The sequence below is a fragment of the Pygocentrus nattereri genome, chromosome 29 (genome assembly GCF_015220715.1).
Source record: "Pygocentrus nattereri isolate fPygNat1 chromosome 29, fPygNat1.pri, whole genome shotgun sequence".
NCBI lineage: Eukaryota > Metazoa > Chordata > Actinopteri > Characiformes > Serrasalmidae > Pygocentrus > Pygocentrus nattereri.
In genome coordinates this window covers 12575985-12695492 of record NC_051239.1, presented here as the reverse complement: position 1 = coordinate 12695492, position 119508 = coordinate 12575985, and the positions used below count along the sequence as shown (strand labels likewise).

Here is a 119508-nt window from a genome sequence, read left to right as displayed (position 1 = left end):
TGGAGGTCTAAAGGGAGGAACTTCTGCTTTTACTGGAGTAATATTTCATCTTGGATATCTCTCCTTAAACTCAAGTACATGGTTTCTGTACCTCGTCCACCGCTGATGTAGAGAAATCTGAGTCTGCATGTTTCTCTCCAGTGAACCGTTTCACACCAAACCGCTCCCGGCTTACATCTCAAGCACTGAGCTATGTGGAAATTTTGAAAAACTGGTGGAGTTCCCCTTTAACTAATAAATCTAACCGTTCTAAATCAGAATCGCTCACAGCGGTGGTGAAAGGAACCAGACGTCTGTCTGTGTAGTGCCTCCAGAAGCTACATCACAATGTTATCACATTAAATAAGCACTTCAGCCAGTTCAGCACTGAGCTCTCAGCCTAAAGGCCATGTTTAAGGCCATTTGACGGTGGAGAGCTACATGCAGGGCGTCCGAAGGCAAATCAGTACCCAAAAACGGTCCGTTTAGGCCTGCTGGCCGTTTTGGAAAATAACGATATATTTGCATTGCAGCACATCGACCCCTTGTTCCTATCAACACCACTGTAAAGACATCCGAGTGGGTTTCTCTACAACAAACCACGTCATATAAAAACAACACGAATAACGGTTGATTAAATGTTTTATTAGTATGAACGTGTAAAAACGGCAGAACTGTCCTTTACAATGTTCTGCTCATGTGTTTGTTCGGACTTCCCCCCTAAATAGGCCTAATCCATTGTTTCAGACGATGTGATGGTGTAGTGAGTTTCACTGACCGTAGAAAAAGTGCACCCTGGGGGAAATCAGAGTGTAGCTGGTCTTTGGGGTAGAAGTGATCTCTCTCTCTCTCTCTCTCTCTGGTCTGTCCGGTTCACTCACACGTCTGTGACCCGTGTGTTTAAGTGCCAGCCGTCTGTTCTGTGTCAGAATCGTTTGGTAACTCAATCTCTGAGGTGCACTGCGCTGACGAGCGGAGGGGGGTGGCCATGCTGATCTACAGTCTGGCTCCGGTGGGGCAGCTGCAGTGCTGTAGGTGTTGCCCGCTCACTTCTTCACGCCTCGTTCACTTTCGGCAGACTTGGTCTTTCTCAGCGAGCCGCCGACGAGCGATACCGGAGCCTGGAGACTCGGCCGCGGAATAAAACCATGTGAAGGACCCGGTGAGACCTCTTACTGTACCGTGCCGGAGACCAACGGTCGCTCGAAGTGGAGCTTAACGACATGTTCACGCGCGGATCCAAAAAGCGGCGGTCCAACCGTTCGGTAAGGAAACTCGGCGGTGTGATAGCCAATAAGTTCGTCGCTGAGTCTAGTTTTGTTTTGTGAGTTTTTTTTATCAGTTTTGTCTGTTTTTTTATGTACGTTTTTTGCGTAGTCTGTCTCAGAGCTCCCGCTGTCTACGCTGGCCAGCAGCTACTTTTTGTTCCTCTAGCGCTTACCTAGGACGTCGAAAGTTGAAGTCAGAACGAGGTCTTGCGAACGTTTTACTCGGTTATAACTCTCATTTTGGGATTCGGCGAACATGATATTACCACAAAACCTATCTTATCTTTTCGCTTTTTAAAACAGATAAATGGCATTTTAACCATTTTCCTCTCTATGAACGTTGTGGACTGTAAAAGAGGCGGGGTTAACGCTGCAGTGACGTCATGTTTACCTGAGCAGGTTTGGGTTGGTTTGGGCAATCAATGGGCTCCAGCTGTGGTCCTGGAGGATTTATTTAAGTCCAGCACGGTTTGGGCATTTCACTGCTATAACATCCCTTAGTTGGCGACGGTTGAGGTGATTTGGCAGGGAAATCGCCATCTGTACTGGACTCCAGGCGTAGAGACCCAAAGATGACCTTAAAGAGGGATTCCACAGACACAGACTCCAAATCTCTGCAAAGTTATATGGTTAAGATATAAACAAAGCTGTTCAGAGTGGTTTGATATGAAATGCTCCGTTCTAGAGAAATGTACAGGGTCAGAATTGTTAACGGTTGTGGTGATCCACCTTTTAAAGCCCCCTAATAGAAAGTTATTACATGAAACGGTTATGCCTGCGCTGCTTGATGCCTGAGACATTGTTTTACAGTAGTTTTGAGAAAATGTTATCCTAAAACATATTATTAGGTCATTTAAATTTATGGCAGAAGGGTGCATGCAGACTGTTTAAGTAGCAGTAGATAAGGTGCTATCACAACCACTGTTAAAAAATCTGGACCAGCTTCTCTGCAATGAACCATTTCACATCAGATCACTCTCAGTGACTTTGCTTGCATCTCAGAGGCTGAGCTACGCAGAACTGATGAACAAGTAGGAGCCGAAAGTGCAGTTGAAGGCCTGTTACAGCTATATGCTAGACCGCATGTGTCAGGCTCCAGTCCTTGCGGGCCAACTGACTGCAGACTTCAGCACGCCGCCTCGTTAAATATTCTTTTTTAACTGAATTCAGAACATTAGATGAGGCTAAATAATCTCTGAAGCACGTTGGCCCGGAAGGTCCTCAGTTTGACATGCTTGTGCTAGACTAAGAAGATCTGATTGATCTTAGAATTTACACCTGTGAAGGTGCAAAATACGTGACAGTTTAATGTAGAAAATACTTGCTTTAATAGCCAGTGCACTCATTCGCTTTCCATCTGTTTGTATGGTGTGTTGATGAGAGTGTCGTGTGGTGATACAGTGATGTTGTGTGTATAAAGCATCTAGCGTGTTGAAGACTTGGAAGCGTGTGTCGTGTGTCCTAAGTTGCACCAAACTTGTGAAAATATCTGACACAGTGTGTTTGGGTTAATATGCCTGCATAATGTCTGCATTGATAACGATATCTTTTTATGACTTTACCTGATCGCAGCGGCTGTGGAATCTTAAAGATTAACGCCAAGTGAAGGCTGATGATGGTCAACAGCAGGAGTGCTCAGTGGTCAGTGGTTTTCTCAGTGGTCAGTGTAGCTGGACCAAGCATTTATCCTTAAGTCATCCTGTAGTTACTTATAAACAGGTCACCAAGGCTACTTATGCATATTTATACATACTTATATGTATTAAAGGGAACTTGTAGGCCTGTGACTGGTATCTTGTAATCAAATTAAATTCATCTTACCCGTGTCGGCGTAAAGGAAAGGTATGTTTAATAGCCGGTCACCAGGCTGATTTTAATACAAACATAAATGTAAACGCCCAAATACTGACTTATCATAGGCGTAATAGTAAAGCAAAGAGAGGAAGGATTATGTTCTTCCCAAACTCTAAATGACGCCTCTGTAATTCAACGTAGTCATAAAACATTGTAATGTAAAGCATCACATCTAAGATGGTGAAGTCTATGTAAACTAAATGACCCTTTTAACAGAGCAGAAGATCATGGTCAAGGTTTTAAATCTGGGTGCAGAATGGCACTAGAACGCAATAGCTTGTATGAAACTTCATTAGGATTACTTTCGTCCATTGTTTGTTTGAGAAAGCGCTCTCTATTCACTGCGTGTTCTTTATCTGCCTGGAAAGCACAGTCAGGAAAAGGAACTGCCTAAAGCTCTGGACACATCAAAACCAGGACAGGATGAATACAAATGCTACTTTAGCTATTTTCACTCATGCTTTCTAAGTGAAGTTGGAAGCCATATATCTGTTCATGGGATTTTACTTTGACCTTATTTTTCCCTTCAAAATAATGCCCTTGGATCTCTTACATAAAGATGTCGTTTTGATCTTGGCCAGGCTGGTCGCCCTCAGGTCTCCAGCATGCCCCAGTGCAAGAGTAAGCACAGGCCCATGATCTTTTGACCTTCAGCCAATAAATGTGTAACCAGCTCATTCTCATGAAATGCTAATAGTTTCTGGTCTAGCAGTAAAGCTTGTACTAATGTTATGCTGACAGATGAGTTAAGTTGTGTTTTCAAGTTGGACAAGATGCTATAGACAAGAGTGCAGTGTTATCTTAGCTCAACACAGGCATTTCATAACAAAGATGTCTGCTAATTGCACAGATGCAGCACTGTGCAAAAGCCAGATGCCACCCTACATCTGTTTAATTGTTGGCTAAAATGGCTATTAAGAATAACATATTCTTTAAAAAGCTGAAAACGAATTTAACAGAAAATTACACAGAAGCCTCAATTTGTAGTAAAGTGTGGGCACAAGATAATTAAGTCATGGCCACGACTTGGTAAGGCATGGGGACAAGATTCTAAGGCATGGCCACGACTTAGTAAAGTGTGGGAATGAGATATGTAAGCCTCGACCACAGCTTAATAAGACGTGATCTCGTTCCCACGCCTTACTAAGTCGTGGCCACGCATTAGGATTATTATAGCTTCCATTCTTTTCAGGAGTCTTGCTTTCAGCTTTTCAAAGAAAAATAAAGGGCTGCTTTTCCACACCTCCAAAGTTCAGTCTTAAAAGTTGGTTGCGTTTTTTTGCTTCTCGATCCAAGTTATCTCGAACGCTTTCACCCCAAACGTGATGGACAGAAACGCCTTTGGACTTTGGCAAGACTGGAGCTTTAGGTGGTTGTTAGGGGTCTCTTTTTAGGGGTCTGTATTTGTTAATTATTCTGGAACACTGGTTTGGGAAACGTCTGTTTTTTCATTTACTTTCCTTCTACTTGGCAGTTCCTTATGAAAGTGGATTATTTCTTATCTAATCCCATTGTACTTAATGGGCTTTTTCAAATGGAAATTCCATAAATGAAGGGTGGTCTCTGACTTTTGCACAGTACTGTACGCTCTCAGAAATGAAGGTATGAAACTGTCACTAAGGCGGCACCACTCTTGTCACTGGGGTGGTACCCATAAGAGTACATCTCAGTACCTTTAGTCAGGGAACAGAATTGTTTCAAAACCCATTGAAATAAAAATGTGTAAGTTGTACTGACTCCACACCCCGTCTCAGCTCCAGGCCTTTTATTTTATTGTTCTGTTATTCATAAACATTTGTTTATGAAAAGGTACAAATATGTACTTTTCATCTGGAAAAACTTAGTTGAGGTTCACAACAGAACCTTTAAACCACTGTTTATACCCTTGAGGGAACATTTACACTGCTTGTACCTTGATGAACAAAAAGTGTGCCTGCACAGAACCTTTATTTCTAACAGTGTGTGCTTCATTCTTTTGGCCTCAATTCACCATAACAAGCTTAAAAACCAACAAAGTCAATAAACGCGTATCTAGTTCAATTCAATTTATTAGTAGTTTAATTCATAATTTATTATGAAAAACGATGAGTACACAGAGTTACTCTGCACTCGTTGTTGTTTACAGGCTCTGTAAATGATGGAAATCCATGCAGTGGTTCAGTGTTGTAGAATTACTGATGACATCAGGGAAACATTGTGAGATAATTTGCTACAATAACAGAAACATATCATGACTTTGTCTACCCCTGTACTGGAGTTTTACCCAATATATCGCTGTTATTGGAAGAAAATCTCGTATTTCCAAAATGGTAAACTTACAGTAGAAGGAAAAAACCAACTTTACTTTTAATGTACGTCTATGGAACCAGACTTCTTCCCAAGTCATTTTGGCTTGTTTCTTTTAGTCTATTCTTCATGACTGGTATCTTGTAATCAAATTAAATTCATCTTACCCGTGTCGGCGTAAAGGAAAAGTATGTTTAATAGCCGGTCACCAGGCTGATTTTAATACAAACATAAATGTAAACGCCCAAATACTGACTTATCATAGGCGTAATAGTAAAGCAAAGAGAGGAAGGATTATGTTCTTCCCAAACTCTAAATGACGCCTCTGTAATTCAACGTAGTCATAAAACATTGTAATGTAAAGCATCACATCTAAGATGGTGAAGTCTATGTAAACTAAATGACCCTTTTAACAGAGCAGAAGATCATGGTCAAGGTTTTAAATCTGGGCGCAGAATGGCAGGATGGCTTGTTTCTTTTAGTCTATTCTTCATGAAATTTACATACGATGTAAAGGACAACAGGCATTTTCCAATTCTGTCAAAAACTGAAAAACGACAAAAATGCAGATGCAACGTTTTCTTCTCACAGCAGTGATTTTTTTTATGAGTGTATTTGATGTGAACATTTTTCTTTCATAAATGTACTTGCACTTCATATTAGCTTTGTTTTGCTCAGAGTTTTACGCAAATGTTGTTGACGTAAGCATCACGTTTTGAGTTTTCGGCCCCTGTAGAGCCCCAGCCGGGGGGGCGGGGACAATTGAGAGGAAATTTTCCCTGAGGGTGTGGACAGGAAGTAACCTCGGGAGCATCCTGTCTCACAATAGAGGGGGGGGGGGGGGGGGGGCCATCTTCCCACAAAACCCCTGTGCAGGACAAATCTTTCATTTCTCTCTACTATACTGTATCATTTTTAGTTTTCAGCCATCTGTATTTCTTCCTTTCTCCCGCCTCTCTCTGACGGTCTCATGCAAACATAAACATAAAGAGGCTCTGATATCCGCTCACTGATAACACAGTAAAGACTGGATATGATGGTTAAAATCTCTCTGTTCACGTACTTTATTACCCTTCATCATAAATCCATTAGCTGAATCCTGCCAGGACAAGTGGCGGCTGTATTCGCAATCAAAGCTTTATATTTGAGCTTAAAACCTTCCTCTTCCTGCGTGATTTATGTGTTAGCGTCGGCGTCATGTACAGATTGAGCATATTTAGGCTTGCTTCTTGCAAGTGTCGAGTTTCTATCATAGAGTTTCATCCAGGCGAACAGCTCGAAGTATGGCCAGGTGTACAATTGCTTACTCAGCATTATTCTCCCCTGGGTTTCAGCAGTGAGTTAAGGAAGGACTGATGACTTAAAAATGACCGAAATAAAGCATGTATTCTTTCATGTAAGCCTTAGAATGACTGTTGTATGCAAACATTTGTTCATCCCTAAGTGAAAATGAGTTAACACATCCTGTACAGAGATCCCACTGCACTGTTACTGTATACTTGCTGAGCATTGGGGGTAAAAGTAAAAGATAAAATGTAGTCTGTGCAAAAGTTATGGCACATTTTATATTTTATGTTTATGCCAAATTCGAAATCATACAGTCACATTTGCTGATGCCTTGTTTAGTTTTGCCCACTGTAGAGGATGTGTTCACTTATTTTACTGTAGAAAATCCACAAAACAGGAGACTAAGAGTTTGAATTGCTACAGCGCTGTGACCAAAACCTAATCATTGGCGTTTATCGGCAATATTTCCTGATAAAACCACCAGCTAATGTTGTTGGCCAAACAGGCTCTACTTCATTTACTGCAATATTTAATCCTTCAAAGTCACAGTTATTGTTGTTGATAAGAAAATCTTGTTTTAATGTTAGTGTTATGTTAATTCTGGGGGTATTTTTGTGATTGTTTTTGACATCAGATCAAACAGAACTGAAAGTGTAGATTCAAATCCAGGAGAATCCAAATTTAAATAGAACCAAAAGCATTATCAGCGATCTCTCCACTGATACTCATAAAACCACAAGTTGTCAATATTAACTGATGTTAATGGCCAACCAGGCTCTATTTCAGCGTTTCCACTCACAGTTCTTAAAAGTTATTGCTATTGTTGTCGACAACAAAAGCATGTTTTAATAATAGTATTACCAAATTCTCTTTAAACTTTCAACTGATACTGCATTTTGTGCTGTAAGTGGAACAGGAACGGTTTAATTTTTGACATTGATACAAACAGAAGCTGGGAGTGCAGATTCAAGCTTGTCCACACAGAATTGAATAAAATGTAAATATAAACCACTATATGATTCATCATACAGTTCATTTCTGTAATTACATAATTCAGCAGGGAGAAAAATAAAGATGAGCGAATTAAAAATGACAAAGACTGTATCCTCTTATTTAACCCTTGGAATGATAACCTCCGATAACCCTAAGAGTTATTATTGTTATTTTGATGCATGTTTAGTGTGCATAACATAATCGTTGTGCATTTAAATGTTGAGTTATTGAGTTCTGCATTCAATAGGTACATTCAATTTCCATTACCTAACCGGGTCTCACTTTATTTGGGTAGTCCACTACTGTCCCCTATAGATCCTCTACAGATGTTCAAATTGGTAGCAAACCATCTGTTGATTGTCCACAGCGGTGGGGTTAGGATTAGGATTAGAGACAGGTTTAGAAATAAAGAAAATGATGGTCAGTTTAGCCGAAATTTAGTTGAATATATCTTGAAAGTAAATGAAGTATCTAAAGTGGACTCTCCAAGTAAAGCATTACCCATAATTGGTTTAATGCAGTTTAGCAATGTTCTTTCACTGGAGATTGCAAGTTTGTCGTGGACAAAAACATTGCTAATTATTGCTGCATTAACAATATTTCCAAAAAAAAACATGAGTATGGATCAGGCAGGCTCGACTTTGGTCATTGCAGTCTTTAGAAGTCACAGTTATTGTTGTGGATAACAAAAACTTGTTTGAATGTTCGTCAAACTTCTTGATGCAAAGTGTGAATCAGATGTAAATACTGATTACTATTTAACTCATTATATGGTTATTTGTGTAATGACATAATTCAGCCGGGAGTTAAAAAAATAGCAATAATCATAACTATTGGTTAACACTTAAGAGTCACTCTTCTAAGGGTCAACACTGACAGACTGACCGCTTTTTCTATTTAAGTGTGTTTAACGCGAGCAGCAGAAAGGAGGTAGATGAGCCGAGTAAAGTGAGCCAAAATCCTTTAAGTTGTTCAGCACAGAACCAGGCCGACGGGTTTTTCCGTGCATGACGACGTGTTCGATGCCAGTATTTAAACGGTATGTAAAGGCAATTAAGCCTGTCACATAATTTATAAGCAGAAATCTCTCTCTCTCTCTCTCTCTTTCCTCAGCTCTCTCGCTCTCTCCCTCTTTCTCCCTCTCTCTCCAGTGTTTCCTTTCCACAAGCTGAAGTAATTAAGTATGCAGCAAAGTAGAAAGGAGCTGAAAACAATCCTCCTCCCTCTCCTCCTCCCCTTTCGCTCTCACTCGTTTCTTTCGTAAGTGAATAGCAGCGGCCTAGTCTTGGTTCAGTGAAGTGGCAGAGTGCACTGATCCCAAAAGCGGTGTTTGTTTTAGCACACGTGTTTCCATAGATCTCTCCCTCCTGGCGTCCAGGAGGTGCCGGCCTGTCCACTCACTTTTGTTTCTACTCCCTCTCTCTCTCTGCATCTCCGGCTGTGAGCTTTTTAGAGAAGTGTTCCTGCGCTCATTTTGGCCGAGCGCTATTCTTCTAACTTAAATAGATTGCAGACCAAGTCAAAGGTTTGGGCGCACCTTATTGAATGTATCTCGAAAATGTCTTAAAGACATTTTACTATAAAGGCTATAAAGGGTTTCTAAGATCTCTAAAATCTGTCGTCTAAAATGTGATCTAAATTGTATTGTCTGAGATTCTGAAATTTATGTTTGATATATATAAAAGGTGAAGGTGATGCAGGAATGGGCAATGCGGACAAAATCCACCTTTATATAAGACATTTTCATGATATGCATTAACTTATTTAGTCAGTTGATCAGTTGGAACAGCGATAGTAACTGTAGGGGTTATAATTCTAGAAGTCTGAGGGATACAGGGTTTATTTTGGGTTATTATATAAAGTTTTTGAATAACATATGCAGATTTTCTAGAACCTACAGACATCTATCTATCTATCTATCTATCTATCTATCTATCTATCTATCTATCTATCTATCTATCTATCTATTTAATCAAAACAGCCATTAAGGTCAAGTTATTCATTTTTCAGCACCACAAAAAAGCATAAATGTTAAAAATAGAATTAGCCAAAAACCTTAACAACTGAATATAACATGTTTAGGATTTTTATGTCCGTGCTTTACGTTTATTACAGCTTCCGTTCTTTTCAGGAGACTTGCTTTCAGTTTTTCGACAGAAAGAAAGAAAAAGCGCTTGGATTTTTTCCAGATCTCTGAAGTTCAGTCTTAGAAGTTAGTTGTATTTGTTTCGGTTTTCCCGTGATGTTGGGAGCTGAGCACCTTCTTTGTTTGGTTTGCAAATTTTCTTCCCTTTTGTCTATTTCCTGTGCACTGATTTGTGGAAGGATGGACAAAAACACGTGGGGATTCTTTCCTATCTGAAGCAAAAGTGGGTCTTGATTTCCTCTCAAAGATGAAAGCTTTATGTCCGGTTTGTCTAAAGGGGTCAGTTTTGGTTGTCTACTACCTCTTGCACTTTTAGGAGTCCCTGTAACTTCAGCTACAGCTTTTAAAACTCTTTGAATGAGTTTTTCACTCATTTACCCTGGACTTTTTCCTACCTTATGCAAGTGGACTGTCTTTAATGTAGTCTCAGAAATATTGTGAAAAAATTATACTAGACTGATTTTTTTTAAATGAAGGCTGGTCTCTGACTTTTGCACAGTCGTGTATAGCAGATCTTGTATGCCTTCGGAACTGCCCTGGCTTGAAGACCGTTCCATAAATTCCAGTGGGCTTCTGTAATGGCCCACTGAAAGGATTCTCTTTAAGGCAACACTGAGAACAATGAGCCATCCCTGTGTCGCTCCATGAAGGCACCGGCGATGGCACTTGGCCTTCAGCTAAGCTTCTCACTACTGTAGTTTAAAGTGAAGGAGCCATGCTGCAGGCTAAGACACGCAGTTGTTGTTTAGACGTCTGTGATGTTGTCCTCGGAATTAAGCCTCCCACTTTCAGACACTTTCCGCTTCTGCCCTGCTCTGTTAATGTGGTTAAGTGTGTGAGAGAGGCAAGCCTGTGTTTTAGTTTTATGAGTACAATTTGCATGCTTTCACACAAACACCTGAGGCATGTGAAGAAACTCCCACAGATGGAGACTGAGCCATGTGTGGGAAAACTAGTTCTTCATTTTACAGCTCTGCTAGGTCCTAAAGATGAGCAGTACAAATTGGAGAGCTAGCATGACGCACAGATTTGTAGATAGCAAAAAGAATTTTGTCTTTACTCCAGATGTAGTCGATCAGCCAAGACATGTTTAGTGTCTAGAGTTTGCTTCTTAAGTTTTGCAGTGAAGCTTTAAGATTTAGCATAGCTATGAAATAATAGAAACAGTTTAACATCATGCAAACAGCCTAAATCAGTGCACTCTTGCTCAAAAGCATGTTGAGTTGTTAAGTAATCTCAAGCAGATTTGCATATCGCTGTTATTGGAAGAAAAGTATCTCCATTTCTGCTATTTTTTTTCAGTTTTTGACATTTCGTGATGAATGGAACAAAAGAAACAGCCCAAATGTACTTGGAAAAAAGTCTGGTTCCATTGTCTTACATTACAAGTAAAGCAGTATGTACAAACACGCATATATACAAACACTGTCTGTGATCTAATGTATGTCATACACTAAGAAGAGTCTAAAAACAGTTTAGTCTTCTACAGCTAAAAATAGCTTTCACACCATAGTGGGGGCAGTCGTGGGCTGGAGGTTAGGGAACTGGCCCTGTGACCGGAAAGTTACCAGTTCGATCCCCTCCATGACTGAGGTGTCCTTGAGCAAGACACCTAACCCCCTGCCCACTGCTCCGGGCAGGTGTGCTCACTGCCCCCTAGTGTGTGTGTATTCACTAGTGTGCATGTATGTGGGTGTTTCACTGCACGGATGGGTTGAATGCAGAGGTCCAATTTGATTGTCAATTCTAATATTGTTGACGACAGCGTTTTACAGCCTGTAAATACTTGTTGATATTTCTGAATCAGTGCTTGAACACTTCTAAAATTTCACCCTTTACAACAGTGATATTTGCATTTTGTCATATACTTCCATTTCAGTCAGTGTTTCAGACCACGCAGCTGTGCTTGGTGTGCATCTTGCGTCTCCCAAAACGCAAGCTGATAAGCATAAACTCCCTAGAGATGCAGTCACAATCACGCACTCACATTCTCTGTAGTGTTCTAAACTATATTTGAAAGAGTACTAAAGTGTTATGACCTTGTTGGTGTGGTAGTTGCAGAGCAGCCCCTGTGCTGTACTAAGAGAGGTGTAGAGGAGCTAATATTCCTGCCTGAAGTGGTTATATGACTGAGCCGAGTCAGAGGCCGTGATGACTGGACACATGGTAGTACTCTGATAAGGAGTGAAGGAGAGAATTCATCAAAATGATTGTGCCTACATGCCATACCAGCTTTTTTCTTTTCATCTGTTTCATTTAAACGTTCCAACGTACTTAGTTTTTCAGGGATCTATTTCAGCTCTTTTAGCTTTGGTGGCCTTTGCTGTCTGAGACGAACTGAAGTGCATGATTGGCAGGAGTTTATGAGGCATTCAGCTGAAGCAGACGGAATTTGTTTAACATTTTTTATATATTAAAAATAAAAATACTGTTAGAATGGGACAAACTTGGGTGGCTGTTAGTACACCGAGGGTAGAGGTAGTTTAGACTATGCGTCGGGAACTCTGTGTTCTGCCTAATGGCCTTTACCGATGAAACTTACTGTAGACTACAGTTCTGAGGCTTAAAAAGGAAACTCCTGAATACTAAATAGAGACATAAATACCAGTATAACAAGCAATTACTAGAGTATTCAAATGATTCATACCAGCCCTGCTAATGAGATGAGTAGCACATAACTAAATCTTATCAACATGCAGATTCAAGGCCTGCCGAAGTTTCCATAGTCATGAGCCTGTAAAACCTTTCTGTTTGTTAAAGGTCACTGAACCAAAGGCCGTACTGTTGTCATCCGCATTCCAGTTGCAGAGATGGGTTGGTTCTGATGCTCTTGGGGTCTCTTTGTAAGTCTGGCTGAGCTGAAAAGCACTTTTGCTGGGATTTTTCGTCCGTCCGCTAGAGCCCAGCACAGTGCAGTGAGGCTGATTGCTGAAGTCAGCAGTTCTGAGGTGTAGGCACCACAACAGAAGACAAAACAGGGGAGCGGCATGATTGCAGAGGTAAAGGGGAAAAAGTCAGCGTAAACGAGTGGAAAAAAAGACGGGAAGGGTGTGTAGCATCTATTCTGTGGACATTTCCTTCCTTGTGTCTCTATAAAAGGGTCAGCACAAACAGACGTACTGTATATGCAGATATTACGCACTCTAGATGATGAAACGAGTTCTATAGTCGACACACACTCTCTGCGTGTTATATAATATTCTCACACTGAACAGGATTTGTTTGCAAAGCATCATATTGTTGTAGTGTGCGTCCCAGTTAACCCATAGAAGTCTAGAGTCATTGTTCCTTTTGCTATTAGGGATACAAATTTAGCAAATTCTTATGACTGATCATCAGCCACCAACATATCAAATACTTAAAGGATGGTTCCAGTTATATCTTATTGGCCGTTAAGCATTGGAAGTCATTGTAAAATACTTGATGTATGAACGCTTATGAGTGCACGCATCAGCTGAATTCTATAGTACACCAAAATATTAAATACCATCTGTTGTATGGACTATGGAGCCTATTACAGATAAGTGAGACCAGCCCTATGCATGTGTATCAAGTAAACTGCCTGTAACAGTATGAAACAAACTGCATAAGAAGCCAGTTCCAACATGTTCATGATTATATGACCAAAAACTAAAAAGCTGGCAAAATGACTGGAATATATAATGATGGGATGCTGAAAGTTCTCAATGTATATTTACTGCTATAAATAGCATTAGTTGACCTTAAATCATTGTCAGTGTATAAGGAGTTATATAATTAATTGTGTAGTTACAAAAAGAATTAAATTTACATGCTGTTTAAGGCTGCATGCCATTTTTCCTTTGGTTATGATTTTAGGAATTTCCAAAGACGTGGTAAAAATGTAAAGGAAAGGTTTTCTTTCTACAAAACCAGCTCCTACTCACAACACCAACAACGACCAAGGCCCAATCCCATTTCACCCCCCGCCCTTACCACTTAGCTTTTACCCTCTACTGCTGTCTCAGTAGCTAGCTAGCGAAATTTCCCATTCCATCTTAAATGGCTTTAAAGTGGAATGGGAAAATTTGATCAAGAAGCTTCATATCACCAAAGAATAAGGGGTCAGCGATAATAAATAATTGTCACACCCTCCGCTCTGAAAGCATATAATGTAACTAAATGTAAGTAAATCCCTGCAGCGCGGTTGCTGATCTGCCTCTCGGCTATCACTGCAGACGGGCAGGGTCACCTGCAGCGCACTGCTAGTAGCCTGTGAATATAGTAATGTTCTTTTTGTATTTGAGGGTCCCATTTCAATGATGGTTAATTATGAAAGATAAATATTATGGTTTTTAATGATGGTGTTGAGAATGAGTATTTAAGTGGTCATTTGGAAACACCATTGAGTCCATCCATTTTCTAATCCATCCATTTTCTAAGCCGCTTCTCTGTCAGGGTCGCAGGGGGGTGCTGGAGCCTATCCCAGCAGTCTTTGGGCGGAAGGCAGGATACACCCTGGACAGGTCGCCAGCCCATCGCAGGGCAGACAGACAGACACAGACAGTCACTCACACCCAGGGGCAATTTAGCATGTCCAATTGGCCTGACTGCATGTCTTTGGACTGTGGGAGGAGAACCCGGAGGAAACCCACGCAGACACGGGGAGAACATGCAAACTCCACACAGAGAGGACCCTGGTTGCCCGGCCAGGGAATCGAACCCAGGCCCCCCTTGCTGTGAGGCGACAGCGCTACCCACCACTCCACCGTGCTGCCTTTGAGTATTAGGACTAAAATGCTGGTTAGGCCCCTGTGGTAGGGAATGGAGGGGTTATGTTGGCTGGGCCTTGCATGAAACTGTAGTGAGCAACAGATCGTGCACGCACACTGCACTTAAGAACTAATCCTCTTTGTAAACCCCCCTTCAGTTCAACAAGCTGGATTGACAGAACACATCTGTGTCCCCCCATCACCCACCCACTCCAATGGACATCATTTAACATACAGTCTGTCAAATAAAACCAATCTACAGCAGTTCAGCAGTGCATATTATATCTCCTTGCAGGAGAGCATATGGAAAACGCCAGTGTGGTTTTTTGACCATATGGATGTGCCACTACTTGACGAAGATGAGCTGCAATCACTAATCCCTGGTTTTAAAAGCAGCAAGCCAAATCTGACTTTTTCATACATGCATCTAAAATTTCCTCTGAAGTCTAGAAAGTGCAAAAGCAGATGGCCAGGTGTCCACCAGGATATCAGATAGAAGTGTGCGGTATTTACCGTTATATAATGATTGTTGACACATAATGCATTTCTGAACATATTGCGGATAACGTCAATAAATAGAGACTGTAAATGAATGCACAACTGATGCAGATAGTGTGTCAGATCCAATCAGGTAAAGACCAAATGCAAATCGGATCAGAGCGTTCCACCCTGCTGTGTAAATGCAGCCCATGTACCAACACATGCTGTTAGAGGTAGGGGGCTCCTTTACCACAAGTATTTATTTTATCTTGCAGTGATTTATTAGTCTCTCCCTCTTTCAGGAGGAAGACCCTGATAGAGGTCAGCCCTGTATGAGATGTGGAGAGCAATGTCCAGGCTTCCGCATGCACGGCTGGAGGTAAGACTTAACAAAGACTTTTACCCCCCTCAGTGTGTGATGAGAGTCGACATTTCACAAAAAGCAAGTTTATGGCAGAGTGATGTCACATCTATAGGACATGCAAAAAACTTTTATTTCTTGTAAGAACGACTGTAGCTAGCTGTGCACTTGTGTTTTTAGCTTTGCTGTATCACTGGTTAACATCAATGCTATAGACTGCCCACCAGATACCGTAACTGCAGTAGAAAGCTTAACAGTGTTCGGTGGCATTTCACCATCTTCCTTGTCCTTTGCAGCTGTTCAATGCCAGGAATGCACTAAAATCTCAGCCACTTAAACTTCCAAAAAAAGAATTTTTAGACTTTACAAATCATTTTAAAGGTACTGGAAATGAGAAATGATTGAAAAGACTTTTTGTTCCCCTCACTTTCCTTGTTTAGTGCAAGTCTATCCGATTTCAGAAGGAGCAGCCAATAGTGGGAAAAAATAAATGTTGGCTATGTGAGACTTTAGACAAGTAATTTATAATCACAGTTCATCCTGAGTTTCAAGAGGGGATTCAACATTCAGCAACTTCTTTACAACTTCTTACTACAGGTTTGTTTAATAGACACAATGCAGCAAAATACAGCTCAGTTTTGTCATATTTAAAGCAGATTTTATCGATTTAAAAATCTTCATTACCTTGTAGTTTTATGTTTAGTCTGTTTATTTGAAAGCACAAATAAAATGCCATATAAAAATAAATAAAACTCTTTCAGATTTTAGGCCAGGTATGTCTTGAATTTGGGTTTCAGTTTCAGACAGGCATTACTATTTGGTACTATACTGTTTGGCCACTATTTAGCTTTTTCAATACAGAGCACCTTATACAACTGGCTCATAACTCCCTCACCTACTCCCTCACATTTAGCAGGCTAAAAGATCTCCACAAGGGGGAGTAAATAGCAGTCAGATAGCTTCCTATCAATGACACTGTGCCCTTGTTTTTCTAAAAGCTATTAACTGGTCATTTTACACAGACTGTACTTCAGACAGCCCACCAAACATACATATTGACATACTAACAACATAGCTGTACTCTCAAAGTTGCAACAATGATCTTAAGGTCCAGTAGTAAACCTTAATTTTTTTTTCCCCAGCAAAAAAAGAAAGTATTTGTACCTTTTTGTAACCTAAAGTTTTAAAACAGAACAATTAAATATGAAGGTGTTAAAACGAGGCATTTGGAATCAGTGTAACTTTTAAAATATAAGTGTTATAATTATGCTGCACTTATGTTCCTTAACTAAAGTTACTGAAGATGTGCCCTTGAGGGTACCGTCTCCTAGACACTCTCAGAAAAACTGGACTACAGTGTACATTTCAGGGTTACCAGTGCTCGTCAGTGGGGTGTTATCCTCAAGGATACATCTTTCATACCTTTACTTAGGGTAAGTAACAAAAAAAGCAGTAACCTGCATTTATATGTCTTACAAGTATCTCCCTTTCAGAATGTGAACGTAGTGCACCTTTAACACTCAATTTCATAATTGGACCTTAAAGGCCATGTTGTACCTTTGAGCATTCAATTACATGATTTGTACCTTTTAGTCTGACAGTGCAGGGTATGGCACACTCTGCCACACACAAATGCCACTTTTGTGTGAACGATTATGTTTTTCAGTAAAGTATTACTTTCTAGGCATGCCTTGGCATGTTTTTGAAGGCCCTGGGGTGGGTGAGGGGTGTCTATAAAATAAGTAGCCCAATTAGAGTGGTATGTTTTAGTAGTCGCCTTAAAGAGTGTAGTTTTGTTGGGTTGTGTTCAAATCACACACCGTACTTCTCAGTTTGGATCAAGGTTTAGATATTTCTGCCATACGACTGAGCACACGTTCAAGTGTAAACATGAGCATTTTTGAAATGAGTAACATCACATGCATGATCTGATCCACATGCACGATCACAAAGATTACTTGCTGTGGAGGTTCTCTGCTGATTATTATTAGGAATGTGGAAAAAGACTGGATGCTTGGCTTTTGCTGTTGTTTGGCTGACACTTATATGTTAAATGGTGTGTGGGATTATGACAGTGATATTTGATCATCCTGTTTTCCTCGCAGTCGCATGGCTATGGGATGTGTCTGACAAAGTGCAACATATGAAGGTGTCTCAAATTCGAAATGCTTACATTTCTGTGTGCATTTCATGTGAGCGTAGCCTTATGCTGGTTTTATTAGACACCACAGAGACCACAGAGTGACAGTCTATTGGAGAAAACACTGACATTAGGACTTCAATAATGGCTCTTTATGACCAGATACACATCTGTTTCTGGTGCAACTGGATTTATAGTCTATAAATTGTGAATGGATAGAGCCAATGCGAAGAGCACGAGTACCCTAAGAACCCTCAAACCCCCCCACCCCCTCAGATTCCCTGAATGAGCCTATTAGACTTGATCAGCATAAGTGGATTAGTATGTATGGATGGGCAGTTAGCCCATTCAGCACACACAGACCACCCTGTGAAGCAGAACAGCCCTCTCGTTAGCATTTGGATGAATAAAAATAATATATGTTATAAATCTGCAAACACAATGAGCTTTACAACTTGTAAACACACAGTACCCATATAAGTAGATTCACAAACAGGGATTGGCTTCTTTAGGTTTATGTAATAATGTAATGTTGACACGATGGTTATTTGCAGGCTTAAAAGCTATATTATATACAGTACTGTGCAAAAGTCAGACTCCACCCATCCTTTACCTAATATCCAGTCAAAACAGATGTTAAATAATAACGAAAAGTTATTATTATTTAGCACCATGAATGAAGAAAACATGTATTAAACCAAAACTTGCACAGAGGCCTCAGTGTTTTCAGCATTTAAATTCTTCACCTTTTACCTTTATTATAGTTTCCACTTTTTTCTGGAGGAATGATTTCAGTTTTTTAAAGCAATATGCTGAGATATTTCTCCATACCTCCAAGGTTCAGTCTTAGTTGTTGATTTTGCATTGTCGTACCATCCCAGCTTACATTCTGGTGCACTTATTGGTGATGTAATAGTACTTGATTTATTTGTCCTCACCTGGAAGAGGAAAGGGGTTCTTAACAGTTACACATCTTTTCACACCCATAGCATTGAGTTGTCGTCTCACAGTGGAATTGCTGAACACAAACACTTTTTTTTTCAGACCTGAAGCAACAGTGGAGCTTGATTTTCAAAGGTGAAAGCTTTAAGTACTGTTTATCCGATGGTGAGAGTCTTGGTCGTCTTCCAGGTCTTGCGCAGTTGTTTCATTTTCTTCTGTTTTTGGAAATTCCTGCTTTGTCACTTATTTTCTTTTGCCGTTCGCCTTTCTCATGCAAGTGGATTATCTTACATCTAATCTCCTCAAAAAAATCACCTGAAAAATGAGTGACTTTACTTTGTGTCCGTTTTGACTGGAAATAAGGTCTTCATTAATTGTTATTAATTAAGTACTTACAGTTAATTAATAATATAAAAATTTCATTTTAATAATAAGAGATGTTTTTTGGAACTAATTGCTCTATTCTTTGTACCAATCTGAGAACATTTGTTTGTTCCCTCATTCGTTCGTTCTAGATCCCTGGAGAAGATTATGCTGCTAAGTTTAGCTTCCAGAAATCAGCATTTTCGGAAAGGCAGTTCTTTGAACTATAATACGTGTTCATCCAGCACCAGCTGTTAGTGCAACGCTGTGCTTTTTACTGATTCCATGTAACTCTTTCTGTGATGCTACGTGATCTAGATGTAGAACCAGTGTAGGGCCTGTGTGGTGGATCAACGGACACTGCAGTTAAGACACAGTGCGCAAACATAAGTAGGTCTCTTCACCCCTTAAACTTCAAGGGCCTGTAATACTTACATATTACTTGCTAAAAACGTTATGGTAGGTACTGATTAAGTCCTAAGATTAATCACTGAGTAATAAGCCTGGGAATTTGGATCTCTCTTGCTCTTTGTTTCTCATGCTGTCAGTCTCTCTCTTTGTTTCTCTCCTCCACACACACACTTTGACTCTTTTTGTTTGTTCACCTTCAAGCCTTCAAATATGTGTGAGCGAGCATTAGCATTGGCTTTTTGGGAGGTAAGTACCCAGATAAGATATGAAACAGGTTTCTGAAAGGCACAAACACAAATCTGGGAGAGAGAGCAAGTTCTTCCATTCATGAACCGCCCATAAATGTCTTTCATAGCTACTCCTGCAAGGTTGGACATGGTTTAAAGAACACTAGCAAAAATCTCATTCAGCCTGATGAGAAATTGTAGTGCACAACAAAAAACAGACAGATTTGTAAATACACTCACCAGCCACTTTATTCTGTTCAATTGCTTGTTAACACAAATCGTTAATCAGCCAATCACACGGCCGCAACTCAATGCATTTAGGCATGTAGAGGTGGTCAAGACAACTTGCTGAAGTGCAGACCGAGCATCAGAACGGGGAAGAAAGGGGATTTAAGTGACGTTGAACGTGGCATGGTTGATGATGCCAGACGGGCTGGTCTGAGTATTCCAGAAACTGCTGATCTACTGGGATTTTCACACACAACCATCTCTAGGGTTTACAGAGAACGGTCTGAAAAAGAGGAAATATCCCGTGAGCAGCAGTTGTGTGGACAAAAATGCCTTGTTGATGTGAGAGGTCAGAGGAGAATGGGCAGACTGGTTCCAGATGTTAGAAAGGCAACACTAACTCAAATAACCACTTGTTACAACCAAGGAATGCAGAATACCATCTCTGAACGCACAACACGTCGAACCTTGAAGAAGATGGGCTACAGCAGCAGAAGACCACACCGGGTGCCACTCCTGTCAGCTAAGAACAGGAAACTGAGACTACAATTCGCACAGGCTCACCGAAATTAGACAATAGGAGATTGGAAAAGCATGGATCTATTCTGCGTTGTATCAACGGTTCAGGCTGGTGGTGGTGGTGTAATGGTGTGGGGGATATTTTCTTGGCACACTTTGGGCCCCTTAGTACTAATTGAGCATCGTTTAAATGCCGCAGCCTACCTGAGTCGCTAACCATGTCCATCCCTATATGACCACAGTGTACCTATCTTCTGATGGCTACTTCCAGCAGGATAATGCACCATGTCCCAAAGCTCATATCATCTCAAACTGGTTTCTTGAACATGACAATGAGTTCACTGTACTCCAGTGGCCTCCATAGTCACAAGATCTCAATCCAATAGAGCACCTTTGGGATGTGGTGGAACGGGAGATTCGCATCATAGATGTGCAGCTGACAAATCTGCACCAACTGCGTGATGCTATCATGTCAATATGGACCAACATCTCTGAGGAATGTTTCCAACACCTTGTTGAAAGTATGCCACGAAGAATTAAGGCAGTTCTGAAGGCAAAAGGGGGTCTAATCTTTAACTAGCAAGGTGTACCTAATAAAGCGGCCGGTGAGTGTATGTCTGTTTAGGCTGTTTTCCACTGCACATCCCAAAACGTGAACTGACCCAAAGAACCAACTAGAACTTACAGATCTATTTCTGATCTTCTTCTACCTGCTTGAGACAGCTGGAACCATCACAATAACTTAAAAATGTAGTCGTCTTGCTGGTCATTCATTGCCACCCTATTGCACCTAATTTGCCTTATACTTCAGTGGGTACCAAAAAACATAAAGCTTGATCCTTTTGTTCCAAACCAGTGGCCAGTGGAAAAAGCACGGTTCCAGTTTTCTATTGTAAAATGTTCAGGTATTTGGTGCATTGGCAAAATGCCCTTAAGAGGACATTATTTATTTCAAGTGATGTTTATTTTATACATGTGAAAAGACATCCTGTTTGGATAAAACTGATAGTTTTTTTTTAATGGTAATTTTTGGGAATAAACATCCGGTCGATAGGATAAACAGAAGGTTTACTGGCTTCAGCTTTGTTAACGTTACTATCTAGCTAAGTTATTCCAGTATTGTACAGCACTGTCTACCACAGAGACAGAGCTATAAGAGATTTCCTGGCAACATTTCTTTGTCGTGCTAGCCATATATGGACAAAAACAGAAAGATCTATTCTTCCATTTTTTCTTGCCACAGTCCAACTACTAGCCTCTGTGTGTCTTTGTCTCTGAGTAGCTTGACTGTAGCTTGGGAAAGGGCAAAAATTGGAGGCTCTCCTTTTCACCCTTTGCTTATGCTGTTTGTAGTTTGTTTACATGGCAAAAACACTTGATCTAAATAAAATATAGATCATTTAAACCAAACAAAGCTAATTTGAAATGAATGCCTCACTCTAAATTGCGGTATATTGACTAAAACTCAATAGCATTCAATTCAGTTCAGTTCAACTTTAATTATCTCATGTAGGGCCATTGGTATTAGGACATTAGGCGGAATGAGATTTTTGTCAGCGTTCAATGGCATAACAGTTGATATGGAAGTTGTGGGTGGAGCAGGGAGAAGTCAAATATGGGTTTGACTGGCCACACCTGGAGTCCACTGGGCAGGAGAGCTGAGTGGAGTTATCAACAGGCAAATATGCACAAATCAGAAGGTCCTTTAGCCAGTGGCCTGTGTGAAGGGGCCAGGCACTCAGCTGGAAAAAATGTTGCAGGACACAAGGGGAATTCCAGAGGGTACAGCGGTGTGTGTGTGTGTGTGTGTGTGTGTGTGTGTGTGAGTGTGTGAGAGAGAGATTTAATGACTTAGTGAAGCAGAAAGTCACCCTAAAACCCACCAAAAAACAGTGTCTGTCCAAGTCTGGTCTCTACTACTCAGTCTGTAATCTGTTTTTAAGCAACAGTTGAGCTTCCGTCTTTGTAGATGAGAATATATAAGCAAGTCTATTTGAGATTCCAATTTTTACTTAACAAATTTGGCAGACAGTTTTGCATGATGCCAAAATGTGGACTATACACTTTCATTGCTCATTAGCTAGATTACTTTTACTCCACTGAAAAACTAAAGAAGCAGAATTCAGACATGAGTCTTGGCTAATCGAGTAGATTTATGTATGTTGCTTTAAGATGACAGTAACACTTCAAGTGCTTTATCATGGCAGGTCAAAACAAATCCTGTACACTCTTAAAAAGATGGGGCCTCAAGGGTTAGTAAAGAAAATGGTTCTATATATAGAACCAAGAACACTCAAAGAACCCTTTACATGATTAAATGTCATGAATGTGCTATAGATGGGTTTATATAGAACATTTCTCAAAAGACTTCTTCATTGTTACAAGCTTGACATTATAACAGTAGAAGAGCCTTTTTGGGTGCCATATAGAACCATTTTCAGAAATGTTCTATTTAGAACAATTTTCTGCACATTTTCTATCAGTCTGAAAACCATTTAAGCATGAAATGGTTCTACATAGCACCTAAAAAGGGTTCTGCTGTAATTATGATAACAAGCTTATAACAATAAAAGTGCTATATAGAGTCTTCCATCAGTCTGAAGAACCCTTACATGATGGAAAGAACCCTTTAGTCATGCACAGGGTTCTGTGAGGGTTCATGGGTCTGTATCGAACCATTTTCTTTACTAAAGAACCATGGAAGCACCCTGTTTTTTAGAGTGTTAAAATTTGGATACCGTATTCATTTTCTAAGAGAAAACAAATGCACATCCTCATTTTGCACATTCCAATGCACACTTACTGTTTATTTTCTGACTTTAGCAGATCAGATCAACTAAAATGTAAAATGTGGCGTCCATTGTGCCTGAAGACCAAATAAACACAGTAAAATATTTTTAACAAAGTTTAGTTCAGTACATGACCCCATATCTCTTTAAATACAGCTGAGATTTTTTACAGATGTTCCACATAGTTGAGTAAAATGATGTCAAATCATCTTCTTTATACCATCTCTCCCATATATTTCTCTTTTATTCACTCTGGTCTGAGTCCCTCCATCATCCCTCTTTTCTATTCTTGCTGATTTGCTCCCCCATGTCCATCTGTCTGGCCCCTCATTCTGTGTCCAGCCCAGGCCGTCAGACTAATAAGATTAGTTCTTTCAAGTCTTGCTGCTGCTGCCAAGCCTGCAGCTATTGAGCCATCAGCCTCTGCTCGCTTTGCCCCCTTTCTCTATTTATTCATTCTCTATTAGCTCTTTTTTTGTCTCATTTCATTTCTATTTAATATCTGTAGATGACATGTCTTGTCTGCTTTTCTGTCTTTGTTTCCCCCATTTCTTCTCTAATAGGTCCTATATCTCTAAACAAGTCCTATAGGCAACAAATAACCCTCGATGGCTGACTTACTACCTATAAATGCACATGCAAATGCACAGCTAGCGTAAATATCAACCTGAAAAGCATTGATGTCTGAGATATTTTGGCCTTCTGTTACATGTTGCGTGTGGAGTTTACTCAAGTGAACTCACTATTATTAACGTTGGATTGACGTTACTACCCATTTCAAATACGAACGTCTTCATGCAAACCAGCTGTGTGTTGAAATCATGCTCTGAAGTTACTGTGTGTTTAGAGGGGTAGCCTTGCTGTCCTCAACATACACCATCAGCTTGTTTTTTTTCAGTAGAATCCAGGCTCAGAAACGTCAAGATGAAAGGTCGGTGACAGATGGAGTTTCTCAGGCAACATCCCATATCAAATCTTCTCGCGCATTAGCTGCTCAAGCCGAAGTGTCAAAGGACCCATCCATCTTTTCCAGATTGCCTCTTCTAGCACATATGGAATTAACGTATGTTGTAAACATGGTTGTCTGGCCTGTGAGTGTGTTTAATTATGTTAAACACAGACTTGCAAAACTCAGGATGTGTCTCAAACAACTTGTTGCATATGAAGTTAACTAACTCAGGATTTCAATGTTTTTTTTAGGGAGTAGAAGGTAGATTCTAGGGCAGAAGTTCACAATCACAAGGCCACAGACTGTTAGCAGGCCATAGATTTTTGATAGCTGGCAACAGTATTTGGGCACAAGCACAAGCCACTATTTTACTAGTAATATATATATAATAAAATATATTATATTTATATAAATATAAAATATATTATATTATTATATAAATATAATATATTTATATAATAAAATGTGATTGACATTTTTATAGTAGTATTTATGTGCTTATGGCCATTGTAAGGCCATATTTCTTAGTGAGGCCATTAAAATATTCATAAACAAGTTTTATGCCACTTTAAACATGTTTTCTACCTTAAGGTTGCTATTAGCTGCTTAGAGGAAGTCAAAAATGAACAAACAGACACCATTAACACCTTTTTTTATTTGAGCTGCCAAAAAGAAACAGCTAACATCAATGACAACTGCATAATGTGGATTCCTTACCTTTGGGGGAGGCTAACGTGACAAAACTACAGTGTGTGTTATGCGGAGAGAAGCTAACGAATGAGGCTATGAAGCCGTCCGATTACTTTGCCATTTGGAGACCAAATATTATTAGACAGCTTCACATGTATCACCATGGCAGCCTGTTAGCAGTTTGCTTTGCTGTTGCTTCAGTTTAAATCTGAAATTATGATTGTACTTTAAGGATTGTTCAAGTACTAGTGATACTGTTTATACAATAAGGTGCAAAGGCAACTAAGCACATTATGTAAAACTATTTATCTTGGCTGTGTGTTTGTTTGTAATATCACCATATTTCATTAGAATAGATGCAAATAAACATAAATACCAGTAAAAGTATTCCCAATTTTTCCCACCAAAAAGTAGATGAGCTACTTTGAAGGGCAAAGCTTGGTTCCAGATTTCTCCTCCATGCCCCAGCCATCATATGGATTTATTAAATTTAGTAAATTGCAATTAGCACACTTAATTAAACACAACAAAGTACTGATTAGCCAATCCAGGAGTTTGGTACTTACAGTACATACTGGGCTGACGTGAGGAGAGGTTTGTCAATGGTTTTTGGTGTTTGTCTGAGTAAAGACAGGCCTACTGCCCAGATAAATAGCTTTTTCTAAAATTCTCTTAGGTGCCTGAAACTTTGCAGACTACTATGTAAGAATGTTTGGTGATTGGCGATTTGCATTCTTGTTCGTCATGGTAAATGATCATTTTCTTGTTGCTTGCTGTGGTTTGCAGTTGACTCTGGGATACACTAGATATGTCTATCTGCTTCGTATTAGTACCTTAAGGTAATTCCTTTCATTGGAACTGCCTAGAAAATGGCTCAAGACTATAGGGCTTGATCTGATTTGAGGCTGAGCTCCAGTAAGACATGCAGCTGTGTTATCAATCTCCCCAACTCACAGACTGATGGCAGGCTAATTCGAAGCTAATCGTTGTCAGTGCAAGCTTTACTGGCTCATCCATCTGTCCAGGGGTGTGAGGTTAACCCCACCCCTCTACCACTCAGTTCCACAGGGAGCTCATCACAGATTCCATCACCACATTAGTTTAACTATGGCCTACTCACTCTAAAGCTCATAATTATCTGGGATTAGATACAAACTAAGCTAGTGTATCTCTTTTAATACCTTAATGATAGTAGAACTTTAATAGGAGAACCAGCTCCTGGAGAGGCACCATAAAGGTCCACACACATTAAACTGAGTCTTGAGTTCTTACAAGAAGCATGGAAACTGAAAAGGGGGGTAGGAAAAAGTAGACTGACAAGCATGAAGAGACTAGCAAACAGCAAGACATTAGCCTTTTTTTTCCTAGAGATGTCGTAACAGACAAATGGTGATGGGTTGATTGACAGGTTTGTTGTTAGGGTATCGTCTTAAGCCTTGTGGTGGCCTTTCAACAGATCCTTTCATCAAATAGCCTTTAAAGTGTTTCATTATTTAAACGTTTCTCTTCATGTGCTGGACGAATTAGAACATGCCTACGTCGCCACAATTGCTTGATGTCATTTTGTCAAATTAGGGCCAAAAGAGAATCTATATTACAGAATAATACCAGAATTTTTACTTTGACATCGAAACCAAGTGTAGTCGCAAAATGCTTGATACAAACAAAGCAAAAAAAATGGTCTGTGTTAAACCTTCAGCAAAATATTTAGATTGTCACAGATTAATTATGTGACATAACATCTTACATAAACGCTTCATAACATGTTAATGAATGTTTAAATCAACATATATAAAGGATACATGCTTTATGTTATATTAATAGAGATTAATATGTAATTTTACTGAGATGTATTTTTCAAAATAAAAGTCAGGTTTTTTTTTTTTTTGAAAAATCTGTTTTTTCAGTAGGGCAGCACGGTGGCACGGTGGGTAGCGCTGTCGCCTCACAGCAAGAAGGGCCTGGGTTCGATTCCCTGGCTGGGTGTCTGGGGTCCTTACTGTGTGGAGTTATGTTTTCCCTGTGTCTGTGTGGGTTTCCTCCCACCATCCAAAGACATGCAGCCAGGACAATTGGACATGCTGCATTGCCCCTAGGTGTGAGTGATTGTGTATGTCTGTCTGTCTGCCCTGCGATGGACTGGCGACCTGTCCAGGGTGTATCCTGCATTCCACCCAAACACCGCTGAGATAGGCTCCAACATCCCTCGCGACCCTGACGGAGAAGTGGCTTAGAGAGAGTGTGTGTGTGTGTGTGTGTGTGTGTGTGTTATTTTAGTAAAATCGCTCATTTCTGGGCCATCAATATAAAATGACCTTGCTTTATCCCTTTGGTCACTAAGTGCTTTGACACTCAAGCACAGTTCACCTATTCTTTCGATTTCTTTTTAATTATCTGCTTTTTCTTGAGCAGTCACTTTGCATGTCTTTTTACTACATGGCCAGTAAATCTCTCTAAAATATGCTTAGGTATAATCATCCGCCTGAATATTAGTATGGTGGTGTGCCAAAGTGTCAAAGCACTTAATGACCAAAGGGATAGAGCAAGGTCATTTTCATTGTGGCTGTCCAGAAATGAGGCGCATTAACAGAAAATAATATCGTTTTTCCAAATAAAAAATAACATCTATTTTATGACATTATGAAAACTATATCTCTATAAAAAGGTATAGTAGTCCATATTAACCATATTAATGTATGCTTTATGAATGCTGATTTAATGTTCATGAGCATGTTATGAAGTGTTTTTGTTTATGTAAGATGTTATGAATGTGTTATGTAGACCCCCTTTAAGTAAAGTATTATCATAACTTCTTTCTATTGGCTGTAGAGCTGGAGTGATTTTGGTCTGTGTCTCCTCCCTGGTACTGCCACCGTATCATCTGTCTCACATGTCTGTAGTCTGTAGCCCTGCACTCGTATAAGTCCCCTGGTGTTTCTCCTTTTCCCTCAGTGTATTTATACCTCTGTGTTTGCTCAGTCCCTTTGTCTTGCATGGTCTATGTGATCCTGATGTTGTTGCGTGTTTTCACTTGTCTTGTTGTTAGGTTTTTGTTTCTAGTTTAGTTCTGTTTTCTTCTGTTTTTTGCATCATTATGATCAATAAAAGCAACTTGCAGCCTTTTACATTACAAAGATTGCTCTGAATAGAAGACTAGCAGTGATTCAAACGCATACAAAATAGCCTATATGGATCATCTGACTGGTAAGATCCATTTTGAGAATTTGGCCACAGCCCCTTAAACTTGTTTTAATCTGCCACTAGAGAAGTTCAGCTTGTACGTGTTGGTACGTGAACCACAATTTCTGTAAGCTACACTCAGTTTCTATCACTCGTTTAAAATATGCTTGATGCTTTCTATATTGTTGGATGCACTATGATTTTTTCAGATGAGTGTGGAAGCTCAAGCACTTAAAGAGTGAACACAAGTACATGCTTATGGTGGGCAATGTGATGACCTTCCACTGTTATTATATTTATTTTGCTATCCTGACACTAACATCAGTAATTAAACAGTAACGTACTGCATGTTCTATTACAAAGAGAGCAGAATCTAGTTTATTTGTTTAATAAATGTGTTTTATTGGATTTTTTGCAGCACAGCATACAAAATGCTATCTGATAATACTTGTAGTCATAGTTTTGGGTAGCATTTTGTATTGATATTAAATCAATATACAGATTCACCATTTTTTCTTTTAAAATGGTTAAGCTTTAAAACGAGCTATTTTTCATTGAATCACTTCACTGAAGGTGAAGATCTGAAAGCAGGTTAACATGCGTAAACTAAAACACTCTAATACACAGCGCATCACACAGTGTGAGAGAGTGCTATTTCACGACAGATTTGTTACAGAAATGGATCAGATTCATTCTTTTCCCACCCACCATATCAATCCAGCAATTTCTGCTGATATCAGCCTGTCAGTGCTGACGCCTTCTTTCGTTTCAGATTAGCATATTATCACTGTCCAAAACAAAATTCTCCATTTTTGTCAAGTTTAAATTTTCTGCATCATGGCAGTTGTCATTTACATTGTATGAAAATATCATGACGGATGAACCAATAGGAATGCTCCAAAATAATGACTGGGAATAAAATGTCTTTGTATTATCTTACATTAAATATTTTTGCTTTCTCTTGTAAATTTACCATCTTTTTGATGGCATCGATATGCTGTTTGATTTGCCTAGAGACTGTAACATCGATCTACGCTAACCGTCTTTAGGTAATCACTTTAAAACATGTTACTTGACCCGGCACATGTCTGATAGACCTTATACGTGTCATGTTAGATGTTGCCGCCTCTCTTCTCAAGTATCTCTTCATATAGAGTAACGAACAGATATCTCCCTTCCTCCACCACAGCCAGCCGAACATATTGGAGAGCGCTGAAAGAGTCCTGCTGAAATATGAAACACGGAGTGAGCGAGGGAGGAGAGAAAGGGAGATGAGAGAGAAAGAAAGAGAGGGCTGGGGAGGGGAGGGGTGATGTTTGCGCAAGTTGAGCGAAGTCACCTATTGTCTGGGCCCTGTGTGTTAGCTGCACAGGCCTGCGGGGGCAAAAGGAAGTGAAAGAACAGAGCGAAAGGAAGACGGAGGGAGAGCCACTGGTTTGACCAAGCACAGCAGGCACTGACATTTCTTCATGGAGTCGTTAAAGAACAGCTAGCTAGCTGAGGTCAACCCACATTACGGGACTTTAATCGCAGAACTCTGGAAACTGAAGGATGTATGAGAGAAATCATGGACTACATGCTGATCTGAGGTAATAGAACTGTAATTTTCTGAAAAAAAATGTTAAGAATTTGGGGCAGTATGAATAGAAGCCTTTATAATTGAATGTGATGGATATGATGAAGGTAGTACAGCTGATGTTTGTGACCTTGAAAGTGCACGGGATATGATTGTTACTTGTGGTCTGGTAATGTAAGGGTGTGTTCAGACTTGGCAGGTTTGGGGTGATTAAAATGAACCCGGGTGTGATTGCTTTGCTAGTGTGGTTGTTTAGAGCAAGTGAGTTCAGACCATCTGAACTCAAATATGCAGACAAAGACCGATCAGGTCAGTTTTGGGTTGCTTCAAAATGAAGTGTTTGAAGTATAAACGCAGTACAGACCAAAGACGTCTAAATGGACCAAAGACAGAATAACCCATCATCTCCTTTCTGCAGAACCTGTTTGGTTCATGGAAAAGACATGGAAAAGTTTCTGATGCTGTTTTGACACAGGCATGTGTTTTACTATCTCTTCATAAGCTCTGAATAAATAGTTACAGTTTTGAAACGAGGCTGTGGTACATTTGCGGTCATTTGCACATGTTTGACTGCACACGTAAATTATATTATGCATAAAAGCCAGAGCTGTATTTAGTATCTGTATCTGTATTCAGTCCAAGTTACCTTCGTAAAAGGCAGTATTCAGAGTAGTTACTTTTTGCATTTTAGAAAAATATTTTCAGAATACTTACCCACTAAGTTCAAAAGTACCATTTTTAAAAGAAGCACCATCAGTGCTTGTGTATTAACTAGACTGATAAACCGAGTTGATGAGCCAGCTATTAATCTCAGTGTTACTGAGCTCTGCTAAAGCCTGAGTAGCCTGATAAATCAATGGGATGATCACTTATTAATCTCAGCGTTAATAAGCTCTGCTAAAGCCTGAGTCGACTGATAAATCAATGTGATGATCAGTTATTAATCTCAGCGTTAATGAGCTCTGCTAAAGCCTGAGTAGACTGATAAATCAATGTGATGATCAGTTATTAATCTCAGCGTTAATGAGCTCTGCTAAAGCCTGAATAGACTGATACATCAATGTGATGATCTGTTATTAGACTTTGTTACTGAGTTCTGCTGAAGCCTGAGTAGCCTGATGATAATTTATTAATGTCAAAGTTACTGAGTTCTTTTGAAGTATGAACAAACTAATAACCTTCTTATTAATGGATATGTTTGCTTAGTACCAGTGTTGTACTGGTCCTCCTCGCAGGGGATTGTGGGAGCAGCAGTGGACTGAAGCAGTGGCGGTGAGATAAAAAAAAAAAGAATTCATGGAACCTCATTTAAATGATAAACACATTTATAAAACCATGGTAACACAGGGAGTCTTGTGGCGTATTGCTCTGATATCAAAAGACAAATAAAACAAGATATTAATAAAACTATCAAATCCAGATAAAACAGAGAACAGCAGTATTTGGAAAGTTGATGGACATTATCTGACACGGTTTTGTGGTGTAAATAGATGTTTTTAAGGTGGACTGTGGTGGTAATGATGACGAAGGTGGTACAGCTGATGAGATTTTAAAGGATCCTATTCAACTTACTATTTTGCACCACATGCATAGGGTATGTATTGTCACTGTTATGAACAAAACCTTGTATCTCCAAAATGCTAACTTTAGAAGAAAAAAACATGCTAAACTTTTAATGGAAGGTAATATAACAAGATTTTTTTCAAAGTCATTTTGGACTATTTCTATTGGTCCATTCATTGTGAAATTTTTAACACATTGCAAAGGGTTTTCAAGCTATGTAAAAATGTAAAAAACAAAGCCAAGATAATAAATTTACCATCTACATCTATAATACTTATAAAACTTATAATCATACTTATGATGTGATCAGCAAACTACATACTGTCGCCAGAATTTTCACACTTTGTTGTTGAATACCAAGAGACTGTACAGGGAGCTCACGTTTAACCCAGTGACATTCCTAGTTAGGGTTTTAATAATCTAATTCACTGACCAAAACATCCTGATATTAACAGCTACAATGATGTAAGAAATGGCTCTTATCTTCCCAGTATGGATAAAAACAGGTCCGTGGTTTAATTTTGGCCAGACTGATTTGACACTACATTTAATGATGGCAATTAGAGGCACAGAGACCTCTTCAGCAAAGAGGCCAGTGAGCAAATGCATCAGCCTAGCAAAAGCTAAAGCCTCCAGCTGTTAGCACTAAACTGCTGCTAACAGCAGTAGATACTTTAGTTTTCTAGTGACTGAACCTGAGAAAAACATGCTGGTTGCAGATCAATTGAACATATTTTCCTGTAGTGGTCGCTAGCCATCCCGTACATAGACCTTTTGTTTGTTTATACGGGTTTCAGATCAGTGATACACATCTTATAAAAACATTGAGGACACCTGGCACAAATGTATTAAATACAAATGAGCATGCTTTAACTGTTGGTTCGCAATAATGCAACATTAAACAGAAAGCTGCTTACATGAGGAACAACTCGTTAGAGCTCTATCTTGGGAATAAGGCCAAAACCCACATATTTTATCTCCTTGTTGTGATGTCAGCAGTTTAATCCACGTTTGGGCCATAATAGTTTTGATATGTGCTTTTAACAATAGGCTGCAAAGGAAAACTGTCAAACGAACATGAGGGCAGTACCTGCTCTTCATAAAGAAAATTTGATGAATATGAGTGTAGAAGCTAAACATACCCAGAGTATTAGCAAATAGGTGCTTTATGTTGATAAAACCTTTGCAGTAGGGGTGGGATAAAAATTGGTACGATGTATCATTGCGATATTTTAAGCTTAAAAATAGTCAAAGTATTGATGTATTATTATTTCATTATGAGTATTTTACATGTATAACATACACTATATTGCCAAAAGTATTCACTCATTTGCCTTCAGTAGTAATTTTATTTTATATATTTAATTGCCATTAAAAATGACATGATGTAATCCTCATTGACGAGTACGGTGCTGCATTTTATTTGTGTTTATCAATGCTGGCATGTTGAAGAAGACCTGTATGATGAGCACATTTTTCACATGTACAGAGTCTGAATGTCCCCCACTTGAGGTCGAATCCGCTCTTTTTCTCTTTCTCCCATTCTTCTTTCTGTATTTCTTTCTGTATTTCACACACTTGGTCCCTGGCATTGTTACCGAACTGACTAAAGAAACTCCATCATTGATGGATGATCAGTGGTTCAGTTTGGATTAGTTATGATTTGTAGGGGAAAGGGGAGGGGGGAACAGGACAGGTTAGCAAGCTAGCACTTTATTAGACGTGCTATTATTAGTGGAGAGAGACAGAATCAGGACGCAAGCCCAAAACATGAAATTACATTTGAAAAACTGCAATATTTGTAAGCGACATTACAGAAAAATAAGCCCAAAGTCATTTATAATAAGTGGACTTGGAAACCGTGACTAGAGTATGGTTTTCATTATGAGTATCTGCTGCTCTACTGACCGAAGTTTGGACGTCTGAGAAAGAAATAGTTGAGCGAGTTGGCTAAGCTAAGGTAAAGAGAGTTTAGTTAACAGCTTAAACACGCCATGCCACCCACAGCACAGGCTTGGTCCCAGCTAACAAGTGCTGAAATAACACCTGCTTAAAGGTTTTTTAGAGAGTGCAAAGTTGAGTGAGTGCAGTTAGAGCGGCAGAAAGGTAAAATCAAATGTGTCCTGTGGTGTGTGTAGCTCTTAGTCATCGCTGAGATGCCATCATGCTTAGTTCTTCTCAGGTTTTTACTAGCGCAGATATTTTTACCTCTTAGTAAGCCCCCAAACCACCAATCAGCTAGCCCCTCTAGAATCTGTTTGGGTGGAATGTGCTTACTGCCCATTTAGATGTGGAAGAAATGTTTAAATACCGGCGTAATTTTTCAATCCCACAATATGCCTTATTTCCATTATACTGCCCAATCCTACCTAAAATAGATTTTTCTGTTAATATTTGAGATGTTGAAGTTTCTTTTGAAATAAGATGAAGGGTTCTGTCAGTGATGTTATTGTTAGGAACTGTTAATGTGAATAATGTAGTGGATAATAAGTTTTTTACTCAGAGAAGATCAGGGCTTGATGCCAGAGCCAGTCAGGAATCAGAAACAGTTCTGTAATATGTGAGTCTCTGAGAAAGACTCCCAACATTACATTCACCTGCCTTTGTAAATTGCTCTGGATGATGGCATTTGTTAAGTGCAAAAGTACAAAGCCTTTTTATGTTACTTGTCAGCTTCTCAAATAAAAGCATCCCCTAAATATGTAGATTTAAGATTTTTTTCCTATTGATTTCTGTAATTCATTGTTCTGCTTAGCTTTAATAAAGCCCCATTACATCATATCACAATATATTGCAGCTACTTTCTCTCTCTTAACTAAAAGTCTAAAATCAAACATTACAAAATTTTAGCAGTGTGGTGCGAAGGTGCCTCCCAAACTTTTAACAACCTGTGTATAATCTGAACTTACAAAAATCGTGGTATAAACTTCAGAAACTACAACCCAGTCTTAATGCCAGTGAGGTTGTCACTTGAGGCATATAGGTCAGAAAGTGCTGTGTGTTTAGTCCATGTCCTCGGATATTTGCCTACAGCCGACTTCCATCATATGGTGGGATTAACTGCTGCCAGCCATTTGTGTTCAGTGTTTACACAAATACAGCCATCAACAGCCTAAGATGACCTGTCAACTGTGGTAGCTGCTGCTTATTCTCAAGGAGATCTGTGATGTAACAAGGAGAAGAAACGTAGCCCAGATTACTGACAACAGGAGTCAGATTCACATCTATACTGAGGGGCACTAAGGGCTGGTCTGCAGTTTCATTATACCTTAAATCTGGTCGATCAACGGTGACGTTATTAGTGTGTGTAGTTTACTAATTTAGTTTTGCAGTGTAGCCACAAGGCCAACAGAGGCGAGCAGAATACTTGAGTATTCTAGTGATGGCTGAATACTGAATAAATTGTCCTGAATGTATTCAGTATATGTATTACAATACATAGCAAAGTACCATATTTGGAATACATTTAGAATACATATTAGGAAAGCACATGGGGAGAACTCTGCTGTTGTCATTTTAATTTAGTTCATACTGTTCCTCGCTGTTACAGGTTGGCAATTTTCTTTACATAATTCTTCTCTTAATGTGTTTAATGAATAAAATCACTTATTTAATTGAAATTACACAATTCTCAACATCATTTTGGCTCCCATCACCTATTTCAGTTCACCGGTGCTCCCATAATTCAACTGTTGCCTCTGTGTGACGAGGAGCGATGTTGAGGTGACGGACGCATGAGGGGAGACAAGCGAGATTTATTATGGGCAAATCCAAAATCAGGGTCAAGACGGAGAGCAGGATGGACAGACATGACAAAATGAACACAGAACTCCAAACAGACCAGAAATAAACAAAACTCTTCAAACAATACATACACTTCAAACAGTACAGCCAACAAAGCGTACAAGCAAATATCAAACGTGAATCATATCAAACAAAGACCAGCCAACACAAGGGGCAAACACAGGGTTTAAATACAAACCAAGATAACGAGGGACAGGTGGAAACACAAGTGGAGACAAACAAGAGGGCAGGACTGAAAACCCAAACAGAAGCACATGGACAGGACTGGGAGGGGCCAATCGTGACACTCTGAAACAAAGCAAACAATTCAATAACAATTCATCATTTAGTTAATGATGTAAATGATATGTTAATGATACGTATGTAGTCCAGCACAACACTGACGCGAAGCTTATCACTCATGAGCATGTCCACTACTGAGGAGACTGTTCAGTTGAGTATTCCTTTAAAATAGTTCAGAACCCTGAGATTAATAACTGGCTCCTTGATTTATCAGTCTACTCAGGCTTTAGCTGGAGCTTGTTCATAAAGAAGCTGTTCTACACTGTTTTTTAAAATACACATCAATGTTATTTTCTTAAGGCTGGTATATATTGTATTAAAATTTAATGGATACGTTTTCTAAGAATATTCTCCCAAAAGCTTAAAAAGTTTCAAGTTTCATGTTTATTTGTCATTTGCACATCATGTCAGGATATTTATGCATTGAAATGCTTGTGGTGAGGCTCAGGTAATCACTCTACAGAAAGTAAAATATAAAAAACAAATTGAAATATATTAAATATACACAAAATACAGAGAAATATACACAAAATATATGTATATAGAGTATACATTTTAAAGTGACTTAAGTGACTCAGTGTTATTGTTCTTTAAAGTGGCTTAGTGCTAAGGTGTTATTGTCCATAGTAGAGATGATATGATATAATAATAATGCTGACTAAGTGACTGAGTGAAATGGTAGTTGGGGAAGGACATACAGCTTCAGAAGCCTGACAGCCTGTAGGTAGAAACTGGCCATTAACTGGGTTGTTCTAGCCTGGATGCTGCGGAATCTCCTGCTTGATGGCCGGGTGGTGAACAGGCGGAGTGCTACGTGATGCTGTGACTGGAAACTGGATCTATAGTTTGTTACCTATGATGGCTTCTGCCGTCCTCACCACTCCTTTAAAGGCCTTGCGGTCACAGGCAGTGCAGCTGCTGTACCAGACAGAGATGGAGCCTGTGAGGATGCTCTCTATGGTACATCTGTAGATGTTGGTGAGGATCTGAGGAGGCCAACCAAACTTCCTGAGCTTACGCAGGAAGAAGAGATGCTGATGAGCAGATCTCATAATAGTGTTGGTGTGGACGGACCAGGTGAGGTCATCAGTCAGGTGTATGCCGAGGAACTTCACACTGCAGACTCTCTCCACTTCGGCTCCATTGATGAACAGGGCAGTGTGACCACCCCGCTGCTGCTTCCTGTAGTCCACAATCATCTCCTTTGTTTTGCTGATGTTGAGACAGATGTTGCTGTCATGGCACCACTCTGACAGAGCACTGACCTCGTCTCTGTAGGCTGTTTCATCTCCATCAGTGATGAGGCCTAGGATGGTGGTGTCATCAGCAAACTTGAAGATGATGTTAGATGTGTGTTTGCCTACAGAGTCATGTGTATACAGGAAGTACAGGAGGGGGCTGAGCACACATCCCTGGGCTCAGAGTCAGTGTGGAAGAGAAGCTATTCCTAACTTTCACCACCTGGGGTCTGCTCGTTAGGAAGTCCAGTATCCAGTTGCACAGATGAGAGTTCAAACCCAAGTCTGTGAGCTTAGGAATGAGTTTGATTGAGTTGAATGCTGAGCTGTAATCTATGAACAGCATTCGTACATATGTGTTCTTTCTTCCCAGGTGTGTGAGAGCAGTGTGTATTGTTAGTGCAGTGGCGTCGTCTGTGGATCTGTTGGAGCGGTATGCAAATTGGTGAGGGTCCATGGTTGCTGGAAGTGTTGAGCAGCTGCTCAAAGCACTTCATAACTATAGATGTCAGTGCAACAGGGTGGTATTCATTCAGGCAGGTGACGGACGATTTCTTGGGGACTGGAACAATAAAGTAACCATGTCAAGAAATCTCAAATAGACTTGTCTGTGTGGTACAAATGGACCGATCTTTGAAAATAGTTTCAGGCTTCAAGATGGCTGCTACTGTTTTTAGTGATGCAACGTTCTTTATCATTAACTACATAGCTTCAATTCAAAACTAATTAAACAGCAGTGCAAAACTAAAGAAGAAAATCTCAGACACTAAATATGTCTTGGCTAATAAATGTGAAAAACTGTGTAAATTTTGCTGCGCTATCGCTTTAAATCTGCTTTCTAGGCCGTCCAGTTATGCCAAGTTAAATATATCTAAACATTTATTCATAAAAGGGTTGCCAGATTGGTGCACCCCCAGGAATCTGATGTGAAACAGAGAAATGGATTGATTGCCACAACAGCTGTGGTGTTTTGGGGTCAGATTAGGGTTGCTATGTTTTTGGCTGACATCCAGCCAGAACAAGTGCCAGAAAACTTGAACGTCATTCAAAACTGTGACAGCTGTCAGAAGAATCGTACTGTGAATTGGATGGGTCAGTGGTGACCCTGTCAATGTGTGCCTCTGGTTTATTCTAAATTTGCCGTCAGAATAACGTGTATGTATGTGTTTAAAGTCAGCAGCTGTTAACGGTGGACTCCCTGCATGGTGCCATTCCAGATCACCCAACACACACACCATCTTGAGGACACACAGCTGTGTCCAGATTGTGTTTGTAGACTGGGGCACCAGGCTGTTTGCCAAAATAGCTTAACCCAGAATGGTCAGTCTCACTGACCTGTGCTGATCCTAAGCTGCTATAGTGCTGAGTGTTAATAGTGGTTTTGTCCTGTCTGGGGAGCAATAGGGATAAATGATCGACTTATATAATGTTTAACCCTATATGGTATTTGAACATAGTACACATGAAAAATACATTCTTAGTTTATTTTTATTAAATAGAATCATGCTTGTATTTAAACACTACAAGTATTACCGTACTACTCTTGTTTACAAAATAGTTAAATTCTTGAAATGGCCTATAGAAATTTGCCCAATCTTTAATTGTGTTTCTCTGTGGCATCTAGGTAGATATAGCAAGGTAGATATAGTCAAGTGAAGTGTTGGTTAGGACATCAAGAGCTGAATAGAAGTCCTAATGTGTTAGAGTAACTAGCAGCATAATTACAATGTGACAAAAGAATCAACCAATCACTTTTTAAATTTGTGTGAAATATGTCATTTCTTCTTTTTACCCCTACCCCTTGTTATCGAGTGTCACCCTAACTCAGTTTCAGGGGGTAGTGTTTGAAATCTTGCCCACAATCCTGTCTGGCCCGCAAAAGTATTTTAATTTCCTGTTGATATTAGTCCGTTTCACAGTGTGCTGCAGTACAGTGCCCAGCATGCACTGCAACGTAACATGTGCTCTGACTCTCCTACACCAACAGCAATCTGTGGGGCTGTGGTTACACCTCAATTCTAAACACCTTCACATCGGTCATATCACCAAACACACTAGCTGCATTTCAGAGGCAATTCAAGCAACATAAACACCCAACATCAGCTCAGCAGCTCAGAAATTTAGCTCAAATATTAGTGACCTTGCAGCGTGCCAGATGTCTAGTTCAAGCAATTAGGTAGGTTTAGAAGGCTGAGCTCATGGAGGACATTTCAGTTTACATTTTTTAGGTATTCATGTACTATTTCAGGGTCTAGTATAAGTACCTATATTTTGCTGCTGAGGTTTTTGCATATGTTGAATAAACAACGGCCGGTTGGGTTATAGCACAACATTAATTAAAAATGAAATGAAAACATTTTGTTTCAATATGGTCAAGATGTTTTAATATGCCCGTTTAGTGGTTGAGTTTGACGCCCTGCTCTAGGTCTTCAGGAAGACGCATCCCTGTGAATGCTGTGAGCGGGAGCCTACTAAATGTTCAGAAATAGAAATGGTGGCAGATCTGTATCAGGCCTCTTTGCTGACAGAGTCACTCTGAACCTGCTGCATGGAAAAGCATATGCTAATGCTAATGTCTGTCACAAGTGAAATTAGTCTTTTAGAAGCTTGAAATATGTGTTTGATCTAGAACAGCCAAAAAATGTTCATGCAAATCACTGTTAGCTTAGCCTCTCAAACAACTAGAATCCCATAGGGATGCTAGCAGAAATTTGTTTTTTCCTCGTTTTGGCCGAGTTTTGACATTTATGGCCCAAATTGAAGGCCTAGCACTAATAGTTACAGTTTGCCACTGCTTAGCAGTTGGTATAGCAAAGTGGGCAGCACCACTGGGGTTGAATCCCCTGGCTAAACAAGTACATCACACTATTCCAGTAGAGCTGCATTTACATGTGTTTCAATGTTGGTTGGTGGCAAAACAAAACATTCTGTGCCACACAGCAGAGATTATGTAATCAGTGATGGTACGCAGCCGTTGGTGGCATGCAGCCATGTGAAGATTGCCTTGATGATAGGCATTACTGGAATGATAGCGGTGTCATTGCCCATGTTCAGGGTGATGTTGTTATCCACGTCACGTATGTTGTAAAACACACAATAGCAATGTTACTAATAAGGAACATAATCTCAGCTCATCATCTGTCAAAATGATAATTTGAAATTATGAGTTTGTTATATTTGGTTACCTGCAGGGAAGGAATAACCAGTATAAGAAAGGACTGGCGCACACAGAGGAATTGCATTTCATTATTTGACGAGTGAGTAATAGTGTGAAATGACCTGTTTTGTAATTATTGTTTATGAATTTCCCCTCTGAGGGTTAAGACAGCACTCATTTACAGGAGAGAGCTTGTGTGTGTGTGTGTGTGTGTGTGTGTGTGTGTGTGTGTGTGTGTGTGTGTGTGTGTGTGCGTGTGTGTGAAAGTGATTTCACTCCATATATAAAGTTGCCTGTTCAGTTTAGACTCAACCTTTGCTCAGTGCTTATTATTCTAGTCACTGATACAGTGTTCTTGGATTTTCTGGCACATTTTTGGCCATCCAGTTTGGTGCAAAGACCTCGTGATTATTCTTCCTTAAAAGGGCATATAGAGCGAATGGATGGGGAACGAATTGCACTGAGCAAGAGAGAAAGAGAGAGAGAGAGAGAGAAGTAGAGAGTTTGATTAATCTGTGGCTCAGGCTGGTAAAGCACTCTGACACTGAGAACACTGAGCTTCTCCTGTGTCTTTGCTGCTTGACCCCAAATCCAGAACCATAATTCTGAAAGTGTTTACATGATGGATGAAGAGCATGAAATAAGGCTGAGTGCTGTACTGCATTGCAAGTGTGTATGTGTGTTTGTTTTCCTACATTTTCAGAACAAATATATCCTGACTTCGTAGGAGAACTAGAACAGACATCAGAACTAGAAAATCTTTATGAAGTGCTTTTTTACTGTAAAACCTCTTATGAATGTGTGTCTTAAAGTGAAGGATGCACTGGCATACGAAGGCACCTCTTCAGTGTTGCCTTAGACACGTTTGAGATGGACTGAGGAGGCTGTACCTACTAGGGTTATACTCAAGACCACTAGATCCAAGTCTGAGTCAAGACCAAGACCGGGAGTGGACAAGACCAAGAAAAGACAGAGACCAGGTTGATATTTTGAACACGAGTTCATAACGTTAGATTTTATAATATATTCTGTAAAATATAACATTGAATAATATGTAGCTTAAAATATTATTAATTATTTTTAAAGACTTTTTAAAGACATCAACAAATAAATAATAGCTGTCATAGAATGGATTGATTAGGTCCTCAACCAGCTGTGAACAGATTCAGAAAAATATCAGTATCCAGTTACGCGGGACGGAGACGTTTGGCCCACCTCACCCCAAGATCGAGACAAAACTGAGTCAAAATGATGTTGACACCGAGACAAGACTGAGACCGTTAATTTATGGTCTCAAGAGACTGGACTCAAGTACTTCAACATGTCAGCGAGTAACGTCACGTGTTTACATCTTATGTTTAAAAAGATAATTTAGTTTTATGTTTCATTACATTTCATTACAACGTCTGGCACTACAGCATTTTGCCATGGGCAGAGGTTTCCACCATTTTTCCACAGGATTTGCATTGTAACTGAAGGATTATGGGAGACAGGAGGTCTTGAAGGATATGTCAGTTTAGTCCTTTGACTTCTTATAAACAAAGGACTGCGAAGGATCTTACAAAATGAGACAGCATACAGCGACGTAACAGCTGAAAAATGCAGCCTTCCTTGGCAGCATCCTTAGCGTTGAGACATGAATAAATGAGGGGAGAAACAGAACAAGCGTGTGAACTGCTTGACACATCTAAGCAAATAACATCCTAACATGCTCTGTGGAATGTAAAGAAAAATGCTCAGCATGCCCAGTTGGGTCAAGTTGGCTAAAGGAAGTGATCCAAGTGAGTCCGTGGGTTCATTGTTGGAGCGTGAATGGCTTCTTTTACAAAGACTCATCAACTGAGTAGTGTTTCAGTAGCAACAGTGAGATCTATGGGAAAGACATCAGTAAATAGTGTCCACTTGTCCCCAGTTATTCTGACTGATCGCTTTCGTCCTATGGCGAAACATTTCTATCCTGATGAGAGTCTCTTCCAGGATGACAGTGTGACAGTAACAGAGCGCTTGTATCCTGGCAAAAATAAAAAAGTAAAAAGACAGAATGTCACAAAATGCAATTTTGCAATTTCCCTCTGGGATCAGTGAAGGATTCTGATTCTGGAAACTGCACCTTTTAGCAAATGAACTACGTGTGAAAGCAGCCTAAGTTGAGATTTTCCACCCATTTCCGTACCAACAATGACACACCTTACACCTTATACATACCTACACTTAGCCTCGTCTTTTCTCCTCGGGGGAATCCCTGGCCCCATCATAGTTCTGCTACTTCATAAGTTAAAGTGAAAGGTGTTAGGTGAGTCCTTGTAGGGGCAAAGGACTGAGCGATCACACATGTCAATTTTGCCAGAAGGACTAGCCCAGAAATCATTGTGATCTGACGTGATTCCCTTTTCAAAGCTGAAAATAACGGTGGACAAAGTTGTTAAGAAGCCAAAGCAGTAAAGCGCTTTAAAATGCTTAACCATAACATTGATTTGCTGGACCTGAAGTTACAAACTATCTGTTATAGTCTGCTGATACAACTTCTTGTTGTAAGGCTACACGGCTAACAACAGTTAATAGCCAGACAGAGCAACTACTTACAGGCTTTATTTACATTCCCTGCTTTAAAAAAACCCATAGAAACCATTCAAGAGTCTCTAATGGTATTTTGTGTTTTCCTGATGGGTTGATACCACAGTGTAAAGGATTCTAATGATTTAGAAGATGTTCGGGGACTAATTCCAGGTGCATTTGATGGTTTCTTAATGGGATCTAAAGGTGTCCTTTAGCAATTACTTTCTAATGGTAACTGTTAAGCCAGTAGAAAGCAAAACCATCAGGTTTGAATCCTTATGTTACTCATGGTCTTTTACAGCAGGGTCATGTTCAGTGTACGTGCAGTGGTTAGCCGATTAGTTCACTGAGGCTTACCTGCCATTGGTGAGAGCGTTCTGTCTGAATAATCCACTCCTCATTGATCCCTGCCCCCTTCTACCCCGAGTGGTCATTTGTGTAGCACAGGCTTCACGCACCTCAGAGTGGAGACGCAGTGTCTTTTTAAAAAAGAATAATATTTGGTGAGAATGTGCTTCCATACGTTTGGCACCCATGCTGTGTTCTGTACTGTACACACTTAAAAATTATGGTCCTTCAAGGGTTCTTTGGTAAAGAAAGTGGTTTTGTATAGAACCATGAACACTCAAGAACCCTTTGCATGTTGCATCATTAAATGGGTCTTCAGATTGATAGAGAATGTGCTGTAGATGGTTCTGTACAGAACTTTGTTGAAAAGAGTTCTATATAGCACCAAAATGATGCTATGCTAAAGAACCCTTGAATTACCACCTTCATCCTCAAGTGTGTAGGCTTTTTTGTGCAGTTACTGTTATGTTTTACTACGATTTCACAAACAGAGAAAGAGACAAACGTCCTGCCTTCCTTTCACATCTCACTCAGAAAGTGTGTGTAAGGCTCAGACTGACTACAGTGATCTCATTTCCTGTCAAAATGAGGTGGAGTCAGGGTCACTCTAGAGGTGTGAGGGCACCTCAGCTAATCCCTTAAACCATGCCACACGCCCCCGTCTCTCTCTCTCTCTCTCTGTCTGTCTCTCGCTCTCTCCCTCCCTCTCTGCCGTATGGTCAGTGTGCAGCAGTGTTTTCAGAGAAGACAGCCGCTGGTCTGCTCTGCTCTGAAGCAGCAGGTCACAGTCAGGCCAAAACAGAATTAAATCTGAACACAGCATTTCTGTAGACAATCTGGCAACCTGATTGCGGAAACCTCTCTCCATTTAGTGCGTATGCTTTTAAAATCCTTTTGCCTGATTGATGTTGTTGCTTTTATTATATTACTTTTATATAATTCTGAAATCTTTTCAGTCGTGGCATCTGGGAGGTAAAACTGAAGAGGCTGTGCTGAGATTCAGGCTGAATCAAATGAGTTTGGATATTTCTTCTATGAGTGGATGAAGTGATTGATTTTGTCTGTATGTTTCTCTGCGGTTCGGAGTACGTAACGATAATGGTGAGACATGTTTAACTCGTTCATCTGTATGTGTGGTGTTGAAACTGCTGGCGGTCCTCCTGCAGCTGCGTGCGAGCGTGTATTTGGACATGGATAATCTGTGTGGATGCTGTTATCAGGCTTTGCCTAGAATAGAAACATTAGATGAAATTTGTATGATAGAAATGAAATGTTCCTATGGGTCAGTTTTGTTATGTGTACATTTTATGATTAGATTGAATCAGGATCGCTTGGGGTCAGCAGTGGAATTCTGTATGATTTTCAATCCGAGCTTATGCAGTACTGGATTGTTTGGTCACTATGTATTTATATAAATACAGTGTAATATACAGTGATGTTTTTCAGTGGACGATTATGGTTACGTATTGTTGTCATGATTAATTTGGCTCCTGTATAAAGTTTTGCTCTTTTGTTGAGAGAGTTTGTATCCCAGTGATGCTGGTCATTCAAGAGAGTATAGCTGGGCTTGTGTAATTGGATGTAGGGCAGTGCAGAATGGGAAATGATAAAGAGTCTGTATCCTATATTTTTCTCATGTGGCCACTTACAACATGTGTGTGGATGTACACACCAGAAACAGTTGTCATTTCCAGCCTGTATTTATCCCTGCCTGTTTGTTACTATGCCTTTAACGTGCAATATGTAAATGAGCTGTGATCTAATTGGCTGTTATGTTTTGTGCTTAATTTTTATTTAAGAAGTAGTTGAAGTAAAGCACACGTTCCTCATAACATTGGTATGAATGGGCGGAGCTAAACTGCTGTAGGCTGAGTAGGTGGATGTATGCCAGTGTGTTTCTTTTCATGACATCACATAAATAATGAAAATGGAATGGGCTGTTTTAACAAATGTCACGTTTTGAAGCTTTAACAAAGTCAAAGGTGATTGCTCATCTATTGCAGAGCAGTTTGTGTTAGTAATCCTCTAGTCCTGGGGTGCTCAGTCCTTGTCCTGGAGATCTATCACTCTGGAGAGTTCAGATCAAACACACCTGGCTCATACAGTCAGAGTTCCTGAAGGCCTCGATTACCTGGATCAGGTGTGCTAGATTAGGGTTGGGGCGAAAATCTCAAGAGTGGCCGATCTCTAGGACCAGGATCGGACACCCCTTCTCTAGTGCTTTATCAGTGGTGACAGGAACATTGATATTTATCACTCTTTTATTAAAGTAAAGTAAGTTTTCTATAATTTCGGGCCTTTAAAAAAATACTTTTTAAACTGTAATAATAGTGAATAGATTCTCTTTCAATTTATTAATCCTCTGATAAATCTATATATTTTGACACTCCTATGATGAATATTGTGCATTTTTTGTTTACAGAAGTATTATTGTGTGTGTGTGTGTGTGTGTGGGTCGCTAATAACGGGGCTTATCAGTGATGATTGAGTCAGGATTGCTGGGGGCTCGCGTATGATGTCACGTCTCCACCAAAATGCTAACCTTCCACTACATCAACACATGCGAGGAATATGAGCCTGTACTGATGTAAGAATGTGTTTTTATGTGTGAGTTTGTCTGCATGTTTGACAGTTTTATATCCAGCTATTACATTTAGATTTCAAGACACTGTTGTCATAACAGTATCTTACCTAGCGATGGGGTTGGCCGACGTATTGGCCTTGTATTTTATTTTATGTAGTAACAAATATACATCTCTGATGTGATGCAGAGCCATTCTGAAAGCGTTTCTAAGGGTTTTCAATATACACTGTTCTTATTAGATAGACAACTGCTGAACGGACAGTCACCATCTCAGTTTAAAAATAGAAATGTTTAATGGTATTCTACAAAATATGGAGCACTGCTGTAACTGATCCACTTATACCAGCACAACACACACTAACACACCACCACCTCGTCACTGTAGTGCTGAGAATGATCCACCAAACAAATAATACCTGCTCTGTGGTGGTCCTGTGGGGGTCCTGACCTTTGAGGAACAGGGTAAAAGGGGGCTAACAAAGTATGCAGAGAAACAGATGGACTACAATGGTCTGTAATTGTGGCTGTAAAGGTGGTGATAGTTTGGTCTATATAGATGTGAATGATCTGTAATACTTCAAACCAGTCTGTTTGAAAGTAGACTGTATTAAAATAGATCTGCTTATTTAGTTATTAGTTATTGAAATTTTCTAGCTCCTTAAAATCAGTTTCCATCACCCAGTTTTTATATTTTTATATGAATTTGTGTTGGAGGCCAGAGACCTTCTGGACGAATTAGAGGTGATTGAAAGTGCGTGAGTGTACATATGCGTGACTGACCCCCTGAACAATAACATGGCGAGTGGGAGGCCAGCCGGTGTAGAATTGGAGCTTGAGTGGCGCTTAATGACTTGTTTTGTCCTTTTAATCTTCACTTTAAGTCGTGATGGCACCCCTTGGGTTTATTATACCTCCTGCTAGTGAGCCCCTCTGTCAGAGCAGCATTTAAGGATGCATTCTGTGTAGTGTTTAGAGCCGCGTCACGCGATGCTGCTGTCTCTGCTTTTGCCAAAAAGGAGGATTTTGTCTGTCTGCACGCGCATTAAGAGTCTGACCTGACATGCTTTGACATGTCCGCTGTCTGTCTGTCTGTTTAAAGGTACATTTGTGAAGTCTTTACAAGTGAAGCATCTACAGTATATTTCTCTTTAGATTTTTTTAAATTGATGTACATTTTTTCAAGCTGTTGTACCTGAATACATTGTTTTTATATATAGTAAGGCTGGAGATTTCCTCTGGTTTGACTACTGTGAGAAAATTCCCCACAGGGCATTTTACTAACTACGGTAAAACCATATAATTATGGAATAATTAGGTTACCATGTTTCTGCAAATCCACCCTTTTTTGTTGCTACAGGAAGTCCCGCACTGAGCCAATAGCAACTGAGTTAAAGCTGTCCTATGTTGCCATGTCCTCACAAATCCTCCACTGTCTTTTCACTTTGCAGGAAGATCTGTGTGCACTGTAAGTGTGTGCGTGAGGAGCATGCAGTGCGCACAGTTCCCGGTCAGCTGGAGAGGATGATGATGAAGCTGGTGTCCGACTTCCAAAGGCACTCCATCTCGGACGACGACTCCGGCTGTGCCTCGGAGGAGTACGCCTGGGTCCCACCTGGCCTCAAACCGGAACAGGTGTGCAGATACACATGCTAGCATTGCTTTGAACCAGCTAAGCCACTGCTACACACTTCAGAATGAATGGATGAGCTAAACTGTTGCAGGCTGCGTACGTAGTCATATGTAAAAGTATTCACGGCTGTAACATCACAGTCTTTATAAATTCTGAACAGGTTGTTTGGACTGTATGGATCTATAACAACCGGATATCAGATATCAAACGTCTTTATTTCAGAAAGTAATGAAAGTGAATTTTTCAGTGATAAGGCTGCTTGAAAGCAATGACTTGCACCTAAAAGAAGTGAATAATGCAATAGTATTAAGACCTTTTATATATATATATATATATATATATATATATATATAGCTCTTGTGATCTGAAAAGAAGATAGAGAGAGACAAATGAAGAAAAGGCAATACAAGTGAAAGCTGAGCTTTAACTCAGCTAGTTAGCAATGTAGTCCATATAATTACTGGATAAAAAGCCTTAGTATGTAATAAGCTCAGGATTTTAAGAGGTTAACTTAATTATACTTCATTGTCTTGTGGCCATATTATGTGATTTAACGTCTTTTTTACATTTCCCCTTGTCTAATATTTCTGTGTACACTATCCAGTGTTGTAAATGACCAGGTTGTAGTCACTGTTCCTGTGTTAACTAACTGACATGGCAGTGATTAATTAATTCAGTGTTTGAGCAATAATATCATTAACATTGGCATTTACAAAAGCTTCAACACCTACCAATCAACGCTTTCACCACTCATAAGCACACAGTTCACTGGCTGATCTGCCTAACATTAGCAAACCAAGGAAACCCATTTTTATTTTATTAACGAGTAATGACATATGAACTACTCCTCGTCTGATTCATGAAACTTTCACATGACGTGGTAACAAGCAGAGTTCTGAGCGCAACTGATGAATCAGCTTCAACCTTCATGCAGATGTTTCCAGTAAGATGACAGTGTTCAGTGGCTTGTGGGGACAGTAAAATTATTTTGTTGTGTGATTATTTCCCTAATGTAACATATTTAAACGTGTTTTTGCAGCGTATGAGATGGCTTTTGCACTATCCATGTTTTTACTTTTTTATTTATTAGGCAGTGTCAGTGGTATTAAAAGACAACACAGTAGGTCACATATTCTCTCTTCCCTTCACTGGCAGTTTTCTGCCTTTTTTAAAACCTATACCGCTCACTAGTCTTGTGCCGAAGCGACTGGCATCAGTAGCTCACCATTAGCATAGCCCATGTCAAGTTTGACCCTCTCTGAACCAACAAACGTCTTTCATGGAAAAATTAGGAAAATAGGTACACTTTACTGTAGGGTACTGTTCATAAGGCTACATGACACCTACATAAGCTTGTCATGACAACTGACATAACCACACATAAATGTAGCCTTTATAATAGACAACGCCTATTGGTATAAGCATTTATAAACAGCTCTGTACAGTTATGTCAGTTGTCATTGCAAGCTTATGTAGGTTCATGTAGCCTTATGAACAGTACCCTACAGTAAAGTGTTACCGGGAAATACCTTAACAAGGACAGAAAAATAAGTGAGTCCTCTACATTCTCATTCGTAAACACCACCACTACTGTAATGTTACTCCTGTACTTTGTCGAATATTTAAGTGTGAAACAGGTGTATTACGTGACTGTGCACCATTAAGAGGGGACAGACACTATTAACCAGTAATATCGAGACACATATCATCAAGTTAGCTCATTGATCCTTTCTTATACCATGTTTCACTCAGAACTGTGTCACAGTATGGAAGAAAAATACATTATGATTTCCCATTCACTTTGATTTTAATGCATTTATATGCTTCATAAAGCACTGCTTGTGCCACCGTATGTGCTCAAGACCTGAACAATTTATTGTTTTAAAATGCAGTCTGTGTGCTATCATGCTAGCATGAAGTTTGTACTGGTGATGGCAACCTAGCAGCAGCAGCAGCAGCTAAGAGCAGCAGTAACCGAGCCAGTGAATGTGTATTGTCTATTGTGTGTGTTCACTGGGAGCTCACATTACTCTTCATGGAGTAGGAAACAGAGAACTCAGGTTACACTTTACTGAACATTGCACTGAATCTCATTACAAAACAGCTTACACACACAGACACACACACACACACACACACATACATATATATACACACACACACACACCACTTATTACCATCTGTTTAATAATATAGTTTGTGTATGTGTGCATACTGTACAACTGTACAACTACTGTCTTTGTGTCTGCAGGTGTATCAGTACTTCAGTTGTATTCCTGAGGATAAAGTGCCCTATGTGAACAGCCCAGGAGAGAGATATCGCATTAAACAGCTTCTTCACCAGCTCCCAGCCCATGACAGTGAGGTCAGAACCCTCCACACTCATTATTGCCCCCTGTACTCTCCACCCAAAGCCTGCACACCAAGCCTTAATAGGGAATTGTACTATTTTTTCAAATTTTCTGCATAATTCATTTCAGACATACACTAAGATATTCAGGGTGGTTGGATGTGAAATGGTTCATTGTACAGTTGGTTCATTGGTACAGTGGTGGTGATGGGAACCAGGCGATGTATTTCGCAAAGCATTTTCTCCGTAAGCTGGATAACTTAAGCCAAAAGCTGAGAACTGTCCAATAATAATGTTCCTTAGCTTTTCTACTGTTGGACAGAATCGTTTTTATGGCTTAATTTTTTTAGGCTAGGTGAGAAATTATGCCTTGTGAAATGTTTTATACCCAACATGATTGGGTATAGAAAGAGCATCCCAGACAGGCTAGGTCTTTCAGAAATAAAGCGGGGAAGGGGTACAGCAGTTTGTGAAAGACTCCTCAGGCAAATGTGTAAAAAATTTTCTCATTGTAAAATAGAAAGTAACTTGGACATTTCATCTATTCTGTTCTACAGTACATAATATAATTAAAAAAATCAAAGAATATGGAGAAATGTCTGTATACAAGGGACGAGGCCAAGAAACTATGTATTTGCTAGCTGTGATCTCCTGTGATTTCCTCAGGCGGAAATGCATTAAAGAAAAAGGATTTTGTAGTGGAAATGACTATATGGGCTCAGGAGCGTGTCTGAGAACCACTGTATGTGAGCACAGTTTCTCTCTGCATACACAAATGCAATTCTAAACTTTACCATGCAATGAAGAAACCATATATAAACAGGATCCAGAAACGCTGCCGCCTTCTCTGGGCCTGAGCACATTGTGACAAAATCTGACCTATCAGTTAGGGCTGAACTTAAGCACTTTTTGTCCTGGAGGGTTACAGCACTGGACAGTTTAGCATTCGCCTTTAATACATCTTACCTAAGTCTAATCCTAGATTCCGCCAGTCATGTCAAATTGAGTCACAATTTATTTATATAGTGCGTTTTGTCCAACAGGCTTTGTCTGAAAGCAGATTTGCAGAAAATCCAAGCCCCAGTGAGCAAGCCAAAGATGACAGTGGCAAGGAAAACAATATATGAGAACAATATATGCATGTGTATGTTTGAGCAGCCCCAGTACTGTAACTCCCTGGATGATGAAGAGAAGAAGGAGCTAAGATTGTTCAGCCAGCAGAGGAAAAGAGAAAACCTGGGCCGCGGAATCGTTCGCCTCTTCCCCGTCACCATGACAGGAGCCATTTGCCAGCAGGTAAAAAAGACAAAGCAATATTGCATGAAAACTCAATTAATTGTCTTCCTACCTCATACATTATATGCAAATGTTTAGGGGCCGCTGAACAGGTTACATGTTTTTGTTGATGATAAGTTGAAATAAGATAACACGTCCTCTATGTAGATACATACATACACACTTCTGCACAATGTAATGCACAATTACATAATACACTAAATTAACATAATTTAAAAAAATGTCACCTGTGCCAAACTTATTATATTTTTTAATATATTTTGTACATTAATTTGTCCAATATGTTAAACTCAGGAAATGAATAGAAATTGTACAGTAAAATTAGGAGAAAAGCCATATTTAGTGTCTTCTCTGTAGAGGATGTGTTAACTTATTTTCACTTACAAAATCAACAGAACAGATTTTTAAAAGAAGCCAGCTTCAGACATCAAACATATCTTGCCTACTTTTGGGGTACAGGGGAGAGTCTTGTCAATTTGATTTTCACCAAAACATACCTTTAAAACTGATTGATCTCATTATTTCTAACATTCCATACTTTGCTAACTGAGGGAGTTTTGTAAATAAAGCCTACCTATGTCATAATAGGAGTCAACTGTCAACAGAAGCTGACTAACCCTCATTTACAACATGACTTTAGAGTCTTTCATCATCAGCTGATGGACAGAGCCCGGAAAAGAACTATGCTGTTCAAAACAGGGGTCATAAGGAAGACATCAGGCTGCGTGTATTTCAGCCATCCCTTAGCGCCAGCGTTTGAAGTGTTGTGCCACGTTCCAGTACTCTGAACGCACCCTGGCTGATGAATACTTGCTGAGAGGGTGTGGTGGAGGCTGGGAGCGACACTTCGTTTCATCAAACCTTGATTTATGAACTCGTCGAACAGATGTGGCTTTGCATGCTACGCACCCAGTCGCACAGAGTAAAGCCCAAACAGCAGGGGAATCGGCCTCTTTCAAATGCTCATAAAAGTCGCCTTTTAACCTCCTTTTGACTTCTTAGATGTGTTGTTTTCTCTTCAGCTGGAAAGGAAGACTGTGATAAGGTTGCCTAGGTGACTTTATAGGCCTAGTTCAGTGTAGGAAAGTTACTGAAAGCAACTATGTGTTAACAAAGACCCATTTTACAGGACTGGGAATGACGTCCTGCAGCATAACTGAAGCTGTTTGTTCACTGAATATGGTAGTATTGATTAAACTAATGAGTACACTGTTAATCTACAAGACTAGTAAAAATAGTGATTGGTAGCTAACGTTAATGTTTGCTAATGAGGATCCATCCAACTGGGATCAAGGGAACAATGAGATCCTAAATCGGCCTTGAGCTTGACCTCTTCTAATTTATTGTACTGTCTCTATGACTCACATGTGTGTATCACCTTAGGGTTTGACTTTCATGGCTGTTCAGTTGGGTTTCTGTAGTAGTTTGATGTTTTATTCATGTATTACAGTTTTACCCATTGTAACGCCTCATTGTTTTATCCTTTTAAATTATTTTTAAGCAGCTCTTTTTAATTTTCTTCATTACTGTATGAGATTCACTTACAGTACTAGGCTAAATTCAGAAACCTCCCTTTTGTTTATGTAATTTCCAGTTAAAGTGGCCGTCAAGTGCGGCCGTCATTTATTTTTCATAAAAATGCAGGAAACAAATTTAACAGAAAATTACACAAAAGCTTCCAGCGCTAAATATATTATCAAACCTATCCACTGTTTTGTGCACCCTACAGTCAGTTTAACTCTTCCATCCTTCCAGTCTTAAAATCAGCCCGTTTCAGCTGTGTTCTCCCAATAAAATCATCCCCAAAGGTACCATCTACATTATGTTCGCCATCAAAGAGACATTTACTGTCACACAAACAACTACCCGAACACACCTTAGCTGCCTTCAGATTTCTTTCATATGTGCATCTAAAAAGGCTAAAGCTGGTATTTCTGAGAAGGTATTAGGTACAGTATAATCCACCCCCATGAGGAAGGGCAAAGTCAAAGGAAAAGAAATGAAAAACTTGAATTTGAAAATGAATAAAAGATACAGAGAAAATGAAACCGCTAACAACTGTTAGATCACACAAACAGTGCTTTAAGCTTCCATCATTGAGGGAAAATCTAGCTCCGCTCCTGCTTCAGATCTGAAAATATCTCCAGGTGTTTCTGTTCATCTTTCCACAGTGAGAAGACAACTATGAATGTGAAAGGATGTGTAGCTGTCAAGAAGCTGTTGAGAAAAACTGAGAAAAACAAACAGAAAAACTTTTAACAACACTAAAACTGTGAAATGTTTAGTAAGGTTTTACAGAATTTACAGTCTACGTTTGTAATTGGGATTATGTGGATGGTAAGAAGTAGAAATGCATTTCTAAGACTGAAATTTGGAGGTGTGGAAAAATATCCCGCAGACTTCTTTAAGCAGTTGAAAGTGAGTCTTCTGAAAAGAATGGAAGTTGTGATAAAGGCAAAGGGTGGACTAAATACTGAATCATCTGAGAGCCGTCTTCTGTGTAACTTTGTGGTAAATGTGCTTTTTCTAACACTAAAAATGAATAACACCTGTGATAGAATTCCCTAGTCAGCGTGCTTTGGGCTGTAATGATACGATAGTACTCATATTAGCATATATAGATGCTTGTTGTTTTACAGTGCTCTCTGTAAAAGCCCATGTTTGTGTATTTTGTGGAGTTGTGGACAAGTCATTTCTGTCTGATTTTTGTGGCTACATCAGCATTAAAACGCAGTCAAATATGGAACAATGCCTGTCCAGATACAATACAGATCCCCTTATCCTGTGATTCACCACTGACAAACCGTGTGCATGCTGGTATATTCTGTAAACTTCACGTTTATTTAAAGCAGCCCTGATTTTCATTCTGCCTTGTTTGTCTTGTCTTCTCTTACGCAGTGTGGTAGGCAGATTTGTGGGGGTGATATAGCTGTGTTCGCGTCCCGGGCTGGTCATGGCTCCTGCTGGCACCCTCAGTGCTTTCAGTGCGCGACGTGTAGCGAGCTGCTAGTGGACCTCATCTACTTCTACCAGGAGGGTCACATATACTGCGGCCGGCACCATGCTGAGCGCATCAAGCCCCGCTGCCAGGCCTGCGATGAGGTCAGCACAACTTTTGCTGGAGGGTTCAGGCTTTCACAGTTTGTTTGCATACATTCTTACCAGTATAAACATGATTACAGCGGGAAACTTGCATGCCAACAAACAGTATAAACAGGTGTACTTTAGTTTCAGTCATGAAAGGGCACAACACAGTTCAGGGTTATCCTGCCCAACACAAAGCTTGGTCATCAGTTACCCAGTGTATGTATGCACAGGTTTGAACACCCCCCAGTCAAATTACGTTCATTTTCATGTTCATTTTCTATATCAGAATAAGTTATAACTTCTTAACACATAACACACACAGAATAACACACGCTCTACAGAGGACACAGCTCATTTTAATTTATAAGAACTAATTATTTGGTTGTTGTTATTTGAGAATTTGAGGGGGTGACCCTCGTTTGCAGTGTTTCCAAGTTAAAACAGGAAAAGGGTTAATGTGTAAGAACATGAAATAATAAAAGTAAATTTAATTTAGAAAAGACTTTTAATTTAAATTTAATTTAAAAAAGACTCGTCTGGTAAGTACAAAAAAAGAAAGAGTAATAAAAGTACAGAAGAAAATATAAAATAATAATTAAAGTGTAGCTAAAACATAGAAGTTAATGAAATCAAATCAAAATAAAACAAAAGGATAAGATCAAAAAGCAAACTAAAAGTTTATTTAAATGACTAAAATAATAAGATAATTGAAATTATTTAATAATAATGATTTAATAATAATAAAAACAAGAATTTGAATAATAACAATGAACATTATATATATATATATATGTGTGTGTGTGTGTGTGTGTGTGTGTGTGTGTGTGTGATTCTCTTTTAAATAACATAAACATTGTTACACTAATAGAATAAAATATTTTGTTGTTTTTAATGCTAAAAGGTAGGTTAAAACTGGTGTTTTTTATTTTAGCATCTTTTTTTATCCTAACCATGACTGTGTTTTTGTGGGTGAAATATTTAGTAGTTTGTAAAAGTCAGCTATCAAAATTATGTAAAGCTGCGCTGTGCAGTTTACCTCAGTGGCCACAGGAGGGCAGCAATCTCACCACTGCCCCTATTACAGCTTCTGCTGCCAGAGAATAATACTGCTGACCTTGTTGACTACCACAAACATTTTACCCTCTCATCTCTTCAGGCACATTAAATATACTCTGTTCTTAATCCAGAATGACGCCAAACCACAGACACCTACCTCTCACACCTTTCCTCTCTCTCCCTCTCTCTGTGTTAGATCATTCTAGCGGACGAGTGCACGGAGGCGGAGAGCCGCCACTGGCACATGAGGCACTTTTGCTGTTTTGAGTGTGAGACGGCGCTGGGCGGTCAGCGCTACATAATGAGGGAGAGCCGGCCGTACTGCTGCACCTGCTATGAGTCGCTTTATGCAGAGTACTGTGACACCTGTGGGGAGCACATTGGTAAACCTTTTCTCATATATACGTGAAGGTACCAGACCAAACTCCATACCATCATCTGGTAAAATGGGGTAATAAGCAACCTGTTAAGGAATAGCAAAAAGGGGAAAGATAAGAGATGAGATGTTACAGCAAGTAGTAGACTTCGTTACTGTTCTATATTCAGCATCACACACACTATATTTCCAAAAGTATTCACTCACCCATCCAAATGATTAAATTCAGGTGTTCCAATTACTTCCATGGCCATGGGTGTATAAAGTCAAGCACCCAGGCCTGCAGACTGCTTTTACAAACCTTTAGTGAAAGAATGGGTCGCTCTCAGGAGCTCAGTGAATTCCAGCGAGGTACCGTGATAGGATGCCACCTGTGCAACAAGTCCAGTCGTGAAATTTCCTCACTACTAAATATTCCACAGTCTACTGTCAGTGGCATTATAACAAAGTGGAAGGGAACGACAGCAACTCGGCCACAAAGTGGTAGGCCACGTAAAATGACAGAGCAGGGTCAGCGGATGCTGAGGCGCATAATGAGCAGAGGTTGCCAACTTTCTGCAGAGTCAATCACTACAGACCTCCAAACTTCATGTGGCCTTCAGATTAGCTCAAGAACAGCAGAGAGTTTCATGGAATGGGTTTCCATGGCCGAGCAGCTGCATCTAAGCCGCCTTATAGGTTATGGTGTGGGGTTGTTTTTCAGGAGTTGGGCTCAGCTCCTTAGTTCCAATGAAAGGAACTCCTAATGCTTCAGCACCAAGAGATTTTGGACAATTTCATTCTCCCAACTTTGTGGGAACAGTTTGGGGACGGCCCCTTCCTGTTCCAACAAGACTACGCACCAGTGCACAAAGCAAAGTCCATAAAAACATGGATGAGCGAGTTTGGTGTGGAAGAACTTGACTGGCCTGCACAGAGTCCTGACCTCAACCGACAGAACACTTTGAGATGAATTAGAGTGGAGACTGTGAGCCAGGCCTTCTCGTCCAACATCAGTATCCGACCTCACAAATGCGCTTCTGGAAGAATGGTCAAAAATTCCCATAAACATGCTCCTAAAACTTGTGGAAAGCCTTCCCAGAAGAGTTGAAGCTGTTATAGCTGCAAAGGGTGGGCCGACATCATATTAAACCGTATGGATTAAGAATGGGATGTCACTCAAGTTCATATGTGTATCACACTTTAAAAAGATGGTTCTTCAAGGGTTCGTGTCAAAAATGAGTGTTGGGTAAAATGAATATATAACAAGCTATTAAAAGAGCCATATCATTTTCCACTCTTACTGAAATGAGTTTGATATATAACCACTGTTTGTTTATATTTACTTTCAGAGTGTACTGTTTACTCCCTGGCCCATACTGTCCATATGTGGAAACTAAGCTGCAAAAACAGCTGATTTTAAATTGTGTAATTTTGCATCCTACAGCAAGTTAACCCCACCCATTCATATTGAAGTAGAGTGTTTCAGCCTGGACTGAGCCGCAATTTATCAGTCTAAATGACAAAAGTAACAAAGACAGCATGTTTATGAATGCAGTACTTATAACCAGACAAATGTGAGGGGAAAAAATGCCAATTACTGAAAAAAAGTCTATTGTCCGCCAGACTGCAATGCTGATTGTGAAAACGTTGAGTGGACCACATTATCAGCTAAGCGTCCTATTTGCCTCTCTGCAGGAATAGACCAGGGGCAGATGACGTATGAGGGTCAGCACTGGCATGCCTCTGAGGCATGTTTTTGCTGTGCTCACTGTCGACTCCCCCTGCTGGGCAGACCCTTCCTCCCCCGTGGTGGGCTCATTTTCTGCTCCCGGCCATGCTCTCTTGGGGAAGACCCGGATAACTCTGACTCCTGTGACTCAGCCCTGCAGAGCAAACCCGCCTCACACAAACACACACAGCAGCAGCACCGCCGTTCACCACTGAGGCCACTGGAGGGCAGCAATGCATCCGCTGCCACTGTCAAAACATCTACTGCTAGTACGTCAACTCATCCCTCGGAAAGCAGAGGTGTGACGCATAACTTGTACTGGATTTTATGTGTTTTGCATCATTTCTCTTATAAGAACTTATAAATTATTTTAACAATTGTCCTTTTACATGCCTAGAGGTCTGTATCTGAGTGGTAGAATATTCAAATCATTTTCATCTCTCTCTCCTACTTATAAGGTGTACACACTTCACTCTCCCATTTACAAAATGGTGGTCCACCACCTCCACCTTACAGAGAAAGACGCCCCCAGAGCTCACACTCTCCTTCCCAGCTCACTTCTTTAGCCAACGGCTGGGGAACGTCATCACCTGCAGACCAATCAAACGCTGACAACCACTCAGGACACAGCAGGCTGGAATACACGGTGGAGCTGAATGGATATGCTGAATTTGGCCCATTTCCACCAAGCTGCACTTCCAGAGGAACCTCGACAGCGAAAGACAGTGGCAGACTTGGGGAGAACAGTTCGGGTAAGGTTTTAATTGATGAGTTGTGAGTCTTGAAAGGCTCGTAATTGGAAACCAAAAAATACGCAAATCATGTAAACTATTTGTTTAGTTGAAAATAATACAAAGACATCATAAGCAAATGTTGAAATTCTTCTAAGTAAGTAAGTAAGCCTATTTTGAATTACCAGCAACACGTTTCAAAAAAGGACATCACAACAAAAGATGGTTAAAGCTGTGGAATACTATACAAAAAGCCTTATACAAAAGTATAAGTGCTGCTGATGAAATTACACGTTTTGTTGATTTTCAAAGTAAAAAAACACATCCAGTATAGAGAACACACTTCTGCACATTTTAATGCACAATTACTGTTTATTTTAGTTTAATACACACATAACATGTGGCATATATTATGTCATTTATTATATTTAGTTTTTCCAATATGTTATAATCAGCAAATAAATAGAAATTACGCACTACATTTTTTTCGAAAATTGATATATTTAAGTTTGTTCTCTGTAGAGGACGCGTTATATCATTTTCACTTAAATCAATAAAACCTGTAATTTGTCTGGGAATGTTTGAATATTTGCATATGACTGTATATAGTCATATTTAATTTGGCCATAAAACTGTAATTAACCGTGATTAAGAAAGAATGGTAATTTTAATATCACACACAGTCTTATCCATGTAAGATACAAAAAATATGGCATGAATATAGGATGTCATTACCCAGCATTTTTAAAGGTTCAGTTATGTTCATGTGTGGGATTATTAGTGTTGCTTAAACTGGTGGTAAAAGAGTTTTTTACCATCCCTGGAGGCTGTTACCACGGTAACTTGATTAACGTCACCAGGCAAAACCATCAGGGAAAACTTCAAAAGATCTTTAAATCTCAAGAAAAAACTTGGAGATGCACACATTAGATGGTCCTTCATACAAGCACCCAGAAAGCATGTACGTGAGAACAGATAAGGCTGTTTTAAACTTGCAGGTTCCCATTTAAATTTTATTTACAATGATAATTATTTAAATTTCATTCATTTGCAAACCACTGCTTGACGTCGCTAGACATTTGTAGTAAAAAAGTCAGTTTTATGTTGGTGGAGATTTGATTCACTTTTTTCTTCTGTTTCTTTCACACTCTTTTCATTCAATTTCTCAGAAACTCTCTCTCCTCCTCACTCATCCCCTGCATTTGACTCTCTAAACCACACAGACTCTTTCCCACCTCCTCCACCTCCTGTATTCATCGGCCTCGATGATTTACCAATCCTGCCCCCACTTGACACTTCTGAGCCCGAGTCGCTCCCGCCTCCACCCGCCCCCCTGCCAGCGCGGAGCAGCACGGCCAGGGTCAGCTTCAGGGAGCCAATCAGCAGCAGCTACTCAATGGAGGAGGATGAGGAAGAGGAAGAAGCAGAAGTTGAAGAGGAGAGAAGAGATGGGGGTGAGGGAGAGAAGGAGGAAGAGGAAGACGAGGAAGCTGTTGGAGGCTTGGGACGCAGACTACGCCTTCGAGACGGAATACCGCCTCAGATGGACCTTCTGGGTAGGCATGAGATTTATGAAATATAGATAATGAAAAAGAACAATCCCTTGAAGGAATAGTTCCCCTTGAAGGAATAGTTCCCCTTGAAGGAATAGTTCCCCTTGAAGGAATAGTTCCCCTTGAAGGAATAGATCCCCTTGAAGGAATAGTTCAAGCAAGCTAAGACGTGACTGATGTCCAAAGTTTGATTCTTTAGTTTTGGGCTGAAGCTAGGAGGTTAATGTGGCTAACAAGTAATGGAAGCTTATGTACAGCAATTAGCATCATGAAAACTGCTCAAATCTTCATCAGACTGTGTCAAGCTGTTAAGTAATATCTGCTAAACTTGCCTATGTGCTTTCTATGTCCATCTGTAAAAATGGACTAAAGTACAGGCAAAATTCAGAAGGCCGCTGCCTCTGCTGTTCTATACAACGTGCTTTTTAAAATTTTTATAGAAAACAGTATATTGTACAGTGTCATAAACCACGTATGCACCTCTGTTTGAAATGACTAAAAAACTCAGAATGGTTTGAGGCAAGTGTGTGATGATTTAGGCATGCAGTTTGCACAGTGCTATAACTGGTGTGCAAAGACTTCCATTACTTGTTAGCTACATTAGCCTCATGGCTTTAGCGCAAAGCTAAATAAGCAAACAGTTGCACCAGTTGTGCGTAAGTTCAAACATAGGCTAGTAATCATGTAAGTAACTAAATCAGATCTTTATTTAGTTAATCAACTCCCTTATTCTCCTCCTAGATGGATCATACCACCGCAGTTTCCGGCGAGGGGGCGCAGGACCTCCTGGCCGCAGCCACGTGGCTTCAGACTCACTGCTCCACTTGGGCACAGAAAAGCGTTTCAGACGCTCACGGCGTGACAGACCCCGTCTAGAGACTCTGGAGTGGAGAGGAGGGGACAACCCGCAGCCTTCCTGCAGCAACATTGACGGAGATGGCAGCCCCAGGCTGACCCTTCACTCCACCTACTACAGACACGAAGACTCCTGCTCCACCTGCTCATCTTCATCAGACTCCGAGGAGGAAGGCTTCTTCCTGGGCCAGCGCATCCCCCTGCCCCCACAACTGACTGGCCAAGAGAGGACCAAGGATGAAGAGAAAGATGAGGAGGAGGAGGAGAAAGGGAAGACGAAGAGAGGCAGCCTGAGGAGGAGGAGGACACACAGTCTGAGCAGCAAAGACAAAGACAAAAACTGTATACTGTCCTGAGAGAGAGAGAGAGAGAGAGAGAGAGAGAGAGAGGGTCAGTCACGGGCTACGTTCACATTACAGTGGCTCAAATCCAGTTTTTTGCCTAATGATGATGTGGATCTATATTTTTATATCTGTGTGAACACAAAAAAATCTGATCTTTTTTCAAATCATATTTGACCCACTTTCATATGTAGTCCTAGGTTGGACACCTATCTGACACATGGCCATTAAAGGTGTAACATATATGTTTTTTTTATGTGTTTTATAGTTTTATTATCTATATTCCACTACAGTGTAAAATCATATTTGAATCAGATTGCACTAACCAATAATGATCAGATCACCCAGGATGTATGTTATTGCCAGGTGTGAATGGAGCCCAACTGATCAATAAGCCTTGCAATGTGAACGGAGCCATGGAGACACTGCAGAGTTTGCTGCTTCTTGCCTTTGTTCAGTGAGACAATACAGGAACGGAACTGTTTTATAGTTGTATTTGATCAATACTGACATCCAAGCCAAGAAACTACTGCAATTCACATATTGGACTGTAAATCATTTTGGACGATATTTGTTTTTTATATGGGACAGAAATAGACCTCACGGATCATTGAAGCACTTTGCAATCTTTTATATATGTTTTAATAAACAGAGATCTTCCTTCAGTGTTTTATCATTTAGAACCAGGAAACCTTCAGCCGAGTGTTTTTAGAATTGGTGCTTGCATTTAAATGCTTTCTAATGCTTCACTGGAACAAGTATGTCCATAATGTTCATAGTCCAGCCAGTTGGAAGATTATTCCAGTGGTGAAACAATATCACAGTCTCATGTGAAAAGGAAGTGGAGTAATCAGTAATCAAGCAGTAATCTGGACTTTGGAGTAAAGCTCTTTCTTTCCAACTGAGAGTTAAGAAGGATAGGGATTTTGAAGGCCAAGCGTGCTTTAATTGGTGGAAAAAAACAAACCAGCATACTGATAAAATGGAAATCCACAATCTGCACAGGAATGAAAGGAGTAGAAGAGAAAAGCATTTGCTGTCCCTGTCATTAGAAAACCTTGTTTAATTACTCCTTCCATTTGCATTGTTTTACATGCCAGCATTGCCTGACGAATGGACCAATAGAAAATGCGAGCATTTTACATTTGGTTAAGAATATTTTGCCTTCTTCTGTAAAGGTAGAGGTATGAGGTTTTCTTACAACAGTGTCTATATACAGCCACACTTCACCACGACTAACCCAGTGTTCTCATTTAAAGCAGTAACAATCACCCCAAATATAGTCAATCAGCCAGTACATATTTGGTCATTGAAATGTGCTTTTTTATTTTGCACTTAAGCTACGAAGTTTAGGTAGTCAAGAGTAATAGAAGCTTCTACCTCACCAATTAGCACTGTGCAGATAGTAATCTGATCATAATCGGATTTCTGCAGCCATCTGATTACTCAAATGGTCACGTAAGCGGCACACTCTGATTGCTTAGATCGGAGTAGAAATCCAAAAAGAGAGCTGGATTTTAGCTCAGTAAACAGATTTTTCAGTGCGTGTAAAATCTTACTCTGATTTCTTTCAGACTTCTCAGTAAGCGCATGTGCGAAAACAGACAGCGGCACCAGAAATAAGCGAGCAGTGTTGCTGAGAGACGCGGCCAAACACTTTTGGAGTAATGAAACCATTAACATGCTTGATGAAAGAAGGATTTAAATATTCTACATCTTCTAGATGATGTACGTATGTTCATATTCATAAGGTAGCGCAATGTTTTTTGAAAAACAGCCGTGGCATGAAGTTCAAATTTTAAGTTATGTTTACGTCACATCTTCTTCTGTGAGTCTATTGCATGGTTGCAAAGCAGAAACCCAATTACTGTCTGACTCATGTAGACCCACAGTTTCCCCTTATCTGATTGCTCAATTGATCAGATTACTGACAAAATCTAGTTTTTTTTTCAGTTATCGGATTATGAAATGCATGTAAACACACTAAATGAGTAAATCATCTCAAAGTGGCTTCAAACTGGGTTTAGTCGTTAAGTAATCTCTAAAGGACCTGCTTGTGTGGTTTCTAGCGCTACATGACACACTGTTATTTATACATTGTTTTTATATTGTGATCATTAGTGGAATATGAATTGTGCCATTACTTCTTAGTTACATGAACCTTGAAGCTCCAAGAAGCAAACTTCATACTCCAAACATGTCTTCGCTGATTAGCTACATTTGGGATAAGCAGAAAACTGTTTAAGTAAGACGTTTACTAAGAAACACAGAGCAAAACACCAACGCTCAAGGATGCAGTGTGTTTCCGCCACAAGGTTTCCAAGTCTGAAAAGCATGTTTCAAACAGCTGTACGTTTATAGCCACCATGTGTTGCCCTGTATTTGGCACCTTCATGTTCAGTACATGCAATATTAAATTGTCGCATAAACATTCATATCTACAGTTTGATTTTTCTCCTGCTCTTTTTGAGCTTGAAGGACCCTGAAATACAAAGAAACCAAGTTTTTGTTGGGCAACCAAAACCACATTTGTAGTGTTCAGATTGTGCTCTGTTGATCCCATAATCCAATGACTCTGCAGCTCCAGACTAAATCCTCTGCTCCCTACAAGACTGTTATGTTGACTATAACAAAACAACCATTTCTACTTTAGAACCTTCATCGGTGTGACTAAAAGTTGAAGTGAGGTAAACGGAAGATGTAACATTGAAAAACACTGTAAATTAGAGTCCTATTTTTTATATAAACATGGGTGATGGTGCAACTTTCATGATCATGTAAATATATTGTCTTTAGATATGTTTTTTTAGGAGCATTCTTCTTTATCAGAGAATATTATTTGAAGATATCTTTGTTAATAGGTGGAAATAAACCACTTGAACTTTTGTCCTTGTTTTTGTCTGCAGTTTTTCATTTGAGACTGACTTTTTCAACAACTTTTGCAATTTTACGCTCAAATAAGCAAATTAAGACGTGCTTTTAATGGCATGTTCAATTATTGGAGTCCAGTTAGGACTAAATAAACTAGGACTAAATAACTCACATTCTAGAGAGGCACAGGATGGGCCAGTTTTCTAGGCCTAGATTAAGCCTACAGGAAATGGGATTTTTAATGGTGATTCACCGTTATTCCACTCTGTGTCTGGAGTTTGTAGACACCTGCTCATCCAATGTGTCTTCTGAGGTCAAGAGTATTAACAAAATGAAATCTACTCATCTGGGTAGGGCTTTCCACTAGATGTTGGAACATTGCTGTGAGGATTTAATTGCATTCAGCTGCAATCAAATGATTAGCTTTGGATCACAAATACCACTCTAACTCATCCTAGAAGTATTGGATGGTGCACCCTCTCTTCAGAGCACTTCCGCTGCTCCTCAGCTCAATGCTGGGGAGCTTTATACCACTCTAGCCAACGTTTGGCATTGGGTGTGGTGATCTTAGGCTCATGCAGCTGTTCCAGCATGACCTGCAGCTCAGGAATGGCTGGATCTTCTTAGTTACTAATTAGAGGTAGAGGAAGTCTGGGGCTATATTTTGTCACCATTTGGGTTCAAAGACATGATGATGTTATGCATTATGTACATTCACTTCCTTATTTCAGTAGTTATTCCCTTTTCCATGAACTGCTCAGCTGGAAAAAACATCACAAGATCAGCATGCATTGCGTGCTGGTACAAGCTGGCTTATGCTGGTCTGGTGCTGGGTGCTAGTATAGCTGAGCACCCTGCATGGTCATGCTGGTTGACTAGCATACCAGCATCCAAGACACAGTATACGCTGGTTTTGTTGGTGACCAGCTATGCTGGTTTATCTTATATATTATTTTATTTATTGTTTAATATGTTTACTTATGTTTGTAAGATCATAAATAAATCTCACAAACATTTAAATACTCATATTACACCAACACACACACCACTAAACACCATGATCAAATTTTATAGGCTGAGAGGAAAAGACTTTAATTGTACTTAAATATTGTACTTAAGTGTTATTTGGGAAGATTTGTACTCAATTTGAACATTAAATAAATTGAATACTTGCACATCTAAGGTGGTCTTTGTTGCTGTTGGGACACATTGGCATTCAAAATACAAAGGTTACATGGTCATATGTGCCATTGACCTCCTGTAAAGGTGGTTTAAGTCATCTGTGCAGAGATGTATGGTACACTATTCACACCTATACTTAGCGCTGACCGTGTTACACTTCCAAGAGAAAAACTTACTACATTTTCATTTAGACTTTCAAAGGACATGTTACGAGTCTAAAAAGCTAGATTTTTCTCTTTGTCTCTTGTCAATCTGTCGAAATGATGTGCATTTTGTACTTTTTTAATGAAAACACCAAGTTCATAAGTTTAACATGAAACTGGCCACAGCTACTTTTCCTTTGCTTGATGATAAAACATTTACATTACACTTTTCTATAATTAGGTTTAGTATAGTTAAGTTAACCCATAGAAACCACTGAGTGTTTCTGTTTCTTAGTCGTTTTGTAATGTGTTTCAGCTTTTTCAGTGGGTTGACATCACAGTGTAAAGGGTCCTGATGGTTTAATGGGTGACCAGTGGGGGAATCTAAATGTATTTGATGGGTTCCTAATGGGATCTAAGTGTATTCTACAGCAAACTAGTGATCTTATTCTACAGCAAACTAGTGATCTTGGGAACCATGAAGCCAATTCCCATTAGAAAGCAAAACTGTTTTATTACCTGATAGTTTCTAATAGTTCCATACTTCCCCTTTTCCTTGAGGGTGATTTTAATACAGTACACTTGCTCTCACTAAAGTACAGTTTCCCTGGGCTTTTTTCCAGCCCTGGAGGTCCAACTGTGTCCTTTTCATGTGTTTAACTGTGATTCTGTACAGCTCTGACTGTTCTTTATTCAGAAAGCTACACTTAAAGAAGCGGCTTTCCCGAACATGCTAACATGGCTGACAACAGGTGCTAGTGGGAATCATTTAGCTTGACCATGTTTGCTCAGTGCTACCTGGGCAATTCAGGACAAACACATTTAATAGATTCAAAATTCCACTTGTTGCTCCGTTTAACACACAAGGCCTAGATGCCTGCCATTCTCAAGCAGTGGCCTGACATTGGTGTCTTAGTGATCTCAACTTTTAACCTGTCTACCTTTGGGAGCTGATCTTTCACCGTCATTGCCCCTAAACTCACTCCATCCATCCATCCATCCATCCATCCATCCATCCATCCATCCATCCATCGTCATCCGCTTTTCCGAGTCCGGGTCGCGGGGGCAGCAGCCTAAGCGAAGAGGCCCAGGCCTCCCTCTCCCCCGCCACCTCCTCCAGCTCTTCCGGAGGGATACTGAGGTGTTATGCCCCTAAACTCTCAGTATTAATTAGCAGCTGTTCATTTTCATTCACTTTTACATTTGTAGTACAAGTTATTCATTTTTCAGCATCAGGGAAAAAAAAAACATATTTACCAGAAAATGACACACAAACATGAACAATTAAATATAATCTCAAACTTTGACAGCTTCCATTCTAGCTTTCTCTTTTTCAAAGAAACCTGCAGGCATATTTTCCACACCTTCAAAGCTCAAGCTGAGTAATCCCAAACACATTCAGTGATGCTGAGGTCTGTTCTCAGGACTCAGCGACAGCTACACGTCCCTTCAGCCTCATAGTGTTGAGTCTGAGTGTCTTCTCACAGTGGAAGGACGGACAGAAACACCTGTGGATGTTTTCAGACCTGAAGCAGGAGTAGAGCTTGATTTTCCCCTCTCAAAGGCGAAAGTACTGTTTATCAGATGGAGACAGTAGTGGCTGCTGCTCACGTCATTTCTATAATTTAAAATGTTTTCTTTTTTTTTTTTCTTTTTTTTTAATTATTTGTATTTAAGCTCCGCAAACACATTTCCTGAAGAATGAATCATTTGTACGTAAGGGCCGTTCTAACTGCAAATAAAATAAACGCATGCCGGTCTGAGCTAGCGGCGGGTAATCCAGGTCCAAAAGGAAAAACCCTCCCCAGGATTTTGTTCCAACTGCCTGGACACCGTTGCTGCTGATTTGAGGAAATTGGAGAAGTCAAGCAGTTGGAACAAAATCCTGGGGAGGGTTTTTTTACTTTTCGGACCTGGATTACCCGCCTCCACTGGTCTCTGCCTTTGGCACGGTGCATTTCCCCGTTTTCCCCTCCACAGGCCAAAGAGCTCGTGAGGAGACGCCACACGCCGAGCTGTAGGTGAAACGCGTAGGCTGGTCACGTCACGTGACGTGTAATTGCGGACACGTCATGATCGTGGCGAGGTTTCTGATTGGACGGAATGAGCAGAGGGGCGGGGAGAGTTGAGAGGTAGAGAGTCGAACAGGTTCGTCTAGTTTTACTTTCCGTGCCAACGTGCGCGACCGCTCCGCTCGCGCGTTCTCTCACCCCAAAACCTCAGAGGTTTGATGAAATTGCGAGTGTCTCTTCGGTAAATAAGGACACACTTGGAGGTCAGGAGCTTCAGGGGCTTTAAGAGTGAGGCAGAGAAGCCAGTCTTAGAGACACAAACACAGGTGAGTGAGTTATAGAGGTGAGGTAGGCGCGCGCGCGCGCATGCGTTCCTGCTAGTTCTCGCTTAAATGGCTCAAAAATCATTAACCATATAATGTCATAGTCACAGGAACATTCTCCAGAATAACCTCTCTGAGCTGTTTACAGCATTTATATACAGTATTCTCTTAAAAATATGGTTCTTCAAGGGTTTTATAGTAGGGAGGATGGCTCTGTTTGGAACCATGAGTTCTAGATATGACCATTTCATGCTTAAAAGGTTGTTTGCGTGGTGAGATGGTTCTTCAGGCTGATTCAGAAGGTGTGTGGTCCTGTATGACCTTTTTGGAATTGGTTCTGTATAACATCAAAAATGCTTCTATATAGCAAAAAAAAAACCCTTAACCTTTAACCTGTTACAAGTTTGACCTGGTAATAACGGCAGAACCGAGAATCCTTTTCAAAAAGCTTCTACATAGAACCATTGGCTTTGCTAAAGAGAAGAACCAACCTTGCAGAACCATCCTTTTATTCCTTTATTCCATCTGTATGTTTGTCTTGTGCAGTATCTGTGTGTGCGTATGTGTTTGTCTGTGCTTCTGTCTTTTATTTTACTTTCATACTCGGTCTGATCGTGTTCAGGCACGTCACATCATTCCAGTGAACTCTATCTTAACTAAATTTGAGAACGTTTTCAGTCCTCTGTTTGATTTGCCTAAGCAAATGTAAGTGGATCTGTGATATAATCTTGGTAATTTGATGATGTTGAATTTGATCACCTCAGCCTTATGCCAGGTGTGCCAGGTCAGGTCTGGCCGTTTTGACTTTCTTCACATTACGTCTTGCTTTCCTTGTGATGAAGGTCTCAAATGGTCCTCTCCAGGGATGTGCTGAAAATGGGCCAGTGCTAGTATCTGATATTGTTTTTTTTTTTTTGTGTACATACAGTGTTGTGCAAAACTCAAGACACCACCTTTCATTTATATAATTCCCAGTCGGAAGCTTTTGGGGTAGATCCGTTAAGAGAGAACCAGAACTTAAGGCTTTCGCCTTTTGAGAGAGGAGAAGATCAAGCTCCACTCTTCGTTCAGATTTGAAAAGAATCCACAGATTTTTCTCTCCATCCTTTCACTGTGAGAAGACAACTCAGTGCTGTGAGTGAAAGGATGTGTAGCTGTCAAGAGGCCCTTATTGAGAGAGAGAGAGAGAGAGAGAGAGAGAGAGAGAGAGAGAGAGAGTAAGAAAAAAAACTGTGCTAATCAAGCAACAAAGCAGCTGGGATAGTAGACTGACCAACCCTGAGTCCAGACCTCAACCAGGGTCATTATATATTTTTTTAAATTTTCATTATTTTTTCTTTTTTGTGGACTAGTTTTATTCTAGTCTTTTAGTTTCGGTTTTAGTTGTTAGTATTGTGCTGTGATGGCAGGTGTTTGATAAGGGTACAATAAAATGAACAGTAGGCTGAGCTTGGCTCCAGCTTTGCCTCTTTTTGAAAAAAAAAAAGTTTTCCTCAGTAATTCTATTTTGTATGAGTTTCAGAGCAGAAATTGTAGTTGAGAGTACTTGGATTGTGAGAAGCAGGGCGTGTAGCCAACTTTGGATGTGGGGGAAAATATCCCTTTCTTGGGAAAACTGAAAGTAAGTCTCTGGAAGAAGATGTAAACTGTAATAAAAGTAAAGGGTGGACACACTAAATACTGAAAAGTGTTATATTTAGTTGTTGGGGCTTCTGTGTAAATTTTTGCTTTATTACTGACACTGAAATGATACCTGCTGGCTGTTTTGACTGAAAATGTAATAAATGAAGGGTGGCCTAAACATGTATCAAACCTGCTGTAGCATTATAGAAACAATTAACATTTAGGGTTACTTCCATTGGAATATAAATGCAGTAAAATAAATAAAATGCAGACATTTTAGCACAGTAGCCTGCCGTTCCCACAATATTATGCTTTTCCACAGCACAATAAATATCAAATATCAGTTTGAAGTATTGGTCATATCAAAACATGGATCATCATTGTGTGTCCCTACAAATTAGTACAACAAGCCGTCAGCCCAGTATTGTCTGTTTTTTGCAGGAGTTAGAAAATGTGTGTTCTGAAAAAGAGGGAGGGGGAAGGGTGCTGCTGGAAGAATGATTGAGAGACACAATGAGAGAGAAAGAGGATGCAAATAATAGAGAAGATGAGTGCAGTACAGTACAGAGAGAGATTTGCCCTTTGTCCTCAGGTGGAGCTGAGGCTTGTCTGCAATAGAGGAATAGCAAACATGCAGACAATGTGTAACAGTACAGTTCTCCTCACAGAGTGTAGAAACACAGTTAATATTTATTAACAGACTCAGGACACACTGCTTTGCCTGTGAAGGTTTTTGTGCCTTTGTGACTTCAGGGTCATGTTTTCTTCTTTTGAAGCCCACATTGCATTCCTCAGCTGTAATGTAAGAAAGATCCTTCACACAGTTGTGAAAATTGATCCTGCGGGTTGGTTAGAGCAGTGACGCCAATGGTAGAGCGTCTCTTAGGGTTTGTCTCATCACATCAGCTTACTATTGTCTGTTTTTACCTACTGTTTAGTTGTGAAGGAATACTGATGTGTGGAGAAGCTGTGGTGTTAGCCAGTGGATAGACATGACTGGCCTTGTTTCTGTGGAGCAGTACAGAATGCTAAGTGACTCTGGTGTGTCTCTGCGTGTTTACCTCTGTGGGTGTGCATGTAATCGAGTGTGTCTGTGTCTGCACTGTGCATACACTTAGTACTAGACCCTGTTGATGGTACTGTCTGTACTGTTGCAGATCAGTATGCACTAAAATGTAAATACTGGGCCAGTGATTATATCTGTATCCCAAGTTTACATTTGTTAAGACAATATTCTTTCATGGCATACAAATAATGATAAATTCTGTAGTCTGTGAAGTCTGTGAAATGTTCCACAAGACTGGCCAACTGACCTATCAGTGCTCCTCCCACAGCTGTCTTCTTTTGTAGGATTGTTGTGAGGTGGGACAAGGTTTGATGCTTAAGTAAACCTTTTCTGTAGATTAACTATGGCATATTATTCTGGATGTCCCCTCCCTTTTAAAAGAACCACATGTAAGTGAAGTAGATTAACTGAGGTAAATTTAAAATATTTTCAATGGGGCAAATTGTAAAAGCAGAAATTAACAATACATAGATCAATATATAGAATAACGCTAAACATATTGTTTAGCTTAAGTCTATATATTGTTTTCTAAGGCCCACAGCAGCTTCTCTGAGCATGCCAAAAACTGGATCAAACTGAAATCAGATTCACTTTCAGATTATTTGCCAGCTTCTTGTTCAAAGTTTCTCAGTTTCACCGTTTAATTACCTTAAATGGTACAGCATTTTCATTCTGGCGCTTCAGGCCTCAGAATTTATCACTACTGTGTGCGTGTGTGTATGCCTGTATGTATGCATGCATGCATGCGTCTGTGTGTGTGTGTGCGTGTATGTATGCATTATTTGCTGTAGTTTAAACCCAAAGCTCGTACCATGTGGACTAAATGAACATTTACAGTTCTTTCTAAAGTTCTAGCCAAAGTCACAATAGACACTACTGTTCAAAATGCTTTTATTCGTTTGAATTCCGCTCAGAATCGCTATTAAGGACGACCTTTCAGTTCTTAGGGGATAGTAGAAAAAACACAGCTAACTACCCTAGTAGTGTGATCTTTCACACACATACAAAATAAAAGTACTAATACACCCTAGATTTTGGTGCAGAAGTTTTTCTCTTGGTTGAAGGAGATTTCTTTTTCATTGTTTTCCTTTAAAACTTGTCCAATCACACAACAGTTTCTACAGAATAATAATTTCAGGACATATGTGGTTTTTTTCTTCTTCTTTTTTTTCTTCCTTTAAGCAATTCTCTTTGACAATACCAATATTATTATGGATCCCGAGTCATGAATAATAGTCTTAACTTTGGACAAGGTTAAAATATCTTTTCTGTTCTTTTTTTTTCATGGCAGACCTCATCTTGCGTTACTGCACATCCAGGGAGACCAGAGACCTACATCACTGTATTGTTAAATGTTGACTGTAGCCTCTGTTTGCCTGCTTTACAGGAACCTGTGGCAGAACAGAAGAGAATAAACAAGAGGGAAATTAATTACTGGAAGGAAAAAAAAAAAGCCTGCTCCCAAGGATGTCTGTGGACACTCTGGATCCATCTTCACGGAGACTGACCAAAATGCCCGATACACAATCATCTACAGGCCCCCGCAAGCCAAGTGCAGTAGAGCGCCTGGAGGCGGACAAGGCCAAGTACGTCAAGAGCCAGCAGGTGGCACTGAGCAAGCAGATGCCAGTTGTCCGCAAACCACTGATGGCCCCTGACAACAGCAGGCAACTTCGGCCAGGGGCCATGCAGCCAACTCGAAAGACTCCAACCAGGTCCACTGCAAAGTGTGAGGCTCCACCACTGGACTTAAAGCACTTGAGCAACTTGATTAATGGAGTTAGTGATACCATTGTACTTTCCACACGTCTACAGTCAGACAGTCCTGAGAAAACGGACAAGTCTGAAGGCTTCAACCCATCCCAGCTTCTTGCCCCGATTTCAACATTGGATGAAGAGCCCTCCATCAAGTCCATTTCATCTTCAGTGCCTCCAGTGAAGTTGTTAGCAGATGGGTCAGGAACCAACGTGTCTTGCACGGTTACAGTCCGGAGGGTGGATGTTAGGCCACAGGTGCCACAGATGAGGAAGCCACGTACACCACAGCAACAGAACCGTCCACCTTTGCAACTGCCCGAGCAACGCGTCCACTCACAGCTTCTGCAACTGCTCAGGCCATACACCCAGCCTCAACCACAGCCGCTAAAACCCATTGGCATCATAAGCAGGCGAGATGTAGTTATCCCCAAATTGATTCCACTTAAAACCTCCACAAGTCCGGTTGAAACTTTGCCTTCTGCAGAACCCCTGAAGAGCCCAACTCCTGCTTTGCTCTCTCCGGTTAGATCCCCAAAAGATACCATCCCTGATGTCCCACCACTGGCTTCTCCAGCCATCAGATCTTCTGCATCCACCAGCAGTGTCCCACCACCAAGTTCTCCAGCAATCACCCGCAAATCCTCGGTAAGCTCCAGGAAGCGACCCTCACTCACCCGCTCCAAGTCAGATGTCAGTGATCGCTTCTCCCGTGCTGGTGCAGAGGTTGAACGCTTCTTTAACTACTGCGGCCTTGACCCTTCCGACTTTGAAGAGCTGGAGCCTGGCTCCGACATTGCATCTGTTTCACGGCTCAGGAGTGCAAGTGCCCCTGCTTCAGAGCGCTCGGCTGAAGGACAGGAGGAAGATGAGGAAGAGGAAGCGGCTAAAGATGAGAAACCCAGCTATGGCATTTCAGTAATTGAGAGGAATGCAAGGGTCATTAAGTGGCTGTATGGAATGCGCCAAGCCAAGGATAGCACCAAGGTTGCCAACATGTAGAGAACAAAGGCAAGCTGCATGGATTAGTACTTGCTTCTTGCTGTTCTTTAAAGCACTGACAAATTTCTTTCCAACTGAAGACTTACTATAAAGAACTCTATCACCTGTAGAAACAGTGATCTTTAAGGGCTCTGAAGGGTTTAAAAGTAATGAACAGGATTTGGCAATGTCATGTGTGCTGTTGCTGATCCTGGGACGATAATTGCTGGATTTATTGTGTACTACCCTCTCCATCTACTTCTAGAGAACCTTACTTGGTACTTTGGATGAACAAAAAGGTCACTAACAAAGGGCTAGAGCTTAGGTCTTCAAAGTCTGATGTTTTTGGCAATGGATTTTGTAGCCATGATATTAGGTGGCTGATCAGTTACATCAAGAGGTTAGTTACTTAACACTAATTAGAAAATCCAGGACCAGAAAATGGATTCATGTGCCTCATTTGAAATCCTCTGGGCTAGAGGATGGCTAACACAGACTGGACATGGACAGATGGACTACAGTCTCTGACTCTACACCAGGTGGTCCCTGAAGGTAGGGGATTCTGATAAAGTGGACTGCAAATATGCTTTTTATGTATTTTCAGGAATGTCTGTTTTTGTGTTTTGTTCTTCAGCATGAGAAATGACCACTCCAAATTTTGTGTTAATGTTCTTGTATATGTTTTTGCGCCAAAGTGTTTGTTTTCTATGGGTAGGGGGTTTGTGAATGGCGTAACTCAGCATTCTTTCGAACAGTCTTGTTTTGTAATGTAGGGCCTCCACATTCTGAACTGAGTGCAAGGAACTATGTGAATGTCCATAACATTGCCTTTATAAACAGTGTTGACATCAGATGATGATGTGATAATGATAGATTGACATAATAAATGTGAATAAATTGAAGCCAGATTGTAGTTCCATTTATTTTGTTCAGTTATTACATTCCATCATGGGATTAGGTCAGTTAAAAGTATTGAAAACATTAAACTAATGGAAGTAATAGAGGTAATGGAAAGAAACTGAAAGTTGGATTGTTTTATGAGGGTGGTACCAGGTACCAGTAACTGGTATGAAAATAGCCTGTAGCAGAATCTAACACATGAAGGTCACGAACTGTATTGAAGAGGTCTTTTTTAGTTGTTTCCTGTGATTATGGGCAGGAAAAGCAGAGTAAATGTGAGCCTTGCACAATTTGCCAGAGGTGGCTGTAGCTCCTCTGAATGTCCATCAAAATTCAGGAACACAGCATGACCAGATTTTTCTTTCTTTTCTGCTGTCCCTCTCTCTCAATCAAACCTTTACTTTCATCTAGATTTACCTTTGTTATGCAGGCACTCAAATAATATACAGTATTAAAACTAAAGGTTCCTAAATGGTTCTTGGCTTAGAAGTACAGTTCTAGGTAAATTTTAGGTATAGAACCTTTGTTTATGTGGAGGTTCTTTTTAGTAAACATGATTTATCAATCTTAGTGTAATTTCCTTTAGGGCACTCTGAACATAACGTTTCCAAAAAGGCTGATTAGACAAGACTGTAGAAGAGCCACTCTCAATTTTAATTTTTTTTTTTCTCTCTAGCTGGTGTACTGTAGTGGGTCACATGGCACCCCAGTTCCCCACTTAAGCAAGCATACGACAATACTTTCAGCTTAAGAGTCCTTGAGCAAGACTCCTAATGTTATGTTTGTCTATATTTGTGACATGATTAAATAAGTAGTAAGTAGCTCTGGATAAGAGCGTCTGCGAAGTTCGTGAATCTTGAAAGAACCAATTTATCTAAATGACATAGTCACATGCATAAGTTTGGGCACCACTGATTAAATGTTTATTTTCTAAGTTAGAGCAAGTACCACACTTCTGCACTGTTTAATGCACAGTTAGTATATTTGCTGAATTTAACATATTGAAGAAAAAAAAACATGAAATGTTTCCTGTGCAGAAGTTATGGCACATCTTATGTTTTTGTTTTGTTCCAATATGTTAAACACACAAATAAATAGCAATTTATAAGGTTGTTTCTCTTAAGGATCACTCATTGCGTTTATGCACTTGGCAGACACTCTTATCAAGAGTTATATTTTAATCATGTTACAAAGGTAGGCCAATGTAGTGTTTGGAGTCTTGCCCAATATCTATTGGTATAACATGGTGTATTAGCCCAGGCAGGTATTCATATCTGCCAATGACAGTATATAAATGTGAATAACTTTTTTAAACCTTGAAGAACCTAATGTAAAGGTTCTAGGATGATTACATTATGTGAAGGTTTTAACCCTAACCTTTTAAAGGTTCTTTATGCTCAAATGAATTTTTTAAAGCTTGATTCTTTAGAGAACCAAAAGTGGTTCTTCTGAGGCATTGCTCAAAGAACCCTTTGTGGCATTGTGCTGTGACAATTGAAATCATCTGTACCAGAGAGGATCTAGTGGAGCTCGATGACACCGAGGTAGTGTTGGGACTAGTTTGGTTAAAGGAGAAATTGGTTAATATAATTTTCTCATGCACAGTGACCTAATAATGACTGAGAAAATGTTTTAGAGGTGAGGAAAGTCCTTACATTTTGATGGAAGATGACAGAACACATCTATTGAAAGGATCTTTATGGCCTTAAAAGTGGTTGTCTTACGGTTTTGCTCCACACAACCCTTTCTAGTGATTTACTAGTGACCATGAGGGTCAGAGTAAAAGGATTTTTTTTCCTTTGCTAATGCTTTGTGTAAAACTAATCGTTTGATTGACAGGAGCTGTGGTAGGTGGGTGGAGTTTCAGTGTGGGTATTATCAGGTACGCACAGGTGAGCATGTTCTTAGGTTTCACTCTTCCCAGGCTTTAGTGGTATTAGAAGAACAGACCTATGAATGTGGATATAGTAGAAAAGGGGCAAAGGGGAAAATCTAGAAATTGCCAAAAAGACGGCCTTTAAATTTTAAATTATATAGACGTTCCATCTAGAAGGAGACTGGCACCAGTATGACTCCCATTCAAGCACTGCAGGATAAGCTACAGTCATGGAAAAGGTTTTGTTCCTGTACCACTGCTGAACAGGAAGAAAGCACCAGAAAGGAAGAGTCTCATGTAAGTACCTAAAGTTTTACATGCTTGTTATGAATCGAAAACATATTTGATTTAATTATCATGACATTTGGTGTGAGCATTGTGCATTACATAAATGCATAAATGAGGCTAGAATTTCCATTTGAATTCAAATGAGCTACCGTCAGTCTTTGGTTTTATGGCATCAGGAGAGGAGGTTTATTTGATTGTCCTTTTTTAGGGTCGAGGAGGAATTCCACTTTGCACTAAGTTATGCTATGCAGTTGGTGGTATTCCATATCAGATGACCAACATTGCCATGGCGTTCTCCTTCCAGATCTTTCTGCTGGACATTGTGCAGGTAAGTGAGGTCCCTAAGCTAGCTTTTGAGTGGAAGCCCAGCATTGTCTAGTGTAGGACTGAAATCAGAATTTCATAGGTGGCGAGCTAGCTTCATTGCCGTTAACAGTGTAGGAACAGTATCATTTATTTTGTGTTGGGGTTCTTACTTTCAGGATCGTAGAAATGTGATTAAAACTGGTTTTCAGTATGTCTTACTGTCAGTATTTGTATTCTGCAAGTACAGCTGCATCATATGGACATGGATATTTAATAAAGCTATAGAATAATAACAGTTACTTAGCCCATTTTTGTGCGCTGTAAGGCTGGACAAGTGTCAGATACGAAGCACTGATCTTAGGAAGCATTGAAAGCTGCTTGACATTCTAATGGTCATTGAGTAGTTTGTTCTGAAGTGACTGTACAGAAACGTACAGGCTCAGAGTTCTTTGCAGGGGTGGTGATTGGAACCATTATTTTTTTTATTATACTTATGACCAATTCTGTACCTTAAAATCATCATGAAACATCTGACATATTCATAAACATTTCTGTAAACTTTCTGTGAGTGACCTACTACTGTGAACATTGCTGACCCACTAAGTTTCTCAAGAACAGAGCATTTCACCCCAAACCACACTTGAATGACTTTGTTTACATCGTAATCATATAATTATGTAGAAAATTGGCAAATCAATGGAATTTCCCTTCAAGATATTAAAGGCTAAGCAGGCTTACATAAAAAAATAATCACGCGTCTAAATATGTGATAGTATGTCTGAATAACGCCATGCTCATGCATTTTATCCCCTCATTGTTACCTGTTGCAACTTAGTTGAAAGTAACTGTGAATAACGAACCTTTTGAAAGAAGGCAAGAGGTCCCCAAACTTTTGAAGGGTAGTATGTTTTCCAGATAAAGACTTAATCTCCTGCTGAAATGACTAAGCCTGTATTGTTTATAAAAAGCTGTTGGCAGCATTTATGCTCTTTATTTGACTTCCTTCACTGGAATATGTAATGGGTCCAGGCCTTTTCATTCCTCTCTCTCTCTCTCTCTCTCTCTCTCTCTCTCTCTCTCTCTCTCTCTCTCTCTCTCTCTCTCTCTCTCTCTCTCTCTCTCTCTCTCTCTCTCTCTCTCTCTCTCTCTCTCTCTCTCTCTCTCTCTCTCTCTCTCTCTCTCTCTCTCTCTCTCTCTCTCTCTCTCTCTCTCTCTCTCTCTCTCTCTCTCTCTCTCTCTCTCTCTCTCTCTCGTTTAGATGGAGCCGCTTTTCGTTTCTCTGATCCTGTTCATAAATCGAGCGTGGGACGCCCTCACTGACCCTTTGGTGGGCTACCTGGTGAGCAGGAGTAGGCGGAGCCCAATAGGAAAGCTGCTTCATTGGTGGGTGGGGTTATAATGGGTGTGTTTTGTGGCCTGATTAAACTCCTTTTAAAGGGCATCGACAGGGATAAGTGATGCCTCAGATTTTCTGGGAAGTCTTTGTTATTAATGCTGTGAAAATTGGTCAGTGCAAACATGAATTAAATAGACCAATACTTGTAAGTGTTTACATTAGTCTTAAGGGCTAACTCCACTGATTATTTTATATCTGTGACATGAACTGTTGTTATAGAGGACTTTCTTGCATTTCTCAGGTCAGTTTTGTCCATGCCGTTGGGCGTTCTCTCTTACGCCCTCCTTTGGTTCATCCCTCACACTGCAGCCAGCTCCTCAGCCACTGTGGCCTGGTACCTCACTGTCAGCTGTCTGTTCGAGACCTTCATGAGTGTATGACCTTCATGCTTCTAATATGAGTTTAGGAGCCAATTTTCCAGGCCCAGATTAAACCTAAATCTAGACTATAAAACATACTTTCAATGGTGATTCATCATTACCAGCTACATTACAAAACTGCCCCTAAGAATCAATGAATAACTTAAAGGGCCTAAAACCTACATTGTCTGTGTTTATGTATCCAAAACGGTCATAATTTATTGTTGCGAGACCATTTCCTAACATCTTTTTCTCCCTGACATACTGTTAAACATACTGTGCTTTGAGGACTAATATACAGCCCTGTGCAAAAGTGTAAGCACCCCTGGTCAATTTATGAGTTTGGTTGAATTCTTTAACACATCCTCTGCGGAGAACATACTTAAATATGACAAATGTTTAGAGTGCAATTTCTTTTTATTTGCTGAATTTTATGTAGTGGGAAAACATTTTCGTTAAATTCAGCAGTAGTTGTGCATTAAAATGTTCAGAAGTGTGATCTGTACAGGATTCACCCAGAAAACCAACAAAACATGTCATTTGACCAGGGGTGCCCAAACACCTTTGCATAGGAATGTATGTCAATGAGCTGTGTTCCAATTGGCTGACACGTATATAATTTAAAACATTTTTTTCTCATTCAAAGAGTGGTGCCGGCTGAAACACACCTTAAAACTTAGACGCGAATACTTGGGGCTAAACTGCTGTAGACAAAATAGGCCGCTATATGTAAATTTGGTGACCTCATAAAAACAGTGAATTAAGATGAGCTGTTTTTGTGCAATGTTTGCATAATACATCATGCTACGTGTTTTTAAAAAGTGAGGTAGTTTTCTGTGATATGAGCCCTGTAACTAAAATGCCTTTATGATCTGCTGCTAGTAATCTTACTGCGGATTGTTCTAACCCAAGCCCTTTATCTGCAGTGTTATCATGTCCCATATACTTCCCTGAACATGTTCCTGGGAGGAAGTGAGAGAGACCGAGATTCAGCCACAGCCTACAGTAAGAACATTTCCCACACTGTGTGATGCTGATCTGGGTTGAAAGTTTAAAAAAAAAAAAAAAAAAAAAGTTCATAAACAAGGAGGTGAGTCTGTGAGACCAGCAAATGGACTTGAGACAGAAGTGATTTACTTGGCAGTCATTAGTGTATTTTAAATTAAATGAATTTATTTGATTAGTTTTATATACTAGAACTGAGGAGAATTATTATAAACTAGACACCAAAAACTGTTTTATTTAATGTTTGCAGGTTTTAGGGAACAATAAGTTATGAAATGATAATGTACCGCAATTATCTAGTTATCATGTTTAGTCATTTTATTATAATTGCTTTTCAATTCTCACTGTTATAAAAGTTTCTATAAACTATCTACAGTGCTGCTCTTCATTCTGGACACACGTAACATTTTTCATTACATGATCCACATTAAATTGTAGCGTACTGTGGTCATATCATCATTTCATACAGCAACACTGCCATTGTTTTTGATGGTTTAGAATCGCCATAGTTTTGCAGTCAGAGTTGCTATATTGAAGAAAAAATTATATGAAATAATGAAGCACACAGTGTGGATCTAAGTATCACAAACGGTTCACCAACAGGCAAAAATCTGTCTTGATGGGATCTTTGCTTTTGAATTGTGATGAATTCTGGCTGTTATTATTTTTATTATATTAATTAAATAATAAATATAAAAGTTTTCTCTGTCATTTTAGAACATATAGCTTTGTTCTGAGGACATCTAACATTTCTTAATATTTATTCACAGCATTTTAGTATCCTGCTAAATTCTGAACAGGTTTGAATGTTTTGCATTTGGAAATTTGCCTCTCTCTCTCTCTCTCTCTCTCTCTCTCTCTCTCTCTCTCTCTCTCTCTCTCTCTCTCTCTCTCTCTCTCTCTCTCTCTCTCTCTCTCTCTCTCTCTCTCTCTCTCTCTCTCTCTCTCTCTCTCTCTCTCTCTCTCTCTCTCTCTCTCTCTCTCTCTCTCTCTCTCTCTCTCTCTCTCTCTCTCTCTCTCTCTCTCTCTCTCTCTCTCTCTCTCTCTCTCTCTCTCTCTGAGGGATGAGTGTGGAGGTGTTGGCGATGCTGTTGGCTGCTGTGATTCAGGGCCAGGTGTTGCGAGTGTATAATTCAGAGAGAGAGAGCTCCTGTGTGAATCTGGATATAAATCACTCCGAGCTCACAAACCCCACGTCCTCTGAGCCCACCGCTCCTCTGCATCTCACGGTATAAGCACTACACGCAATATGACCTCAGTCTAGTAGGCATTAGATAAGCTACAATCACACAGGGGTGGGTGTGAACTACTTTGCCCAAATCTTCCAAAATCAAACTAATCACATTTCCAAGAATAAACACATTTTTATAAGCATCACATAAATCTCAGATCATTTAGGCTCACTGGTCTTTTTGGGTAATAAATAAAATGCATACATTTGCCTGGTGACTCCCTGGTTCCTGTCAACACCACTGTAAAGAAATCTGAGTTGGCAGGTTTCTCTGTAATGAACCTCATTGATTCAATGTAAGCATCTCAAGAACGTTAACATCTCAGTGATTGAATAATGCATAAATTTCATTTAACCCAGACGATGTGTTCTTACTGTAGTCTGTAGAGATGTGCTGTAAATTACTGATTACACAAAAGTATGTTGTTATTTAACACATTATTAATGAGCGTGAAATGTAAATGACATGATTTTTTTTTGTGTGTGTGTTTGCTCATCAGAGAGTTGCCTTCATGACCTCAGCTCTGGTGCTGGGGGCTCTTTTCTTCCTCTGCTGCATGTTGCTGTTTCTGGGTGTGAAAGAGCAAAGTGGCAAGTCTGCTGTTCACTTCATAACGCATGGTGTTAATGAATTTGACGTTAGTTGTTCATTTGCAAACATCTTGGTTCATCACCTTCTACCAAAACATGCGGGAAATCCGCCAGACAAGCTGCATAATCTTCCTGCAGTGCAGGTTCGGGTTCTGCATTAAAGATGGATGTTTATTTCAAGGCGGTCAGGACGGGCAGATTGGCCGGCGCAGGTCGTACCTGAAAGATCTGAAGATGCTGATTGGCCACATCTCGTATCAGCGCCTGGTCCTGGGCTTCCTCTTCTCATCACTTGCCTTCCAGGTCGGGGCATCTACTCATAAATGTTACCAGCAGAAGGTCGCTGTGTCTGAAATGATCTGTCCAGGCTCCGCCCACAAATGCCTTTCGTAACTGTTTACTGTGGCAAGGTTGTGCAAACTTTACAGAGTGTTGGCAAAAGTCTCATTCAGAGGAACTGAGAACATGAGAAGGAGAAGCTGTGGTGAATAACTGCAGCACTTGATTGTGTAAATTTAGTGTTTATTTCTAATAAGATTTTGTATTTGTGGAACAGATCATGTCCATTCCTTTTTTGGTGTAACTGAGTCTTTTTGAGGATAAATATCTGCTTGATGAGCTAAGCAGAAACTTCAGCTGTTTTAACATTGCTAACTTAATTTAACATCATTTCTTACACCACAGGTTCCCAGCTGTAGTGCTGTAGGACCTCCTGCCTCAGGAACCCCGGGTTCACTATTATGTGCTGTCGAATGGCTGAAGATGCATTTAAGGGATTTAGAGGCTACTTTCCCACTTATACTAGCCATCGATGCATCATTCTGCTACCATTGATTTACAATCTGTTAAACACATTCCAGACTTTTAACCGACTTGGACTGAAATCCTTTCTGGAGTGACACTATGCTTTTGCTTATTTTGCTAAAACAAATGAAAGAACACTTTATTTTGTCGCTAACAAGACAATCCTACCACTACCCAGACTTTACCAAAAATTTCAGTAGTGATTGTTACGGTAAAATTTTAGCTTATTTTAGCTTTAACACAACTAAAGGTTTACTTAATTGAAGACGGTATGTTTCTGTAGTGACAAGGTTACACACTGTTTTTTAGACTTTGGGACACATTCAATTCAAAGCAATGGGATCTCACTGTTCCAAACTTATTGTGCATAAATGTTTGTTTCTGTTTTTTGTTTTGTTTTGTTTTTTTACATGTTGTTTTTTTTCTTCCCTATGGGCCTGCTGTTTGAACTAAGAAGTAATAGACTAGTAAAATAATAGAATAATAAAATGGTAATAAACAAATAATAAATACACAAGCAGCATTAGCTCAGACAAGAGAGAACTGAACTTTCACATGCATACAAAATATAGATTATTTGTAATAAATACCCCACTCTAACTTTCAGATGAATTCAGATTTTGATGAGAAACCTCTGGTGTGCTACAGTTTCTCACTGACTGAATGGGATTTTTGTCATTGTTGTGTAAAGCTTGTGCTGCCTGGTAGTGGTTGAGGATGGAGAAAAGATTAGTTAGATCTTTTTTGTATGTAATGCTCTATATGAAGGGACTTGTCTGTGAAGTACACAACAGTAGTACATGGTTGGTGGCATGAAATATCACCAGATTAGGCTGACATAAGCTTGTTTTGTACTTGAAATAATTCAGAATGGTGGGAAATGTTTAACTTTTTTTTTGAGTGGACAATTGAAAAGTCAAGGGAGTGTATTTTGTTTTGGGGTAAAAAAATGGCTTTGTGCTCCATTGTTGTGTGCCTTGTATTAATATTGTTTACAAAACCTTTTACTTTTCTCTATTTTATTATTAAGTCTATTATATTTGCACTGATCTTCATGTCAAAGTGCCACCACTATGGACCGTTGGCTCCTCCTCAGTGTTGGCCCAAAGGTCACCAGAGGGAGATTGTGGGCCAGTGGTTGAGAAACCCTGTTAATGCATCTTAATTATTTAAAATGAAGCCACTGCCTGAACAAATAACCAAATGACCAGATTCACTAGAGAATATAGCCTTAAATCTAAACATCAGTAAATTAACTTTGACTCGTTTTGGAACTGTCCCCTTCTAGATGTCTTTAGGAAACTTTGCTTTGTTCTGCATTCACGTGGCAGGATTGGGGGCTCAGTTCCAGAATCTCATGCTGGCTATATTGGTGAGTGCTGTAAAAAGAAACGTTCATTTATACATTTTTGTTTTGGTATTTATTCAGTTTCTAATAAGGCAGTCAAGACTAGATTTTCAAAAAATGTGTTGAATATGATTTGAGGTCTTCATTGGGACTATGAGGAAGCAGGCTATATCTACAGGGCTATGAAAAAGTATTTGCCCCTTGCCTGATTTCTTCTGTTTTTGCTAAATTCACTTTTAAATCTTTCAGATCATGCAGCTGTTTTTAACAAAAGTAAACAAAGTGCAGCTTTTAAATGCTTTTATTTCAGCTACATCGGAGGGATTTTGAGCATGAACTGCCTATTTGAGATCTTAAGAATCTTAATAGGAATCATGTCAGGACTTTGACTCGGCCACTCCAAACCCTTAATTTTGTTTCTTGTGAGCCATTCAGAGATGGAACTGACAGGAGCACATTCTCCTTCAAGATTTTCCGTTTAAAAAATACAGTTCATGGTTACATTTAGTTATGAAAAGTCATTCAGGTCCTGCAAAAGCAAAGCAGCCCAAGACCATCACACTATGACAACCAAGTTTGAGAGTTTGTATGGTGTTCTTATGGTGGAGGAATGTGGTGTTAGCTTTACAACAGGTGTAACAAGACCCATGTCTTCCAGAAAGTTCCACCTTTTACTAATCCGTGCAGATTATTATTGCAAAAATCTTGGGGCTCATCTAGATGCTTTTGGCAAATGTGTGAAGAGCCTTTGTGTTCTTTTTGGTCAGCAGGAGTTTGCACCTAAATGGAGGCAAGTGAGCCCTGTAGTTCTTTAGATGCTTGTCTAGGATCTTTTGTGACCTCCTGGATGAATCGTCTTGGAGAAATTTGTGGCCTGCAAATCCAGGGAAGGTTCACCACTGTACCAGGTTTTCTCCATTTGTGGATAATGGATGTCACTGTGGTTCACTGAAGTCCCACAACATTGTAACCAGACTTGTATATTTCAAAGACTTTGTGTCTGAATCTCTTTAGAATGTGGCACATGTGCTGCTTTTTGAGACCTTCTAGTCTGCTTCACGTTGCCAGACAAGTTCTGTTTGTGATGTTTAGATTCAAAAGGTCTGGCAGTAATCATGCCTGGGTGTGGCTAGTGAAATTGAACCCAGTGGACAATTAAATTTTGTTAACTGGCTGAATTAGTAGCTAAGGGGCAGTAGTTTTTCACTTAGGCACAGGTAGGGCCGAACAGCATTTTTCCTTAATTAAATGAAATCATCATTTAAAAATAGCTTTTTTGTGTTTTACTTGGATTATCTTTGTCTAATATTAAAAGTAGTTTGATCTGGAATGCGTTTCATTGAGGATATGCACATCATTCCAAGTAGTCTGAAGCTTAAAGCTTTGCTCACATGAGTGTGATTCTTGTTTGTTTTGCTCCACAAATAGGTTGCAGCTGCTGTATCTGTGCCTTTGTGGCAAATGATTCTGGTGAGGCTGGGAAAGAAGAGCACACTGTTTATCGGCCTACCTGTAAGTTCACACTTTCTCAACCTTCTGCAATGTTGATGGTCATAACAACTGTGAAGAAAACTGTAAAGTTAGTGGTTCTGATATTATGAAATGATTATGGAAGTTGAAAAAAGTATGTATTTGTAAGCATAAACAATGAACTTGGTATGTGAAAAAATATTTAGACACTATATTAAAATATCTATATGTAAAGGTATTGGATATTAATGCACAAAAAAAAGTTCTAAAAAGGAATACTGCAAAACGTGCAATTTGAACCTGGTGTCATCAGTCATGGAGAAGGTGAAGGAGTGTCCTGAAGTTTTCAGCAACAACATTGTTAAACATCACTAGAATGAAAAAAGCTACAGTGTCCTTAAACATCCCTGTCAGTACAGTCGGTTTGATAATTAACAAGTGGAAAGTTCAGAAAACCACAACTAAAGCCAGCAGTCAGTCAAAAAGAGTAGTAGGATGAGCTGAAAGCAGAAGGAACAACAGTTACACAGAGAGCAATAAGCACAGCACCGCAAACATCTCTGTTTCTACACTACACATAAAACTCCTCTGCTAGAAAAGAAACACAGAGAGGCACGTCCAAAATTTGCACCAAGAATTTGCATCCGCTCAGATGAAACAAATAGAGAAATATTTGGCCGTAGTTCAGCTTGACATGTTGGGAGAAAGAAGGGTTGCTTATGTGATCCCTGGAGAACACCACTCATAGTGAAGCATGGAGGTGGGAGCATCATGATATGGGCTGCTTCTCTGCAAACAGTACTGTAGCATTAAATGTCTTCAAAGTAAACGTGAATGGAGTGACATGCTGGGACATATTAGAAGGGAATTTAATATTATCTGGCAAAAAGCTTAACCTAGAACATGACGTTTCTTTCCCAAACAGCTGGCCGAATCAACTCCAGACTGGTTTCTAAAAAAGGTGAAGGTGCTTGCACTTAACTCCTGCCTTGAATCCCATTGAAAATGCATGGAGGATTCTAAAATTGAGTCTGCATTCATGTGGCAGTCATGAGTCCAGCAGATCTGAAGACTGTGTGCCAAGAGGGATGGGCCAAAATTGATGGAATGTTGGAAAAAAGCTTTACTAAAATTACCACTTGCTGTAGAAGTCCCAACGTAATTGCCATTAATGACTTTATTTTGTTATTAATTTGTAGTGTCTGAATACTTTTGGTTTTTAAAATGTATCTTTGTTTACTGTTACTTGTTCCACTCACTGTAGAGGTGACTTTGACAGTTATCAGCTGTATGTTAGATGCAGAAGACAGAAATTAGTACTGAAAAAAGCCAAAGTGGTTATGATGATGATCATTGTGATTTAAAAACCATTTTTGTATGTTTTATCATAAATCTCTGCTGTTTGTTTCTGTCCTTCAACAGCTCCTCATCCCTGCTCTGATCGTCTTTGTGTCCGTGACGGAGAACTTTCCAGTGTATGTGGTCGTGTGTGTTCTGGTTGGGGCCAGTGTAGCTACACTGTTCTTGTTACCATGGTGAGTAAAGCCAAGACCTAGATCTGTCTGCTTTAGTCCTATTCATCTCTTGTAAACAGGGCAGGACTACTATAGAGGCATCCACATCCATAATGTACCACTTGTGTTATCCATATAGGCTATCTTGGATGGATTTCAAATTTGATGTTGTTGCCTTCACTTTTATAGTTTGGTTATAGACTAGGAATGCAGAATTGCATTGAATTGTATTGACGCATCATGATGTTTAGATCCATGACGGTCTATTAGCATTAGGGGTGCGGGGAAAAATCAATTGTCGGTCGTAAATGATTCTGAATCGATTCACAAATGTCAAAAATCAATTTTCTAAATATTTAATTTATACCATAATGTTGGTATAGAAACTTGGAAGTGGGTAAGTGCAGCGCCCAGACAGTCTGTGGCAGCACATAACAAAACAGGATGAGCGAGAAATCCAACCAGCTCCCACTGCATTAAAAGCCAGGTTAGATCAGGAGCCACAATCCAAATGTTAAGAAGAGCCATTTTGTCCTTTCAGCAATGTCTCAGTATGTCTCAGTATGTGCTAATGTCCTAGTATATGCTGAAAATAAATATGAATTAAAACACACTTACTTTGCTCTGCTTTCAGCATTAGCTCAGCTATAGCTGCTTTCCTCCCATCTCCGCCAGAAAAGTTTTCCTCAGAAGTAGAGCAGCTTACTGTAAAATGTCTCATCGTTCGGCTGTTTTACGAGGCTGAAGTCGCTTCTCATTCTCCAGATTCTTTTTCGAATTTTTCCATTACACCTTAATGTATGTGCGGCACCATTTAAGGTGGAATGGGGAAATTCGAAAAAACTTTAGTGTTTGACAGTGTCTTGCAGATATAACGTTCCAGGAAACCAACTGCGCTGCTCATAAATGCAAATAAGTCAGTTTGTCTCCAAATGTTCATCTTAAATCTCTTTTGTCTTTTCATAGCTACTGGCTTAGTGAAACTACACTGCTATGGAACCTGCAGTCTTCAGTCGTTGAGTACCAGGGCTTTCGCTCTGTGTTGCGCACTTTGGAGCTGAGATTCAGCATCCAGTCTCGAAAATACTTTACTGACACTGTGAACCCTGACTCTCTACAACGAGACCAAAACAGGGGTTATAAAATCACTGAATTAAATGGGTAGGGCAGCTGTAACATGTGCTGCACGGACATCAACTGCCACTGGATCTTATGTCACCCTAACAGCGCGTTTTATCACAGATGAGTGGTAGCAGCATCTCAAACAAGAGCATTGAATGAGAGCCTTCAAAATCCCTTCCATTTGATTAATTAATAAAAGAGATTGGAAGTAAATGCAATATGGATCATTACAAATACTTTGCTTTAAAACTACCGAGTCATCACACAGTGAGAAATCCAGTCTATGATGCACTGAATCATTTTCTAAAGATTTGTAGTTGAACAGAATCGTCAGATTATACTACCATAAATATCAGTAACTTCTTGCATATGTTTGTCAGGTCCATGCTGCCGGATGTGGTAGATGATTTTACACTGCAGAACCCCTGCTGTACAGACCTGGAGCCCCTGTTCTTCTCATGCTCTTGCTTCTGTAACAAGCTCGGTGGAGGGCTATCTGCTGGCATCTCCACCATGACACTACAGTGAGTCATCTCTCTCATCTCCCACGCTCTACAGCACTGTACCAGACTTTAGCACTGTCTTAAAGGGACACTGTTTTTTCAAATGCCAATGTTGGGTAATTTATCACAGCATGATGAAAAGAAAAAATTTGAAATGTATGAATAAATACTCATTCATAATTTCTGTGATGTGATATAGCCCAGAACTAAACAGACCAAGACCAAACATTGAATTTCAAAAGAAAGATAGATTATATATAATAAGAAAAATGTAAAGAGTCAAATGGATGAAGACAGAGAAAAGTAATCTCAGCAGGTTAACATGCATCATGAAAATCAGCAGGCAAAAAAGAAGGGGAGAGGGAGACAGAGGGAGAGAGAGGGATAGGGTGAGGGCACCCACAGCACCCATAGTTTTATGCAAGTTGTATATACACAGTTGTTTAGTGAAGAAAATGGTTCTATAACATTAACTCTCAAAGAACGCTTTGCATCATGAATGGGTTCATCAGATCGATGAAGAGTAGGCCTGTCACGATAACAACATTTTCAGAACGATATATTGTCCCAGAAATTATTGCGATAAACGATAATATTGTCATTTTAAAGTGCCATTATAGAATTTTTTCTTGCTTCTGGGCTCCCAAAGGAGCTTTAAGACAATGTGCCACAATAATAATATAGTAGCATAATAATACAATTACACCACTTTAACGTGAAATGAACTTTTTTATTATTAAGCACAGACATTTGGCTTCCAATATGAAAATATTTTAATATCCCAAATAAATAAAACAAATAAAATACAACCACACTTGGGCTCTGTGGATTCTGAGAAAATTGCACAAAATATTAAACAGACCTTTATAACAAAATAAACTCTTTAACAAAAAGTGCAAAAGAATGGCATCGCAACATTAAGTAACAACATAAATATTAAAGTAACATTTACATTAATTCAACTTTTTTAAACTCTGAACATAACAAAGGTACTTGGAGTCTCTCTTATCTGATCATATATGTATATGCTATAAATCACAGTGATACGAATCACAAATTCACAAAAAGTTTGTAAATGTTTGCTTTTCGACCGGATTTAACGGCAGCATCTCTTTGGCTATATAGCGAGTTACACTATCTGTGAGTGTGCGCCATTTTGCGCTATCGCGTTTGTATTTACACTGCCGAGCAAAGGCATCCGAGAGAGCAGCACTGCGTGACTTTCTGAAATCTAACGTAGTTGCGGTTTATTCTCATGTAAACAAATTTGCGCGGAAACCCAATGGCCAATTATCGACATCGGCAAAAATGATCGCGGTTAAAAAAATTATCGTACGATAAGTCGATAATGTAATTATCGCGACAGGCCTAATGAAGAGTGTGTTTTATGTGGTTCTATATAGAACCAAAAAGGGTTTTTGTTAGAGGCTTGACATCACAATAATAGGAGAACCCTTTTTGGTGCTATATACAGGGTATTTTCTCAGCATACACAATTTGTTTGAGGTGACCCCAGAAATAAGTCCATAAAAAAATATAAAAAAATAAAACGGTGTCCTGTGACTTTTTACTGACCCCGTAGAACCATCTACCACACATTCTTCATCAATCTGAAGCACCATGTAAATGATGCATGCTAAAGGGATCTTTAAGTGTTCATGATTCTGTATAGAACCACTTTAGGACCATTGAGGAACCATCATTTTTGTTTATGGTTCGACATGGAAGCATCTAAGAGTGTAAAATAGAGAATCTAGATATACAATTGCTGTTTGATCATTATTATAACAGTTTTGATTTGAAGATACTTGGATTGGCTCACAAAGCTAACTCAACAGTGTCATTGATGAGGTTCATTCAACAAATACAAGCTGTATTTTGAAGCCTAGGCTGCAGCCGAGGTAGTATGGGTTCTCTGTAGGATTGTCTTATGAACACTCCTCCTTATTAGCCAACTGGTCACATTAGGATCAGTCCTAATGAGGCTGTGTGGTGTCATGAAGACACATTCAAGGATGTGGACAACTTACATTTTAAAACAATGGCTTTGTTTTTCATAATTTTCATGGTGCTTTTTTTGGTTTTGTTTTTTTGCCATTTGTGCGCAGAGAACTGTGGGTAACCTTAGGCCTGCAGCCTACGCTTTGGAACGTAGCTATAGTGTCCCTCACGCTTATCCTAATGATGTCAGCAAGAGTGGCTCTCAGTCAGGCCCAAGGCCTTCAAGGTTCCATAATGATCACCTTTTACCAAGTTCTACAATGATGGAAATATCTGGTTCTACCTCCTGTACCATAGACCACCACTAGTCACAGCATCCGTCTCGTGTCATGACCCTCACAGAGACACAAAAAGTTAAAGAACTATATTCTTAGATGCAAGAAATATATTCTTAAAATACAGGGTGAGTCAAAAGTCACAGGACAGTTTAATTTTTTATGCTGTCACAAGCCTCGACAATGTGGTGCTGAAGGTGGTGTTTGTTGCGTATTTTCTCAGCATACACAATTTGTCACGATTGGCCCCTCCCAGTCCTGTCCATGTGTTCGTGTTGTGTTTTGGTTTAGCCCATGTGTTCTTTGTTTTGGTTTTGTAGTCCAGCCCCCTTGTTTACTGACTCCGCCACTGATTGTTCCCACCTGTGTTTCCACCTGTCTTGTGATCCCTTGTTGGCCCTGTTGTATTTAAGCCCTGTGTTTGCCCTTTGTCTTGACTGGTCTTTGTTTGAATTGTCTGAACTGTCTGAATATGGTGGATGTATTGTATACTCGTGGTATTTGGTGTTGGATTCAGTGTTCGTTTCGTCATGTCTGTCCCTCCTGTTCTCCGTGTTGGATGTTTGAAACTGGACTGTCTAGACTATGAACCTGGATTTGCCCTTAATAAACGCCACTTACCTCAGCACATGCGTCCGCCTCCTCGCTCCCAACTGTTACAGGTTGGGATGACCCCAGAGATTAAAGTCGATAATAAAAAATAAAATAAAATGAAACTGTCCTGTGACTTTTGACTCACCCTGTATATTCTGTATTAAAAAGATTCAAATTTGATTATGGGTTATGACCTACATTCATCCAATTTCATCCACATGTGAGAGATTGATGTTCTGTCACTTTCATAAGGAAACAAGATTTTTTAGATTGTTTAACAAGATTTTGCTACAAGTTGCGCAGACATTAAGAACAGCATAACTCTAAAAGCCTTCTATTACCTTCTCCCATAAAAGTACATGGTTCTATAATAACATTGACCATATTTTTCTCTCTCAAGGCAAATGAACACTTATATACACTCCTACATGATAATGAGAAAGCAGTTTGTGTAATTTTCACAGAACCTCTAAGAGGCAGTCTGAATGAATTTGCATGTAAATCTCAGTGTCAGCATTGCTGTAATGACCTTCATGTGTTTTGATCCTCCAAGCCTGACTGGTTATAAAACAGGAGCGTGTATCCCTGGTGAAGGAGTCGTCACAGCACTGCGCTTGCTTTTGGCTCCTGTACCGATTGTCCTACTGCTGGTGGGCTTGATCTTCTTCTATCTGTACCCCATCAACGAAACGCGCCGCCAGCAGATCCAACATGACCTGGAACGAATAAGGTAGATCTGATTACATTAGTGTCACAGCTTGCATTATAATGGAAGGGCAGCATGGAAGTGTCTGAAGTGGGTCTATTAAGAAGGTCTGCATCCCATCACTGTGATTCCCAGAGTTTTGACATATTGTAAGGTCAACCGGAAATCAAAATTGACCCTTTAAACCTGGTAATTGAGCACAATCTTTTGTTAAAATGTAAAGACTTTAATGTCTAAAACATCTTTTGATTTGTGATATCAATGTGATCTATTAACTATATTAACTAGTACATTTCACCTCCATCACCCACCACCACCACCTATCACTGAGTAAAAGTGATCAGCTAGCTTAGAGATCCTCCCTGATACTGTGTTTCCTTCAGAAATGTAGTATGGAATGAAAACAGCACCACTTGAATGTTTTCTTTGTTGCGGTATAGTTGGCTACACAGCATAAAAACAAAGATGCCCTCCTCATATGTCCCTTCTGAAAAATTCTAACTTAGAATTTTTATTTAATCTTTGTCACATTTATGTAACCTCCATAGCTTGGACAATATAAATATAGACTCTCTGTGACCACAAGACAACATTTGAAGAAATGAAAGGGAAGAAGGGAAATGTTTATAATGTCTTGTGGAATCTGTGCGACGAAGAAATGAGGCTGTTTTGAGAGGAAAGGAAAGCCCTATCCTGTCTTAGCATAGTCTTCCTAATGTGTGTGTGTGTGTGTGTGTGTGTGTGTGTGTGTGTGTGTGTGTGTGTGTGTGTGTGTGTGTCTAAAATACAGGACAATGGACCTCATTCCCAAATCATTCCTAAGAAGAAACTTCTTACAGTTTTCATTAAGATTCTGACATTCACCAGTGTTTTCTTATTTGGGGTTTGTTCTTGGGGAAGAACAGAATCTACACGAATCTACACACTCGAGCACAAAGATGAGAAGAGTTCCGTGGTTTAAGAACTGTCCATAAATCTGACATGGACTTTTTCTTAGAATCTTTCTCGAGAACAAATTTAAAGTATGAAGATTTTGGTGAATGAGGCCCAATGTTTTTGTCCTTTCTTAGATAACAGGTGGGTACGGGAATGATCTGAAATATGCAGTAACCCTTGTTTAAATGAAGACAAGAGCCTAATGTAAAATTGGTTTACAGTATATGAAGGTTCTTTAAACCTTTAAAAGCTTCGTCACACTCAAATCTGATGTTTAAACGTAGTTCGTTTCAGTACCTTTTTAGTTTATATAATTGCTTTCTGCTCTTCTTGTCTGTGCAGATCCAGGGCCAAAAGGGAAGAAGTGGACACCGGAAGGCAGCAGAGCAGCCCACAGCACAGGCCCAAGAGGAGCATCTTCCACTCAAACACTAACATAACATCTCTTGGCACAAAAAAATCTGATCCTTCATCTTCTGCTCGAGAGCACTGTAACAGAATCACTCCATACAGTCATAGTTCCACTAGGTCAGCCTGCAGTTTAGAGCAACGGTTTGATAAACCCAGCTCAAAGAGCGATATTCCTGCATCTCAGCACAGCACTCGCCAGTCTGCACTGAAATGTTACGAGACACGCTGTAAGAAGGCCAAAGTTACATGGGTGTGAATTCATCCGATTTGTCTTCAGCATGCTGCGCTCATTTTTGTGTGTGTGAGAATAGTATGGAATGACTCTAGATAACTGTGGATCTGTGGCCTTCCAGGTCCAGAGGTGAATGTGTCTGATGTCGGCCAGTGGTCAAAAGTATGTAACCAGTGCTTTTATCAATATAAAACCAGTTTGGTCACTGATAAGTGTATAAACTGATTCCAATATCCTTGTCCTTTGCAATTTTACAACTTTCGGATAATTAATAGGACACTAGAAATGTGTATAGTTAAAAAATAACAAACTAAGAATTCTCGAGAATGATATACAGGACTGCAGATGATTATAAAATGACTGAGAAATCTGGTATAGTGTCAGGAATTGTAGAATGATAAAAAAAATTAACACCAGAATTCATCATATTTCAAGAGTGGGATTCAGAGTCGAGGCAAATAACCTCACAAAGGTATGAATGTAAATAGATTATTACCGTATATTATTCACAATTTAATTCCCTTCTGTTCACAGAATACTTGATGTCTTAGTAAGCATTTAAAACACTGTTGTTGAGTTTGAAATATATTTAAATCCATATTGTAAAGGTTAGTATCTAAATGCTTAGAACAGACTTTTTGGGACACCTTGTGTGATACAGTGCTGTAAACACAATCAGGGTCATAGTTATGATTCATTTAGGTTAGATTTACTCAGAACCGTATATGCATGCATGAAACTAAAACCAGTCAGAATACAACGTGTTCACCGAGTGCTGAAACTTTCCACTTGAACATGTACTGAAGAGCTTAAGTGGAAATTGCACTGATTTGAGTGGTTTGATGTAAAACCTTACAGACTGATGTCTTTATGGTGATAGGAACCAGGAGTCCTGATGTCTACAAGACAAATACAGCCTTTTTATTTACTGTTCAAAACCAACAGTGAACCTACTCTTGCCTTCTGAGTTTACATGTATAATGTTGATGACATTAAAGTAGCAGTAAATCTGAGGGTACTGCATGTACCTCTCCACCATGAACGGATTAAAAATACACTTTAGGCCAAATCGTGATCAGCTATCATAAAACAATGTCTCAGGCATCAAGCAACATATTTATAACTATTTTGTGTAATAACTCTGAGGGAGCTTTTAGAGGTGTTAAGCTCTTCAGATGTCTGGTTCCTATCACCACCACTGTGAACAAATCCGACTCTGTAAGTTCCTCTAGATTGGAGCGTTTCACACCAAACCACTCCGAGTGGCTTTTTTCCACATCTAAACTGTTAACTATGTAGAAATTTTGAACAATTGGTGGAGATCTCCTTTAAGGTAAAAAAAGGCCAAAATGCACTTAGTGTTTTTATACAGTAAAATACATGTAATGTTTTTCTGGCACATACAAAGATGCCTGTCTGAATAATTAAAATAAACCTGAATGATTTGTTATGATGTTACTGAAGTATTTTTTAAATAAATCAACAGTGACCAAATTCTCACAACCATAGGTAGCACTGTAAGAAGATGCTGCCTGATGCCTGGAACAGCGTATTAAGTTGTGAGGCAAGGATTGGCATAAAATGTGTTTTAAAGCCACTTATGGCGGAGGGATACTTGTAAGCCACAGCGAGGCAAGTTTTCTTTCCCAAAGAAAACTTATTTTTCTAGATTTATGCTGTCACGATTATCGATAACATGCAAAAATATTAGAACACATGTAGGTTCACTGGTGGTTTTGAGTAGTAAATAAAATAGCAGCTTTTCTGTGTGCATCATGACCCCTGGCTCTCATCACCACCACTGTAAAAAAAAAAAAAAAAACCACCTTGGCAGGTTTATTGGTTCTACAAATGAACCGGTTCATATCGGACCACTCTGAGTGACTTTGTTTTAGGACGATATACTGCGTGTGGGATCACTTTCCACCTGGACATTTAATTAAAAAGTGAGTATAATCAGTCCTGTTTAATTGAATTTAGTGCAATTTAACTGTGCTAAATGCTGAATACGAGTAATCGGGTTCATAGTTTTTGATGGTGTTTTTAAAACGTTGCCCATCAGATGTCAGAAAAATAAACATGACCCATCGCATATCGTAAAAAACATCGCCCATCTCTACTCTGCTTAAACCTCAATGACCGAATTATACGGGAATTTTGACAACCCGGTAAAATTCCCCTGTAAAAGCGGTAGCGGTTTCAGAGCCGCTCTGATTCGGCTTGAACATTTCCAGTCCTGTTTTGTTTTGAAAGATGCGGACAGATTTAGTTTGCACCGCACTGGCGGAGCAGCGCCGCTAGGGGCAGCAGATGCCTGTAAGTGGGCGATTCTGGGGCACAGGCAGAACCTGTATGTCTAGAATCACAATTACTGGATTGTACAGCGCGCATTTCGTGCAGAGACCCGGGAGGAGAGAAGCGAACAACGAGCCAGGATGGGAGTCGAGGTCGAAACGATAACTCCTGGAGACGGTAAAACACCCCAAAGGGCCTTATATAATCTTTCGAAACGACACTTGACTTTGTTCCGTCCACGTTTGGTCTCTTTTGGTCAAAATGTTTCCGTTTCTCCGCAATTTTCACCACACGGGCTGCCGAAGCTAGCAGTAGCCGAGCCGCTAAACGCTAGCTAGCAGTCAGTGGAATTAGCACAATAAACTGCTTCTTTATTTCTTATCTCCCTTTTAGGAAGCACATTTCCCAAGAAAGGACAGACGTGCGTCGTGCACTATGTCGGTAAGTGGGAAAAAAAAATCGGCTTCATTCGTCTTGCTCAAAAGTGTGTTAGCTAATGGGTCGAGATAGCAAAGCTGGCTAGCCTAAATTCAGTTAGCCCCAAGGCTAATCCGGGCAGGATGCTCCATTAACAATAGGCCATTCTCGCAGCCTGCGGGACTGCGGTGCAGCTGGATTTAAAGGAATGTTTAGCTAAATAATATTAAGAATTTGTGTCAGTTTGTCGAGGGGAAAAAAAACGGGAACAGGGGGCAATTCATCCGCTGTAACACGCCTCAGCAGTAAGTGCTAGCTGGCTGTTGTGAAAGACTGAGTCGACACCTTGCTTGTGTGTGTTAACGCCGCTCCGTGGGTGTGAGCGGCGAGCTATCACGATTTAACGTTGGATAACTTGCGTGATGGAACAGGCCGTAAAATGTGAGGATAACGTTAGGAGCTCGTATTTGCGATGACGCCGCCCATTCCGAGTAGAAACGCTATAAGCTGCCTTTCTGACATTCTTCCAGGATTGGTTTACGGTAGTCTAACTGCAGTGTGTAGGCTTCATCAAATATGCCCATTTTTGATTAAGGGTACTATGTCAAACCTCATTTGACAGGGTCGCTGACGGACGGACGCAAGTTCGACTCCTCTCGGGACCGAGGCAAACCCTTCAAATTCAAGATTGGCAAGCAGGAAGTGATCCGTGGTTGGGATGAAGGAGTGGCCCAGGTATCCAGATTATTGTTAGTGAAAACCCTTCAGAGGTCTTCGACCTCATGATCTCAAATCCCCGTTTTCTAAACGCGCTCGTTCTCCAGCCCTGTGCGCAGCATCGCCCTTCGAGTCTGTCTAATTTGATAGGGACGCTCTGTCTCTCCTGTTCCACTGCTCTTCTACATTACTCTCATTAAATGGACATGGAGCAGGAGCAGTGCCACTGCACTGATATCCATCTGTGTTTCTGTCTGAGCGCAGAACATGACTCAGAGATCTTCTCTTGTTTTGTAGATGAGTGTAGGACAGCGTGCCAAGCTGACCTGCACTCCGGACTTTGCCTATGGGAGCAAAGGTCACCCTGGCATCATCCCTCCCAACGCCACCCTCATATTTGATGTGGAGCTTATCGGCTTGGAGTAGAAGCTTTGCCGTTTGACTCAGGTTTTTCCCTATTTGTTCTTTCAGGGTGAGTGTGGCAGCATATTGTAATGTCTTGTAGTGTGTCTGACCTTTTTGGTTAATTTTTTTTTTAATATGTGGACCATGTTTATTAAGCTTAACTTCATGATCAAAAATATTTTTATGAAAATATTAATAAACCTGAAAATGATCACAGCTCAGACAGCCTAATTTTGGAGTAACTGTGTGGTGATAATTTCTGTGTAACGTAGCCCATAGTTTCTTCAGGTGCAGGGATCATTTTAATAGCTTGGCGTTAATTCCTCAAAGAGATTACTCTTGTCCTGGACAAGCTCATGGCTTAACTGTCCTGCAGGGTTTATTTAACGGGCTTTTGGATTAGACTGTCTAATCCTTATTGATGCGTTTTCTGTAACATAGTTTAATACGTCTCGAGCTCTTTCTGACTGTTTTTTTTCTCTCATTCCTTTTGCAGGTCGACCTTTTTGGGGAACATGGCCTCCAGCACATGATCCCTGAAAGGGGCTAGTGTTGATAGCTACACCACTTAGCTTAGCTCTGTAATCCATGTGTATATTTTATTTTTTTTTTTTATTATTCCTGTTCCTGTTTTTTTTATTACGCCTTTCCTGTTAGACATGGCCGTTGGTATGCTCTCACCCACTGGATGTTCACTATGAACCCCCTTTCCCCCCCTTTCTGCGTTTTCTTTTTTGGTATATGATTTCTGCATTATAAACATGATCACTGCACAGGGCTTTGGCTGAGCTGGTAGTCTGTACTCTGGTGGGGAAATTTGGATAATTATGAAACAATACTACTTGAAAATAAACATTGTTTATAAAAGGACAGACCTGGTCTCTGATTTCATCTGTCTAATTATTAGGTTTTGCTAGCCATACTGACTTTCCAATATTGTGTCATGAACTGTAACAGCTCGTTATTGATTTATGGATAAGAAAAGTCTTGAGGAAAACCAATCATTTAAAGGCAGTTTTTATTTTTAAAACCACACGAATGTATTCACAGAAATGTCTAGTCCTATTTCAAAAACCCATTCAATGGCATGTATTTACTGACCGATGTCTTTCTAACAGCATTTTTGGCCAGGATTCTGCACAAGAAGTTACACTTTAAAGTGCTTTTGCTTTGACAGCCATTAAAATGAATGGAGTTCATCAGTCTGCTGTCTCATCTATTGGAAACTTCGTGCTAACAGGCATGCTGATTAACTTGCACACAGAGCTCTTGAATTGGGTTCTGACATCCCTGATTTAAATCCATTGCTGGAGCTTTTCTGTGCAATCTCAAACTGAAACATGGCTTCTTCATAACATCTTTGATAATCTACCATTAAAATGCATAAACTGAGAAGCATCACACTGAGCTAATCTGAATGCATGCAATACAACCCTGAATTTCACGTAATGCTTCTCGCTTAGTTTAAAGTGAACTATAGTGCTGAACTGAGGGAAAAATCTTAAAGGAGGTTCAAAGTGGAATATCACCAAACTAACTTTGCTGAAGTTGACTGTAAAGCCTAAGTGCACTACATCCAAACCTACTGTAAATCTGTATGTACAACTGAACATTGAGAATCAGCTGTACAGTGGAAAAGACATACCAGACAGTTTAATACAGTGTATATTTGAATTGATCTGTAAAGCTAGCAGACCCATTGCCATTTCTTGACCCCTTTGTGCTTCCTATATAGCCAAAATTCAGCCTGAGTTTGCATTTTATTATACAAATAACTTAAAATAAATACCTATCTGAATCCTGAATTCATAAAATGAACATACATTCTTGGAAACCTTAGAGCATTCCTTTAGCCACAGGCAAAATAAAGCAAGCACTTTCTTACTCTTATCGCATCATTTCCCCCATTGTATCAAAAAGCTGGTATTGGGGTCCACATTTGTGAACATGTATGAGCAACAAAAAGATAGCGGGGGGCGGGGGTTTCAGAGACAACTAGACAGTGATCCACAACACACCACTTCAGGGGAGCCTTGTTCCACATATAAGGATTGTTTTGTCTCAGTTTTCTCAAGATCTACCATGTCAGAGAAGTTTTCACTCACTGGCTCAGAGGCTAAAACGTGAGCCGACAAATGTTGATAGGAAGAGAACATAGGGGAGGGGAAAAGGAAACACATACAATTGGTGGAAATGAGTAAGAGCCTTATAATAAGTAAATGCTGATATCAGTGGTGTTAACACAGGATTATGTGCGCCAAGTTTTTGTTGCAACACAGCATTTCTAGTGTATGATTCAATTAAACAGCAAACCTTTTAGCCAAGTTATATGGGGCAAAGCTTGGGCCAAGTCTGTAGGGCAGATATTCATATTGTTGTTGTGCCACCTGTTCCAGTTGGGCCTCGGCTGCGTGTGCTGCCGACTCGCCTAAGGGAATGAAGTGCTACAGCACAGCAACCACGTAGAAGCGAGCCCATGTGGTACACAGGCATTCCTTCACGCTGTGCCCCACGACAAAGATATGCCAATGTTGGAACTACCGGCACTGCCACCGCTAGCAGATCGATCAAAAAATAGCGGCTCCAATGGCTCCTTTGAGGAACTTCCTCTTGCTCATCTTCCTCCTCTGTACTAGCCCCACCCACCCCATCTTCTTCTCTGACCTCCACAACCTTTACTTCCTGCGGTGCCTGCTGTGGAGGTGGAGATGCTCTAGGACAAGGTTGTTGTGTCTGAGGCATAGTAAACACTGTAGGTGTAGATGTTGCTGATGATGTTAAATCAACAAGGTTCTCTGAGGGCAAAGGCTCTGCAAGATATGAGATCTGGGAGGGTGAAATTGTGGCGGAAGACAGCGAAAAAGTCTGTGGCTCGGCAAGAGTGACATCGGGTGCACATGTTGCTGAGGTGATGATGCTTAGCTCTTCACCACCTCCCTCTTCTTCAGAGATCCATGTGATGGTGGGGCTGCAGGCTTGTGATCTGAACCCTGGCCTGTCGCTTGTTTCTGATGCACTAGCAGGTGCTGTTGGTGCAAGAGGAGGAGGTGGAGGCGGGGCCTCATCTTGAGGGAGGTGCAAGAAGAGGTGATGGTGTGGGAGGTAGGTATGCGATGCGCAGCTGCAGTTGTTGTTCACTGCGTGGCAGGGCCGGCTAATCGGCAGGACTGTCTCGCCGCTGCACAGCTTCTCATAGGTGGAGGAGCGTGATAAAGTGGAGCAAAGCGGTGAGGGCGGGACCTGTTCAGACAGAAGGGCCGCCTCCAGAAGGAGATGGGTGCGCCCGTCGCCTCTGGGTAAAGTGGCTGCTCCCCGGTTGGCAGGAATGTGGCGGTCCAAGGGAATGTTTCCATTCCGGTCGGTGCCGGGTGACGTCTCGCTGCTCAGCCTGGTGAAGGTGGCACTGCGGCTGATGGTATGAGCTGGAGAGCAGCCGCAGGACCTGGAGGCTCCGTACCGGGGCCCTAACCTGCCTACCCCTACCCCCTCTGATTTGCAGTCCTGCTGATCTGAATCACGGATCCCCAGGTTGGACCTGACCGCTTCCACAGCCTGCTGGAGCTGACGGATCTCCTTCCTAGCCTCTTTGAGGGCCAGCTGGGCCTCAATGCGATGGCATTCTTCTTCAATCCAGTCTTCCTGCATCCGTGTGAGCTGCATTCGTAGCTCCCCTATCTCAGAGTCCCTGCAGGGATATAAAACGATGACGAAGAGCAGTAACAGCAAAACTACTTGGGTCTTTTTCACATTTAGTACTGCAAGCCATCCTTAACATGTACATGTAACGCCTGCCAGTCTCAGATCTGTACCAAGCTATGTGAACTGGAGCGTACCTATTAGCAGTCGTGAACCTGACCACTCAGGCAGAAGGTGTTTTTTTGCATTTAAAATTGAATCATCTTACAACAGTACAGATTGAGCACATACACTCTCTGGCCACTTTATTTGGTACACCTTGACAATGATCCACCACCCAAATAATACCTGCTTAGGTGATGGTCCTATGGTGTCCTGACCATTGATGAACAAGGTAAAGAAAGCCAAACCAAACTAGGCAGAGAAACTGCCATAGTGAAAAGTGGACCTGATAAAAATAGATAGTCAGTGGAGATACAAGTGTAAAAACCTAATTAAGTGGACGGTGAGTACATATTATGATAATCTAATTAATACGTACAGAATCACACTCAGAGCAGATTATTATACTGTAAAATCCTTCAGAAATATATCTGCTAATGACCTGTCCTGCAGCCTCTCCACATTCTCTTTCAGCCGGGCGCGGAGGTGACGGATGCACACTTCCTTCTGCTGTAGCGGGGTGAGATACTGCTCAGGGGCCGGAGGACGGATGCCATGATTTTCACTGCAGGCTGCATACTTCGCCTGCCGTCTAAGGCAAGACAAGAGAAGATCAAAGAGGGAAGCACCCCAAAGAATAATATGTGCCTCAGGGTGTTCCAGATCATTTGCACCCAAGAGAAACAAAGAATAAAATAAAGAAGCGTATGTTTTCAAGGGATGCTTTGACTGTCAGGGCTAACATATGAAAAGGGCCTATGTCCTTCACTTTACTTGCATTTTTAATAATGTTTGCGTGGATTGATGCTTTTCATTTTTACATCATTTTCCAACATCTCTTTATACCTTTATCCATATATAAATAAGCTGATGTACACTGTATGGCCAAAAGTATGTGGACACTCCTAACCTCTAGTTATTGAGTGGATATAGTAGTAGAATAGTTTTCATATATGAGCTGCATGTGCCAGGGAGTGACTTGTATGTTTTGAAATATTAAAACTTAACATATTAGATTTTAAAATGCAAGAAAATTTGTTTTCCCTTGTGGGCCCTTTAAAACACAGCTGCCACACATTAGCAAGGTTCTGCGTCTTAACGCGAATAGCTGCAAGCTTCCATCTACTAGCATCGTTTTTACTTTCAGAAAGCAGAACCACTAAGTTACAATGCCTTTCCTCTTAGTTTTTACAGCTGATTTGCAGCAATATGTGCGTTTCCTTTATTTCTAACAGTATCAATTTCTAAACACCTCATACTGGTAGCTTATAGAGTTTGCTAAGGGTTCAGCGTGAAAGTAGATCTCTCCCACAAAGTCTATTTTTGGCATTCCAACCATACAGAATCTGGAACACGCCCCCAGTGGAGGACATTATCATAGTGTAAGACATAACATGGTGCGTCTCACCGGGGAGTAGCAGGGTGTGAGCGAGGTATGGTGTTACTTTCTGTGCTCTTGCAGCACGATGTTGAGTAGCTGCTGCTGATGGAGGAGTCGCCACGGGAATTCCGAGCAGTGGCTGTCCCAGCAGGCCGTCTACTGAACAAACACAGACACAATAACAGCATAAACCAAGTATCAGTGCTGATCAGGAAGCATACATCTCGGCCTCAAAACGATTTAATTAGATTTCGATTCTTTAGGAAATGATTCAATCTTTCTTGCACTCTCTAATTTCATCATATGATTTAATTATTTTGTTATAATCATTACTTTATTGTATTACTCTCTAGAACCCAAACACATCTGCAAGGCTAGAAAAGTACAGGGCCAAACCCAGCAGTCCTTTCAGTACTTCATATAGAAAGAAACCGCACACTGAAATAAAACACTTTGGTTATCAGTACATTTGAACAAGATATAGATATTTATTAAAATCATCTTCTAATTCTGTTAAAACCCAAAAACTATTCTCCAGAAACCAAAAACGGTCCAAAAATAAAAAAAAACATTTTCTGAAAGAAAATTGACTCTAGTCTGTTTAGGTGAGATTGGGGCTCTTCTTCAGCACAGAGATCTAAACCACTGGTTTCTAAATTGCTTATCTGAGCCACGAGGTCAGCTGTCGCAGGTAGCACATTGACTGCTCTTTACATGGGATTGGATTGGATTCAATTTATTGTCATTGCTTAAGCCGAAACAAGCAACGAAATTCATTCATATATAATCAATAAAACCAACACACCAAGCTTTTATTCCTTTTGGATTTTCAGGTTTGAAAACAGCCTCATCATTTTGCTCTCTGGACAAATAATGAGCTCATACTCTATTGAATACGGTCAAATTTTTAAATTAAAATTTTATTTCAATTTACTGTCATACTGGCTGAGTGCGTTATTTGGGCCAATTTTTATAAACCTTTTGCTTTCAACCTGAATTTCAGTGTGTTGGCCAAAAGAACATATTAAAAATATCATTATTGGGCTTTAATGTGCCATTTGATTATCTTTTAAAACTGTCAATTCAGATGGATTTCAGAGTCTCGTCCACCTGAGCACAGATGGGGCATGAAGTGCAGTACCTGCGTGGTCCAGCAGAGGGCCTTCTGTTAGCAGGCAGAGACATGAGCGGGTGCCTTTCGCGGTCGGCCTCCAAGAACAACACACACCCCTTAGCACAGAACACTCTGAGGACACACACATTAAAAACAGGAACATTATGAAGTTATTTCCTCTACGCTCGGATTAAGCAAGACTTTCTATCATTGGAACAGTCGAGATTTCATTTGTGAGAGCAATAAAATATTGTATACATGATGTTTAGTACTTGGACAGACTTACGTTGCGGATACTATGGAACAATGTTATCTAGATAATGGAGAAAAGTACAGACAAAATTCAAGCTTTAAACTGTCTGTTACTGCTCAGCTAGTCAATGTCCATCTGCCCAGTTCACCTCACGCTATCAAATCAGACACTCGATGAGGTATTTTCACCATAACAGGGTTGAACACATATAGAGCCATGTAAATTACACAACACAGAGTAGAACGTAAGGTTGGTAGTTGTTTAAATCAAAATGTTTCCATTAATATTTGTTTTAAGCTATTTTTCATTTAAGATGATTTAAGTTTGAAAAATGATTAACAGGGTTGCCTAAAATAAGCTACTATGTAGTTAACGTGACAAAGCGCACATACCGCATACTATCTACTAATAACCATACAGTTTACACAAATTACAGAAAGAAAATCTGTTAAATATTATGGAAAAATCCTTCTTTTAACATTAAACTGCATGGAAACTAACCAAATAACATTGTAACAATGGTGTTATGAAAGACTTTAATGATCTATTTCACAGAGGACTCCACCGTCAGTGAGGTCGGGCAGCCCAAACCCACCACATAAAAGGTGGATACAGATATTTTAAGTGCTTTCGTGATGATTTAAATGCTAATTTTATTCATTTTTAGTAAGAACAGACTTTTTACAAAAAAACAACAGCAGTCACTCGTTAAAATACAAAGTCATAAACCGCAAGATCAAGTCTGTTAGAGAGGCCATTGTGTAATGATGTGGGCGCGTAGTTTGCACAGTGCTAATTTGAGGGATATTAGCTTTCATCACTTGTTAGCTACATTAGCCTCACAGCACTACTGCTAAACTAAATGGCTGACTGTCTTGGCTAACTGGGGCATTTGGGGTAAGACGAAAACTGTAAATCTGATTTTTGGCTGAACCATCGCTTCAAGTGCTGACGTAGCTAAGCTGAAAAGTGGTCTAGAGAAAAAAAGCTACTCAACCATGAACAGGACCATTTAACATATTAAATATTAAAAGATTCTTACAATTTTGAACTGTAAGCTGCCCACTCTGCCTTTCTGACCATGTCGGGAGCAGAACAGAAACATCTTAAAGTGATACTGGAGCATTTTCCTTAGTTTCAGGACCATTTCAAGCGCCAGCTTAGCTGCCAGTATGTGTGTCAGCATGGAGAGACACGTGAACTGAGAGAGCTGCGTAATGAATGAGTTTTAAATCAGAACTCTTGCTGGATTCTTGCTGACTAAACTGATCATTTGATCAAATGACTGTGACTGCACAAACACTCTGCAGCTTAGTCAGAGCTTACAGCAGAAGTACAGCACCGTCTCTGTACTAGAAGAGCAGAGGTGGCTGGTGATTGTTAACATGGTGAGAAATCTCGCAGACACTCGCTCTTGAGAGAACATCATATCGTTGAGTCATCGTCTCCTTCCCTGCTGAAATTAATTTACAGAACTCTGTCAGAACACTTCAGGCAAATCTCATCAGGACAGTGGTGAAGGAGGAGAGCCGAGAGACAAAGCAGAGTTAAAATACAGCGCAGACGGGAAGACGGCTACTGTAATAAACAAATGGAAACAAATCTGTGTTTTATTAAAGCGACAGTGTTCCCATTCCAATAATTTAGTTGACCAGTTTTTAAACCACTCACTGTCCACTCTATTAGACGTACCTTTGTTATTGGTCCAATCTGTAGATATTTTTGGTTTGTGGACTACAGTCCAGCAGTGACACTGTGGTGTTTAAAACCTCCAGCAGCACTGCTGTGTCTGATTCACTCAGACCAGCACAACACACATTAACACACCACCATGTTCAGAGTGGAATATGTCCTGGAAAACCTTGTGTGACCTTGGCCACCGTGCTATAGCTCAGTTTCAGGGTGTTAGTAATCTTCTTATAGCCTAGGTCATCTTTGTGGAGAGCAACAATTCTATTTCTCACATCCTCAAGAGAGTTCTCTGCCATGAGGTGCCAAGTTGAATATCCAGTGGCCAGTGTGAGTGAATTGTACCCAAAACACCAAATTTAACAGCCCTGCTCCCCATTCACACCTGGAACCTTGCAACTCTAACGAGTCACATGACACCAGGACATGTTCGTTGTGAGATGTACTCACTGTGTGTCGAGTTATTTTCAGGGGACAGTACATCTATGCTGCTATACAGGCTGTACACTGACTACGTTAAGTTATATCCAAGTTTCATTTCCATAGTGTTCTCCCATGAAAAGATGTAATAAAATATTTGCAGAAATGTGAGGGGTGTGCTCACTTTTGTGAGATACTGTATGTATATATATACATACACACACACACACACACACACACATATACATACATATATAAACTTGAAAAACGTGTAAGTTGACTGCTATATAAAATGCCTATAACTGTACATATTGTGACCTGGTTCCTATCACATTCACTTTACAGAAATCTGAGTGGTTAAGTTTCTCTACAAAGGGCAATTTCACATAAAATCACTGAATAACTTTCTTTGCATCTCAACAACAGAATTATGAGGACATTTTGAAAAAAAAAAAAACAAAACAAAGAAATTCCCACTTAATATGTTATTTATCTGACATTCTGTAGCCTCTTTGATAAAATTCATGATTTCGTATTTATTCTGTGTTTTTTTCACTACAATCACATCTTTTTTTCACCATCACATCTACCAAACAAAATAGGCCTGGCTTGATGTTTAGGCCTCAAATGCAAAACCAACACTATACTGATGAAGATACGATGACAATAAACTCAAATAACCTACCCGAGTTATATAAGAAGCCAAATCTGTGACAAAATGAATGTCTCTGGCCCAGCACAGGTTGTGGAATTGCTTTGCCGGCACTTTTATAGCATGAATGGTTGCCTAGTAACCCAGCATCCTGGCTGGCCTGATATCAAAATTGAAAATGACAATATGCCAGAAACAATAACGTCTCCGCAGACGAGTAATGTGATGAGAAACATCATAATGAGAGAGAGAACGTTTTAGGCCGGACATCACATGGCTGAGCTGACATCACAGGAGAAGTAAAACCTCAGACTGATGAACAAAACAGAATCAAACAGATGGTCTCACAGACACAGATGTACAGCAATTCAGACACATCAACATGAACTGTCCTTCAACTGACCCTGAGCGTGTCATTGTCTGATGTAACAGTGACAACCATGTCACACCATTTAATAAAATAACAGCACGCTAAGAGTTTTCCTCATTTCTCATCTGTGCTCATGACTATGGAGGTGAAGCTGGACGTGTTCTGAATATTACATAATGCAGAAAATTGCCACTTAACAAAGTAGAATATGAAGATTGCATACTGGTATAAATGGGTATCTGTAACAACATGGTACTTAACATCAGGCCATTCAGCTCCAACGTACTTTGAACTGGGCAAATATTAATTAAGACAGTGTACTGTAGTGGTTGGTATAGTGTGGTAGTAACACCTCTGCCCTTCATGATACAGACTTGAGTTTGATTCTCTGCCTGGTTAAGCATCCTATACTATACGAATGAGAGTCCTTGGGCAAAACTCCTAACAGTAACTTCACCTACCTGTATGAAATATCAAATAAGCCACTCTGGCCAAGAGCGTTGGCTAAATGCCAGAAATTTGTGGCAGTTGTGGGCTGGAGGTTAAGGAACCAGCCCTGTGATCAGAAGGTCGCCGGTTCAACCCCCTGCCCATGACTCAAGTGTACTTGAGCAAGGCACCTAACCCCCAACTGCTCCACAGGCGCCATGGACAGGGCTGCCCACCGCTCCGGGCAAATGTGCTCACTTCCCCCTAGTGTGTGTGTGTGTGTTCACTAGTGTGCATGCATGTGGGTGTTTTACTGCACGGATGGGTTATCTAGAATACAAACTACATAAAGGATAACAAATCTGTGGGTAGATCACAGGTGTAACCTAAGTTTGCATTGCTGAAAAAAACTAACTGAATTAAGCATGTAGATGTGCATCATGTGTACATGAAGACATTACATCTAGAAAAAAAACAACATTCTCTCTTATAGGGGAAAATGTTCTGTCAGCTAATGCTGTACTCTGGACGTTAAACGAACTAGGAATTTGGGGTTGGTACGTTGTAAGGGGCAGGTATCAAAGGGTCTGCACCCCTGTTTGTGCCTGATTTCACCACAATCCAGCACCACAAAGTTTACTAAGTTTTCCCCCAGACGTGCTTTCTCACTACCTGACCATGTCTGGCCTGGCAAGACTATAAATGCGGGACAATAAAATAATTTGCACACTTATCTAAGTACAGCAGCCCAGCATCAGCTAAATGTTCTGCTCTTCCAGAGTACAATAAATACATCACCAAATACAGGGTTGAAATAATCAGTAAAATATAAGCATCTGCCCAATGCCAATAATTTATGAGTTATCTGCCAACACTGACATGATTCTGAGATCATCGTGTATCTCTACTTTGAATGAGATGGTCATCACCTGTATATGAATAGTTTGGCAACTACAAACAAACTATCCACTCATACTGTAATGGTGTGCTAGTGCTAGTTCTCCACTGCTGCTTATTAGCTTTAGTGTTACTTATGTTTGGATTTGGAGAGGGTATGAAGACCCTGATCAACAGATCAATAAAAAGTACAATTCTTATCTATGTAGAAGTACCACAGATACTTCACCAGAATTCCCCCCAGTGCCGTAACTGCTGAGTGTATGGTAAGTGCAGTGATGGAGAACATAACTTTTAATGGAGTTGAATGTGGCCTTAAGTAGGCATGTTACAGTAAGAGCTGCTAAGCAGGCAAAACTGGTGGAGAGTTTAATTCAGGACAACATTTGGAGCTGCAAATTTGGAAGCTAAGAGATGCGACAGGAACAGTTCACACCTAGCAAGAGGATGTGACTGATGATAATCCTTTAATACTTCATAGGTGTTCCGTTTGCAATCTCCTGAGTTATCCCTTTGATCCAAAAAGAGAAAAAGAACTCTCATCCTTTTTCCCTTTGAAAGGAAGTCCATAGAAGCCATGAGGTAGTTCTAATTTTCTGGACTGTTTTCTTGGGATCAGATCTTCTTTGTCTTGCGAACCCAGGATAACAAATTTTGTTCTTGAGATCACAAAAATAACAAGAGGTGTTTTCTTGAGATAATTTGATAATCTTTAAAATCTTGAGACTATAAGAAAAATAAGCTGTGATATCATGAAAACAATAAGTCGTCACCTCTAGATTACAGTCAGGAAAATCATAATTACCTCATGGCCTCTTGGGACCATGGGTGGATCTTTCCATTGCCTATGCACAGTCCAAAAGTATCCAGACACACCTTACAAATAACAAACTCAACTACTTTAAGGTGCGCCCATGTGTCCAGTTAAGCACCAGCAAAATGGGATGTTCTGAAGCAGAGCCACCGTGCCAATGCCAAGAGTCCTCTAGAGGGGTATAAAGCCCCTCACCCAGTACTGGGCTGTGAAGCAGTGGAAGTGGGTTCTCTGGAGTGATGGAGTGCCATCCAATATTTTTCGTTATGAGCTGGAGAGGCATTCGTGACCCAAAACTAATCATCCTACATCGGTGCCTGACCTCACTACTGTTCTTGGTTCTCATTATTAACTACTTCTTATTATTAACTGTCACACTTTTAATATCCTTGATGTCAGAAGAGATGCTGGATGAGCAAGTCTCTACAAACATTTGGACATACAGCACTAAGTGGGAATCATGAAACCTTATTATATAAGGAAGAACTGGTGAACAATTTGAGGGAAATCGAAAGGATCATTTCAGGCTTTATCAACAGATCTGAATCAGACCTGACCAGGGTGATCATTACGCGGTGCAGTGCAGGTTTACTAGCTACAGGACTGGAGCTGGAAAACGCTGAGCTAGGCGGGAGGGATGTGGGGGTTAGCGACGTCACGGACTTCTATACTGCAGGACAGCCCGAGTCTCAAGGCAGCCCAGACAGTGAACATTAATAACGACACTGAGCTGAACAGCCAGTCCGCACTGAGCCGAAGGACGTGATGTTGACATGAGCCGTTTATTGATCCACGCTCGCATCAAAGTGGAGCAGAAATAACGTGAGACAGAATCGAACTGCAGCCCGAGCCCACAATACATTTATAAAAGTGCACCTGTTCTTCCTCCAAACACCCAGCGAACCACTGCAGCCACTACAAACCGAGACAGCCGACCTTTGCATAACACTCGGCTGATCCTGCACCGTCAGCCGCCGCAGCTGCGTGTCCTACATACGGCCGCCGCACGGCTGACGCTCTTGCCGCGCTGGGGCCGAAACTGAAACCCTTACACTGAATGTCTGAAACACTGAATGTCTTACCAGCTGACGGTTCGAGGGTTATCCTCGAGTCCAGGTCCGTCCTCCATCATCCCAGCAGAACTGAGCGGAGTTTGGGTCTTTCGGTCTTTGGGTGGAACCTGTGGACCGGAGGGGGCGGGGACGCAGAGATGCTTCATGCAGATGGACGGATGGAAGCTTTTCTCCTCGCCATTAGAAGCTTTATTGAACCAACCAAATTACACTGGGAAAAAAAGCTCGTTAAACATGATCACAAACCTAATAGCCCATGAATTGAAACAATAATTAATAATAATAAAGGCAGATTGTCGCGTGACGCTGTAGTGATGCTTCTTAAAGAGACAGTAACCACTAAAACAAAGACCCAGTCAGAACAGACAGAGATGGGTCGACCCCCCACCCCTTCCCATAAATGCTAACAAAAAAAATGAAAGAATTCATTTATTTCTGTTTGGTATTAAAAATATCTTATTTTGTTATGTTCATAAATATATAACATTTCAGCATTTAACCACAAACATAACCACAAAACAGAAAAAGTCCATTCATGGAATATCAAACAACACTAATCTCAGATTTTGTGTACATTTCTCCAGTTAAACCGTCAAGAAGTCATTCGGAGTGGTTTGATGTGAAATGCTTCATTCTCAAGAAATGGGGTTTGTAGGAACCCTGAAGCTACCTGGTAACAAATACGCTGCCTGATGTTTGAGTCATAATTTTTAAATAAACTTTTTTTTTTAATAATTCAGGGTGAAAAGGTGCATGCGGTGTGTTTTAAGGCAAAATCGTCCTACCAAAAAACTTGCTTTTTCAGATTTACCACTTTTTTACCACTATAAACATTACATAAGAAAAATCCAGGTCTTGTGTAGGTTCACTGGTTGTTTTAAACAGTAGATAAAAAGGTTATTTTGCAAAGCCATACAGGGACCTTTTGTTCCTATCACTAGAATTGTAAAGAAGTCAGTAAGCTTCTCTTAGAGATTTTTTCTACAATTTCACATCAAAAAAACACTGAATGACTGTGCCTCAATGACAGTTACAGAAATTTAAAAAAACAATTATATGGTGAAAATGACAAAAACAGTCATAACTTCTACACAACGTGTGTGTATACATTTCATATTTTAACTTATTTAATAACAATAAAAAAATTAAGGTACTGCAGTGCAACTCAGTAGAACTTTAAACAAAAAAATGCCTCAAAGAACAAATGCAGCCTCGACACAGATCATAAATGTAATGTAATTCACATGCGTAAACACGCAGTGCACACCCTGCCTCCTCCTGTACCTGACCAGGGTTAGCATACTATGAGCTATCTGATTTTATGCATGGCTGAAAAGAGGCACAAACCCTACTCAGCTTAATGAACCTGTTGTGTTTAGTGCCAGTGTAGCTTCTAGTTTATTATGTTCTGCAGGTGTGGCCCAGATACATGCATCACCAAAGCTCTAAATTCACCAAAAGGTAGGGCAACAAGCTAAAACTGTAACAGTGGTGTGTAGTACTTAAAAATTATAAAAATAAATTTCATTTAAATTATGCTGACTGATCATTAGACCAGTTCTTAAGTGCCCAGTGAAGCCTACATTACAACTGGTGTTGTATATTAAACAATCACACATAGGAGCAACTACGCTAATTTGTCCTAAAGCTTGTAAAAAAGAGGACCAGGGGTGGCGATGATGTCACTGTATGGGGTCCTCTGGTGCAGGTCAAGGGCCTGTTGTTTCTTCAGCACCAAGAAACAGAAGAATGTGGCTGCAACTTCGGAGCGGCCTCTCCTTTCACAAAGACTGTGGAGACTGAACACGATATCAGGGCTGCTGCTCTGATTCTGGTATGACAAATACAGAACAGTCATCATTAACACACAAAAAATGCAGAAACACATACATTCTGCTCACTTTAGGAAATCCTTTTTCAGAATTGATGCTTATAAAAGAATGTCTTAAAATGACTGCAGACATCATTAACATCACAGTCAACAACACAACCCTTATCAACCCCTCACTGACCAAGTGATCTACTGATGGCACCAAACCACTCTTAAATCAATCGTCTGATCACTGTGATCACAAGTTTTACTAAGATATTAGAACTGAAAGTTAAATGTCCCATATCATGGAAAACCATTATTTTTCAAAGAGGTTTGCATACGTAAACATTGTTTTAGTTACAGAAAGCAAAAAAGCTAAGCTTTTTTGAATTTATTGTGTTTTGCAGTGCATTTCTTTGTATCTGCCTATTCAGCCCATAGCCCTTTAGCTCTGACCATTTAAGCTGAAGTTATAAGGAGTGTTTCAGCCCAGAGTGCTTTTTGAATGAGGCAAAATAGGGCAGTCAATAAGAGGTAATTTACAGTTATTATCAGTTTTAAAGGCACAATAGCAAAACACAAGTCTGTTTAAATCTAAGTAATAACATAGGTAGGAATACGGAATACATGTGTGTGAATGAGGGGGAGGCAGGTGGAAAGGTGAAGATGCAAGGAGTAGAGGTCGTAAAGGTGGATGACTTCAAATATCTTGGGTCAACCATCCAGAGCAATGGACAGTGCAAAAAAGAGGTGAAGAAGAGGGTGCAGGCAGGATGGAGTGGGTGGAGACGGGTGTCAGGGCTGATGTGTGACAGAAGGATAGCAGCAAGAGTGAAAGGGAAGGTTTACCAGACAGTAGTGTGTCCTGCTATGATGTATGGTTTGGAGACTGTGGCTCTGTCTAAAAGACAGGAGGCTGAGCTGGAGGTGGTGGAGATGAAGATGCTGAGATTTTCGTTGGGAGTGACAAGGATGGACAAGATTAGAAATGAGCAGATCAGAGGGACAGTGAAGGTGGAGCAGTTTGGAGATAAAGCCAGAGAGGCCAGGTTGAGATGGTTTGGACATGTGTTGAGGAGGAATAGTGGATATATTGGGCAAAGAATGTTGGAGATGGAGCTGCCAGGTAGAAGGAGATGAGGTAGACCTCAGAGAAGGTTTATGGATGTAGTGAAGGTGGACATGGAGATGGTTGGTGTAAAAGTAGAGGAGGCAGTGGATAGGGCAAGATGACCCCTAAAGGGAGCAGCCGAAAGAAGAAGAATAACATAGGTAGGAAAATGGTCATATAAAAATGAATTACAATTGTTTTTAGTGTATAAAATAACACAAAATGGAGAAAGAAATAAAACATAGCATGTGGGCCCCTTTAAACAACATTGTTCTACCAGGCGTTCTCACACAGTGTCCATGCATTTTTCCACATGCGACACTAGCATTCTAAATTACAATAGGTATGAATAGACATAAAAATCGTGCATTAACAGTTAAAAAAAACTAAAAATATGAAAATAAAAAAAGAAAATGCTAAAATTTGTAATCTCAAACTTAATTCTCCTGTATTTGCAAATGCTTTCCATGAACAGAAAACTAATAATTCCACAGATGACAGAAATGGAAACCATAAATTTGCATACTTGAGGTTTTCCAGGACATGTGCGAACCCTGTCATGTCAATCTATGACATGAACAGCACTCCACTCAGGAACAAGCTGCATCTGTGCAAACTGTGTGGCACTTAAAAAGTTCATTAGAGTATGTATTTGGCTGTAGATGAAAGTGATAACCTCTAGTGTGCTGATTAAGTTTCTATCTTCTGCAGCAAAGTCAACTCATTTAATCCACCACAGTCTCTTAATCCTTCCATCTTTAAATCTCTGCCTTTAGCTGCTCAGCATGTCAGACATGATCTGTATCATAGCTAGGCCAGGAAGCAGTGATGCCTGCGAATAGGTGTTCTATTATGTCTTACTTTAAGGGCCTGGAGGAGGTTCTGGGCTCGAGTAGTCATTCTCTTCTCTTCAATGTCCTGAGTGTCTAATGCAGACTGCTACAACAAAAGGAAAAGGCAGAATACAAGCATTTCATAAAAAATAACAATATGCAATGAAGTGAGTGTATGTGTGTGTTGGGAGGTACTGAGAGAAGAGAAAATAGAGCAGAGGACTAAAAAGACAAAAGGATCAAGAGAAAAAGACAAAAACACAGAATGTATGTTTAAAGCGTTACCGTCAGTATTCATTCTTTTTCTTAAATACATGTAGGGGCCCCAAAAAGTATTTGGGCACTTCAACCATTTAACCACTGGTAAAAAAAATATCATAATGTCACTTCATAAAATGTTTTTCAAAATAATCTTTATTGCAGAGCAAAAACACTTTTCAAACTGATGGTACACTCTTTGTGTGGAGAAAACCTGGAGAAGAATTCCAACCAGACTACACTAAGAGTTCTGTAAAGCACAGAGGTGAAAACATCAAAGTCTGGGGCTGTTTTTCCTGTGTCCACTGAAGGGATCATGAACTCAGAAGTGTACAAGAGCATTTTAGATGCAAACCTGCTCTCTGAAAATTGCTCAAACTATAACTGAAACATGCCAGCTGCGTTTTGAAAGAATACAAACACCACTTGGTTTGACATTTTGTTTTTATGACACACATCTAAATACTTTCTGGGGCCACTGTATGTATATTTAGCACTACCTGTGTCTGTGTTTGTGTCTGTGGGGCTTCCCTCTCTACTCCAGATGGATGTACCAGCATGGATTCTTCAGAGAGTGGCTCAGGATAAAAAACCTCCAACCTGTTCTCCTCCTGATGGAGAGGGAGAGAAAAAGGAGGAAGGTGAAAGACAGATCAAAAATAGGCTGGTGGAAAAAGAATAAGGCAGAAGTGGGAGGCTGAGAGAGAAAAGGAGAGAGAGAGAGAGAGAGAGAGAGAGAGAGAGAGAGAGAGAGAGAGAGAGAGAGAGAGAGAGGGAGAGAGCAAGAGAGCTGAAAATGAGAGTAACGTCAGTAAAGAACAGAAAATAACAGAGCAGTAAAGGACACAGGTGAGCACTAGGCAAACAGTGAATGATTACATGTTACCAAGTGAAGGAAGACAAGAATACAAAGCAGCCAGTGTAGAGAGGACAGATGGCCACAAAAATATTTTAAATAAACTGTAATGCATGTGGACATGCAAATACATTGTACATGATTAAATATCCTTCTAATTGTACACAGTACACAGCAATAGATGTATAGTTTAGAGAAACTGCCGGTGATAGTTTGTATGTCTGTATGAACAGTCCTTACTTTGGCAGTCTCCCACGACTTATGAAGCTCTGTGTGGGTGATGCCTGCATTTGGTTCTCTGTCTGCATCCACAGTTTCCTGGAGCAAGCTTATCTCCTCCGCCAAAGAAACGAAATCATTCTCATCATTAGCTGCACATGTAAACACACACACGTATCAGAAAAACATGCAAAAAAAAAAAAAATCATATAAATAAATAAATAAATAATAATTCAAAAAGACACTTTTATCAGCATTCTGTTACTTACTGTTGGTGGTTGTGTTGTTGTGTACTATAATTTTGTGAGTGTGGCATGTTTTACCCTGCTGCCTCATCTCCTCGGGGTCTCTGTCCTCTACTGCTTTGCCAGTCGACCCCCGTCTCCCAGGAAACGTATCTCTATGGAACAGCTGGAGGAAAGAGGAAAGGACATTTACCCAGGGTGCAAGATTGACTGAGTAATTACCCAGAATGCATTAGTTTGACAGAATAATGATAGCTTGTGCTCTCACTGGGAGGCTGACATTTGAAAATGGACAAGTGAAGCAAGTCAAAATGTATAGCTGTGGATGCCTGTACCTATTTTTACCTCACTACATGATACAAACATGATACAGACCATAATCACGAATCACTGATGCACACAACATCATGGGTCCCCACACTGCACAAACATGCCCAAATCTGTAGACTTCCTGAAAGACCCCAATTTCCAGACACATGTCACCTGCTGTGGTATTTCATTTTGATTTTTAGAGAATGTGCTTTTATTAAATAAACATCCTTGATCTTTGACTTACTCATTCAGATTTTTCTACACCTGTGATGTTTACAACAAAAACAACCAGTGAACTTACATGTGTCTTCTAAATGTCTATAACAGTAAAATAGTTATAAATCTTCTGCAATCAGGGATTCAAAAATTAGTTTCAGGCTAAAACTCTCAAAACAACCAGGAACTTCTTAGGAATCAAGCAGCATATTCACAGCAATTTCATGTAACAGCTTTCTCTGAAGTAGCTTTTAGAAACATTCAGAAGTGCTCTGAACAAATTTTGCCTTGGAGGTTTCTGTAGAATGGAAGATTTAAAATCAAAACACTTGGAATGACTTTATTTAGACGTTAAACACTTAATTATGCAGATTTTTTTTCAAAACTTAGAATTCTCCTTTTTGTTTGTATGCATTCAAAAGCAACTTCAGCTCACATTAAAATGCTTTTACCACTGCTCTCACCCTGAGCTAATGAGCGAGTGTGATACATTCACAACATAAACGGAAATGGTTTCAGCACTGCCTTTCAGTGTGTGGGTGGATATTGATTAGCACTTAAGACTGCTGGCCGACTGTCACCAACATGGCAAAGCAAACCCATGCGTGAGCTCCTATCTGCCGGTTTAGTGCAGATCCATTCACATTTGCTAGTATTTCAGGCATATATAAATGTAGCACAGAAGTCGTTCTGTATCCAACTGCTTCGAATAGTGAAAGCAGGTGTAGAAATAGTAAATAATTATTAAAGCCTAATTTTGTTATCCAGGCGTAGGGTGTATATGAGCCTGTATTACCTTCTGCAAGTCAGTGTGTATGACTGGAACACAGGAATGTGAGAACAGATAATCCACTCCTCCATTCTCCTTCCAGTCCATGAGCTGCTGTGTGGGTGGAGCTATGTCCAGTGCGGTCATAAGGTCAGAGCAGTCAGCTAGCTGGGCTCTGATGGCTTCATTAGAAAGCTCCTTAGACTGATCTACCACCAGCTTCCTCTTCCGGCTCCCTCTCTTCGTCTCTGAATTGCCTGAAAATAAGAATCAAGTTGTGACTAAATTATTCAGGTCCCAAGAATAAAGTTCTCAACTGATATTGTATTATTAAATTAGAATTAAAATTAAAGGGCCCATATCATGGAGAACTAAAATTTCCTCATTTAAAATAGTAAAAAGTAAAAAACTTGTAGCATGAAGAGTTTGATGTAGCATGTAAACATATACATCCATAAATGGAAATTAAGCTGCAAATACAGCCTGTTTTAAAATGACTTTTTGTGAGGTCACAAAACATCTTTACATATCCACCTATTCAGCCTATTGCAGTTTAACCCTGCCCATTCATACTAAAGTTGAAGGACTGATTTAGCTCAGACTGCTTGAATGGGGCACAATACAGGGCAACCAATTAGAACAGAACCTTAGAAGCCTTAAAAGCACAGAGGCAAAACCAGCCTTTTTAATTCTAATGGATAAAGAGAGCAGCACGCCTCACAGCAAGGGGGGCCTGGGCTCAATTCCCCGGCCGGGTGACCGGGGTCCTCTCTGTGTGGAGTTTGCATGTTCTGCCCGGTTTCCTCCGGGTACTCCGGTTTCCAAAGGTGCTGAATTGTCTAGGTGTGAATGTGTATGTCTGTCTGCCCTGCAATGGGCTGGCGACCTGTCCAGGGTGTATCCTGCCTTCTGCCCAATGACCGCTGGAATAGGCTCCAGCACCCAAAATTAGTTTCAACTGCTTTTGGTAAACCCAAATGTCATAAGTCAATCTCAGGTACAAAACATAAAATACAGGCCCTTTAATAAACTATACAATTTCAAATTGTGGGTTATCTTTTTGTTGAGTTTGTTAGAATTAATTAAGGACATGTTTAAAACATGTTTAAAACCATGTTTAATTCATCTTGGGGTAGAGATATTTGTGGTTCAACATGGCTTATTACAGTATCCAGTAATATTCATGTCATGGGACAATGTTATATAGGTCCTCACTTTTACTCCGCTATACCACCCTTAACTGTCAGACAAAGAGACAAATAAATACATAGTGACCTTCTTATGCACAGTGCCCCCAAGTACAGAGAGGCTGATCTCTGACCAAGTCTTCTGAGGTCTTCTAATTACTGTGCACAACTTTATAAAAGAAAACCTCTCTCTGACCATAAATCAAAAATCTATATCTGATCATTCTATTTTTGGAGTAGACACTTGCATTTGATGACCACAGGCTCAAGGGCAAAGCCTTTATCTATGTTGTCCAGCAGCGTGGTCTCATTGACGGAAGGAGCCTCGGTCAAGGCATCTGAGGTAGAATGTATAGGTGTGGCAGGCTCTGGAGCTGAAGCAGTACAAGAAATAAGTGAATGTAAGTAACATTTTCACAAAAACAGTGTTTTTTTGTTGTACATAAAAAAAATGTCAGATGAACTAGTAGTCATTCCTAATTATGCTTGGTTACCAAAAAAGGGGACAGTGGAGAGTAATTACCTGTTACATTGATAGCAGTTGGTGGGGGTGTTGCAGGGAGCCTATAAGGTGAATTGCCATTGGAGTCAGTCAGGAGAGCATTTTCATTTGCATTTGCTATGAACTCTGTAAGGAGACAACATGCTCTATTTCAAAATTGAGATTCATTTCATAATGACATGATAAAATCATCAGTATAAATGTGACCGCAGATGGACTCGTGAATCAGATGCTGCGTTAGCTCTGTATCAGCAAGTCCCTTTAACAGAAGTGTTTTAATATCAACATTCAACATGTATTGAACAGCCCACCGACTTCAAAATTTAGGTTGGATGCAAGAGACAATGTGCAGACACAATAAGTACCAACAAGGTCAAAAGTCATTCCCTCATCACCAAAACCATCATCAGTTGTGCCGAGAGTGTGGAAACTCAGGTCAAACAGACCCTGCTGAGGCTGAGCATCATCACCTAAAACAGAGAGCAAATAAAATTTGTGCATAAGTTGATCTTCATTATTAAATGTGGTTCTGATGATGTTTACATGCTCTTACCAATGTCCTCTATGGTGAGAAAACTGTTTCCAAAGTTTTCTTTCAGAGTAATTTCTTCTGTGCGACTCTGATTCAGGGAGAAGTGATCTACCACGTCAATGGTGCTGAAAAGGAGACACAACTGAGTCACTTTACCCTTGTATATTACAACGATCCGATCAGTCTAATACGTTAGGGACGGGTTTCCCAAAAGAATCTCAGTGTTAAGATCAACCTAACTGGTAAACTCTACCATTTAAGAATCATTTTGTACTAAGATGCTTTTGGGAAACCCATTCCAGACCAATATGTGTTATTTTGAGGAAAATGGGGAAATACCTGAGATCAGGCAGCTGTAAGTCAAAGTCAGTGAATTCCTCTGGCAGTGTAATGGCCTTAAACATGGCCTCCATCCCTTCCACAGGCAAATCAGTCTGCCCTGTTATAACAGAGAAAACACATGACTATACGTAAAGATCTTCTAATTAGAACCTCTAATTACTGTTTATATTTGGTTTCATGTATCATTCATTCCCTGAGAACAAGGACATTCACTGCTATTATTTAACAGATAACAAATATTGCTTTATTTATTATAATATTTAATGTCAAGCTAAGATGTACTATCACAATGGAGGCATTTTGAAATACAACAGTATATTTAACAGTATAACAGCATACAACAGTATAATAGAAAGAGCATATTTAAATGCTTATTTAGTTCTGGATATAAATATTTAGGCTGTCACTTACAGCTCACTCTTTCAGCACCCCATCCCAACCCCATCTCCTCTCTCATTCCTATACATGTCATGTCAAAGTCTGTGGGTTCAGGCTTACAATTGCCACACCATTCTAAAATGTACTTCCTAAAAGTAATCATAAGAATAGGCACAACAAATCTAACTAAACAGTAAACCAGTAAGGTCTCTGAAAGAACATGACTATTGTGCAGAGATACTTCCAAAAATGCTGTTTATGTTTGTAACTATTTATAGTGCTTTTAAAGCCACTGTAAAGAGGGCACAAAAAGCAGAAAAAGTTCAAGTTCATTAGTTCATTTCCAAAATATAACACCTCAATGAAGGCAATCTTAAAACAAAACTAGCAAAGATGTTTTGTCTGCTGTTTGGAAAAAATGCCGCCAGTCATTTGTGCATAAACAACACACTTTGAAATGATAATTCTTCAAGGGTTGTTTAGTGAAGAAAATGGTTATAGGATAATGAACATTCATAAAACTCTCTTCCCATGATTAAAGAGCTCTTTGCATCTATAAATTGTTCTTAAATTCATGAAGAATGTGCTGTAGATGATTCTATACAATCCTTTTTCTATACAGCACCAAAAATGGGTTCTTCTATTGTTACGATGTCACACTTGTTATAACAGAAGAACCCTTTATAAAAGTCACGCAAAGGGTTTGCTGAATGTTCATGGGCCTATATGGACCCTTGCTCTTTACTAAAGAACCCTTGAACAATCATAATTTTTAGATGTGTAGCTACACTGAGTCATAGCGGCAAAAATCAGGGGTTGCAGTAACCTGGTCGAAAAGCCACTCTGATTTTAACCACAGCATCACTGCAGTCCGCCAGCAGATATTTGGCTTTCCTAGAATATATCCGCACAACGCCCAGGAGCAGGTGACCTGAAGTCCGCAGACCAATCTTGATCTGGCAGAAAACAATGAATGACACACATACACAAAATGAGTTGTCTGTGCATTTACAACATCGACAAGTAACTTCTTGTTTTGCAGTATCTACTAAACAAAACCTAAATGTGGTACTGAACTCACCTAATAAGTGCAATATACAATACCTGAGGATAAATGATATCTTTGATAGTCATCTCTAGATTGCACTCAAATACATGAGCTTTGGTTATCTTCCTCTCCCAATGAGCTGCAAGCCAGATCCTGGCCAGGGACCCTCGTTTGGAGGTGAAGAGTTGAGTGAAGAACTCCATCTTGAGAGGTGAGAGATTTTCTCACAGAACACTTTTTTCTAGAGCCTAGTTTGTGTCCCTGGGAAAACGATGATCATACACTTTGATGGACACTTTTTATCATAGGCAACAAACTACACCTTTACTTTTGTTTCACAAACTATGGTACAGTTCAGAAAATGTCATTTTTTCCCACATGCATTATTTCTAATTTAGCAAAGATACAAAGTGGCCACCACTA

The 119508-nt window shown here is 40.0% G+C and overlaps 6 protein-coding genes across 13 annotated transcripts; 4 read left to right on the top strand and 2 right to left on the bottom strand.

Annotated features, from left to right (window-relative positions):
* The first annotated feature begins 771 nt into the window (after positions 1-771).
* On the top strand, positions 772-62802 carry prickle3 (prickle homolog 3). Of its 6 annotated transcripts, none has more exons than XM_017696455.2 (11): positions 772-1244; positions 15326-15402; positions 46379-46562; positions 48812-48925; positions 50069-50206; positions 53105-53308; positions 54546-54732; positions 56403-56705; positions 56895-57188; positions 58337-58723; positions 59462-62802. In XM_017696455.2, the coding sequence occupies exons 1-11, from the start codon at positions 1203-1205 to the stop codon at positions 59929-59931; spliced, it is 2400 nt and encodes a 799-aa protein (XP_017551944.1). In that variant the 5' UTR covers positions 772-1202; the 3' UTR covers positions 59932-62802. The 6 variants fall into 6 exon arrangements, with proteins under 6 accessions (XP_017551944.1, XP_017551945.1, XP_017551946.1 ...); XM_017696456.2 differs by having other exon boundaries at positions 773-1244; positions 56403-56735; positions 58391-58723; XM_017696457.2 differs by having other exon boundaries at positions 774-1141; positions 56403-56735.
* Positions 62803-66254: 3452 nt separating this feature from the next.
* On the top strand, positions 66255-72774 carry fam110a (family with sequence similarity 110 member A). The gene is made up of 2 exons (XM_017696452.2): positions 66255-66450; positions 70524-72774. The coding sequence occupies exon 2, from the start codon at positions 70604-70606 to the stop codon at positions 71891-71893; it is 1290 nt and encodes a 429-aa protein (XP_017551941.1). The 5' UTR covers positions 66255-66450; positions 70524-70603; the 3' UTR covers positions 71894-72774.
* Positions 72775-74840: 2066 nt separating this feature from the next.
* mfsd2al2 (major facilitator superfamily domain containing 2a-like 2) lies at positions 74841-91803 on the top strand. Its single transcript, XM_017696451.2, has 14 exons — positions 74841-74945; positions 75145-75264; positions 76501-76625; positions 76880-77012; positions 77924-78002; positions 79065-79231; positions 79734-79832; positions 80014-80127; positions 81917-82000; positions 83405-83488; positions 84869-84981; positions 86463-86606; positions 90009-90185; positions 91440-91803. Exons 1-14 carry the CDS (start codon positions 74841-74843, stop codon positions 91762-91764), a joined length of 1869 nt encoding a protein of 622 aa, XP_017551940.1. The 3' UTR covers positions 91765-91803.
* Positions 91804-94053: 2250 nt separating this feature from the next.
* fkbp1aa (FKBP prolyl isomerase 1Aa) lies at positions 94054-96446 on the top strand. Of its 2 annotated transcripts, none has more exons than XM_017696450.2 (5): positions 94054-94212; positions 94429-94476; positions 95075-95187; positions 95467-95616; positions 96071-96446. In XM_017696450.2, exons 1-4 carry the CDS (start codon positions 94176-94178, stop codon positions 95593-95595), a joined length of 327 nt encoding a protein of 108 aa, XP_017551939.1. In that variant the 5' UTR covers positions 94054-94175; the 3' UTR covers positions 95596-95616; positions 96071-96446. The 2 variants fall into 2 exon arrangements, with proteins under 2 accessions (XP_017551939.1, XP_017551938.1); XM_017696449.2 differs by having other exon boundaries at positions 95467-95641.
* A 129-nt stretch (positions 96447-96575) lies between these two features.
* Positions 96576-108613, bottom strand: LOC108426735 (syntaphilin). 2 transcript variants are annotated; one of them, XM_017696447.2, is made up of 5 exons: positions 108474-108613; positions 101895-101999; positions 100781-100912; positions 99815-99964; positions 96576-99259 (listed from the first exon to the last, which is right to left on the bottom strand). In XM_017696447.2, the coding sequence occupies exons 2-5, from the start codon at positions 101936-101938 to the stop codon at positions 97942-97944; spliced, it is 1644 nt and encodes a 547-aa protein (XP_017551936.1). In that variant the 5' UTR covers positions 101939-101999; positions 108474-108613; the 3' UTR covers positions 96576-97941. The 2 variants fall into 2 exon arrangements, with proteins under 2 accessions (XP_017551936.1, XP_017551937.1); XM_017696448.2 differs by having other exon boundaries at positions 100781-100909.
* Positions 108614-108787: 174 nt separating this feature from the next.
* Positions 108788-119295, bottom strand: rad21l1 (RAD21 cohesin complex component like 1). Its single transcript, XM_017696248.2, has 13 exons — positions 119142-119295; positions 118864-118993; positions 117657-117756; positions 117339-117442; positions 117151-117255; positions 116807-116911; positions 116532-116657; positions 115124-115353; positions 113878-113965; positions 113576-113706; positions 112980-113090; positions 112250-112327; positions 108788-110295 (listed from the first exon to the last, which is right to left on the bottom strand). Exons 1-13 carry the CDS (start codon positions 119286-119288, stop codon positions 110107-110109), a joined length of 1644 nt encoding a protein of 547 aa, XP_017551737.1. The 5' UTR covers positions 119289-119295; the 3' UTR covers positions 108788-110106.
* Positions 119296-119508: the final 213 nt, after the last annotated feature.

Coding starts and splice junctions, on each gene's coding strand:
- fkbp1aa (XM_017696450.2), top strand. CDS start 94,176: ATGGGAGTCGAGGTCGAAACGATAACTCCTGGAGACG. Junction 94,213..94,428: donor AACGATAACTCCTGGAGACG/GTAAAACACCCC, acceptor TCTCCCTTTTAG/GAAGCACATTTCCCAAGAAA. Junction 95,188..95,466: donor GGGATGAAGGAGTGGCCCAG/GTATCCAGATTA, acceptor CTTGTTTTGTAG/ATGAGTGTAGGACAGCGTGC.
- rad21l1 (XM_017696248.2), bottom strand. CDS start 119,288: ATGGAGTTCTTCACTCAACTCTTCACCTCCAAACGAGGGTCCCTGGCC. Junction 116,912..117,150: donor AATGACTTTTGACCTTGTTG/GTACTTATTGTG, acceptor GTCTCCTTACAG/AGTTCATAGCAAATGCAAAT. Junction 113,966..115,123: donor TACACACTGACTTGCAGAAG/GTAATACAGGCT, acceptor TCTTTCCTCCAG/CTGTTCCATAGAGATACGTT.
- mfsd2al2 (XM_017696451.2), top strand. CDS start 74,841: ATGACTCCCATTCAAGCACTGCAGGATAAGCTACAGTCATGGAAAAGG. Junction 78,003..79,064: donor AGATTCAGCCACAGCCTACA/GTAAGAACATTT, acceptor TCTCTCTCTGAG/GGATGAGTGTGGAGGTGTTG. Junction 79,232..79,733: donor CCGCTCCTCTGCATCTCACG/GTATAAGCACTA, acceptor TTTGCTCATCAG/AGAGTTGCCTTCATGACCTC.
- prickle3 (XM_017696454.2), top strand. CDS start 1,203: ATGTTCACGCGCGGATCCAAAAAGCGGCGGTCCAACCGTTCG. Junction 53,309..54,545: donor GCTGCCAGGCCTGCGATGAG/GTCAGCACAACT, acceptor TCTCTGTGTTAG/ATCATTCTAGCGGACGAGTG. Junction 54,733..56,402: donor CACCTGTGGGGAGCACATTG/GTAAACCTTTTC, acceptor GCCTCTCTGCAG/GAATAGACCAGGGGCAGATG.
- fam110a (XM_017696452.2), top strand. CDS start 70,604: ATGTCTGTGGACACTCTGGATCCATCTTCACGGAGACTGACCAAAATG.
- LOC108426735 (XM_017696447.2), bottom strand. CDS start 101,938: ATGTCTCTGCCTGCTAACAGAAGGCCCTCTGCTGGACCACGCAG. Junction 100,913..101,894: donor CCCTCTGCTGGACCACGCAG/GTACTGCACTTC, acceptor GTGTTTGTTCAG/TAGACGGCCTGCTGGGACAG. Junction 99,965..100,780: donor TCACACCCTGCTACTCCCCG/GTGAGACGCACC, acceptor GTCTTGCCTTAG/ACGGCAGGCGAAGTATGCAG.